Source organism: Malania oleifera, chromosome 11 (assembly GCF_029873635.1).
Source record: "Malania oleifera isolate guangnan ecotype guangnan chromosome 11, ASM2987363v1, whole genome shotgun sequence".
NCBI lineage: Eukaryota > Viridiplantae > Streptophyta > Magnoliopsida > Santalales > Ximeniaceae > Malania > Malania oleifera.
In genome coordinates, this window is record NC_080427.1 from 68,574,304 (window position 1) to 68,718,482 (window position 144,179).

Here is a 144,179-nt window from a genome sequence, read left to right on the forward strand (position 1 = left end):
CAACTCTCCGTTAACTTTAACAGAATATTCCTAATGGCGTTAACAGCCATTGATGCCGTTACTGACGCTGTCTGCTGATGTGGCGCCGCGGTCCCCCACTTGCTCACGTGTCTTGGGGCCCACCTCGTGTGGGGCCCGCTTGCTGATGTGGTACCGCACCCACCTTCTATGGGGCCCACTTGCTGACATGGCACCGGGCCCACCTACTGACATGGCTGTGGGTCCTGGCTACTAACGTGGCACTATATGGGCTATAGGCGTGTCACTAGTCCCCTGCTTAAGTGGCTGCTGACTGTGCAGATGACTCAGCACTGACGTGGCACGCTGATGTGGCTTGACACTTGGTGACACGGTGCTGACTCAGGGCTTACGTGGCCACTAACGTCAGCATCTTCAACCTTCAATTGTGCACTGGACTTTCGCTGGCGCGTGGGCACGCGTGACACCCTTTCCTAATCAGCTGCCAGCGCATGATAGCGCATAAAGGCCCATGACAATGCGATCTTTCCTCCGATGGCGCATGTGAGCATGTGTGGCTTCTTTTGAGCTCCGGTTACTACCGTTAGCTTCGTCTTGACGAGAGGAATGTTTTGGTGGTCTCAAAACAGAGTTTCGAGCTACTGAGCAGAGGCTCAAACGTGGGAATTTTGCGTTGATCCGACAATTTTGCTCCAACCTTGCTCTGATACCATTTGTTGGGAAGTGATCTACGAGCAACAATCGCACAAGCAAAATTACACAACACAAATACAAGACCAGATTTACGTGGTTCGGTCCACTGTGACCTATGTCCACGGGAGAGCACAAAATCCACTGTAACCGTCGGGAAAATTATACAAAGAGAAGGAGGAGGCTACTGCCCTCAACTCCTCTCTCACTCTCTCTACAAGGATTCACTCGGCCTCACACACCACACAACACACCACACCTCTCTCAATCTCACAATACAGCTCTCAGCTCTCTCACAATGCAACTCTCTACATGCACACACACACAACTCTTTACTGCACACAATACAGCACCACTCAACTACTGCAACTCACCACAACACAGCACCACACAACTCACACATAGCCACACTCAATTACACACATATATATACACATATGGGAGGGGGAGGAAGTCAAAAAAGGCAGCTGCAAATCAAAGATGGTAGGCAGATTGTTGGTGGCCGTCCATCTCCAGCTTCAACAATTGCGACTACCGACACCCATACGAGCCACACATCCTAACATGGGATACAGAAGGTATCCCATATCCATTTTAACTCTTTCCCACTATTAGAACCTTCTCCAATAAATGGAATACTAGACTTTAGGACATGACTACCTATAATGGAACTGAGTATAAAAAGGCATCAGCAATTTGAGTTTGATTAAATTGAAGGGGGGATTATTGTAGCATTGCGAACCATACTATTTAAATTTAAATATATATTTTGAAACATGTACAATTTTACTTGTCTTACAAGTTTACAATTATTAAAAAATGTTTAAAATATAAACAAAAGATGGATCACATTTGGAATTTGTTCTTCCTCATACTCATGGGACTTTTGAGAATTGTTAGAGGATGGGTTACAAGGCCTTCGGTTCTCTATAAAACACCAATTTAGAGAAGGTAATCAAGTGGCAGAATACTTGACTCCTCAAGGCGAGGGTGGCAATACAAGAAGATATTTTGTAGGTGATGAGCTGTCGAGTAAAATAAAAGGTCTAATTCGTATAGATAAGATGAGTATTCCAAGTCTTCGTCTTTAATTGTAATCATTTGGTTCTCCTAGTTTTGCAGGTAATTTGTTATTGTTTGTCATGTTTTGTGTTGATTTCATATGTGCTTGTTTAGTTTGTTTTAGTTAGATAATGGTACGAGTTTTGTTAAGCTTGTATTGGTTCTGTTGCCTGGGCTAGTTTATTTATAAATCTCTTGTCGCATGTTTGTAACTACGGTTTTTCTCTGCCATAAGTGAGGGCTATTAATAAATTTGAGATTTTCATAAAAAAAAAAATAAAAGTTTAATTACATGGTATAATTTTGTAATTTAACACCAAAATTGTAATTTTATTTTTTTATATATTGCAGGGAGTTGAGAATATGAACACTGGGTGGAGGGTCTCACGCCATTACGTTTGGGGAATAATGAATTTAGCATTTAATTCCATCTTGGTGTTTTTAATTAGCAGTTTGGAGGACAGGATGATAATGGGTCAGTATCAGAACAACAATACAAATGAATATTGCTGAATGTAGCCAGCTGCCACTAGCTATGGTCTGCACAATACTTGCCCCACGCTCCCTCTTAACTTATTCCAATTCTCCTTCCTCACCTTTAACAGTTAGCTTGTTTCTATCTTCAAATCAATAATGCCCCCATTCTCTTTAGTACCCCACACAAATGAAACATCCTTTTCTTTCATCTTTTCTTTTCTTTTCTTTTCTTTTTTCATTTTAATTTTCTCAACAATTAACCATTGATGGAGCCTAGCTAGCTTCTGAAAAAAGCTTGAACTTGGGATTTCTCTCTGTCAGCCAACTTTCACCAACAAAAGGGGAGAAATGATACAATGGAAATTGAAATTTTTAGTAAATTAGGTCTTCCATTTTCATTTTTTCATTACACTTCTTTTCGTTTTTGTTTCCGTTTTTTTCTAAGCTTGTCCTTCCATTTTCTTTAAATACAACAAACAATCGATGGTTTAATTGAAGCTCCATCGAGCCTTAATTATACAACAATTTACTAAAGCTTTCTGAATTTGTAGCTGGCAAATAGGTGCTTCTCATCACCTAACTTGTCCGAACTCTAATTATTTCGGGAATCAATTCATTTGACAGAAACCATGGTATAGAAACTTTAAAGTTCGTCCCCCTATGCCTCCTAAAACCAATTTATTCACAAGATTTGCAGAAAGAATACTTGAAAACAAATAGAAAGTCAGATTTTAGGTATCATTTTTCATTCATTTAAGTCTATTTGTACTAGAGTGAGTTAGTGTAAGTTATGTGATATCTTTCAATCAAGTGACATTTCATTAATCACAGATTACGACATATATGTTGGAAGTTTTAGGTTCGAACTTTTAGGGAGACGAGAAGGCCAGAAGGAGATGGAATGAGAAATGAACTATTTTCAGTTGTAGTAGTCCAAGCCCCAGATCTCCGATCGACTAAAAAGAAGGATTATGTGATTTGAGCAATAACTCATACTACCCCAAGTTCACGTTATTTATTTAGAAAAAAAAAATCTCAAATTAATCAGACTATTTTCCTTGGAGCATAAGTTTTGGAATAATAGAGATTAGTAAGTGCATATCATTGTCATAAATTGGTCTTTGAATAAATTTTTGATATCAATTGCCAAACCTCCAAAATAAAGAAGAAGATCAATAATAATATAACAGAGAAAAAAATGGTTCGGTGAGAGATACATCAGGCCTCTGCCAAGCTCAACGCTGACCAACTTGCAGAACTTCAAAGGCTTTTAAATTTTTAACCCAAGTACAAACCCACCATAAAAAGCTTACACCAGATGAACTAAATTTTCACACAGAATGTTATTTCCGATTTTTAGGACATTGACAGAACACTATTTACCTTTTCTTACCTTCAAAAGCTTTTTGTTAATCGCAGGTAATGATGTAATTATCACCGGTGGAATATATATATAACCAACTTGCAGAACTTCAAAGGCTTTTAAATTCAACCCAAGTACAAACCCACCAGAAAAAGCTTACACCAGATGAACTAAATTTTCACACAGAATGTTATTTCCGGTTTTCAGGACATTGACAGAACACTATTTACCTTTCCTTTACCTTCAAAAGCTTGTTGTTAATCGCACGTAATGATGTAATTATCACGGGTGGAATATATATATATTATCTCCATTGGAAGTCCACCAGCAAGGCAGACCCAAAAAATTTTTCATCATAAAATTATATATAGACAATAAAATAAATATATTTTTTTTATATTTCTACAAATGATTAATTAAAATGCAGATATATTCACGTTCAACAAGGCAAATAATTGTTTTGAATAGTACCCATTTACTCAAAAAAAAAAAACACTTCTACACATCTCATTTCAATTAAATTGTCCTATTTGATCTATTTTACTTGAGAAGTTCGGACTTCATGTTCATTACCTCTAAGAGTGAGGGACCAATTTGTAGTTTATCAAAAATTTCTTTTTATGTTTAGAATTTTACAAGGAGCACCTTGTTGAGGTGTGGATCTAGGAGCAACAACCACACATGGGCAAAAATAAAAAACAAAAATGGAACACTAGATTTACGTGGTTCGGCCGAATCGACTTACGTCTATGGAGCACACACCAATTCATTATAACACAAGGAGGAGGAATCTGTTGCCTTTAACTCAACTCTCTCTCTCTCTCTCTCTCTCTCTCTCTCTCTCTCTCTCTCTCTCTCTCTCTCCACACTCTCTGCTCTGTACACACAGCTTTACACTCTCTGCACACACTTCCACCCACAAATACAACATAACACCCAACACATTTATATAGCCTGAGATGGGGGGTAAAATTCAAAGGTTGTTGGCTTAATATCAGCCATGGAAGGCAAGGTTGGTGGAGAGCTGCTGGTCTCCATTTACTGCAAGTCTCCATTTAATTGTAAGCTATGGGGGGTGGTGCTGTCGTCTCCGCATATTGTGCGCAGCTCAACAATCTCCTACTTGGAAACAGAGACATCATCTCAACCAGTGTATAGACAAATGATGTACCCATATCTGCCTTCAAGCATGAAGACCAACTGAAGCTGAGCACAACTTCAGCTTCTATGTAGTCACCACCTTTGTCTGCTCGAAGCCTTTGAGTACCAACCGGGTCTTATACCTCCTGGATCCGTCATGCTCTTCTTTGATCCTATACACCCATTTGTTGTAAAAAACCTTCTTACCTTCGGGCAACTCAGTTAGTTCCCACATTCTGTTGGAAGTGAGGGACTTCATCTCGTCCTTCATCGCAAGCTCCCACTTGCTCGTATATGCTACCTCACATGATTCATTATAGCATCCGGGCTCTCCTCCATCTGTAAGAAGTAAGTAATCTATATACCTTCTATTTGGTACATGGGGCCTAGTAGATCTCCTAAGCTCCGTAGCTAGAGTAGGAGGCGGTGGTGCAACGATTTGCTCCACTGGTTCCTCCGCCTGAGGATTCTCGGCATTCTTCTGTTGCGTCCCGAAACCTTCTAGGACATCATCCATATCTATAGGTTGACTCTCTCTAAACTGGTTCGGTGGATTTTGCTGTGTGCCTATCTTTATATATCACCTTTTCATTGAAAATTACATCTTTGCTTCTGATCAACTTCTTGTTTTCATCATCCTAAATGCGATACCCATATTCATCTTCATTATAACCGACAAAGGTGCATTTCCGAGACTTAGGATCAAGTTTGTTTCTAACATAATCACTGATATGTACATATGCAACACAATCAAAAACTTTCAAATGTGAAAGTCTCACCTCTTTTCCGCTCCATACCTATTCTAGTATACAGTGGTCCAATGGTACTGATGGACCCCTGTTAATCAAGTATGTTGCTGTGCTGACTGCTTTTGCCCATAACTGCAATGGTAAGTCTGACTGTATACGCATGCTTCTGACTCTTTTAGTCAGCGTTCGGTTCATCCGCTCAGCTACACCGTTGTGCTAAGGAGTACCTGGCACAGCTCATTCCATCCTAATACCGTGCTCATAGTAGAATTTCTTGAACCCGGTGTCTTCATACTCACCACCATTGTTTGTTCTCTGCTTCTTGATTCTCAAACCATTTTCGTTTTCAACCATTGATTTCCATACCCTGAAAGCATAAAAAACTTTCAACTTATACTTTAGAAAGTAATCCCATACCTTCTGAGAATGATCGTCTATTGACTTTTTGAGTCCGATCTCTGTTTTTTATACTGACAAAGCATATGTATCTTAATTCTTTGCACACATGGATGGTAAAGATACAGTTGATGCCATAAGGAACTTAATGCTTACACCGTATCATGGTGTTTGGAGAAGCAAAAGGAATGAAGACCTATTTTCAATTGTATTTGCATTCATTTTTATATTGGTCTGTAATAATTTATATCGGTCTGTAATAATCTCTACATGTCATGCATGTAGGTAATCGTAAGCTCAACATGACCGTAGATTGGCCATAGGGATCGAATGACCTTAGGGCACCCTTCGATCGACCGATGCCAAATTTTTTTGGTGTTCTCATAAACCCTAAAATGACTATAGGTCCCAACACTCATGCACATATATCATAAAGAATTCAGGAGTGTTAAAAAATGAAAATTGAATATTATAGGAAAGTTTGAGATAGCTTGGGCGACCGAACCCCAGGAGTTCAAAACTCCTCGGGCACCCAAACTATTGAAAAGTCAATAGTTGACCTAGCTCTCGGGCAACAGAACAATTTTTAACATATCTTCCCCGGGCGCCCGAACCCTCTGAAAGGGACCCCTCACCAACTCTGGCTACCGAGAAAATCAGATCAAAAACGGCCAAGGGGACCAAACCTCTATGTTTGGGCTACCGACCCACCAACCACGCACCCGAACCTACGAACAAATGCTACTGACTTTTGTTCGGGCTACCGAACCGAGACTCAGGCAACCGAACCATTTAAAATGTTCTTCAAAAGTTAAGTCCATTCGAGCGACCAAACCTTAGTTCAGCCACCTAAACCTTCTCGGGTTATTTAAATTATTACCGCAATTAAAAGGGTTAAAATGGTTTAAAAGCTCTAATATGTTTTAAATCTTTTCTAATAATCCCTTATGGGTCCTAAACGGTTATAATTTTACCCTAGCCCATAAATATGAGTTTATTTGTGTGGATTAGTAATAATTAGCAAAAATCATTAGTGCAAAATCCTCTCTTTTTCAAAAACTCATATTGCTCAAAATACTCTCAAAAACTTATTCCCTTAATACATCTTAGCATTGTGAGTAGACCTGGCAAAGTGGATCGGGTCGGTTTATCCATGGCGGATAAGGCGGATTATCGGGTAAAAAAATCATAATCCATATTCGACTCGTTTAAGTGACGGATTAGGCGGTTTCGGGTCGGATAATTCATGGCGGATGGGCGGATAATCCGCCATTCTCAAATATAATTTTATTAATAATTTATTTTTTGTCATAATAATTTAAGTTGTATACAATAACTTGCGATTAGTTTGTGTATTAATTTGGAGAGTTGTTTTATGCTTAGCCTACTATTAATCAAACAAACCTATAACAATTTTCAATCATCATTTTTCATGAATCATATATATTACCAAGAAACTGCTCCAATACCCCTCAAATTTTACATATTTTCAAATAATAACTCTTCACAACAAGAATAAATGTGTAATAATATATTTTACGAATTAACCTTCACTCTTTCAAACAGCCCATCTCCTTTTTTTCCCTGATACAACAGTCACTTTTTTTCCCAGCACAGCAGTTTCCAATCTTCTCACGGTTCTGGGTGTTTCAAATGATCAACTAATTTCAAAGTTGAATGTCTAAAATATTCCCACCATTCCTCAACTCCTCTAAAAAAATATAAAAGTCATAAACTAATTTTAATATTGAATTCCTGAAATATTTTCACAATTTCTCATCTTTTCTAAATAATAAGACATTTGGAGGCCGTAGAGTGCACACGTAATGCTTGACCATGGCTAGTGTGTGTGTGTACACTCTTATGAATTCCTAAATAAGCATATCTCAGTTCATACTGAATGTATATAAGCATTGACCTGTTTATCTCTTTTATTTTTTATAGTAAATGAAATTTCATTAACAAGGAAGGAATTTACAAGGGAGAATAAGATATTTCCCAATAAAAATCTGGGAGAAAACAGGAAAAAAAAAAAAAAAGAACTAAGAACAACAAAAAAAGGAAAAAAAATCAAACTAGCAAGTTAAGATATTTTCCAATAAAAATTTAGGAGAAAATGGAAAAAAGAAATAAAAACAACAAAAAGAGAAAAAAATCAAACCAGCAAGTTTCTCTAGTCTCTTTGTAAATCCAAAATACTAGCACCCCTAAAAATTTCAAACCCAATGCTGTGCCAAAACCTAATGACAGATTTATTAGATCTGTAAAACAACTAAAGAAGAAGAAGAATACTTACGAGTTACGAAGGGACCGAAGGGTATTCTGTAGCTGTGTTTGTGTAGCAAAAGCTCCTGCAGCCTATCTGGTTTGAAGCCCGAAGGGTTCACGATGAACTCACGAAGGCCAGAACTGAAGCTTGAAGGGTCTCCATCTCTCACTCTCTCCTCTTGTGCTGGCTCTCTGAAGTCTGAACAGAGATGCTCGCGGCTCGTCAGTCGCTCACGGTGGAGAATCGAATAGGGTAGCGGCACTCTCTGGCAATAAAATCCAAGCTCCAGCTACTGGTTGATCAGATTCAGGGGCTTGTGATTTTAGAGCTCGAATGGAATAGGGGTTGTGAGTCTTGTGAGTTGTGAGTTGTGAGGTTGTCGCCTGTCGGGCTGGGCTGGGACTTGGGAGTGGGATTGTGGGAGAGGGCTAGAGGCTGAGGCAGTGAGGCGCTGAGCTGAGCAGGGCATGTGGGCCGTGTCTGTGTGAGCACTTGGGCAGTTGGCTCACTAGCCTGGGTAGGTTAAAGCCTTAAAGGGTTTGGGATGGATTGTAGCTTGTTAGGCTTTCCTGGGTTAATACTGCAAGCGGGTTGGCGGATATCCGCCGGATAAACCCGACCCGACCCACTAAGGGGGTAGATATGAAAATGAAAAACCATATTCGACTCATTTGGCAAACGGATAATTATAAGTCGGTTAAAATGGGTCGGATGCGGTTCAAATTAACGGATTTTTATCCATTTTTCCAGGTCTAATTGTGAGAGCTTATTGAGTGGGTTAGTGCTTATTAGAGGTTGCTTATATTGCCATTGTTTTTCTTGATTGATTGTTATTATTTTTGGGGAGTCAAGTAAGAGTTTTCCCACAAATTTTTATTTAATAAATCTAGTGTTGGGAAAAACTCAATAGCTTAAGGATCTTTGCATTGTCATTGCAAAGATTCTCATAGCTTGATTTTGTTGTGCAAAATATTTTTAACAAGCTATTATTTTGTTTTTCAAACAACTCATGAGCCTACTTGAAGAAAATATTTTGAGTTGTTTTGAATATTTGCCCATCTTTGAAACCCTGATTTATTATTAAGATTTGATATATACTGTTTCAAATAAATAATTTGATTAGAACACTCTTGATCATATTAGTGATAATACTTTGTTGAGCGTTGCTTGCACAAAATCACATCACTGAGCTTACATTTCCTATATTGTTGATGTGTGGTTGATTGAGTATACTGTGCATATTATAGTACAAACCTGCTTAGTTGAGAAGCACATTTCAATGTACGTAAATTCATATTTATTGTATTCCAGGCGTGAGCCTGAAGAGGGAGACTAGCCCTGTAGAATAGTCTCCGACTGGCTTAGACCCAGTTAGGAAAGTTTGGTACACCATCCTAGTAAGACGTGTTGATTGAGGTTAGCCCCTTGAATTGACCAGGCTGTAACCGGTGCCGCTCCACTCATTAAGTGAGCATTAGTGGAATTCTCAGGCTTGCAAGCTAGAGGCGAGGATGTAGGTAGTATTAGCCGAACCTCGATAACATATTGTGTGTCTATTTATATTTTCGCACTTTATATTTACCGCACGTGTATGTTATAATGTGAATGATGCACATAATTTAAATTCCACATATTATATTTATCTGCGCATTTGGGTATACAGTCCCTAGGTTGTATAATATTGCAAATTTCTGGTTAAACTTAGGAAGAAGTTTAAAATTCCAATTCATCCCCCCTCTTAGGAATACACCAAAGCTAACATCGTCAATGAACGTGACGAAGTAACTCCTTTCGCCTATGGATGAGACAAGCGTCGGTCCCCATACACCTGAGTGGACTAATTCTAGTCTCTCCTTCTTTGGGGCACGGGTGTTTGTCTAGAAACTTACCGTCTTTTGTTTCCCGAATATGCAATCCTCACACATGTCAATCTCGATCGACCATAGACCACTCAATTTTTCATTTAAGTGCATCACCCTAAGTCTTTTCTCACTCATATGACCAAGTCGTTGGTGCTAGATGTTGTTGTCGTCATTTCTTGCAGTAATTGAAATAGACATAGCGACATTGGAGGTTAGATAAAGTGTTCCCCTTTTCTTACCTTGCGCAATCATTAGTACACCCTTTGAAACCTTCCATTCATTGCCAATGAATGTCGTCATGTATCCCTTATCTTCCAGTTGACCAATTGAGATCAAACTCTTTCTCAGGTCTGGAATATATCTGACATCCTTCAGCTTCCATACTAACCCATTTATCTTGATCTTCACAACTCCCTTGCTAGCTATGTCGCAAGGTTGATCATTACCACGGTACACCTTATCAAAATTACCTGGTGTATACTCCTTTAGGCAATCTCTACTACAAGTGGAAAGAAATAAGGCTCCGGAGTTTAAGACCCAAGACTCCTTCTTGCTCTCCAAAGAGCATATCAATGCATATTTCTCTCCTGAGGAAGAGGCGAGATTTGCTTCTATCTTCACCTCAAACTCCTTTCTCGGACCTTTGCACTGGTTTCTAAAATGTCCGGCCTTTCCACAGTTCCAACACTCAACATTCTTTATTCCCTAAGAATCTCTGGGATTTGTGGATCTAGACTGCCTGGTCCTAGATCTTCCGCAATTGTTTGATCGTCCATATCCGCTTCTTTTTCCTCGTTTTTCCACGTTCAAGGCTAAACTTGAAGTGGGGGCATTGTTCGACTTCATTCTGATCTCTTCCGTCAAAATCATGTTAATGACCTCATCATACTTCAGCTTCAATTTTCCAATGGAGCTACTAATCACAGTAATAATACCTTTCCAACTCTCAGGTAGCTGACTAAGAATTAGTAAGGCACGGATCTCACTGTCAAATGTAATTCCAACCGAGGCAAGTTGATTCGACAGCTCGTTGAAATTATTTAGGTGTCTGCTAAAACTTCCACCTATAGACATATTAATGGTAAATAACCTTTTCATTAGATGTACCTTATTCGTGGCTGATGGCTACTCGTACATATTGGATAGTGCATCCATAAGGGATTTGGTGGTTGTCAAGTGCATGATGTTGAAAGCAACAGACTTTGCCAACGTCATTCTAATAGCTCCGAGAGTTTTTCGGTCAAGCAGCTCCCACTTGCTCTCCTTCATGGATTCTGGCTTCTCCTTCAATGGTAAGTGCAACTCCTTACCAAATAAGTAGTCCTCAATCTGCATTTTCGGGAAACTGAAGTTCGTGCCGTCAAACATCTCGATTTATGAGTTCTTTTCATTTGACATCTTGATTCACCAATCTAGGGACATGATTATCTCAAAGAAACAACAAGGTTGAATCTAGAACAGCTGAAAACCTTAGAAATGGTTCAAGTCGTTCGAAAAACGGACCCAAAATGGCTCTGAAAAGCTCGGTCAAAGTTCTAGTCAAACTTGGTCAAATATCGGTCAACTTTTACGGAATATTCCCTTCTGACGAAATATTCTGATGCATTTGTGACGCCGTTAACTGACGCCGTCTACTGATGTGGCATGGTCCGGACCACTTGCTAACGTGCGCTGACGTGTCACTGTAGGGCCCACCTACTGATGTGTCATTGTGGGTCTCAGCTGCTGACGTGTCTTGGTATTCGAATGACGTGGCGGCTGACGTGGACAACTAACTCAGCCACTGACGTGGCTATGATGTGGCTGGTGACTGGGTGACACATGACACTAGGAGCTGATGTGGACGCTGACTCTGTGCTAACGTCACACTGACGTCAGTTGTCTTCCACCTTTAGCCTCGTCGGGAGAATGCCAGAGCGTGGGTGCGCATAAGGGTAGTCGTTGAGCTCCAAGAGGCGCATAAGGGTGCATGTAGGCACTTAGCAACATGGCCTTTCCAATGGAAGCGTGTATGAAGTCGTCTAAAGTCCGTTCGAGCACCAGTTACAACCGTTGGCTTCGTCTCGACGAGAAGAACACGATGCTACCTCAAAACTAAGTTTTGAGCTACTGGACAGAGGCTCCAATCTGGGAATTTTTCTCCAATCTAGAAATTTCGCTCCAACCTCGCTTTGATACCAATTCTTGGGGTGTGGATCTAGGAACAACAATCATACACATGCAAAAATAAATTACAAAAATAGAACACCACATTTATGTGGTTTGGCCGAATTGACTTACGTCCACGAAGCACACACCAATGCACTATAACTGAGAAAATAATACAAGGAGGAGGAGGCTATTGGCTTTAACTCAACTCTCTCTGTCTCTCTCTCTCTCTCTCTTTATATCACACCACACTCTATGCTCTGCACACACAGCTCTACACTCTCTACACACACTTCCACCCACAAATACAACACAACACAACACCCATCACATTTATATAGCCTACGATGAGGGGTAAAATTCAAAGGTCGGTGGCTTAATGTCAGCCATGGTAGGCAAGGTTGGTGGAGGGCTGCTAATCTCCATTTACTGCAGGTCTCCATTTCAACGTAAGCTACAAGAGGTGGTGTTGTCGTCTGCACATACTGCGCGCAACTCAACACACCTCTATGTGTGTGTGTCTATATATATATATAGTAATAGAAGCATTTGTCGATAAAGGATTCACCCTCAAATGACCATCTCTTCACTGTTGAGAACAAATCAAATCTATTTCTCAATTTTTATTTTTTTTTACTTGCTCCTACGAAACCAAGGTCAAAAAGATTTTAAAAATCAATTTTCAGCGATCAAGGATTCCTCAAAAAGTTAAGGAATAGTAATCTTTTTTAGAAATCGAATGGATCTGATCTTATATATAGGGAAGAAAAGTAATCAAAAAAAGAAAGATAAGTATACTTATGTTTAGTAGTGAGGATGTCTTCTACCAATTAAAAATAATAATAATAATAATAATAATAATAATAATAATAATAATAATAATAAAGAAGGCAAATTGACCTGTTGTGTCCATCAGGTTTTTTGAGATGATTCATGCACGGGGAAGGGAAATCAGCATTTTTCCAATTGAGATGTGGATTTGTAATATAAAATTTGCATATAATTCAAAACTTTAGTTTGGATTTGTGTGGATTTTGACAAAATCTATTGTTAGTATGAAAATGTATCTATAAATGAGTAAGATGTATTTATCATACTTCTTATTGTTAGAATGAAGGATGTTTGTCTACCAAGAAAATTGTAATAATACAGAAAGAAAGCCGACATTCACAAATAGCCAAAATATTCAGGAAAAGTTGTTTGCGCGTTGCTTTTTTATTAGGTTCGTTGAGAAGATTCATGCATGGGGAAGGAAATCAGCAGTTTTCCAAGTGAGATGTGGACCTGTTCTAATATCCCATCTCATGACAACACCACCTTTATCAGCTATACATTTCTTTTTAAGAAAAAAAAAATATATAGACATATCATAAGAAACTGATTTTGAGGCCTCACCATAACTATAATTCAGAAAAAGATTATGGTGTCTCCCTCTTCTTTTCGGTGTTGCTTTGTCCTCCTCTCCATTGGCCACTATGCATTTAACAAAAAATTAACACGCTCTGTTCATGAACCATTTAGAGTTTGAGGAATTGCTGTTCTGTTCAAGATTTTCTTCTGCTTTTTTGTGTGGAGGGTTAGGTAATTTACCTAATGAAGAAAGCATTATGTATTTGAGTGACTTAGTTTTCTAGAATTGGGTGAGACAGAACAGTAGCAGAGTGCCCATTTCATGATGTCAAGCAATATCACCATTTTTCTCTTGTTCTTCAACACCTTTCTGTTTCCAGCAGCCACCTCTGCTCTGAACCAAGAAGGTCTCTCTCTACTTTCATGGATTTCAACCTTCAATTCTTCTTCTTCTCCCACTTTCTTTTCTTCATGGAATCCAACCCACAGAACTCCATGCAGATGGGCTTATGTCAAATGTTCCAGAACTGGTTTTGTTACAGAAATCAAAATCACCTCCATTAATTTGCCTACCACCTTCCCCATTCAGCTTCTCTCCTTCAAGTTCCTTACTACTCTTGTTCTCTCTGATGGGAACCTCACAGGACAAATCCCACCTTCAATTGGAAACTTGTCATCACTGACCACCCTGGATCTCAGCTACAATGCTCTAGCGGGAAACATTCCACCTGAAATTGGGAAACTGTCCAAATTGCAGTCTTTGTCGCTGAACTCAAATTTCTTGCAGCGTGAAGTTCCTAGAGAAATTGGAAACTGCTCGAAGCTTCGACAGCTCGAGCTTTTTGATAACCACCTCTCTGGAAAAATTCCAGTAGAGGTTGGAGAATTGAGGAGTCTTGAAATCTTTCGTGCCGGTGGGAACCCATTGATTCATGGGGAAATACCAATGCAGATATCAAACTGCAAAGAGCTAGTCCTTTTAGGCTTGGCAGATACTGGAATTTCAGGACAGATTCCTCACAGTTTGGGGGAATTAAAGAACCTTAGGACACTTTCAGTCTACACAACAAATCTCACTGGTAAGATTCCTCCTGAACTTGGTAATTGTTCGGCCATGGAAAATTTGTTTATCTACGAAAACCAACTCTCGGGCGGAATTCCTGCTGAACTGGGTCTGCTTAAAAACCTCAAACAGATATTACTATGGCAGAACAATCTAAGTGGAAGTATTCCAGGAGCTCTTGGGAACTGCACAGATTTGACAGTCATTGATTTTTCACTGAATTCTCTCACTGGAGAGTTTCATCCCTCTCTTGTAAATCTTGGTGCATTGGAAATGCTTCTCTTGTCTGAAAACAACATTTCTGGTAACATACCACCATTTATTGGAAATTTTTCCAATCTGAAACAACTTGAGCTTGATAACAACAGATTCTCTGGGGAGATTCCACATGAAATTGGGCAACTGAAAGATCTTTCTCTGTTTTTTGCCTGGCAGAATCAGCTTCATGGAAGCATACCCAATGAGCTGGCCAATTGTGAGAAGCTTCAGGCGTTAGATCTTTCTCACAATCTCCTCACAGGTTCCATTTCGAATGCTCTCCTCAATCTCAAGAACTTAACGGAGTTGCTGCTGATATCAAATGGATTTTCCGGCGAAATACCACCTGAGATTGGCAGTTGCACTGGCCTGGTCCGTTTGCGGCTAAGATCGAATAAGTTCACAGGTTCAATTCCATCAGAAATCGGGCTATTGAGAAGCTTAAGCTTTCTCGAGTTGTCAGAAAATCAATTTACTGGAGTCATCCCTCCAGAGATTGGCAACTGCACTCAGCTGGAGATGGTTGACTTGCACAAAAACAAACTCCAAGGCATGATTCCTACCTCCATCGAATTCCTCATCAGAGTGAATGTTTTAGACCTCTCCATGAACAGAATATCCGGAACTATTCCTGGGAATTTGGGGAAACTTAAATCTTTAAATAAACTTGTGCTGAGTGGAAACTACATCACGGGCTTGCTTCCTCCATCACTAGGCTTCTGTGAGGATTTGCAGTTGTTGGATATTGGCAGCAATCGAATCATCGGCCCTATCCCAGATGAGATTGGTTACCTGCAAGGATTAGATATCTTATTGAATTTGAGTTGGAATTCTCTGTCAGGACCAATTCCTGTAAGCTTCTCAAATATTTCAAAGCTTGCCAACTTAGATCTCTCACATAACATCTTAATGGGAAGCTTAATGGTACTGGGTAATCTTGACAATCTTGTTTCTCTGGATGTCTCATACAATAATTTCTCCGGTTTTATTCCCAGTACCAAGTTCTTCCACGATCTACCAGCCACTGCCTTTTCTGGTAACAAAGACCTTTGCGTAAACAAAAATGAATGCCACATAACTGGAAGCCTCCATGGAAGAAAATTTACCAGAAATATTATTACCTATACTCTCATTATGACAGTAATTGTAATAATTGCAACTGTTGGGATTATTTCATTTATCCAAGCTCGTGGAACTGGGAAGAATTACGATGAAGAAAGTGGGTTGGAGTGGGATGTTATCCCATTTCAAAAGCTGAGCTTCTCCATAAACGATATTGTGATGAAGCTGTCAGATGCAAATATTGTGGGTATGGGCTGTTCAGGCATGGTTTATCGCATTGAAACACCAACAAAACAAGTTATTGCAGTGAAGAAGCTATGGCCAACAAAGAATGGTGACTTTCCAGAGAGAGACTTGTTTTCTGCTGAGGTTCAGACACTAGGATCAATAAGGCATAAAAATATAGTAAGGTTTCTGGCTGGATGTAGCAATGGAAAAACCAGATTACTTCTGTTTGATTACATCAGTAATGGGAGTTTGACTGGATTGCTTCATAAGAAGAAGCTGTTCTTAGACTGGGATGCAAGGTATAAAATCATACTGGGCACGGCTCAAGGTCTAGCCTATCTTCATCATGATTGTACTCCACCCATAATTCATCGTGACATTAAGGCCAACAACATCTTGGTTGGACCACAATTTGAAGCTTATCTCGCAGATTTTGGACTGGCCAAATTTGTTGAAGCTCCAGATTCTTCAAGAGATACCAACACAGTTGCAGGTTCTTATGGGTATATTGCTCCTGGTAAGTGTAATTCCTTTGTGTTCTTCTAAAATAAATGTAGCAAATTTCTCTAGGGTTTTTCAACGAACTTGGATATGATAGACAATTTTTAGAATCATTCGAAATCCACCTTGGAAAAAATTGGCAGTTTTTCAAATGATTTTAGTTGTCAATAATATACCACTTAACTCAATATATAGTTCAATGTCTTCTTTTTCTTTTTGAATTGCTCCTTGAAAACCCTCAAATAAATCATTCTGTATAACTATACACCACAAATCTAAACCAAATTGCCCAGAAAAGTGCCGATCTTCTCAATTTCATTAACCTGAATTGACCCCCAACAGCTTACAAGCGTCATCATCATAATTTATAATGTCCCAATTTCTTTTTGACATGCTCCTACTCAGTTAACGTTGTTTCTTACTTAGGAACCTTGGCAATGAGGTAGTTATGTTTATCAATGAATTTCAAGCAGTGAACTTGACCATGTCTTGTTACAAAGTGCAGAATATGGATACAGTTTAAGGATCACTGAGAAGAGCGATGTGTACAGCTATGGTGTTGTGCTGCTCGAGGTCTTAACTGGGATGGAACCAACTGACCGCCGGATCCCAGAAGGTGCCCACATTGTCAGCTGGGTTAACCAGGCAGTACAGAAAACACGAGGAGACTTCACATCTATTCTTGATCAGCAGCTACTGTTTCAATCGGGTACTCAAATTCGAGAGATGCTTCAAGTGGTGCTTGGGGTGGCTCTGCTATGTGTGAACCCTTGCCCAGCCGAACGGCCTACTATGAAAGATGTCACAGCAATGCTCCAAGCGATCAGGCGTGAAAATGAAGACTTTGAGAAGCCAAACATTCTTTGCAAGGGAGTTGTGGCCAACCAAAATGCTGCAGTTCACTCTTCTAGCTTTTCTAAATCATCTGAACCTCTAACTAGATCTCCTTCCTTGCTGCCATAGTTCTTCCAAAATCTGTGTATGACTTAACTTATTATTTTTCAAGTAACCAAATAATTTGTATAGATTGAATTTAAGTAGCATGAACAGCATATCATGCTTGATACTAATACTATGTTAGTAAGTATTTTCCATTTGGGATGTTTTTTTTAGTTCTCTTTAGCACTTCTTTGGAAAGCAAATAAACAGAGGTGCAAATGCCATAGATGTGCTTCCCAAGCACATAATCTTTTGGATACAGACCTCAATATATGCCTGAACTGTCCAATCTTCCAGAGTGTACCATGTGGTAGTAGAACAAAACTTGAAAGAATGGACCTCCCATACTAGGTGATGAAGGGAGTTGCAGAATAACTCTAAGATCTGGTTGTAGTGCATACGGATAACAAAAAAAATAATCAGATCATGCAATTCCTAATTACGTTATTAGGATCATACCTGCGAGATTTGTCTGGTTTGATCCTGAATCTGCGAGTACGAAAACGAGTTCTTGAAAACGACCAGAAATCTTTTACTGTATTCCTTGAACATGCCTTGCTTCTGAGAGAGCAGGCTCATAAGTAGCTGCTAGGGTTTTCTTCTCTTACGAAAACGTCTGCCTTTGTAAGAGTTTGTTCGTGTCCCCTAGCTGCTAAATGGAGCGCGTGTATATATAGGCTACAGTAGGGACCTCGAGGCAAATATGACTAGGACTTCCCATGTAATTAAGAATTTCTAATCCGACCCGAATTCATCCTTAATTATGTTAATTAATTCATACCACTAAATAATTATAATTACACTTAATGTCATATTCGAAATTAAATTTCGAGCTTCTATTATTAAATGCTTATTTATCTCCCCACATAAAGATTATAGATACTCATCTATTAAATTAAATTATTGACAATTTAATTAATTAACATATTAATTCCCTGAGACCTTCCTTTTAACTTATTTGATGTGCTGGATTCAAAATCTACCAGTAGGGTTTGATACAATCAAAACTTATAAGCTTCCTCAATGGGGTATCATCAATCCCGATATCAGGACGTGGATTCCATAAATAATTAATGTTCACCATACACATAAAGTCATCACCCAACTCATTGAGTATTTTGACTCATAAAATATCTCACTCTTCTATGAATCAAAGTTATTGACTTTTTGAGTCCGATCTCGTTTTGATAATAACAAAATATAATTATTTCATCTCTACAATGAGCCTTTTTAGCAAGATTATTATTTAGCACGCACGGATGATACGAATTGTAACGACCCAAAAAATTTCACCATTATATATATATATCCTGTAATACCTACCATAACATCTCAGGACCCAGATGACACTGAGGTATCCCTGCACATAAATCAACACACCTATGCATCGGAAAACATAAAGTCATACATCCATATTTACAATACCAGAATTCAGTGTTTTCAAAGCATACATACATGTTTATACGTCACCCCAATTTCACCTACTCCAAAAATACATTCCCCTAAACACACTTACCCTATAAAATAGGGCAGTACAAAAGATCTCTCGATCTGCGAGCCAGATCTGCTCACCTAATTGGATCACTTGAAAAATGTTAAACCACTAGAATGAGACAACACTCGGTAAGAGGAAATATGCTATTACTTGTGTGGCGACTGAGTTTCATAAATTATATTGACAATATCTGTCAAAATCCTGAAATAATACATATGTACATATTTCCAATAAATAAACTATATTTCCCCGAACCTATATACTCATAAATTTTCTAAATTATAATTTACATGGGCTCCTGAAAATATTCATTGGATTCTCAACCCATGCCTGTAGGGTCCCAAAAACACCCTAGTCCTGAAATCATAACATCCTAATTTTATTCCACAAAACCCAAGTATATTCCCATATAACTTCAAATCTAAACTCAAATAAGTCTGATACAACTTAAAATAACCAAATATTCAACTTACCCAAATTTTGGGATGGTGCCCAAGTTAGCCAAACCAACAAATTACTCTAGAAGACTTGTAAAGAATCTCCTCAAGATCAACGTGGTGACTTCAGAACTTCGAAACAGGGAAAGACAAAGCAAGAAATGTATAGAGAAGTGAGAGGAACCGAGCAGGAGAGAGAGAGAGAGAGAGAGAGAGAGAGAGAGAGAGAGAGAGAGAGAAATGAGGAAAAGTAATTTTCTCTCGCTGAATCCTGATTTTCTGTGATTTATAGACCTTTTGCCACGTGGCCTCGTCGACGAGCCACGTCACCTCGTCGACGAGTTCAAGAAGAACCCTCATCGATGAGTTTTAGGCCCCGAAAACAGTCCCTCGATAAATTCTCATCGACGAGACATGCGTCCACGTCTACGAGGCCCTGCTGCATCCCCCCCTTTAAAATTCTTTTTCCCTCTCTTTTATTTATTATTTAATTCCCATAATTATCTGGGTTACTACATTCTCCCTTCCTTATAAAATTTCATTCTTGAAATTTACTATCTATATTGAACACCATCTATTAAGGAAAATAAGAATCATCTTTTTCTTTCTTCTGCTCTTCGGATTCTCCATGGAGTATGCCAAGAGTATGATCTTTAAGTCTTTTAGGCTTTCAACAATCCTTTCTCATGTGTCTGTACTAAATTAATGACTTGTACAAGTACTAGGCACACACATTAGTAATATGCAGTTTGTCATAATCAAAACTAGAGATCGAACTCAAAAAGTCAATATGCATGCAATGCATTAATTATGATAGACCATTAATATTTAAATATTACAGACTCGAATAAAACTTAACTAAATTACAATAAATAAATATTTTGGGTCTTTATCTTCTTCAAGTCCATGTGCACCATATGAAACAGTCAATTGATCCTGCACACAAACTCATCAAACATTAAATACCAAAGTATTTGTCATAATCAAAACGAGATATGACCTATAAGGTCAACAGAGAGTAAATGCTATGGATGTAAAAAATAAATGCCCTAAATAAAATAAATCCTCTCTTTCAAAAGTGTTTTTCTAATAAATGGAAAGAAAGAGAGCGGGAGAGAATAAAAATTTACCCTAAAACGATTTTGCAATAAAAATAAAAGTGGGGGAACTTTGATTTAAAAAATGTTTGAGAGAGTTTTGAAATTAATCAAAGTTACCATTTTAAGCTTATGAAGGGGTATATATAGAATTTCTAAAAATATGGCCATTTGTGGACACAATTGGTATTTTAAAATTTGTTTAATTGAAATTTAACCTTATTTAAGCGCTAGAAATTATGGAGACCCGAGGAAAGGGGCTGACCACACACAAGAATTTCAAATTATAGACAGGTTTGATTGGCCGAGGAAAGGGTCGGTCGGCTAGCTGGCCTAGGCAACATTCTGAACCTTCATAAGTTTGATCGGCTGAGGTCTAGGGCTAGTCTACCGGTCTTGGTGACCGATCGGCTGAGAGCTTTATGTATAAAATAGGTCGGACGACCGAGGTCACTAAAATTTCAATTTTGCCCTCAGGGCATGGTCCTTCGGCTAAGGCTTTTAAAACTAGAGAAGGTCGGTCGACCGAGGATAGATAAAAACTTAAGGTTTTGCCCTATTTTGACCTTAAAACATTTAAAAACCTTTTGTGTGATTTTAGTTGTTAAGAAAAAGGTTTTTCCTTTTAGCTTGTTAGGTGCCCCAAGGTCAATTTATGGTTTGTCCAGTCTGAGCACTTAATCATATCATGCAGATGCATGCATTATTACAAACCAAAGATAAAAAAACTAAATGCAATACAAATAAAACAAATAAGTCTTCTTCTTCTTCTCCTATGCTCTTTTGTCTTCATGGAATACGCCAAATCATGTAGGCTTGAAGTACCTCCTGTCTTCCACTTCCCCTTATGTGTGTTTTTGAATTAAAGACCCATTCATATGCTAAATACACACATAAGATACAAGTTGTAGAGAGCCCGAAAAATAGAAATAATAAGAAAAACAAAGAAATAAAGGAAAATGATTTGGTAAGGACCAAACTAGCGACCGTTTTCTAGAGTGTCTAGAAAACCATCGATGGTTTTGTATTTACCGCAGGCAGGTTACAGGTGAAATAGTAAAAAAGGACGGGTTAAAACCCAAACAGTCGACAGTTTTGTGAAGGGTACAGAAAATCATCGATGATTTTCTCGGTAGAGCTGATTTTAAAAGGAAGTCCCACAAGCTTCATTTGTAAAATCAAAATAAAATCTCTCTCTCTCTCTCTCTCTCTCTAAACCCTATGGCCCTAACCGTCCTCTCTCTTCATTTTTGCTCCGATTATAGCCCGTTTTGACAATCCGAAGCTACCATGAGGATCGTAGGGTGATTCTCTGCAAATTAACCAAAGCGAATCGTTGAGTTGGAGCTATGGGGCACTACTCCAAAACTAGGGTAAGTAAGGTATTTTTAGGTTTAATTGTTAATTTGGAGTACATGGGGCCTGGGAAATGCTAAATGAGAAATATTGTGGGGGTTGAGTTAATTAATGTGGGGAAAATGTAATTTCAGGGTTTTGAGCTTCGAGTGCCACGGGGCATGGATTTAGCGTTGTCAGAAGGCTTCTCAGTAAGCCAGGTAAGGGAATAGATTAAGTCTGGTATTTTCAAAAAATTAATTATTGAATATACAGTATTTGATTTAGAAATGTATATATGATTTAGCATAGTTTTTGGAAATACTGATGTTGAACTAAGGAAACTTTGACAACAGAATTAATATTATTTTGTCAGCAAAATATGTTTTCCTAGGCTAGATAATTTATTACAAAGTAGTACTCACTTGTGTGTGGCATGAGTATAAATTTTACTGTAAATAATGATATGTCAGAATATTTTCTGAATTCACAATACAAGCCTGAATTGACGACAGTTTTTAAAAAAACTATAAGCAGTACAGAAATTATATTTTTAGTATATTATGATATTCAGCCAGCCTAGATGCGGTGATTATTCAGCTAGCCCAGATGTTGTGATTATTCAATCAGCTCAAATGCTATGATTATTTAGCCAGTCCGAATGTCGTGAACAAATTTATATATATAACAGTTTATTCATAAATTATGATATGACAAATTTTATGCAGAAATATGAAATGAGATATGTTTCAGTTATATATTATATGAAATGTACTATATGATATCAGAATCCCTGATGGACTAAGTATGTTATGAGCACGGTACCGTAGCTAGCTAGCCAAATGAGACAGTGTAACCCCTTTGTGCCGAGCCAAGAAGTGTTGCGGAGAGTATGATGGGCGGACCAGGTTGGTGTCAGCTGATAGTGTAACCCATGTGTGCTGACCTGAGAAGTGTTGCAGAGAGTAGGATGGGTGGGCCAAGTTGGTGATAGCCGACAGTGCAACCACACTATTCAGAAAGTGTTGGGTTGGAGGTCGATTAGCCCCGAAGTGTTGTGGAGAGTAGGATACCCATTGTGTGCCGACCCGAGAAGTGTTGCGGAGAGTAGGATGGGCGGGCCAGGTTGGGTGGGCAATCGTGCATAGTTATATTATGTTTAACTTAAGCTGGTAGGCCAACCAAAGTTAAGTCCAGCCCATGGGTTGTACAACCCGAATCATGCGAGGTTTATTCATGATATACAATTATCCATCCAGGGCATAATTTCAGTAATATACAGATATAGCAAATGTTTTATATGTATATAGAGATTTAGTACAATACAGTAAGTTATGTTGATTTACGATTTATTCATATCAATACATATTAGTTTTACCTGACTTGTCAAATGCAGTTAAATTATGTACAAATTTTCCTTATTTATCAGATACAGTTTATCATGAACAATAGATGTTTATAACACCATAATACTCATGTCGCCACACACTGATATTAGTCTATTTCCCTTATTGAGAGGTTGTAACAACCTCAAAATTTAATCATTTTTTTTTACACATATATACTACTCTAATACCCCTGCTATGAAATCTTGGGCCTCAAGGGGCACTGGGGTATTCCTATATGCAATAAACATACCTACGCAGTAGAAACATAAATCATGCAACCACAAATACCATACAATACCAGAAATTAGTATTTCCAGACCATGGTTATATATTACATCTCTCTCCAGTCCCATCTACCCCAAAATACAACTCTCTGTACACACTTACCCTATAAATAGGGCAACACTGTAATCACGCTATCTGCGAGCCTGGTCTGCTTTCCTAATTAGCTCACCTAAAAAATGTTAAAATAATGGGGTGAGTCGACGCTTAGTAAGTGGAAATAAGTTATTACTAGTGTGTGGCTACTAAGTTGCATACTATTTTAATAAAATCTGAATTGTATGAAACAATAAATCTGTCAAGCATATCGTACATTTTCACAGTTTAAAATATAATTGTATCATCTGTATTTTTTACTTTTCATACTGCTAATATCATACTGTATTCAAATACTGTAAAATTGTATACATATACATAACTGTGCTTTATCCTTGGAACTCTATATATCATGATATGACCCCTCATGACAGGGTTGTGCGGCCCGTAGGCAGGACTTAACGCTGGTCGGCCCTCCAAGTAAGTCACTATACTCTACACTACCTCGGTCTGGCCAAACTGCATCCACTCCTAGGTGCAAAACTGGACTACTTCCTTGTCAAATCGGCCCCCTCAACCCAGTGAACTAGGGAGCTGCATTCTCTCGGAGCACGATTTGACGGTACCGACATACTATCTGAGATATGCGGTTGCACTCTATCTATATTAGCAACGGTATTGTGTTCTGTATTTTGTATCTGTCTGAAATCTTTTCACAGGGATCTGATATCATATACATATAATACTATAATTTTTCTAATGTTTTCATCATATTTCCAAAATAACCATAACACTATAATTCTGTACTGTAAATACTGTAATCTGAATAATTCAACTGTAGCATGTTGATGCTATATCTGTATATCAGACTGTATAATCTGTCTGTGTAATGTATCGGTATACTCTGAGTGTTATGGTATTAAGAAACATGGCATACTGTAAATACTGTATAAATTGATCTATATAAAAACTGTAACATACTAATTCTGAATAAAACTATAATATACTAATCTGAATAAACATCTGTATATGTATACTAATATGGATAATTATCTGTATAAGTTGTATAATATGATATGCTGGTAAAAAAGCTGTATAAGTTCTGTATCAAATAAATATCTACTCAGGCCACACAAACATTAAAACTCTTATTCTATTAAAAAAAACTATATAATAAACTGGTATATATGTATCTATAAAATCTCTATTAACATTTATAAAACTCCTAAAATAACATATTTCCCTTACCTGAATTCTGAAAAACCCCTACTGTACTCTGACCCTATACTCGCAAGGTTCCCCGCTCAACATCCTGAAAACAACATCCCCTAGAACAAAATATCATTATTTCTTTGTATACTACGTTTCGTATAACTGTAGGGAAAGCAAATTTTGAATAAAATGTCTTACCCTAAGATTGGGATGAAATTCGAACCACTACCACCAACGATCCGCTCCGGCAGACTTGTAGAGAACTTTCCCAGAAGCATCGTGGTGGTCTCAGATCGTCGATTCGGTGAGAAACAGGGCCGGATCAAAGAGAGAATGAGAGGGAGACGTTTAGACACACACACACACACACACACACAGAGTCTTGCGCCAAAATATACTAAAAAATCTGGGTTTTAACTACTTATAGCCCCGGGTTCGTCGACGAGACACATCATCTCGTCGACGAGTCCCTAAAGAATTTCATCGACGAACCTTCATTTTTTGTCGATGAATTTCAGACTGCCTTAAAACCCCTCTCGGTATTTTCTCATCGATGAGGCGTGTCTTCGTCGACGAGACCCTCATGTACCCTCATCGATGAATCCCTTGTGTTCGTCGATGAGGCCCTGATTAATTTCTTGGGTTATTACATTCTCCCCTCCTTATAAAATTTCGTCCTCGAAATTTACTATTTGTGTTGAACATCATCCATATAATCTATCATCCCAAGAGGTAAATGGTCTACTTATTTTATTACTTGCCCTCACTTACAGTGGAGGAATATCGTGGTTGCAATCTAAACTCTGGGAGATTACACATGTAAAACTAAAAGACTACCTACTAACTAAATTGATGCATGTACCTGCAAAAGAAACATTACCTAACTACTTACATTTTACCTTATTATAGTTAATTCTCTTGGAATAAATATGGGTATTTCTGTCTTATTTCATCTTCAAGTTCCCATGAAGCTTCTTCTGTAGCATGGTCCTTCCATAGAACTTTCATTAGCTGTATTTCCTTGGTGCACAGCTCCTGTGTCCTTCTGTCCAAAATTTGCACTATTGGCCTAGCTAGGCTTACAACTCTTAATTTTGATGAAAACAAAGTAAGGTTATCTAATATTGTTTTCAAGTAATACTATATCAGAAAAAGATGATTTGCTCAAACTTCAAATACCCTATCTTAAAAGCTCACAAGGATCAAGGAACAAGGAATGATCAATAATGAAAGCTCAGAGAAGTCTAAAAGATCCAAGATCAGTGACAAAAAGAACTCAAAGCAAAGAAGTGTCTCAAAGCAAAGAAAGTGTCAAATTTGTTTATAGAACAAGCTTTGTAAGTACTTCAAATTGATTCAAGTACGAATTTTTATTTTGAAGCTCATTAGGCAAAGACACACTTAGAAACCTAAAATTTTAAAGTCTTGGAACATGTTTTTCAAAGCTAAACAAGTTAATATTCCAAGATTAATTAAGCAAAGATGAGAGAGATAAAGTTGTTCTTAAAATGAGAAACAATCACTTGACAGACGATTGTCTATCTATGGACAAATGATTGACATATTGAAGGACTTAAATTAAGAAAGTCAAAAGCATGACAGACGACTGCTAGTGACAAATGAGACGTCTGTGTGTGTTTTTTGAGCCGACTGCCACCATTCTAAATGATTTTTTAAAACTAAGTTGTTCAATGATAAATGACTGCCACCTTGAGGACAGCCAACTACCACTTTTCTGTTTGTGAAAATTGTGTATGAAATACTTGGACAGCCGACTTCCAGAGATCTCACAGTTGCCTAGGTCACGGCAAAATTCAAATTACTCAATGGGCATATTTTTAAATTTTCAATTACATGAAGCCCAAATTATTTTAAAACTTGGACCCTACTCCAAGTAAACTTGGGTAACAAGTAAGAAACCATTCTACATTTATAAATACCCTCAAGATACATTGATTGACACACCAAAATTTCAAATCAGCAATCAAACTCTCTCTCAAGCATTCTAAAATTCTGAAAGTTCTTTATTGCTCTCAACATCCACGAAGTTCTCTAAAATTCTACTGATTTTCTCACTGAAATTGTGCTTCAAATACTAATTCTTTCATCTATTGAAAGATTCCTATGGTGATAAAACTTTAGAGCTTCAATCTGAATTTCGTATTGTGAATTTACTGAAGTATATAGTTTTTATCTGTACTAATCAGCTCTTGAGGAGCAATTCTTGTACATCTAGTTTTAAATCTTTGTAGCAAATTAATAGACGGTTCGAGTATTGAATCGTTGAACCAAACAAGGGAATATTGTTTGGAGCAGACGAGCTCTAGCCTTAACAAAGGAGTGTTGTAATCGGTATCGTTCCGCCTGGTAAAGGAACAATGATAGTGAATCCTTTAGTGGTTTTGCCAAATGTGAGGACGTAGGCTGTGTTGAAGCCGAACCTCGTAAAATCTTGTGTTCTTCTTTCTTCCCTGCTCTTTACTTTTCAGCAAAATTTACAAACTGCGTGGGTGCTTTATAAATTTTTGAATTCTAAATGTTTGGTTATTAAATAGACCGGAAGTTAATTTGTTTTAGTTTAATTAGCATTGATTGCGAAAACCGAAAGAGACTACGTTGGTTGATCATCCTTAACTTATTAAACTGAAAGTTTATTTAAAAGTTGAACATTGGGGAGAAGGTTGTTTGTGGAATTTAACAACAAGGCTTATACAAATTCAGCAAGCTTTACACATTACTACAGGGCTATTATTAAGTGGTTGATTATTTTGTTATGGTTGTGATTACTCTAATTCAATTTTGTGATTGTGGTTGAGCATTGATTATTGTTATAACACAAAAGTATTAAAAAGGGAAATAAAGTTTTAAAAATCCTAATTCACCCCCGTCTTAGGAAAGTTATTCCAATTTTAATTGATATCAGAGCCTAATTATAGTAATTCCTAATAAGAAATTATAAAAAGATCAAATGGCAAATATAGGAGTAGCACCCTTCGGTGAGGGCCAATCCTCAACCCATCCATCAATCTTTTGTGGACACAACTATACCTTTTGGAAAAAGAGAATGCAAATATATCTCCAACACATAGATTGGAAAGCCTGGGAAGTAGTTATGGATGGAGACCTAATTCCTACTAAGATAGTAGATGGAAAACAAATTCCCAAAGAGAAAAAAGATATGACCGATATAGACTATAAGATGCTCCAAATAAATTCAAGTGCTATAAATGTCCTATACTGTGCTTTAGATGCTAATGAGCTCAATAGGGTCATGGCCTGCAAGACGGCTAAAGAAATATGGGACAAATTAGAAGTAACATATGAAGGAACAATAGATGTTAGGGACAATAGGATAGATACGTAAACGAGTGAGTATGAAGCATTCAAAATGAATTCAGATGAAACAATCTCTAGTATGTATACCAGATTTACCCACATAATCAATTCCTTAAGTGCCTTAGGAAAAACTTATACTACCTATGAAATGATTAGAAAAATCTAAGAGGCCTTCCCTCCATATAGGAACCAAAGGCTACTGCTATCACGGAAGGTAGAAACCTTAAGACCACCTCTCTAGATGAACTCATAGGTTCATTACTTACCTATGAAATGGCTTTAAAAGAAAGAAATCCTGAACCCAAGCATAAAATATCAATTGCATTAAAAGCTTCTAGTCATAGCTCAAGTGATGAGGAAAGTGAATCAAGCGACTTAGATCAGGATGAATTAGCATTCATCACTAAGAGACTAGGCAAGTTCTATAGGAGGAATAAAAGGTTTCCTAGAAAGTTTAATAAAAAGAAACCTGAAAAAGGAGAGACAAGTAGAAAAGAAAATAAAAGTAAAAATGAACCTCCTATATGCTATCATTGTAAGAAACCAGGACATATCAAGCCGAACTGCCCGTTACTCAAGAAAGACAAGAGGAAAAAGAAGGAAGTTATGAAGGCCACTTGGGATGATTCAAGCTCCAGTGAGATGGAAAACGAGTCAAGTGAATAAGAGATGGCAAATATATGCTTCATGGCTAATGAAGAAGAGGTAAATTCCTACTACCCCTCAAAAAAAATCTTACAATGAGCTTTGTGATGAGTCTAGCAATAGCATGCCCTCCTATAAAGAATTACAAGCTGAGTTGTTTTCTTTACATAAAAGATTCATAAAAATTTTCAAGAGAAACATAACTTTGAAAGATCAAAATAAAGAATTAATGAAGCAACTTGAAACATCTAAAATTAGTGAAAAAGAGAAAGATTATTGTATTGAAAAGTTAAAAGAAGAAATAAAAGAAACTACTCAAGAGATAAAAAAAATTAATGAAGATGATTTAAATAAAAAAGAGTTAGAGATAATTGAACTCAAAAATCAGTAGAGGATAAATAGAAAATTATATATAACTTTACCAAAGGAAAAGAAAATTTTAAAAACATGATTGGACAACAAAGACTAAGTGGAAACAAAGAAGGGATAGGTTATAATGGAAAAACAAACAAAAGGAGTAAAAAATTATACATGGGATATTATGTCAAAGAAACCAAGCACTATGCTAGTACTTCTTCAAACAACAAACATGAACACACTACTTGCTACATGTGCAAGACTAAGGGTCATGTAATGTTCAATTGCCCACTAAAAAGAAAATATGTTAAAGTTCAAGGAGAATGGAAAGTAAATAATGGAACTAAAACAATTCAAAGAAAGTTAAGAGAATTTGGGTTCTAAAGACTAACACAATGAATCACTCATTGTAGATGTGTTTTAGGACAACACCATCAACGGATAAATGGTACTTGGACAGCAGACATTCAAGGCATATGACCGGTGATAGGACCAAATTCACCACATTAAAGCAAAAGAATGGGGGATACGTCACTTTCGGCGACAATGTCAAAGGTAAAATTATTGGCATTGGAAAAATAGGTAAAGAGCATTCTCTTACTATTGATAATGTGCTATTGGTAGAAGGATTAAAACACAATCTTTTAAGCATAAGCCAATTAAGTGACAAAGGGTTCGAAATAACTTTTAGAAATAAAAATGTGTTATTCAAAACCCCAAGAACAATAAAACCTTGTTTATAGCTCATAGGATAAATAATGTTTATTGCATAAACCTTGAGAACTTAGTAAATCAAAATGTAACTTGTTTAGCTGCAATGAAGGAAATGAGTTGGCTTTGGCATAGGAAAGTAGGACATGCTAGTATGGATCTTTTATCCAAATTATCTAAGAAAAATCTTGTAAAAGGATTACCAAATACTAAATTCATAAAAGACAAGGTGTGTGATGCATGCCAAAAGGGAAAGCAAGTCAAAACAAGTTTCAAAAAGAAAAAATACATATCTACTAAAAGACCCCTAGAACTCTTGCACCTAGACTTATTTGGTCCAACTAGAACCTTAAGCTTAGGAGGCAAACAATATGCTTTTGTAATTGTAGATGACTATTCAAGATTTACTTTGGTATTATTCTTAGCAAACAAAGACAAAGCTTGTGACATACTAATCACCTTATGCAAAAAATTACAAAATGAAAAAGACTATAATATAACTAATTTTAGAAGTGATCATGGAAGGGAATTTAAAAACAAAGATGTTGATCAATTCTGTAATAAATATGGAATAAACCATAATTTTTCAACACCTAGGACTCCACAACAAAATGGAGTTGTAAAAATAAAAAATAGAACCCTCCAAGAAATGGCTAGAATCATGATAAACGAAAATAATCTACCTAAATATTTTTGGGCAAAATCTGTAAGTACAGTTTGTTATATTATAAATAGGGTATCCATAAAATCAAGTATAGAAAAAACACCATATGAACTATGGAAAGGTAGAAAACCTAACATTTTCTACTTTCATGTATTTGGGTGCAAATGCTTTATTCTTAATACTAAAGATGATTTAGGAAAGTTCGATGCAAAATCTGATAAAGGTATCTTCTTAGGTTATTCTACGAATAGTAAAGTTTATAGGGTTTATAATAAAATGACTCTTACTATAATTGAATCAATACACATAACGTTTGATGAATCAAATAATTATGACAATAAAGTTAAGAATGATGAAAAAAAAGATATCTCACAAAAAGTAGAAGATCTTGAAATAAAAGAAGAAAATAATAATGAAGCTTCAAATGAAAACATCATAGAAAATCTAGAACTACCTAAAGAATGGAGATATGCTAAAAGTCACACAAAAGATCAAATTCTTGGTGAACCATCAAAAGGAATAACCACTAGAGCCTCATTAAAAAATATTTATAACCATTATGCTTTTTTGTCTCAAGATGAACCCCAGAATATAGACGAAGCATTAAAAGATGATTCTTGGATTATAGCTATGTAGGAGGAACTAAATCAATTTGAAAGGAGTCAAGTGTGGGAACTTATACCTAAACCCAAAGATAAATCAATCATAGGAACCAAATGGGTGTTTAGAAATAAAAATGATGAAAATGGGGTAGTTGTAAGAAATAAAGCTAGGCTAGTAGCACAAGGTTATAATCAAGAAGAATGTATTGATTACGAAGAAACCTTTGCTCCCGTAGCAAGAATGGAAGCTATAAGGATGCTTCTTGCCTATGCGGCCAATAAAGACTTTAAATTATACCAAATGGATGTAAAGAATGCATTACCAAATGGTTATATAAATGAAGAAGTTTACGTTAAACAACTTCTAGGATTTGAAGACTCTAAAAACCCAAATCATGTATTCAAGTTAACTAAAGTCTTATATGGATTGAAACAAGCTCCTAGAGCTTGGTATGAAAGACTAAGTAAGTTCCTACTCGAAAACAATTTTTCAAGAGGAAAGATAGATAGCACTTTATTTATAAAAACCAAAAATAATGATACGCATATAGTACAAATTAATGTTGACGATATCATATTTGGAGCAACTCATGAAGATTTATGTAACAAATTTGCTACAACTATGCAAAGAGAGTTTGAAATGAGCATGATGGGAGAATTAAATTACTTCCTAGGATTACAAATTAAACAAGCTAAAAATGAAACATTCATAAATCAAACTAAATATATCAAAGATATGTTAAAAAAGTTTGAAATGGAAGAAAGCAAACCCATAGGAACTCCCATGAGCACCTCAACAAGTCTTGACAATGATGAAAAAGGAAAACAAGTAGATACCAAACATTACAGAGGAATGATAGGAAGCCTACTTTATTTAACAGCAAGTAGACCGAATATCATGTTTAGTATATGTATGTGTGCTATGTTTCAATCGGCTCCTAAGGAATCACATCAAGTCGCAGTTAAATGAGTCCTTAGATATTTACTAGGCACACTTGATTTAGGTTTATGGTATCCAAAGGGAACTGATTTCGAAATGATAAGTTATTCAGATGCGGATTATGCAGGATGCAAAATAGATAGAAAGAGCACTAGTGGGACTTGTCACTTTCTAGGACACTCACTAGTTTCTTGGTTTTCAAAGAAACAAAATTTCGTAACATTATCTATAGCTGAAGCGGAATACATAGCAGTTAGGAGTTGCTATGCTCAAACTTTATATATGAAGCAACAATTAAGGGACTTCAAAATTCAATATCAAACAATCCCTATAAAGTGTGACAATACAAGTGCTATAAATATTTCAAAGAATTTTGTATCACATTCAAGAACCAAACATATTGATATACGTCATCATTTCTTAAGAGATAATGTAGATAAGAAAGAAATAGTTCTTGAATTTGTTAACACTCACGATCAATTAGCTGATATATTCTCAAAACCACTAGCTGAAGATCAATTTGTTTTTATCCAACGGGAATTGGGAATGTTACATATACAAGAGGTTAACTAAGATAGAAAAGAATTTTTTTTTTCAAGGCAGACGATTGCCACACACCAAGCAGACGCCTGACAGGCTACTGTCTATATGGAAAGACAGTTCACAGACGACTGTCACCTTGATGACAGACGCTTGTCTTATGGCGGCTCAAGTTTACTTAACATGAAAAACACTCTTTTTAAAGCCCTAGACATCTGTCCATTCGCCTACCCTTCGCTAAAATAGCCTCTCTTCATCTCTTCTCTAAGTTTCTCCTCTCCAAACCTCTTCCCAACGTCACTCCATCAAAACCCTAAATCCTTCACATCTAGGGTTTCTCGAATTATTGCTTCATCATCATGCCAAGAACCAAATCAGTTGGGAAAAAGGACAAAGCTTCTTCTTCAAGGACTGATAGCAACAATGAAATTGAAAAATGGTTAGTTTCATCTCACAAAAAGCTTTGTACCAAAATCACAACTCTACAATCGATCCAAATGTTTTGTAAGGTGCTAGATGTCTCTTTCTTTAAAGAAACTTTCCCTGAGATTCTTGTGTTGTTCAAAAATATAGGATGGGATAAGTTTGTTTTTCACCAAGTTAAGGGATATTACCCTGATCAAATTAAGCTTTTCTACTCAAACTTGGTAAAGAAAGATGTTGGATTTGACACTGAAGTATTTGGCCAAAAGATCACACTTACTCCACACTCACTAAGGAAAATACTTCGTATTAAGCATGGTGATTTTGAGTGCAATCCAATAGAAAAACAATGGACAATGGAGCAGGGTTTTTCCCCCACAAGAATTTTTGCCTCTTGTGATGAACGATTAACCTGTCTATTTTGGAAACCCTCCACAATAAAAACAGATCAATCAGCAAGCACAAATTCTTCACAAGATCATTGCTTATAATATAATTCCTAGATCAGGCTCCTTTGATCATATTTCCTTCTTTGATTACTTCGTCATGTGGTGCATACTAAAAGGAAAGAAATTGGAACAGCTAGCCTTGTACTCAAATGGATGGTCATGAAGCTCGAATCTCCTAGAATTGGGCTTCCATATGGGGGCATTCTTTCCTTAGTTTTTTCTCACTTTCAAGTCCTCACACCATCTTCCAAACTAGTGAAGTGAACCCATTACAACATATTCTCCTCCACTACTTTAAAGAGGATGGGTTACAAGAAGTACACCGAGGGATGGATGTTTAGGGGTAATAGACCTGCACGACCAGCACCAGAAGAACGTAATCCAGTTCTTGAAGAAGCTGACATGCCTACATGGTTTCTTCCTTTTTATTAACATTATTCCAGCTTCAGTTCTGAAATGAGGGATGATTTTGCTTCTCTTTAAGACAAGATTGCAAATATTGATGATAAATATACTTTACTAGATAAATGTCTTGACAAAATCGAGCAACGTGTCACACAAAATGACACTGATTCAGATAAAGAGAGTAATGAAAATGATGATGAAGACTCTCAAGCAAAATCAAGAAGAAGAAGAAGAAGAAGGATCACAACAATCTAAAGGAAAAGGAATTGCTGAAGATAGTGACACAACTTCTGATACTTGACTAAAGACTTTTGATGATATTTGAACTTTTTTGCTATTTTGTATGCTACACATGCTCAGTTTCTGGATGTATTAGGCCTTTTGTTCATGTCCAAAGGGGGAGTATGTGTGTAAGCAAAGTCTATGAGTTTATGTATGTATTTGTCTATGCATGTATTTGTTTCTAGTTCTGAAACTTTGAATCTATGTATGTATTTGTTTCTAGTTCTGAAACTTTGAACCTATGTATGTATTTGTTTCCAATTTGATGTACTATGAGTCCTATGTAATATAAGTTCAATGTGTTTGTTTTAATGTTAAATCTGAAACTTTGAACCTTCTGAACTCAAGTCTTAATGAAATTATTTTCAAACTATGCTTATTGACAGGGGGAGTATTATTTTTTGTATCTTTGCTCTTTCTTTGTCATCATCAAAAATGGGGAGATTGTTGGCCTAGCTAGGCTTACAACTCTTGATTTTAATGATAACAAAGTAAGGTTATCTAATATTATTTTCAAGTGATACTATTTCATGCAAAGATGATTTGCTCAAACTTCAAATACCCTATCTTAAAAGCTCACAAGGATCAAGGAACAAGGAATGATGAATAATGAAAGCTCAGAGAAGTCTAAAAGATCCAAGATTGGTGACAATAGAACTCAAGGCAAAGAAAGTGTCAAATTTGTTTATAGAACAAGCTTTGTAAATACTTCAAATTGATTCGAGTACGATTTTTCGTTTTGAAGCTCATTAAGCAAAGACACACTTAGAAACTTGAAGTTTTAAAGTTTTGGAACATGTTTTTCAAAGTTAAATAGGTTAATATTCCAAGATTAATTAAGCAAAGATGAGAGAGATAAAGTTGTTCCTAAAATGAGAAACAATCACTTGATAGACGATTGTTTGTCTATGGACATACGGCTAACATATTAAAGGACTTAAATTAAGAAAATTAGAAGCGTGACAGATGACTGCCAGTGAGAAATGAGACATCAGTGTGTGTTTGTCAGCTAACTAACACCATTCTGAATGATTTTTTAAAACTAGGTTGTTCAGTGATAGACAACTGCCACCCTGAGGACAGCCGACTACCATCTTTCCGTTTATGAAAATTGTGAATGAAATACTCGGACAGCCGACTGCCAAAGATCTCACGATCGTCTGGATCGCGGAAAAATTCAAATTACTCAACGGGCATATTTTTAAATTTTCAATTAGTTGAAGCCCAAATTATTTTAAAACTTATACCCTACTTCAAGTAAATTTGGGGATCAAGTAATAAACCATTCTACATCTATAAATACCCTCAAGATACATTGATTTACACACCAAGATTTCAAATCAGTAATCAAACTCTCTCTCAAGCATTCTGAAATTCTAAAAGTTCTTTATTGCTCTCAACATCCACAAAGTTCTCTAAAGTTCTGCTGATTTTCTCACTGAGATTATGCTTCAAATACTAACTCTTTCATCTATTGAAAGATTCTTATGGTGATAAAACTCTAGAGCTTCAATGTGAATTTCCTATCATGAATTTACTGAAGTATATAGTTTTTATTAGTACTAATCAGCTCTTGAGGAGCGATTCTTGTACATCTTATTTTAAATCTTTGTCACAGATTGATAGACAGTTCGAGTATTGAATCGTTGGACCAAATAAGGGAATATTGTTTGAAGAAGGTGGGCTCTAGCCTTAACCAAGGAGTGTTGTAATCGGTATCGTTCCGCCTGGTAAAGGAATAGTGAGAGTGAATCCTTTGGTGGTTTTTCCAAGGGCGAGGACGAAGGCTATGTTAAAGCCGAACCTCGTAAAATCTTGTGTTCTTCTTTCTTCCCTACTCTTTACTTTTCAACAAAATTTACAAACTGCGTGGATGCTTTATAATTTCTGAATTCTGAGTGTTTGGTTATTAAATAGACCAGAAGTTAATTTGTTTTGGTTTGATCAGCATTGATTGCGAAAATCGAAAGGGAATACGTTGGTTGATCATCCTTAACTTATTAAACTGGAAGTTTATTTAAAAGCTAAACATTGGGAAGAAGGTTGTTTGTGGAATTTAACAACGGGGCTTATACAAATTCAACAAGCTTTACACATTACTACAGGGCTATTATTAAGTGGTTGATTATTTTGTTGTGGTTGTGATTACTCTGATTCAATTTTGTGATTGTGGTTGAGCATTGATTATTGTTATAACACAAAAGTATTAAAAAGAGAAATAAATTTTTAAAAATCCCAATTCACCCCCCTCTTGGGAAAGCTATTCCAATTTCAGTACTGGCGCTTTTTCATAAGCTAATGAATCTTTTAGCTCTATCTCTCTATAGTTGATTTTGTGGGATGGGTTTGGGACGTATTTCCTTAGCATAGCAACATGAAACACGTCGTGTATTCTAGACAGAGCTGGTGGCAAAGCTAGCCTATAGGCAACTGGCCCTTCTTTCTCTAGTATCTCAAAAGGAACAATATAACTAGGGCTCAACTTTTCCTTCTTTCCAAACCTTATAATCCCTTTCAGGGGAGCTATCTTTAGGAATACTAGATCCCCCACATGAAACTCTAACTTTCGGCAAGGGGTGTCTGCATAGCTTTTCTGCTAACTCTGTGCTGTATTGATTCTTTCTTTAATTAGTCGGACCTTGTCGTACACCTGTTGTACTATCTCTAGACCCAAAACTCACCTTTCGCCTACTTCGTCTCAAAACAAAGGAGAACAAAATCTCCTACCATACAGTGCCTCGTACGGTGCCATGGCAATACTAGTCTGATTGTTGTTATTATAAGCAAACTCAACTAACGGCATATATTGGGTCCAACTACCCCCAAAATCAAGCACGAAGCATATCTTCTAGGATCTAAATCGTCCTCTTGGTCTAACCATCTGTCTAGGGGTGAAAAGTAGTGCTAAATGCTAACTGCGTACCCATAGCCTCCTGAATACTTTTCCAAAGTCGTGAAGTGAACCAAGAATCTCAGTCTAAAACTATGGATACTGGTACACCATGGACACGAACTATCTCCTGAACATATATTTCTTCCAACCTGTCCATGGAGTAACCTACTTTAATCGGGATGAAAAGAGCGGTCTTCGTCAAATGATCAATAACCACCCAAATTGCATTTAATCCCTGTTGCACTGATGGTAACCCCGTAACGAAATCCATCGAAACGTGATTCAATTTCCATTCTAGAATGAACAATGGCTGCAACTGTCCTGCTGGTCTCTGGTGCTCAGCTTTAACCTGCTGGCATGTCAAGCACTACTGTACAAACTCAGTTATCTCCCTCTTCATTCCACTCCACCAGAAATACTCTTGCAAATCCCTGTACATTTTATTACTGCCAGGATGAACTGTGTACAATGATATGTGAGCCTCCTCTAAAATCGTTTTTTTAATTTCATCATCTACAAGCACACACAGTCTGGTGCGGAACCTCAGAGCTCCATCATTAGAGATACTGAATTCCTCTCCCTGACCATCCCGCACTTTTGCCATTACCTCTGCCAATTCTGCATCATCACCCTAAGTTGTATTAATCTTCTCATATAGTGTAGGTTGTACCACCAGGCTGGTAATAAATGCCTGAGGACTATCCTCAACTAACTCTATGCTAAGTCTCTCCAAATCCATCAAAACTGAATGCGGAATCTCCGTAGCTGCCAGTGTTGGTCCCACTGATTTTATGCTTAAAACATCAGCTACCACATTTGCCTTCCCTGGATGGTAATTAATGGTGCAGTCATAATCCTTAATAAGTTCTAACCACCTTCTTTACCTCATATTCAGTTCTTTCTGGGTAAAAAAATATTTCAGGCTCTTGTGATCAGTGAAAATCTCGCACTCTCCACCATATAAATAATGCCTCCAGATAATTAAAGCATAAACTACTACAGCTAATTCTAAGTCGTGCACAGGATAGTTCTTTTCATATTCTTTAAGCTGTCTTGACGCATAAGCAATGACTCTCTCATGTTGCATCAACACACATCCAAGACCCTTTAAAGAGGCATCATTGTATATCACAAATTCATCTACCCCTAATGGAATAGCAAGAACTGTTTCGAAACCAACCGCCACTTTAATTCTTGGAAACTCTACTCATATTCACTGGTCCAATCAAACTTCACATTTTTCCTCGTAAGTAGTGTTAACAGACTTGACAACCTAGAGAAGCCATCCACGAAGCGTCGGTAATAGCCTACCAACCCCAGAAAACTCCTGACCTCTTGAATACTACCCGGCCTTTCCCCACTCACTACTGCCTCTATTTTACTCAGATCAACAGATATACCTATCGCAGAGATGACGTGGCCGAGAAAGGTAACTTGCTTTAACCTGAACTCACATTTCTTAAATTTTGCATATAATTTATTTTCTCTCAATATCCTTAACACCAGCCTCAAGTGATGCTTGTGCTCCTCAACACTCCTTGAGTATACACGTATATCATCTATGAATACAACCACAAACTGGTCCAAATACTGATGGAACACATAGTTCATCAAAACCATAAATACTGCTAGTGCATTAGTCAATCCAAATGGCATCACTAAGAACTCACAATGCTCATATATGGTTTGGAACATGGTCTTCAAAATATCTTCTGCTTTAACTTTCACCTGATGATAACCCAACAACAGGTCAATTTTAGAGTAAACCTGGGTCCCCTGAAGCTGATCGAACAAATCATCAATCCTAGGGAGAGGATATTTATTCTTTACAGTCAGTTTGTTTATCTCCCTATAATCGATACACAATCTCATGGTCCCGTTTTTCTTTTTCACAAACAGAACTGGCGCTCCCTAGGGTGACACATTGGGCCTGATAAATCTTTTGTCCAACAATTCTTATAACTGATCTTTCAATTCTTTCAAAATGACTAGAGCCATACAGTATGGTGCTTTAGATACTGGTGCTGACCCTAGCAACAGATCTATAGTAAATTCAATTTCTCGATCTAGTGGCAAGCCAGGCAATTCCTCAGGAAAAATGTCTGGGAATTCTCTCACTATTGGTATGTCAGCTTGTTTTAATTCTTCTTTTGGCAATTCTTTTATGTATGCGACATACCCTTGGAAATCATCCCTTAGCAGTCTCCTCACTTGAATAGCCGACACCAGCTGTGGTGAGGCACACACTCATGAACCCACAAATCTAAATTCTTGCTCACCCGGGGGTCTGAAAATCACTTCTTTTTTATGGCAATCTATGTTGGTGTGATGAGTTGCTAGCCAATCCATACCCAGTATCACATAAAACCCCTGTATATCTAGGACCACAAGATCGGCTGATAGTACTCTCTTCTAAATACGTATTGGAAAATTCCAAAGCACCTTCCTGCATTTTACTACATATCCCATCGGCGTACCCATAGACAGTTCTACATCTAATGGTTGTGTCTCTACTCTAGTTATTCTCACATATCTCACTGATATAAAGGAGGAGGTGGCACCTGTATCAAATAAAACAATAACTTTATATGGTAAAGCAATAAGGGTACCTATAACCACGTCTCCAGTCATCTCAGCATCACCCGGCGTCAACGCATAGACCCTCGCCGGCTCAGTATCCCTCTGCTGACCTCCATGGGGCGTCTGGTATCCACCCTGAAATGCTCTAGGAGCTAGTGCATAATTCGATGGCATTTGACATGATCGAGCCATATGGTCGGGCCTCCCGCAGTGATAACAAACATTCTCCCTTAGTCAGCGCTCCCCTGGATGCCTCTATCCACATCTAGGGCAAGTGGTAAGAGGTTGTCCACCCCAAAATCCACCATGCTCTATCATCTGCCTCTGACCCCCACCAAATCTACCTCCCCTCCAAAGGCCCCAGCTGGGACCCGCCTAAAAACTCGAGGGTGCGGTCCTCTTCTTCTAACTCTGTATCTCAGTCTCCCTCGGCAAACTCTCCTCTGCTATAATAGCCCTATCAACTAACTCTGAGAAATCCTGTATCCTCAATACTGCCACCTTCCTGAAAATATCTCACCTTAGATTTCTCTTGAACATCCTAACCTTCTTAACTTCATCCGAGACAATATAAGGGCAGAAACTCGAAAGCTTAACGAATCTTGTCGTGTACTACTGGACGGTCAATGATCCCTGGGACAAGCTCAAAAACTCCTATACCCGAGCCTCTCTGACTGAAGCAGAATAATATCTATCAAAGAACTCATCCCTGAATCGGGCCCAAGTCATCGGCACTGGAATAACCCTATGCTCCTCCAATAATCTGGTGGTTGACCACCATCTCTCGGCTTCCCCTGTAAGCCTATACGTAGCATACAGAACCCTCTGCTCATCCGTGCAGTGAAGTACTATCAAAATCTTTTCTACCTCTTGCATCCAATTCTTTGCAACAGCAAGATCAGTTGTTCTTGAAAACGTCGGTGGGTTCATCTTCATAAATTTCTCTATAGTACATACCTGAGCTGGAGATGGACCTCCCTACTCTCTAGAGCTTCAAGCTATCTCAACCATAACTTGCTAAGCCACATTGCGTAGCACAACATTTGAATCCCCGCCTCCTGTGCCAGAAGGATCAACTCCATCATCGCCACTAGCGTGAGCGCTACTACCCCCTATGTCCATCCTGCAATTACATCAAATACCTTTTCAGAATCCTATTTCCCATACAGATCTAATTTATCTCATTCAACTAAAACCTCAGATTCTCTATTAATTATCACCCCTGTTATGAAATATCAAGCCTCAGGGGGCACTGGGGTATTCCTATATGCAATAAACATACCTACGCAGTAGAAACATAAATCATGCAACCAAAAATACCATACAATACCAAAAATTAGTATTTCCAGAGCATGGTTAGATAATACATCTCTCTCCAGTCCCATCTACCCCAAAATACAACTCTATGTACGCACTTACCCTATAAATAGGGCAACACTGTAATCATGCTATCTGCGAGCTTGGTCTGCTCGCCTAGTTGGCTTACTTGAAAAATCTTAAAATAATGGGGTGAGTCGACGCTTAGTAAGTGAAAATATGTTATTACTAGTGTGTGGCTACTAAGTTGCATACTATTTTAATAACATCTGAACTGTATGAAACAATAAATCTATCAAACATATTGTACATTTTCACAGTTTAAAATATCGTTGTATCATCTGTATTTTCTACTTTTAATACTGCTAATATCATACTATATTCATCAAATACTGTAAAACTGTATACATATACATAACTATGCTTTATCCCTGGAACTTTATACGTCATGATTTGACCCCTCATGATAGGGTTGTGCGGCCCATAGGCGGGACTTAACGTTGGTCGACCCTCCAGGTAAGTCACTATACTCTACACTACCTCAGCCCGGCCAAACTACACCCACTCCTAGGCATAGAACTGGACTGCTGTCTCGTCAAATTGGCCCCCTCAACCCAATGAATTGGGGAGCTGCATCTTCTCTGAGCACGGTTTGATGGTACCCACACACTATCTGAGATATGTGGTTGCACTCTATCTGCATTAACAACGGTACCATGCTCTGTATTTTGTATCTGTCTAAAATTTTTTCATAGGGATCTGATATCATATATATATATATATATATATATATATATATATATATAATACTATAATTTTTCTACTGTTTTCATCATGTTTCCAAAATAACCATAACACTAAAATTTTGTACTATAATTATTGTAATATATGAATAATTCAACTGTAGCATCTTGATGCTATATCTGTATATCTGACTGTATAATCTATCTGTATACTCTTAGTATTATGGTATTAGGAAACATGACATACTTTAAATACTATATATACTGATCTATATAAAAACTATAACATACTGATTCTGAAGAAAACTATAATATACTGATATGAATAAACTACTATATATGTATACTGATCTAGATAATTATCTATATAAGTTGTATAACATGATATGCTAGTAAAAAAGCTATATAAGTTATGTATCAAATAAATATCTACCCAGGCCACACAAACATTAAAACTCTTATTCTGTAAAAAAAAAAACTATATAACAAACTAGTATATATGTATCTATGAAATCTCTATTAATATTTTTAAAACTCCTAGCATAGCATATTTCTCTTACTTGAATTCTGAAGAGCCCCTACTATACTCTGACCTTATACCCACAGGGTTCCCCGCTCAACATCCTGAAAACAACATACCCTAGAACAAAATATCATTATTTCTTTGTATACTACGTTTCATATAACTATAGGGAAGGCAAATTTAGAATAAAATGTCTTACCCTAAGATTGGGATGAAATTCGAACCACTCCCACCAACGATCCGCTCTGGCAGACTTGTGGAGAACTTTTGCAGGAGCGTCATGGTGGTCTCAGATTGTCGATCTGGCGAGAAATGGGGTCGGGATTGAAGAGAGAAGAAGAGGGAGACATTTAGGGAGAGAGAGAGTCTTGCGCCAAAATACATTGAAAAATCCAGGTTTTAACTACTTATAGCCCCGAGTTCGTCAACGAGACACGTAATCTTGTCAACGAGTCCCTAATGAATTTCGTCGACGAACCTTCATTTCTCATCGATGAATTTCAAACTACCTTAAAAGCCCTCTCAGTATTTTCTTATCGACGAGACCCTCATGTATCCTCATCGACGAATCCCCTGTGTTCGTCAACGAGGCCCTGATTAATTTCTTGGGTTATTACAAAGGTGTCTCACCCTAACAATATAAACATTTCAGGAAACCATGATAGACAAGCAAACCGAGGTCCGAGATACAGGAGGCTGATAGTGTTACCCTGGCTAAAGGGTAAGTAGTTGGGTTGAACTCAGGATGGATTTTTGGGGGTATGACCCCAGGGTATTTATAGTTCTTTTGTGACGTACATGTGTATTTTGGTTATAGTAAAACTCTGGTATTGTATATAAGGTTGAATAAATCATGGTTTCCGCTGCGTAGTTGTCATGTATGTATGGGCAGGTATATTCCCGGTTTCCTTTGGGGTCCGGGTTAATTTAGTGTATGTTTTATGGTATCAAAGTTATTATTATTATTATCATTATTATTATTATTATTATTATTATTATTATTATTATTATGTTAAAATATATATATATATATATGTATAGCTGAATTTTTGGGGCGTTACAATTGTGGTATCAGAGCCAAGTTTGCTAGGTTCTGTAGACTTCAGTGCGTAGCGGAAACAATATTAGAGTATAGGAATAAACTTTGGAAAGAATAGTAAATGGGGTAGATCAGGATTATAGTAAGTCAATGCTAGGAAGTTAAGAGGAGATTTTAGGGTTTTGTTTTGCAGTCTAGAAGCAGGATTTCCATTGTGGTTTCTATGTCTTTCCTAGGGTGACAATTTCAGGAAGGTCATGGTAAATTATTATCGAGTTGTGTTTCTAAATTACTGGACTGAATCTTAAATTGAGAATAAGGATGTCAGATTAATTGATGATATGATATTTTAGTTAGATAAATATATTAATTTTGTTATGAAGATAGGGTCTTCATATTATGTTTATTTTTGTTTCAGGATGGACCCTAGGGGTAGCAGTGCTCACGCTAGTGGTGATGATGGTACAAGGCCCTCTAATATGGGCATTGGTGATTCAGATGCAGTTATGCGCATGCAGTGTAGCTCAATAGATTATGGCTGAGATTGCACGGAGCTCTAGAGAGCAGGGAGGCCCATCAGCAGACCAAGGTTAGCGATTCACCAAAATGAAGCCTTTGGATTTTTCAGGGAGTACAGACCCGATTGCGGTAGAGAACTGGGTGCAGGAATTGGAAAGGATATAGACTGTACTGCACTGCACGATGAGTAGAGAGTATTATATGTCACCTATAGACTGACAGGGGAGGCTGAACGTTGGTAGTTTCCTGTGAGACCTATGGAGGAGCAGAGACCGGTACCTATAGCCATTACCTAGAGCCAGTTTAAAAAGGTGCTCTTTAATCAATATTTTCCTGCCACCACTAGAGAAGCAAAAGTGAAGGAATTTTTGAACCTGACTCAGGGGCATCGAACATTCTAGCAGTACGCAACAAAGTTTATTGAACTGTCCTGTTTTGCCTCGTAAATCATTCCTGATGAGGTAAAGAAGGCAAGAAAATTTGAGAGTGGTCTGAGGCAAGAAATCTATGAACAAGTGGCCGTTTTGAAGGTGCAGGATTTAGTCGAGCTGGTGGATAAAGCCGCTATGGCAGAGGCGAGCAAGCAGAGGGGTACTGCAGTGCAGGGCCAGAGGAAGAGACCCACACCTCCTGGATCTCAGGCGGTTTCTAGCCGAGTCCCATGGAGGAGAGGTGGATACCGCGGGGGATACAGGTAGAAGATAGGGAGCCGTGAGATGCGGGGCAAGCAAACTTATCCTAATTATCCTAGTTGTGGTAAGAGACACACGGGAGAGTGTCGAGCAGGGAGAAATGTCTGCTATTAGTGTGGTAGATTGGGACACTTGGCATGAGACTGTCGTGCATGGCAGAGTAATGCTTCCATCCCAGACCATTCCAAGGAAATATCCAGGCGCCCCGAGGAAGCTAGCAAAGGAACACAGCCCCAACGAGGGTTTATGCGCTGACACCAGGAGATGCTGAGGCAGTTGGCGATGTGGTGACAGGTACATTTAATATGTTTTCAATTAAAGATATTGTTCTATTTGATTCAGAGGCCACACACTCATTCATGTCTATAGGGTACGTTAAATTATGTGGGGTAGAAACTCAGCTGTTAGACACCGAGTTATTAGTAGCTACACCGACAAGATCAGTAGTGGGGTGTCGAAGGGTGCTCAGAGGCTAACTAGTTGATATTCAGGGGAGAGTATTACCAGCTGATTTAGTAGTGTTGGAAATGCATGGGTTTGATATGATTTTTGGAATGGACTAGTTAGCTGCTAATTATGCCAGCATTGACTGTCATTTGAAAGAGGTAATATTCAGACCTCCTAGAGAGCTGAAGTTTAAATTTGTAGGGTCGCACGTGTGCTCCTCACTACAGTTAGTGTCAGCCATTCAAGCGAGGAGGCTACTCCTAGATGGATGTCAGGGATATATATAGCTTGTGTAAAGGAAGTGCCAGAAAAAGAATTAAAGCTTACTGATATTCCAGTGGTGAAGGAATTTTCATATGTCTTTCCAGAGGAGCTACCTGGATTACCTCCTAACCATGAGATTGACTTTGCCATTGATTTACTTCCAGGGAAGGCATCGATTTCTAAAGCTCCCTATAGAATGGCTCTAGCAGAGTTGATAGAGTTAAAATATCAGTTGCAAGACTTGTTAGATAAAGGAATTATCAGACCCAGTGTATCACCCTAGGGAGCACCAGTTCTGTTCATAAAGAAAAAAGACAGGACGATGAGGATGTGTATAGACAACAGAAAAATAAATAAAGTAATAGTTAAAAATAAGTATCATTTTCCCCCCATTGATGTTCGATTAGATCTTGGGTACACGAGTCTACTCAAAGATTGATCTACGCTCTGGGTACCATCAAGTGAAGGTCAAGACAGCGTTCCTGACCCGCTATGGCCACTATAAGTTTTTTGTCATGCCATTCAAACTGACGAATGCTCCTACTGTATTCATGGATCTGATGAATAGAGTCTCCCATCAGTACTTCGACCCATTCATAGTGGTTTTCATTGATGATATACTGTTCTATTCAAGGAGTTTCGAGGAGCATGAGGTGCATTTAAGGCTAGTACTTCAAGTACTTAGAGAAAGGAGGTTTGTATGCCAAATTCAAGAATTGTGAATTTTGGTTAGAGAAAGTTGCATTCCTTGGGCATGTAATATCCAGGAATGGAATCTTTGTAGATCCTAGCAAGATAGAGGCAGAGGTGAATTGAAAGAGATCGAAGAATGTTCATGAGATCAGAAGTTTCTTGGGACTAGCGGGATATTATCGTCGGTTCATAGAGGGATTTTCTAGACTATCAGGGCCTCTAACACGCCTAACCAGGAAGAATACTAAGTTTGAATGGAATAATGATTGTGAGCAGAGCTTTTAAGAGTTGAAACAGCGATTAGTCACCACACCAATTTTGACCATTCCATTAGGGGATGGAGATTCTGTGATCTACAATGACACGTCCCTGAAAGTACTTGGGTGTGTTTTGATGCAATAAGGAAAAGTGGTGGCATACGCTTCTCCGCAACTCAAGGAATATGAAAAGAATTATCCGACGCATGATTTAGAGTTGGCTGCAGTGGTGTATGCCTTAAAGATCTAGAGGCATAATCTATATAGTGGGAAATGTGAAATATTTACAGATAATAAGAGTTTGAAGTATTTCTTCACATAGAAGGAATTTAATATGAGACAGAGAAGGTGGCTCAAACTGATTAAAGACTATGATTGCACCATTAGTTACCACCTAGGAAAAGCAAATGTGGTAGTTGATGCGTTGAGTTGTAAATCAAGGAGCATATTGGTATCAGCAATAATAACTACACATCATATCGGATGGAGCTTGTAAAAGGTAATCATTAGGCGTTTATCGCTAATTTGGTTGTATAGCCCACATTACAGGAAAGAATTAAAGCTGCTCAGGTGAAAGATGTGGAGTTGACAAAGATTATGGATAAGGTGCAGAGTGATCAGGAAGCGGAATTCAGTATTTCAGATGACGGAGCTTTGAGGTTCCGTACCAAACTTTCTGTGCAAACTGATGCTAAAATTAAGAAAGGAAGAAGCGCACCGAATCCTGTATACTTTACACCCTAGTAGCACTAAAATGTACAGTGATATTCGGAAATCTTTTTGGTGGAGCAATATGAAAAGAGAGATCGCTAAATTAGTGAATTAGTGTTTGACGTGCCAGCGGGTGAAAGTTGAGCATCAGAGACTGGCAGGATCATTGCAGCCACTTCATATTCCCGAATGGAAGTTGGAGCACATTACGATGGATTTTATCACGGGGTTACTGCCGGCACTACATGGATAGGACGCCATTTGGGTAGTTCTAGATCGACTGACGAAGATTGCCCACTTCCTGCCTATCAAGGTTATCTACTCCATGAGCAGACTTGTTCTTATGTTGTAGTTCTTTGACAATTCAAGTATTTTTTGGATCGTTGGACCAAGCGCGGGGTATCGCTTCGAGAGGCATTGCTCTAGCCTATTGAAGGAGTAACTGAACGTGGGGTACCACTTGGAGAGGGGGCTCTACCCTTGAGGAAGGATTTGTAAAGGTTTGCTCCACCCAAAAAGGAATGTTGTAGTGGAATCCTTAGGTGGTATTGGCCTAAGGCGAGGACGTAGGCTGGGGATAAGCAGAACCTCGTAAAAATCTCAATCTCACTCTTACCCTTCTCTTTACTTTCAGTATTTATATATATTATGTGGTGTGTATGCAAAGCGCAGTTTGCTGAAATTAAAAATTGAGATTAAGAAGACTCTTAACTTAAGAAAGTATGTTTGATTAAACTTTTGCAGAAACCCAAAAGGGAATATGTTGTTTAATCGTTTGTGGAAATATTAGTTGAGAGAGAGCAAGCAAATTTCATTCATATATATAGGGCTGCAAACAAATACCTTGGCTTCTTTCAAAAGCTGAAAATTACCAAAGAGCTACATATCATATCTTGATTTGGTATTTTGTGGTTAATTGGTTTAGTTGTTGATTGGTTATTTGATTGATTGAATATTGGTTTGTGGATTGATTATTAAGTTAAGTTTTTGTTATGTGACTATTAAATTAATAAAAGGTTAAGAATTCATAAAAAAATTAAAAGAAAATTTTAATAACCCAATTCACCCCCCCCCCCCCCCTCTTGGGATAACTCCTTGACTTTCAATTGGTATCAGAGTCGTGTTATAACAAATCTTAAAAAGTAGTTATATAAAGATCTGCATGGCATATGTAGGAGTAGCTCCCTTTGGAGAGGGTCAATCCTCAACTAGACCACCTATCTTTTGTGGACTTAATTATACCTTTTGGAAACAACGAATGAGAATTTATCTTCAAACTATGGATTGGAAAGTTTGGAAGGTTGTCACAAATGGTGACTTAATTCCTACCAAACTAGTAGATGGAAAAGAGGTTCCTAAGGAAGAAAAATAGATGACCGAAATAGATCATTAAATGCTACAAGTCAACTCTAGTGCTATAAACGCCTTTTATTGTGCACTTGACATTAATGAATTCAATAGAGTTATGGCTTGTAAAACAGCAAAGGAAATTTGGGATAAACTTGAGGTAACCTATGAAGGTACCGTAGATGTTAGAGACAATAGAATCAATATGTTGACTAGTGAATACAAAGCCTTTAGGATGAATCCTGATGAATACATCACAAACATGTACACTAGGTTTACATATATTATAAACTCATTAAATGCTCTAGGGAAAACTTATTCCTCTTATGAGATGATACGTAAAATCCTTAATGGACTTCCACCCGTTTGGGAACCAAAATCCACAGCCACAACAGAAGGTAGAAATCTCAAGGCCACCTCACTAGATGAATTAATCGAATCCCTTCTCACATATGAGATGGTGATAAACGAAAGAAGTGGAAAAACCAAAGCCCAAGAATCTATTGCATTTAAAGCCTCAAACGAAAGCTCTGGTGATAATGATGAAGAAGAGATGGATACAAATGAAATAGCCTTCATATCCAAGAAAATTGCAAAAATACTTAGAAGGAAGAACAAATTTAAAAGAAAAATCCGGAACTCAAAACCAGATGAAGAAGAAACTAATAAGAAAGAAACAAAGAAAGAACCACCTATATGCTATAATTGCAAAAAAGTTGGACACATAAAATCGGATTGTCCATAACTTAAGAAAGATAGAAAAGGGCAATAAAAGCCACTACATGGGATAGTATTAGTACAAGTAGTTCAGATAGTGAATCAAGTGGCCAAGAGTTTGCTTGCTATATGGCATGGGACGATGATGAAGGACAAAGCTCCGCATCCAAATCATTTAATGATTATAATAGTGATTCATTTAATGAATCCAATGATGAGAGTATGCCATCTTATGAAGAAATTCAAAGTGAACTATTCAAAGTTCATAAGATTCTAGTTAATATGATTAAAAGATACACATCATTGAAAAATAAGAATGAAGTTGTAATGAAAGAATCGGAATCTCAAAAACTTGCTAAAAAAGAAAAAGATTTGAAAATTAGGAGATTAGAAAGTAAGAATGAAAATATGATGAAGGAATTAGAAGAAATAAGATCCCAAACTTCCATCGATAATTATAAAGATCAATATATTTATGAACTAGAAAATAAAATCAGCAAGATGTCTCAAGACCAAGTAAAACTACAAGAAAAGGGTAAAAATATACTAGACTTAGAAATTGGTGATCTTAAAAGAAAAATTGAGGACCAAACTAAAATAATCTACAATTTTACTAGAGTAAATGAGAACTTTGATAAAATAATTGGCACACAAAGAATGTATTTGAATAAAGAAGGCATAGGGTTCAATGGAGTTGAAAATACAAGGAAAGAGAACCTTTATATGAGGTACTTTACAAAAGCCTCCAAAGACTATGTGAGCACCTCCTCTAATGCTTATACTCACACTACATGTTTTCTATGTAAAAAGAAAGGACGCATTAAGTTCGAATGTCCATTAAAGAGGAAAGATGTGAAAATTAGACAAGTTTGGAGAATAAAAGAATCAACTTATTTTAAACCATTTGGACCCAAGAAAGTATGGGTACCTAGATAAAAAGGCTAGTTCAAAAACTAAGGAATCCAAAGATATTAGGATTAGTCATTCTCTTTTAGAAATTAAGAAACTTACTTAATCCAATTCAATACAAGGATATTGAACTAGTTGAAATAGAAAATCTCAAAGAAGAGTTTAAGAGCTTATTGACGACTATGACATTGAAACAAATAAAAACAAAAATAACATTGTTGGCCAAAATCATAGGATGATTCATACAAGACTTAACTTAAAAAGTATTAAGATTTGGAAAGCAATATGAATTTTTGGAATTCATATGAAATCAAAAGAAAGAAAATATGAAGCAAATTAAGCTTACTGCATGAGTATTTTGATTAAGAAAAGATATTTGAGCAAAATGAGAGGTATTTAAGCAAAATGAGAGATATTTGAGAATGAGAGATACTTGGGCAACATGAGAACAATTTGAGCAAAATTGTAGCATAATGCACAAATGATAATAATATGCTCCATGCTTATATGATATTCTGATATGCTACATACTTACATACTAAATGCTGATATTCTGATATGCATATGTGGTGAAATACTAATGATATGATAATATGAACTAAATACTGAGCTATGACTATGCTAAAATGTTTACATGAATGATATCTTGATATTGCCAAAGACATGATAATGACTTGGCTTATATTGATGATTTATGGTCACTATACATTGCAAATTTGAGCATGATTATGAAGCATGAATCTTGATATGATATTGATATATGAGTATGAAATTAATTCTTAACCATATTAGTTTACATGCTAATGATGGATCACATTATATATCTCTTGCATGATTGACTAATGGATAAACATGTTATGATCAATGCTGGCTTATGGACCTTGTTATTGCAATCTAAATGCGAAATTTGTATGTCCTTAGTACCTTAGCATAAGCTTTCTTTCAGTTTAATCACTTTTGTTAATATAAAAAGAGGGAGAAAGTTTAGCAAAATTTGAATGTGAACAAACTAAACATAAGCATGTTATGATATTGATATTATTCTTGATATCGGTATCCATGAGCACTTACATAAAATTAATTGATATTTGAGCATGGCATGATAAATTTAAAAGCATGATTGGTAATCTTAACACCTTTATAAATACATAGTTTATACTTAAAGAATGAAATTATAAACCTATTGAATATGAAATACATTTCATTCGGGAGGGAGTTAGACTTGATAAATAATGATATCATGATTTATGTTCATTACTGAAAATCATTGAAAATTATGATATACAATTTTTTGTATTTTTTCATACTACTTTGGGAACTTATTGTTTATCTTTTTATGCATGTTGAATGCAAAGTTTCTGTTTTGAGCCTTCACTAGATCTATATTTTTACTTATGGTTACTCATTGCCTTAGTATTTATACATTTTTCATGAAATCTTACTCTTTTTGATTGATGTCAAAAGGGGGAGAAGTTTTGGGCAAAAATTGAGCATGATACTGCATACCTAAGTATGTATATTGGCTAAACTATGAAATTATTTGATCTTGAATGATGTGATCTTGATCTTGAATGATGTGATCATGATATATGAGCATGATATTGAAATTAATATTGAAATTGATCTTGATATTGCAAATATTGTTAAGTTGATGCTTATTGTAAGGGGGAGTTTTTTAAAGCTTACTCATTTTTTGCTCCTTGTTTGTCATCATCAAAAAATGAGAGACTGTTCGCCGTATAAGGCTTAAAATCTTGTTTTGTTGATAAAAAATCAGAGAAACTTAACATATTTGGTAAAGTGATCAGGAAACAAGCATATAAGTTCAAGATCAAATGCTCAAAATGCTCACAAGCCTTATCAAAGGAGAAAGCTTACACTTAAAGTCAATCAAATGAAAGTATTCTGGATATTAAAGCATTGGAGAGCAATGGACATAGTAGATTGGTTTCAAAGAAAGACATGAAGTCAAAATGGACCTCAAGATATGGAAAAAGCATGAAGACTTAGTGCTTAAATTATCTATGTTTAAGAAGTCATATGTAAGTACTTCATTCAATATTAATATAGATATATGAAGCTCTTTAGGATACATTGTAGACTTAGAGACCAATTTTTGAAAACCCCAGAAAATTATTTTTAAAGTCACATTTGAATTTTTCAAAAATTAAGGGTTCAAAGTATTGAAAATATGAAAGTTGTGAAAAATTGACTGTCCAACCGACTGACCAAAAAGCCCAGTCGACTGACAATTATTTCATTTAATTTATGGATAGGCAGAATGGATCAAGTCAATTGACCCAATCGACTGAGCCCATACAGAACAGGCCCAGTTGACTGATCCAGTCGACTGACCTACGGAGAATTTAAATTTTAAACAACAACAGGAAAATTCTAAAAAAAAGTTTTTCAAATCTAAACATTGTAAAAACTTGTGGGACACTCCAAGCAATGTGGGAAACAAGGAATCACTATCTAACTCTATAAATACTACCTAAACCCAAGGAATTCAACACACCAAGCATTATAATCAGCATTCAAGCATTGATATTACAAACGCTTCTAAAGCTCTTTCTTGTGCAAACTCTTGCTGAAGAATACTACTGATATTGTTCTGATCAAAAGCCTACAGTTCTTAATTTGCTACTGAGTTTCTCAAATTCTTGAAAGAACCTCTAATGATATTCATTCTTGAGCTTCATATTGTCTATTTGATATTTGATTTGAAGTATATTAGTGCTCTAACTTGTACTAATCAGCTCTGTTGTGAGAGTGTCTTTGTACACCAATACTTATTCTTATTTTGTAGTTCTTTGACGATTCAAGGATTGTTTGGATCGTTGGACCAAGCGTGGGGTATCGTTTCGAGAGGCGTTGCTCTAGCCTATTGAAGAAGTGACCGCGCGTAGGGTATCGCTTGGAGAGGGGGCTCTAACCTTAATGAGGGATTTGTAAAGGTTTGCTCTACCCGAAAAGGAGTGCTATAGTGGAATCCTTAGGTGGTATTGGCCTAAGGCGAGGATGTTGGTTGGGGATAAGCCGAACCTCGTAAAAATCTCGGTCTCACTCTTACCTTTCTCTTTACTTTCAGCATTTATATATATTGTGTGGTGTGTATGCAAAGCGTAGGTTGCTAAAATTAAAAACCAAGATTAAGAAGACTTTTAACTTAAGAAAGTATGTTTGATTAAAGTTTTGCAGAAACCCAAAAAGGAGTACATTGTTTAATCATTTGTGGAAATCTTAGTTGAGAGAGAGCAAGCAAATTTCATTCATAGGGCTACAAACAAATACCTTGGGTTCTAGCAAAAGCTGAAAAATACCAAAGAGTTGCATATCATATCTTGATTTGGTATTTTGTGGTTAATTGGTTTAGTTTTTGATTGGTTATTTGATTGATTGAATATTGATTTGTGGATTGATTATTCAGTTAAGTTTTTTTTTTGTGACTGTTAAATTAACAAGAGGTTAAGAATTCATAAAAAGAATTAAAATAAAATTTTAATAACCCAGCTTACCCTCCCCCTGTTGGGATAACTCCTTGACTTTCAGGATCCAGTTCATACCACTAGTCGAGTTTGCTTATAATAACAAGTATCAGGCCAGCAATGGGATGGCACCATGTGAGGCGTTATATGACAAGAGGTGCCAATCCCCGTTGTACTGGGAAGAGATTGGGGAGAGACAGATTTTGGGGCCAGTGATGATACAACAAACTCATGATAAAGTCGAACTCATTAGAAACAGGATCAGAACAAGGCAGAGTCGGCAGAAAAACTATGTAGACTGTAACGACATGCTTAACTTCTACATAATAAATTACATATAATATAGTCAACCCGAACCCATGGGTAATGGGGACACACCCGGCATACACAGTGAAAACCTAAGCAGCAGTAAAATAAATTACATTCACCAAACCATATAGTGCATAATACCAGAGTTAACTACAATCCACAATAATACTGTGTTTATATACAATCCCAAAAACACCCAAAAGTATATCTAGGATCCCACACCAAAAATCTCCTAATCCTAGTTCAAAACTTACCCTCCTAGCAGGGTAGCACATCTAACTCAACGATGGCCTCGATCCGCTGGTCTTTTTGGGTTTCCTAAAAATTATTTAGGCTAGGGTGAGACACCTCTTAGTAAGGGAGAATAAATTAAATACAGTTGTGTGGCAACATGAATATTTAATGTTATAGTAGATATACAGTACATCTCATATACTAGAAAAACATTGATCATAACATAGCTGAGAAAACATATAATTTCATAATTCTCGTAAATCATACTGTTCATGAATTGTCTCATATAACTAATAATACTGAAATTTACCTAAAATGTATAGCTAGTTGATGTCATGTATTATCCCCCCATAACGGGTTGTGCAGCCCAAAGGCGAAACCCGACAATGGCTGGCCAACCACTGCCGAGTCAAAAATGTTTGTAAGTACGATGGACCCACCACACCCTGGTCCGAACTGCCAGGTGGACATCTACAATTCTACACAAAAAACCACATCGACTATCCATCTCCCACCCCCCTACTTGTTGGGGCGGTTAGCACAAGTCTAAACTGTAATAATCTGAACTGTATAGCTACGGTACTGTGCTCCTAAAACTGAACTGAACTATTATCCGGGTTCTGATAACATATAATACATGATAATATACTATTTAACGTAAATAGATTGATAGAATTTTCTGTAATAACATAAATAAATGCGGTCTTATGCCAATTACTTTCATATCTGCGGCCTTGTGCCAAAATCATTCATAAATACAACCTTGCGCCGAAGTAATACACAATACACGGTCTTGCGATAGCTATCAATCATGGCCTTGCGCCGAACATTTCATACATATTAATCTGAATAAATATATTATTTATCATGTATTCTAAAATCACAATGTACTATATTATACTAAAATAACAACAAATATGTTTTTCCTGTAAACTTGATTAACATAATACAATTTGAGTAAAATAATATTCTGCCACACAATAGTGAATAAAACCATAACTTCCATTCTAAAATCATATTTCCTGTATAACAGCAATATTTTCCCAAATATGCATTTCCTACCAATATACTCATACAAATAATACATGCTATCTGAAAATTAATTTTCTAATAAACAATAATAATTTTCATGGAAAATAGTTGCTTTAGTTTATTCCCTTACCTGACTACTGAAAAGTCCCTACAATGTCTAGCCCTACACCCGCAGGGCTCCCCGTTCAACACCCTGAAAATAATATTTTCCAGAACAAAACTTCAATATTCCTTCGAGTATTACATTTTCTATAACTGTAGGAAAGGCAAATATTGAGTAAAAGGTCTTACCTCAAATTTGGGATGAATTCCAAGGTAGCCCCACCGACGATCCACTCCAGCATATTTGTAGAGAACTTCCCCAAGAGTGCCGTGGTGGCTTTAGATCGTCGAACCGGTGGGAATCTGGCCTGAAATCTTTGAGAGAAAGGAGGAGGGATGAATTAAGGAGAGAGAGAGGGATTTGCGCATGAAATTCAGCCGAAAAATCAAGTTTAGGCTATTTATACACTGGCCTTCGTCGACGAGCCACGTCACTTCGTCGACGAGGTCAAGAAGGAAATTCGTCGATGAATGCTCACCCTCGTCGATGAAATTTAGAACTGTGTAACATCCTCTCGGCATCTTCTCATCGACGAGACATGTCCCTGTTGACGAGCCCCTTATGTGTTCGCATCGACAAATCCCCTATGTTCGTCAATGAGACCCTACATAATTTCCTTCTTTAATTCCTTTCCCTCTCCTCCTCCTATTATTAAATTACGATAATTATTTTGGTCTTTACATTCTCTCCTCCTTATAAAATTTGGTCCTCGAAATTTACTATTCATATGATTCATCATCCCTTTAGAAATAAACAGTCTACTTATTTTATTACTTACCCTCGCTTATGGTGGAAGAACACCGTGGTTACATTCCAAGTTCTGGGAGATTACATATATAAAATAAAATTCCCCCAAAACTAAAATATTACTTACTAACTAAGTTACTACAAGTACCTACAAAAGTAACATTGCATAACTATCTATAATTTACCCGGTTATAATTAAACTTCTTGGAATAATTGCGGGTATTTCCATCTTATCTATTCCTCGAGCTCCCAAGAAGCCTCTTCTACTGCATGATTTCTTCACAAAACCTTTACGAGAGGAATCTTCTTATTATGCAATTCCTATTCTCTTCTATCCAGAATCTGTACTAGTACCTCCTCATAAACTAGTGAATCACTAAGCTTTAGGTTACCATAACTAATTACATGAGGAGGGTTGGAAACATGAAATACGTCGTGCATCCTAGACAATACAGGTGGTAAAGCTAACGTGTAGGCAACCGGCCCCACTTTCTTTAGAATCTCAAACGGACCGATGAACCTAGGGTTAAGTTTACCTTTCCTTCCAAATCTCATAACCCCTTTTAACAGAGCTATTTTTAAAAATACATGGTCCGCAATATCAAATTTCAATTTCCTACGGCGATTATCGACATAACTCTTCGGTCATCTCTGAGCTGCACTGATTATATCTCTGATGAGCCCAACCTTATCATATGCTTGTTGTAATAACTCTAGTCCCATAACTCACCGCTCACCCATCTCTTCCCAATATAAGGGAGAATGACATCTCCTACCATAAAGTGCCTCAAATGGTGTCATATCAATTCATACCAATTCTAGCCTGATAACTGTTATTGTACGCAAACTCTACCAGCGGCATGAACTGAGTCCAACTACCCCCAAAGTCTAGCACGCATGCTCGAAGCATATCTTCTAATATCTGTATCGTCCTCTCGGTCTGCTCGTCTGACTGGGGATGGAATGTCGTGCTAAAAGATAACTAAGACCCTAAAGCTTCCTGTAAACTTTTCCAAAAATGTAACGTGAAACGCAGGTCTCGATCTAACACTATAGATACTGCATTCCGTGAGAATGAACTATCTCCTGAATATAAATCTCCACCAAACAATTAAGGGAGTAATTGATCTTGATAGGAAGAAAATGGGCAGTCTTAGTCAACTGATCTACAATCACCTAAATTGCATTCTAGCCATGCAATACCGATGGCAGCCTTGAAATAAAATCTATGAATATATGATCCCACTTCCACTCTAGGATAAATAGCGGCTGCAACTGACCTACTGGCCTCTGGTGCTTAACTTTTACCTGCTAGCACGTCAAACACTGTGCTACATATTCAGCGATCTCTTTCTTTATACCACCTCACCAATAAAACTCTCACAGATCCCCATACAGTTTTGTACTACCGGGATGAACCGTGTATAAAGATCTGTGAGCCTCCTCTAAGATGGTCTTCCTGATATTAGCATCAGTAGGAACACACAATCTAAAATAGAACCGCGGGGCTCCATCACCAGCTCCAAGTCATGCGTAGGATAGTTCTTTTCATAGTCTTTCAAATGGCAAGACGCATAAGCAATGACTTTTCCCCTATTGCATTAGAACGCAACCAAGTCCCTTCTACGATGCGTCACTATAAATTACAAATCCACCTCACCTAATGGAAGGGTCAACACTGGGGCAGTGACTAGACGCTGCTTCAATTCCTGGAAGCTCTACTCACATTTGTCGGTCTAGTCAAACTTCACATTCTTCCTCATAAGTCGTGTCAAAACCCTGATAATTTGGAGAACCCCCCAACAAATCGGCGATAGTATCCGACAAGATCTAGAAAACTCCCGACTTCCTAAACGTTCTTCGGCCTTGCCCAATCAACCACAGCCTCTACTTTGCTCAGATCCACTGAAATCCCTTCCTTGGATACCACATGACCCATAAATGTAACCTGCTCTAGCCAGAATTCACATTTCTTAAGTTTAGTAAATAACTTCTTTTCCCTGAGCACCTGAAGTACTAGTCTTAGATGAGCTTCATGCTCCTCAGGGCTCCTCGAATAGACTAAAATATCATCTATGAACTCAATAACAAACTGGTCTAAGTACTCGTGGAATACCCTGTTCATCAGATCCATAAATACAACTGGAGCATTTGTCAACCCGAACGGCATAACCAAGAACTCGTAATGGTCGTACCGAGTCCAAAAAGTAGTCTTCAATACATCATCTAATCTAACCTTCACCTGATGATATCCAGATCGCAGATCGATTTTAGAGAAAAGTTGCGTACCCTGAAGCTGATCAAACAGGTTGTCAATTTGGGGTAATGGATACTTGTTCTTCACCGTTACCTTATTAATCTCTCGGCAGTCGATGCACATCCTCATCGACCTATCCTTCTTCTTTACAAATAAAACTGGTGCACCCCAGGGCGATACACTCGGTTTGAAAAACCCCCTATTTAAAAGCTCCTGTAGTTGCTCCTTTAACTCCTTTAAGTCAGCTAGAGCCATTCTGTATCGAGCTTTAGAGAATTGTGTTGTCCCTGGGATCAGATCAATTGCAAATTCCACCTCCTGATCGGGAGGTAACCTCGGTAAATCCTCTAGAAAAACATCGGAGAACTCCTTTATCACTGAGATATCTTTCAACTTGAGTTCCTCCTTCAGCGCTTCCTTTACCATTGCAAGGTAACCCTGGCATCCCCCCAAAAGTAACCTCTTAGCCTAGATAGCCGAAAGGATCCGTGATGCCGAACGTACACAAAACCCAAAAAAATACAAACTCCTGCTCCCTAGGAGGTCTGAATACCACCTCCTTCCTGCGATAGTCAATGTTCGCGTAACTGGATGCTAGCCAGTCCATGCCCAGAATAATGCAAAAACCATGCATATCAAGGACTATCAAACTAGCAGGCAGCACTCTCCCCTGATCACCTTTCTGCATACTAACACTAACCCTATCGGTGTCCCCACTACTAACTCTGTCTCTAACAATTGAGCCTTTAAATAGTTTAAAAAATCCCCGAGACACAAACGAATGGGTTGCACCTAAATCAAATAATATAAGGGCATTATCTTGTAGTATGTAAATAGGATATAACCCGACTTAGAAATTTCACCTTTAACATAATTAATGCAAATATGGAATAATGGAATTAATATAATATACGGGTTCTAATTTAATAATTCATACTCCAATTCTATCACAAAACCATTGAGGTAAAAATCTTCATCCTAACATTAACTTCACACACATACCCACTCATCCTAACATTCCAACCTAAATTTTTTGAGTTCCAGTCCCTCAACCCAGAAACAAAACCATCGATGGATTTACCATGGTTTTCTGAAACTTGCGAGTGATTCATAAAATCGTAGAAGTCTATTAATAGATTTCTACCTCCAAACCTCTAAACTAAAACTCATCTTAACATACCCACTCCTATCTCTATCTTATCTCAACCTATACTCTGGTAATTATCAATCCTCAAAGTCTACAGAACCTAACAAACCTAGTTTTGATACCACCTGTAACAACCCCGACCCACCACGTGGACCCAAAGTGCTACTTTAGTGACATCTGTGTACCTAATACCTTGTTCATCATATATAAAACACACATATGCAGCGGAAATAAAATACAAAATCCTCAAATTACATTACTAGAGTTCTAACTATCTTTATACATAAATATATCCATTTCCACATAACTACATCCCATAAAACTAAACAAAAATAAAATCTCTATTTACACACTACCTACATGAATTTAAACCTCTAGCCCAGCTCTTCTAGCTCGCTAAACCCAATCTCTAGTATTTCCTGAAAAGATAGTTTCTAAAGTAAAGGTGAGGCACAGCTCAATAAGGGAAAGACTAAGTTAATGTTAGTGTGTGGCCAACATGCATTTAGTGTACAAAAAATAACCAATTTACTAAGCAGACAAACACATTTATGAAAACATTCTTATTTTACACTCACACACACAGTTAGTCGAGGATAGGGAAGATTACTCGCCCATACAAGTAGCTTCCTTCTGCTCTAGTACCATTACTCCTACCAGGGCACTTACCTTTCTCAGTAAGCCCTCAAAGTTATCTTATTAATTAACTGTATTTACATAAATTATTAGATATGCATATAAGACACTCCCTGTGACAAACACATCATTTATTTCCCCATGGCACAGGTTGTGCGGCCCGAAGGATGAACTCTTGTCTTGGGGGATCTACCCAGACAATAGTCATATGTACTCTCCGCTAAAATACTCCGCGGGTCTATGCAGCTCCAACTGCTAGTCTAATTACCCTCACCCTCACCCAAGGGGTGCATACACCTCATGTAGGCAAATCGGACAAGGACACCCTACACCTCTCAGCATAGGTGTGGGCGCACACAACCGCATAACAAATCTCTAGCAATGGTACCGTGCTCATAATACACTGGTCCCCAGGATTCCTAAAGCATATTATGCAATTTAGATAATAGAAATTACCATTTAAAATATCAATTCACATATATTTCCTGTTATTTCAAAAACCTGGCCCCCGACTACAAATACAATCTGACATATAGCCATCAATTAAAACTCGATCCTCGACCGTCAAATAATAATCCTGGCCCTTGGCCAATCAAATAACACTCGGACATTGGCCATTAGTTCAAACTCCTGCATTTCATAAATAGTTCCATTATTTTCACAAGCATTTCCAGTATTTTTCAAACAATTCAGTATTTCACAGACAATTCAGTATTTTGAAATTCCAAATCCAGATAAACAATAATCCATACAAATTAAATCATCTGTCACACGATTTTCCACATTTTAACATATCCATATAAAAAAAACAAGCTTTCCACCGTTTATTTTATTCAAAAATACCACACCATATATCCTAGGTTTGTAAAATCCATTTCAAACTGCTGGTTTTCAAAATAACCTTTAAATTCCCAAATCAATAAATAAATAAATATATTTATATAAACATAACAATTAAATGGATTCAAATTTCATAAAATTACTGACTTAACTTAATCCCCTTACCTGATTCAAGAAAAAGCCCGCTAACACCCCGGCCTACGCCCCACGGCGTTCAAAATCTCTAAAACCCTGAAATTCAAACTTCACTACATTACTCATCACAATCCCTAGAGTAACTTCCCTAAAATTCCCCTAGGCTTTGAATACCCTAAAGAGCCTAATAAAGCTTACATTATTAAACTTACCCCCGATTTAGGATTGGTACCCCATAGCTCCAATTCAAAAACCCGCTCAAACTAGATTGTAGAGAATCTCCCCACGAATCTCCTAGAAATTTCTGTTCGTTAATTGAGCTTATAGTTTAAGAAAAACTTAGGTAAGTTTGGCAATTGACCTTACCCCCAAAGATATACCTACGTCACTCCCACGACAAATTCGCTCCAGTAGAAATGTCGGTGGTGGCGAACAGAGTCCAACGGTATTTCTAGATTTTCGATCGGCCGAATATCGGAGATGAGATTAAGGAGAGTGAGAGAGAGAAGATGGAGGAGAACGACGCTGCAGGGGCTCTGCACTTTTCTTCTTCCTAAAGGATCTCAGGATCCTTCACTGTGTATTATATATATATATATATATAAATATATATATATATATATTTATATCATTATAATATTATATTATTATTATATTATATTATTTAATTAATAATAATAATTTATTTATTTATTTATTTATTATTTTTTAAATTTTAAATTTAATTTAATTTAATTTAATTTTTTTTTCAGGATCACTACACATATTCCTCTGTAGGCCTCCACGTGGCGCTTGATAGCCTCCTTGATCAGGTCTAGGAGTGGGAGCAATACCAATCTGAGCCTGACAATCTCTCATGACATGCCCTAACTCCCCACATTGGCAGCAAATACCTTGCTCGACACGACACTCCCCCGGGTGCCTTTTCCCACAAGTCGGGCAAGCTGGAAGTGGTTGCATACCCTAAAAATCACAATTCCCTATCTCCTGCCTCTGCTATCTATATTAGTCACCTCTCTTCCACGAACCACGACCAGACCCTTATTGGGAACTTGACGACATGGATCTCTTCTTCTGTCTCTGCTCCTCAGCATCCAATCGCTCTCCAATTTCTGCTATAATGGCCCTATCTACCAACTCAGCAAAATTCTGCAACTTCAATATCGACACCTGCTTATATATTTCTCTCCTTAAACCTCTTTGAAACGGTTGTCCCTTTTTCGTCTCATCTAGAATGATGTATGGGATAAAGCGAGATAATTCAATAAACCTCGTCGCGTACTGCTGCACTATCTGTTGTCCCTACTTCAAATTCAGGAACTCCTCAATCTTGGCTTCCCTAGATGAGGCTGAAAAATACCTATCAAAAAATATCACCTTAAATTGCTCCCATGTCATCCCCATAGGTACTGTCTTCTGCTGCTTTAGGAGTTTCACTACCACCCACCACCTCTCGGCTTCTCCAGTCAGTTTATATGTAGCGAACAGCACCCTCTGATCCTTAGTACATTATAGCACTGCAAACACTTTCTCAATCTCCTGCATCCCAGTTTTCAATGACGGCAGGATTAGTTCCTCCTGAGAAAGCCAGAGGATTCATCTTAATGAACTTCTCAATCGAGTTGTCGTGGCCTGCAGACCAACCACCCTATTCTCTAGAGCTCCTAGCAATTTCAGCCATGATTTGTTGTGCCACGCTACGCAGTACTACATCTTAATCACCACCTGTAGCGCCTGAGGGCCCAGCACCCTCATTATCACTAGTATGGACGCTAATACCTCCAGGGTCCATCCTGAAAAACAATAAACTTAACTTAGGACCCCATCTCCATAACATATCATCTAATTAATATATTACATCTTAAACTAATCCTTCACCCCTAATCTGGATTCAAGGTTCAATCCTGCAACCTATATACCTAACCTAATGATAGTTTACCATGGCTTTCCTGAAATCGTCACCTCAGGAAAATCACACAAACCATCACAGAAGTCCTGCATCTAGACTACAAAACCAGACCTCAAATTCTCTTATCCTATACTCTGGTATTATTACTGCTACATTCTAGAGTCTACAGAACAAATCATCCCAGGCTCTGATACCAAACTATAACGACCTACTTAACTTCTACATAATAAATCACATATAATATAGTCAACCTGAACCCATGGGTAACAAGGACACACCTGACCTACACAACGGAAACCTAAGCAACAATAAAATAAATTACATTCACCAAACCATATAGTGCATAATATCAGAGTTAACTACAATCCACAATAATACTGTGTTTATATACAATCCCCAAAACATCCAAAAGTATATCTAGGATCCCACAACAAAAATCTCCTAATCCTAGTTCAAAACTTACCCTCCTAGCAGGGTAGCACATCTAACTCAATGACGGCCTCAATCCGCCAGTCTTTCTAGGTTTCCTAAAAATTATTTATGCTGGGGTGCGACACCTCTCAGTAAGGGAAAATAAACTAAATACAATTATGTGGCAACATGAATATTTAATATTATAGTAGATATACAGTACATTTCATATACTAGAAAAACATTGATCATAACATAGGTGAGTAAACATATAATTTCATAATTCTCATAAATCATACTATTCATGAATTGTCTCATTTAACTAATAATACTGAAATTTACCCAGAATGTATAGCTAACTGATGTCACGTATTACCCCCCATGACAGGTTGTGCAGCCCGAAGACGGAACCCGACAATGGCTGGCCAACCACTGCTGAGTCAAAAATATATATATAAGTACGATGGGCCCGCCACACCCTGATCTGGACTATCAGGTGGACGTCTACAACTCTACACTGAAAACCACATCAACTATCCATCTCCCACCCCCTCTACTTGCAAGGGCGGTTAGCACAAGTCCAAATTGTTATAATCTGAACTGTATAGTTACGGTATCGTGCTCCTAAAACTGAACTGAACTATCATCCGAGTTCGAATAACATATAATACATGATAATATATTGTTTAACGTAAATAGATTGATAGCATTTTCTATTATATCATAAATAAATGCGGCCTTGCGCCAATGACTTTCAAATTTGTGGCCTTGCGCCGAAATCATTCATAAATATGGCCTTGCGCCGAAATCATACATAATACATGGCCTTGCACTGGCTATCAATCACGGCCTTGCGCCAAACATTTCATACATATTAATCTAAATAAATATATTATTTATCATGTATTCTAAAATCATAATGTACTGTATTATACTGAAATAACTGCAAATATGATTTTCCTGTAAGCTTGATTAACATAATACAATTTGAGTTAAATAATATTCATGCCACACAATACTGAATAAAACCATAACTTCCATTCTAAAATCATATTTCCTGTATAACAGCAATATTTTCCTAAATATGCATTTCCTACCAATATACTCATACAAATAATACATGCTATCTGAAAATTAATTTGCTAATAAACAATAATAATTTTCATGGAAAATAGTTGCTTTAGTTTATTCCCTTACCTGACTACTGAAAAGTCCCTACAATGTCTAGCCCTAGACCCGCAGGGTTCCCCGTTCAACACCCTGAAAACAATGTTTCTCAGAACAAAACTTTAGTATTCCTTCGAGTACTACATTTTCTATAACTGTAAAAAAGGAAAATATTGAGTTAAAAGTCTTACCTTGAATTTGGGATGAATTCTAAGGTAGCCCTATCGACGATCCACTCTGGCAGATTTGTCCTAGGAGTGTCATGGTGACTTCAAATCGTCAAACCAGTGAGAATCCGGCCCGAAATTTTTGAGAGAAGGAAGGACAAATTAAAGAGAGAGAAAGAGAGAGGGATTTGAGCATGAAATTCAGCTGAAAAATCATGTTTAGGCTATTTATACACTGGCCTTCGTTAACGAGCCACGTCACTTCGTCGACGAGGTCAAAAAGGAAATTCGTCGGCGAATGTTCACCCCTCGTCAACAAAATTTAGAACTGCATAACATCCTCTCGGTATCTTCTCGTCAACAAGACACTTCCCCATCAACAAGCTCCTTATGTGTTCTCGTCTACAAATCCCCTGTGTTCGTTGACGAGACCCTGCATAATTTTCTTCTTTAATTCCTTTTCCCTCTCCTCCTCCTATTATTAAATTACGACAATTATTCGGGTCTCTACATAGACACTCACCGACGAGAATTAGAGTGTGACCTAGGGGATCATGTATTTTTGAAGATTGCACCGATGAAAAGGTTTATGAGATTTGGGAAGAAGGGTAAATTGAGCCCTAGGTTTGTTGGACCATTCGAGATTCTTGAGAGAGTGGGTCCAGTGGCCTGCATATTGGCATTACCACCGATGTTGTCCAAAATTCACGATGTATTTCACGTTTTCATGTTGAGGAAATACATTTCAGATCCCTCCCATGTGATCAGTTATGAGGCACTAGAGCTTAGGGATACTCTGACACATAAAGAAGTGTCAATGCAGATTTTGGATTGGAAAAAGCAGGAACTATGCACGAAAAAGATCCCACTAGTAAAAGTTCTATGGCACAATCATGCAGTTGAGAAATTTTCGTGGGAATTAGAGGAACAGATGTGCCAGAAATATCCACATCTATTCAGTGGAGCTCATAACTGAGCTAGTAAGTAAAAGTAGATAATAAGGTATGTATTTTGATTTGTATAGTGTAGTGTAGGATAGATAGTGTTTTGGTTTTAGGATATGAACAGTTTTGGGAGAATTTTCTTTGAATGGTTGTAATCTCCCAGAACTCTTTCTTGTAACCACAGTATTCCTCCATCATAAGTGAGGGTAATTAATAAAATTATGATGGTTTTCCTTTAGATTGGAAAATGTGATAGATAGCAAATTTCAAGAACAAAATTTTATAAAGAGGGGAGAATGTAGAAATCCTGAAAATAGAAATATTAAGAAAAACAAAGAAAAAAAGGAAAATGGTTTGCTAAGGACCAAACCAGTGACAGTTTTCTAGAGTACCCGAAAAATCATCGACGGTTTTGTACTTACCGCGGGCCGGTTACAAGTGAAACGGTAACAAGGGGCAGGTTAAAACCCAAATCATCGACCATTTTGTGAGGAGTGCAAAAAATCATCGACAGTTTTCTTGGCAGAGCTGATTTTAAAGGGAATTCCCGCGAGCTTCATTTGTAAAATCAAAATAAAATCTCTCTCTCTCTCTCTCTCTCTCTCTCTCTAAACCCTACAACCCTAACCCTATTCTCTCTTCATTTTCTCTTCGATTATAGTCTGTTTTGACGATTCGAAGCTACCACGAGGTTTGTGGGGTGATTCTCTGCAAATTAACCGGAGCAAATCGTTGAGTTGGAGTTCTAGGGCACCACTCCAAAACCAGGGTAAGTAAGGTATTTTAGGGTTTAATTGTTAATTTAGAGTATATGGGGCCTAGGAAATACTAAATGAAAAATATTCTAGGGCTTGAGTTGATTAATGTGGGGAAAATGTAATTTCATGGTTTTGAGCTTCGAACGCCGTAGAGCATGGATTTAAGGCTGTCGGCAGGCTTCACAGTAAGCCAAGTAAGGGAATAGATTAAGTCAGGTATTTTCAAAAAATTAATTATTGAATATATAGTATTTGATTCAGAAATTTATATATGATTTAGTATAGTTTTTAGGAATATTGATGTTGAACTAAGGAAACTTTGAAAATAGATTTAATATTATTATATCAGCAAAATATGTTTTCCTAGGCTAGATAATTTATTACAGGGTAGTACTCACTTGTGTGTGGCATGAGTATGAATTTTACTGTACATAATGAAATGTCAGAATATTTTATGAATTCACAATACAAGCCTGAATTGACGACAGTTTTTAGAAAAACTATAAATAGTACAGAAATTATATTTTCAGTATATTGTGATATTCAGTCGGCCTAGATGTCGTGATTATTCAGCCGGCCCAGATCCCATGATTATTTAGCCAGCCTAGATGTCATGATTATTCAGCTGGCCCAAATGTCATGAACTGATTTATATATATAACAGTTTATTCAGAAATTATGATATGACAGTTTTATGTAGAGATATGAAATAAGATATGTTTCAATTAAATATTATATGAAATATACTATATGATATCAGAATCCCTAATGGACTAAGTATGTTATAAGCACGGTATCATAGCTAGCTAACCAGATCAGAGAGTGTAACCCCTATGTACCGACCCGAGAAGTGTTGCGGAGAGCAGGATGGGCGGACCAGGTTGGTGTTAGCTGATAGTGTAACCCCTATGTGCCGACTCGAGAAGTGTTGCAGAGAGTAGGATAGGCGAACTAGGTTGGTGATAGCTGACAGTGCAACCACACTATTTAGAAAGTGTTGGGTCGGAGGCCAATTAGCCCGAAGTGTTGTGGAGAGTAGGATACCCACTGTGTGTCGACTGGAGAAGTGTTGCGGAGAGTAGGATAAGCGGACCAGGTTGGGTGGGCAATCGTGCATAGTTATGTCATGTTTGACTTAGTCTAGTAGGCCAGCTAGAGTTAAGTTCAGTCCACAAGCCACACAACCCGAATCATGCGGGGTTAATTCATGATATACAGTTTTCCATCCAGGGCATAATTTCAGTAGTATACAGTTATAGAAGATGTTTTGTATGTATACAGAGATTTAGTATGATACAATATGTTATGTTTATTTACGATTTATTCATATCAATATAGAACAGTTTTACCTAACTTGTCAAATGCAGTTAAATTATGTACAAATTTTCCTTACTTATCAGATACAGTTTATCATGAACAATAGATGTTTATAACACCATAATACTCATGTTGTCACACATTGATATTAGTTTATTTCCCTTACTGAGAGGTGTCTCACTCCCAACAATACAAACATTTTAGGAAACCCCGATAGACGAACGGACCGAGCTCCCAGATAGAGGAGGCTGATAGTGCTACCTTGGCTGAAGGGTAAGTAGTTGGGTTGAATTTAAGGATGGATTTTTTGGAGTATGACCCCAGGGTATTTATGGTTCTTTTTGGGATGTACAATGTATTTTGGTTATAGTAAAACTCTAGTATTGTATATAAGGTTGAATAAATCATGGTTTTCGTTGCATAGTTATCATATATGTATGGGCAGGTATATCCCCGGTTTCCTTTACGGTCCAAGTTAATTTAGTGTATGTTTTATGGTATCAGAGTTATTATTTTTATTATTATTATTATTATTATTATTATTATTATTATTATTATGTGGAAAAAAAATATAGCTAAATTTTCAGGGCGTTACACAAGTGATTTGTCAACATCAAAACAGGAATCTGACTCAAAAAGTCAACGAGAGCATATTTGTACAATTGAAATACAATATACTTCAGTAATAAACAATATAGAAAAGCGAAGCTCAGTAGAATATCACTAGGGTTCTAATTTGAATTGTAATTCTCAGTAGAAAAGATCAGAAAATCGTGGATTGTTTCAGTAAAAGCACAGCTTTACTTCAGAAAATATTTCAGCAGGGGAACTTTGAATTTGTACTTTGTATGTGCTTGAGTGTTGTGTATAATTTATGAAAATAACAAGTTTTTATAGAGTAATAAAGCATATTACCATTGTCCCCAAGTTACTTTCCGTATTTCCCAAGTTTTCTACAAGTTTGGGAGTCAAGAAATTAATTTTGGAAACTTTCCCTCGCTATTTAAAAGTTAAAACAAGAACTTCAGTCAACTGTGACCTGAGGGTCAGTCGTTTGTGCCTTTTAAGTTCAGCGTATTTTGGAAACACAATGTTGAGTCAGTCGACTGTGACCTAAAGGGTCAGTTGCCTGTCTCAGCTCTATTTGCTTAACATTGTCAACATAAAAATGTTAGTCGCCTGATTAAATTCCATCAGTCACCTGTTCTTGCAGCTTATATGTTTTTCAAAACTTTGACTTTAACTTTTAATCTTGGAAAACATAAATGAGATTTTTAAAAATATATATATATATATATATATATATATATATATATATATATATTCGAAATAGGTCTTTTAGTCAACTATTGTTCCTAAGAGTTTTAAACATCCATATTGAAATCGTGAAATACTTACATGAGACTTCTTATAAACTATAACTTTCTAAGTATTAAGTCTTCATGCATTTGCTTCCATTCTTTGTGTCTATCTTGAGCTCTTTTTTCAATTAACTTAGCTTCATCATAACTCATGTCTCTAAGCATAATCATCTTTCAATCTCTTCTAACACTTGATCTTGATCTATATGAATGCATTTGAGTCCTGAAACTTAACTTAACCAAACATTTTAAGTACCCTTGATTTGTTATCATCAAAACAAGATTTTAAACCTTATTAAGTCAATACAAATCCTATAAATCAATTCTTAATATGTTATTGGTAGAAGTTAATAATGAAATATAATTTCAAAATTCTTAAGTTTAATCCTAAGACCTTCAAGGTGGCCATCTACAAATTTTGCCCCATAAAAAAAAAAAAAAAAAAAGGCTATGCATAAATGATAGGATAGATTCAACAGAAAATAAGACTTGAATATTAGTAAATATTCCATCAGAGTCAAAAACTGATAGGTTAAAAATGAAAACGTAATTTCACAACTTCATATTGCCACACTAGCTGAATTCAATATCTAAGACCTTTAAAGAGGCTAACTCCAATTTTTTCCAAGATGGACTCTAGCAAGCATAAGACTTGAATATCAGTAACTCTTACATCGGAGTCTAAACTAATAGGATGTAAATGGGCATGTTACAAGAAGGAAAATTTTAATGATACTATTGGAAAATAAAAAACAGTTATACTCCTAGAAAAAAAAATGATATTTTTTATACTTGTGCTTTGATTGCTATAACAGCTTATATTAGAACCTTGCTAGCATTGGCTTCATTGTATAATCTTGAAATTCACAAAATACATGTCAAAACAACATTCATAAACAGTCAATTAAAGAGAAAATGACATGGAACTACTAAGGTGGCAAAATTGTTAGGTCATTAGAAAAGCTAAAATAAGCTCCTAAAATAAATACCTCAATATTTAATGATGTAGGTTCTTTTAATGATTTTACCATTAAATTAGATAAATGTGTGCATAGTTGATTCTCTAATCTTTAAGTGGTCATTTTTCGTTTATATGTTGATGATATGCTAATATTTCGTATTAATTTAGAGAAAATAAAGTCTACTAAGAATTTCTATTTAGAATCTTTAACATGAAATATCTAGGTGAAGCACATGTCTTTCCAAATATAAATCACAAGGAATGAGAATTATTTGATTAATGTTAACCCAATCTCACTATAGAGAAAAAGATCATACTTTTGATCTCTTTGATTACATTCTAGTCTCCATTCCTTTTGATCTAAACATAAAGTTATCACCTAATAATGGTTGAGCAATACTGCAATTCGAATATGCCAGAGTGATCAATTATCTATTGTATGCAATGACTAGTTCTAAGCTTGATATTGCATTTGTGATTAGCATGCTTAGTAGGTATAGTTGTAATCTAAGTAAAACGCAGTGACAAGCAATACATTCAGTTTTAATTACTTAAGAAAAGATTATAAATTGTGGCATATGTTATTATGAATCCATGATCTCAAAGGTTTTATTTTTATTGAGTCTGATCCCTGTTTTGATGTTGACAAAGCACAAATATCTTATGTGTATACTTAATGCTTGAACAGGTTTACAATTTGGCACGCACATAAAAGAAAGGAAAAATGGAAGTAGGAAGGAACTTAAAGCTCATATCAACCTGGCGTATTCCATAATGAACTGAAGAGCAAGAAAGGAAGACATGTGTTTCATTTGTAAATGCATTTAGTTTAGATTGGTCTGTAATAACTGTGCGTCTTGCATGATATTGATTGCAAAGCTCAAATGACCATAAACTAACCCTAGGGGAACAAGTTTTCACGAAAAACCTTTTTTTATATAAAATGATAAAATCTTACAAAAAGGTTTAAAATGTTTTCAAAGTCAAAAATGGGGTCAAAATCACGTTTTAACTAAGCCCAGTCGACCAGCCTCCTCATATATAAAATGCCTCGATCAACCGACCTTGATATTTAGGCAATTTAATAAGGCCTTGGCCGACCGAACATTATTATACTTGAGAAGCCTCAGCTAAACAGCCTTCATATCTGACATGTTTCTAAAGCCCCAGCCAACCAACCATGTTAAGGCTCGAGGAGCCCAGCCGACGAACCTTGGATTTTGACCTGATTTATATAGCTCGGTTAAACGACCTTTTTAGCGCATAAAAGCCTCAGCCAATCAGTCTGATGAACCAGCAGACCAACTCTTGAGGCCAGCCGACCGAACTAACGAAGGGTTGGAAAATCGCCAACAACCAACCGACCGATGCCTTCCATGGTCGACCGACCCTCTTTCAAAATTTGAATTTTAACTAAGGCCAGCCGACCAGTGCCTTTGCCAGTCGACCAAACCTCTTGGGTTTTTCAAATTTTCAGCACTAAAACGTCATTATTTTTGAGTTAAACAAATTAATTAATTCCTTTCATGTCCCTTAATAGTCATATTATGAGAGAGTTTATAAATAGCCCATTCTTAACTCATTTTATAACTTTTGGTCATATTGAAAATCCTCTCAAATATTTTTGGGTTTTATTACTTTCCACTTTTCAAAAGCAAGTAAAATCTCATATACTCATTCTTACTTGCTAAATCTTTTTGAAAAATATTTTCATAGCATTTCTCCTACACTTTCATTTTGAAAATATTCTTGGAGAAATCCTTTAGAGATTCTTGAAAAAGCTTGAGCCTATATCACTAATATATATTGCTTAAAAGCTTTCTTGCCCTTTGAAGAATAAAGTTCATTTTTCACCTACTCTTTCTTTGAAAATATTTTTGGAGAAAATATTTTTGAGTTTCATTAAAAGCCTTGAACATATATTGAACCATATATATTGATTCAAAGGCTTTTTATCTTGTGATTTAATCAAACTAGCTTTGAGCATATTTAAACTCATATTTATTGTTTAAAAAGCTTCTTTATTTGATTTGTGCAAAACTCTAGGTTTACCTACACTTTTTATTGAAAAATATTTTGGAGAAATATTTATTAGGGTTTGAATCTTTGAGTATCCATCATATATATTTTTATTCAAAAATTGTTAAATATTCTTGAGAAAATACTCATACTCTACTGAGCTTTAATTCATATCATTTAAAAGAGCTTTTAGAGCTTCATATATGTACATCTCTGCTTATTTAAGAAGCATTATATTGTACGAAAAAACATTATCTATTGTACCAATTTTGCTCAGCCCGATGATTGAGTTGAGGAGAGTCCGCCCTGTAAAGAGGAACCGGTTTGGCTCAACCCTGTGATTGAACTAGGGAGACTCCACCCTGTAAGGAGGAACCGGTTTGGCTCAGGCCGATGATTGAGCTGGGGAGACTCTGCCCTGTAAGGAGGAGCCAGTTTGGCTTAGCTTGGTAAATTGAGCTGGGGAGATTCTGCCCCATAAGGAGAAACGGTTTGGCTTCGCCCGTAAGTGAGCTAGGGAGACTCCGCCCCTTAAGGAGAAGTGTAAACGGCGTTGCTCCGCCCGGTTAAGTGAGCATATAGTGGAATCCTTGGGTTGTTGGCCCAAGGCAGGGATGTAGGCATTGGCCAAACCTCGATAACAAATATTATGTCTCTCTCTTTCTCTTTACTATTTATCTTTCCTGCACATATATGTTTATACCCTAAGTTGTGTAATATTGGGTGCGATTTGAAATTGAACACACCTAACGTAGGAAGAAAATTTTAATACCCAATTCACCCCCCCCCCCCCCCCTCCTATTAGGAATACATCATTCACATCACACTAGTCGCTAGAATTTCACTCTTTTTTTAAGGGAATCATATCTTAGGCTTTCAAGAAGTAGACATGCATAAGTGACCCTACTATGGTTGTTGATTTTATGGCATTAGTTGGTATAATTAAGGAAAGAATGGCTTAGAGGTTTGTTGTTGGAAATTTATAAAAGATTTGTTGATTTTGTAGGAGTAGACTGTGCTAAATAGAATTAGACTGGACTAGCTTTAATCGTTATCATGTCTCATGTTTGGCACACCATTTAGAAACAAGATAAGGAGATTGGTACTTTTTTATTTTCTTTTTGGTTTCTACACCTACAAAAATCCTCAGCTTATATTAGAAGCAAAAGGAAAGACTATCCAAGTCTATACCATGTGCATAAGCTAAAGACCCTTCACTTGGGTTGACCATTTTTTTTACTTTGGTTGCACTAAACATGAGTTATAAAGCATTTAGTTAAGCACAACTTCCTTTGGTATGAGGAACAAATGCACCTATCCAATCAAGCAAATGCTATAAATTCTTTTACTTTTTATTATGATATTAAGGTATCAGAAAATCAATTTGGTTTTATGTCTAAGAGATCTACCACATAAGCTATATATCTTTTAAGAAGATTAATGAAAAAGTTTAGGAAAAAGAAGACAGACTTTCATATGATATTTATTAACCTAGAGAAAAAATATGATAGGATACCTAGGGAAGTTTTATGGTAGGTTTTAGAAAAAAAAGGTGTATGTAGTAGGTATACTAATGTCATTAAGGATATCTACGATGGAGTAATGACTAGTGTAAGGACCATAGATAGAGAAACTAGAAAATTTCCAATCACCATAAGTGTATATCAAGGATCTACTTTGAGCCCTTATCTTTTTACTTCAGTAATGGACCAACTAACTAAGAGTATTCAAAATGAGGTTCCGTGGTATATGTCTTTGGCAGATGATATTGTATTAATTGATGAAACTAAGGGCAAAGTAGAGGCTGAGTTAGAATTATGCACAGAAACTTTGGAATCTAGAGGCTTTAGGATAAGTAGAAATAAGATAGATTATATGAAATGTATTTTTTGTAATGGTAGGAGGAATATTGGAGGTAAAGTTAAACTTGATGATGAAGAAATAAATAACACTTGTAGATTTCGATACCTTAGATCTATTATACATGATGAAGGAGAAATTGGAGATGATGCAATACATAAAGTTAAAGCAAGTTTGGTAAAATGAAGAAGTGCTTCAAGTGTACTTTGTAATTGTAGAATACCCTTAAAATTTAAAGGTAAGTTTTAAAGGACGATTATAAAATCAACTATTCTATATGGATTAGAATGTTGGTAAATAAAGAAACAGAATATCCAAAAAGTAAAAGTTACCAAAATGAGAATACTTAGATGGATGAGTGGTATAATACTAAAAGATAAATTAAGGAATGAATATATTCGCGGCAAGTTAAATGTAACTCCTATAGAAGATAAGAAAATTAAAGGACGACTCAGATGGTATGAACACTTGCAACGTAGGTCACATAGTACGCCATTGAGGAAGAATGAGTTTGTTACTGTAGGGAGCAGTAGAAGGGGTAGGGATAGACTTAAAATAACTTGAAAGGAAATAGTGAGTAAGGAATTAATAGTCTTGAATCCATCTGATTCATGATCACATAAATTGGTAGAAAATGATTCATATAACTGACCACACCTAGTGAGACTTAAGGCTTGGATTTGTTGTTGTAGTTAATGATATTAAGTAATTTTAGCAAGAGCCCAGAATGATCTTTACAATGATAAGCCTAGACAAATTGGAATTAGACATAATTAAGTAAGATAATTACTACAATATGGAGTCACAAGAGTTGATTTGTAGGTCGAGCAAAATTTTACTGATCCATTATTAATATATATATATATAGACTTGCATCAAAAAGGGTTTGCAAGACAGTTATAGGGATGGACCAAGTGTTTATCTAATATCTATTAATGACGGAATCTTAACTCAACGAAGACTCTATGTGATACATATCCGGTTAGTAAAATAAAATTATTAGTTCAAAGACATACCTATTATGTTGCTTAAACTAAATTTGAGTTCTTGGACAAGAAGCACTTCAACAAGACACCTTCAAAGTACTTTACAATTGCTCGTGTATTGTTTAAAAATAACAAATCAGGTAAATACACCGCAAGTCGTTGAAAGTTTGCTAAATTACACCTCACTTCCAAATGTTTTACTTACAACAATTTGGTCAATGAAATTCCAATTTAAGCGTTGATTAGATCCTTAGAGGTTTAAATTAATTAGAAATACGAAAATTCAATGAACAAACTTGAAGTACAAATTAATAAAACTTCAGGAACTCATAATGTAATTGACTAATTTATCCCATTGATCTCACCACTTTATTCTATAAAAATATTCACAAAGTTAAAAGCTTTTTTTCATATTTATAAATTTTTTTCTATGCACCCAAAAGTAAAATACTGCAAGATGATCAAGCAAATGTAAAAGTGTAATATGCATGCACGTAAAAGGGACATGGGTGTGGATGCCCATAACCGATCGTAGACAATTTTTATCCTTGTTAAAGACATATTTTATATATTTTTTTCAACTAGAAAATATCATTCATATCATTGTATTATTTTTATATTCAATCAAAAAAAGATGAGAATTTTATTTTGGTTTTAAAATTTATGGTTTTTTCTTGAATTGTGTATGTTAAAATAGTAACTAAAAAATATGAACAATTAAAATTAAGGAATAGAGATTAATAACATCAAATTTTTTCTAGCTTTTTTTTAGTTTATTTTATATTTATTTTTTTAATAAAAATTAAATAATGCCTTGACTAGACCTCACAGGACCATCTAGCGAGATAATCTTTGAAACTTGCAGAACCATTATGTGAGTATCTAGGCACTACATGCACGTACAAAACTCGCTGGACCAACCTACTAGATTTGGAGGCATATCATTTGAAAAAAAAAAATTCAAACTTGATGTTTTTATATATTTTGATTAAAAAATATTATTTCTTTACAAAAATAAAAAATAAAAATAAAAATAAAATAATAAAATAATAAAATAAAATAAAAACACAAACCACAAGGTTAAAGTCTAAACCATCATTATGCTTAAGATCTCCAAAGTATACACAATTGGTGCAAAATTGTGAATACAACATACATGTATTTAACATATCACCACCATTGATTTGGTGAATCTCACCATTAGAAGTGCATAGAACCCATCATATAAACAATGATTGTATGCCTGCTACGCAATTACCCAATTTCATAGAAGATCAAAATGCCCTAAAGCAGGTGTCGGCAAGCCAAGCCTGGTAGTTGCTTCAATAGAGGACTTCTCATAAAGCAGATCAAAACACACTACCAAGAAATAGGGTTTTCAAGGAATCAACCAGCTTGGCCCTCATGACAGTTTTAATTTTCAAGTTGGGGACCAAACGAAACAAACAAGTTGGTTATGAATTGAGAGGCCTTTTGAGTTGTTTGTGGGGGAGAGGAAAGGCCACTGATAGTGCTCTCTTTGCTGTGCCACATTTGCTTTGGTGGCTTGGTTAGGTTAGCTTACACCCTAATTTAATGTTTATAAGCTTGAAAATCAAATCTTAAATTTGGATGTGTGATCTGAATAAAATATAAATAAAATTGGACTAATCTTCGTATAAATCTATCCAAATTTAAATTTATGACCAAATATTCGTACTCCCGAGCACAGCTTAGCTATAGCTTATGTTTGGAGCAACAAGAATTGTATAAGATTGATCAAGAAAAAACATAATAGTTCATTTCCAGTATATTGTTAAGATCGGAGGAGCCCATGATGGGTGCTTATACACATGGTTGGACTCAAGACCTAATAAGTTTAAGATTTTGGATCAAATTGGTGTTCACCCATGTGTATCAAACCCATCCATGGGCTCCTCCGATCTTAACAAGTGGTATCAGAGCCGACGGTTCGTGACTCTGGGTGAGCGACATCATAAAAAGTCGAGACGTGAAGTTAATTCTCCTGACGTGCTAACAGTTGGAGGACCAAGTGTGTGGCTGAGACCAATAAGGATCATCTACGCTGCGGATGGATCCGAATAGGGTCAAGACGTGAGAGGTAGGATTAGTTCGGAAGCACGTGGAATGCAATCCGACGCACGTAAGGCGCCAGTGGTTAAGCCCACTTGAACAATTGTTGGAGAATTAGGCTTACTCCCAGAAGGGAGACGATTTCCGTTCAAGGGGGAGTAGTTAGAACTCACAAGTGAGAGGAAGATTGTTGAGAATTTCACTTGTGAGTTTGTCCTACATTGGAAAATTAGAGTGGATGATGGGTGTTTATATACATGGTTGGACTCAAGACCCAATAGGCTTAAGCTTTTGGGTCAAGTTAGTGTTTACTCATGTGTATCAAGTTCACCCATGGACTCCCCCGATCTTAACATATATGGCTAGTCAGTTCCTTCCCACTAAACTATAAAATAACTATACTAGTCTTTATTTGTTTTGTATAACTATTTCATTAAGAATGTTTTAATCTTTTAAACAATTAATCTACCCTTCATGAACGACAATGACACAAAATAATACCATAACCAATCTAAAAAATTGTTCAATACTATCAAATCCAATTTAATCCCATTAAACATTAATCAACAAATCAAACACAACCCTACCGCAACAAGAAAATGTGGGGAAGGAGTAAAAAGATGGACCAGTAGCACATCATGATCCAAAATCAATTTCAAAAAATATAAGAAAGACATTCCAAAGCCCCCCACCACGCCACCCCCACATGCTTGAAAATGAAATATTGCTTTCTGTCACAGTGTCATGTGGCGCCAAACCGGCCTCGGCCCCACACATGGGTCACTGTACCCTATCAGACGCCAAAGGCTACAAATGCAAGCAACATGTGTCAATGCAGATTCTCATCCTCTTTACAACTTCTAACACAAGCAAATTCTTTCCCAAACAAACAGGCATCCAGTTGGTTCCATCTTAGTTGAGTTTTGAACCTACTCCTATATCCCAACAACAAAGAATCAGAAGTTTTGAAACATCCCGTCTCAATATTTTGTTATATGTTTTAAAAATATTAAAATAACTAAAATGTACTTGCAGAAACTTGAAGCCTTGATCTCTATGAATAATATCAAAATCAATCATTAAGCTAAGTAAATTTGAGGTTTTACTTTTATATTTCACCAAATAGAAGCAGTGTTTAGGCACAACGGTAAGTTGTCGCAGTGTGACCTGAAGATTACGGGTTCGAGGTGTGAAAATAGTCTCTTATATAAGGCTGCATACTATAGACCCATTATGGCCCGCCCCTGCCCCGAACCCCACATATGCAGGAACTTTGTACACCAGACTGTCTGTTTTTTCATATATATATTTAACCAAATGTTTGATACTTATCAGTTAATATCATGCTTATCTCACAATTACAACACTTATCACAATAATCTGCATGAAGCTAATTTTCTTATCATTTGGTTCTCTAACAAACAGTTGATCTGAAATTCATTCCTAGCTCCAAGGAGTCAACTTCTACATCCATTTCACTGTTACTGAAATTCATAATTTACTTTACTATGGGATCCAAGCACTCGGTATAACAACACACCTGCATCCCTTACGGCAACCATAACTCTTTACTTCGGGAACAGTTCCAATTGAATTCTATTTCTCAAGAAAACAGCGAAATTTCTATATTTTTTAATATTAATACATCATGTTACAAGATTACAGAATTCAAACTCCACTTTAATTCTAGTTTCAATATTTTTGAATCTTAATACACTGCATAATATTTCTACAGAATTCAAATTCCAGTTCTTATACACTACATACAATGCTCACAAATCCCGTCCATGTTTTCAGAAGTCCAAAGCAGTGAAACGGGGATACCAAAGCCATGCAAAAACAGCACAAAAGGAACAATCAGTCCCATTCTGCAATCCAAATAATTATCAACATTTAGCAAAGCAAAAATGACAGGAAAAAGCACACACCCGAAAGCAAAATTCACACCCGTGGCTTATGATCACAGAAATGGGTACACTGAAGCAGTGCAACAACAGCGCACAAGAAATACATCAGTCCCATATATTCAGCATCCAAATAATTATCAATGATGAACAAACCTAAAACGAAATAAAAAATAACATACCTGAAAGCAACATTCACACTTGTGGATTATGATTGCAGAAAAGGAAAAAGAAACAGTCTTGCTTCATTTATGGATGCCACTTCACACTGCATCCAACACTTTAAGCAGAAGGGTAAAAATGAGTACAAGCATGTAACCATGGAAGATCAAACAGTGGAATGTATTTTATTGCGAAGATACAGAAGAATTAACAGTATAGGGAAGGAAACCTGGGCTTTTGAACCAGAGATACAGGTTGGCCATTAAGAACACAATCTATTGCAAGGCTCAAGTCCCTAGACAATGTATTGCTGAAGCTGGTTAAATAACAATTAAGTTGATAATAGGGTCAAAGCTAGACATATAAACACAAACCTTCCTGTCACGGGCACATTGTTACTCGGACGTGAATCATCGAACTGGCCATGATAGACCAATGAGCTCCCATCATCCTGTTAAACAAATAAACAATTTCTTTCTTTTGGTCATACTTATTACAAATGGAGTAAGCACAATTCAAGACTCAGATTTCAATGGTTGGTTACGAAGGGGAAGTTGTTAACGATTCACCTTTTTAAATAGGAAAAATTCTGGTGTGCAAACTGCTCCAAAATCTTTAGCAACATCTTGCGACTGCAGTTGAACAAATACCATAGTAAGACTATCAATTTTCAAAAGAGAATGAATTCATTACATTAACAAAAAAATAAGCACAAGTATATTTTTCAATAGGAAGTATAGGATCAAAACACGTCAAGCATAAAAGATTATTAAATCGTATAAGTTGCATTATCAAATTCCATGCCACAAAACTGAAATTCTTTCTTAAATCACAAATTTTATAAAATAACAAAGACAAACTGACAAGCCATGCCCCACTCTACACTCCCCTCCCTTCCTCCCGGAAGGCTGAAAGAAAACAGAAAAACAACCAAAAAAAAGAAACAAAATTCCCTTACCCTCCTCTCCCCCCCAATTAACATACACAATACTCAACCATGCAAACTCTATCAAAATTAACAATGAAGCCATCATATAAGCCTATCCCCTAAATCTAAATAAAGGAACAAAAAAAGAGAATAATATCAAATCCTATTGCGATTATCCACCTGCCAATTGCCTCATGTCGCGCACGAGCAGTGGGGGGAGTAGGGAAGAAGTGGAGAAAAAGTGATTTGTAGATGGATGGGCCCAAGAACAATAGCTTATAATTTTGGGTCAAGTTAGTGATCAACCATGTATATCAAGCGAACACGATGACTCCGTCAGTGCTAACAAGTAGTATCAAAGCTACAGTGGCATCTACACTGTCTAATCCCTAGTAAACTGTGGAGGTGAACACGAATAGAATGGTAATCCTAAATGGTACCAATCATAGAAGATGGAAGGGCAAGATGTTAGACTTGCTTTGTTGCAAGGGGATGCATGCTCCCATAGAGGGTGATAATGCCAAGCCTAAGGATGTGTTCGATGAAAAGTGGAATCGCATGAATATACAGTGTGCTGGCTTTATTCAACAATGGTTGGATGATAATGTTTATCACGTGGAGAAGGAGACATCAGATAGTGCACTTTGGAAGAAAGTAGAATATTTGTATGAGAGTAGAAGTGCTAACAATGAGCTTCGTCTGTCTAGAAAGCTTGTTAACTTGAAGGAGAGCCCCTCAACGGTGGACTAGTTGAATGACATAGAAAGGTTGACGAATCAACTTGCAACAAGGAAGATGGAGTTTGATAATGAGGTTCAAGCTCTACTATTTTTGAATGGCTTTGAGATGTTCCTTGTGACACTTTCTACATCGGCACCAATTGGAGTTGTGACAAAGCTAAATCTAGTTTGCTTGAATATGAGACTAGGAGGAAAAATATGGACTCTTCACAACAGCAAGTTATCATCCTGGAAAATTGAGGGAGAAGTACCACTAGACATTCTCAAAAACCAATGTTTTAAAAGGCTCAATTGAGGCTCAGCATGCATAAAATGCCATGAGGCTCCATCTAAAATACCAAATCCCAAATAGGCTAATGCATTAGACTCTAGGCTTACACATTTGTACAAAACACACGCCTTCTGCACCATTTTACTTGAGGCTAATGTATTTCAGGTGAATAATTCTCAAGTTATATTTGGCTTGAAAATTTTATTTACACATTTATATAAAAGGAATGTCGTGACCGAGTTGATTTCTACAACTCTTGAACCTAAACCTTTTCAAAATAGTAGAGTTATATCTTAGATCTTGAAAATAATTTGAACTTTGTAATGTTATAGCTATCTCTTGTCCATGATATACAAAACGAATTCAAGTTAGCAATTTTTGAAAGGCCAATAAGGAATTTACAAATTGTTTTTTTTTTTCACAATACAACAACTAAGAATTTCGATGGGGGAAAGAACCACAGAGGATGAACTCTAGATAGTCTTTAGACAAGCATATCTACCTATCTTGCAACCTCTTCTAACATAATGGAGATGATAGAATTTAATTAGATGCCTTCCACACACTAACACAAACATGGAAAACATGGTCAACAGTCACCACAAAATGATGAGGAAATCCTACTTAACATCCATTCTACATCATGTATCCAGACCAAGATCTTAGGCATCATCCATTCCTGGTCATGAAACCTGAAACCATTCTCAAATAGGAACTTGATACTTGATTTTCAACAAGCCAACACCACTGGAATCAACTGCATCATCAAGTAGCCAACAAAACTAGGCAAATTCATAATTCACTGCCATTAGTGGCCATTAGATACTATCACCCGACTAAAAAAATCGATGGTACAATTCACTTTTCATGGTACTGGTAGGAGACATAGCATGCAAGCCACAAATGAATTGAGCAAATAGACTCAAAAGCACCCAGTTATCCTAAATTATCAAAATTTCTCTTCAAAATTAAACCGTTCTCTTTTTGCATTTATGCCATTAAAACATGTGATTTTCTTCCATATCATTGCCAATCACATCCTTGAAGCTTAAACTACTATTCAAGACAATTCCTTTTCCACAAACATAATTTCATGAATATAACTGCCCAATGCAACTTTATTTAACAAAATAATTGTTAACTACCATGTTGAAAGAGATCAAAAAATTTAATCCAAATTTAAATGTCAAAAATAAGGGTCCATTTTGTTGTCAAAAATATTTTTTGTTGTCCAATTTTTAGTTTTCTAAAGAATTAGGAAAATTTTAGCTTATTATTAATTTTTTCAAGATTTGTATTAAAACTGTAGAAAATAAAGAATTTTTTTAAATGTGCACAACAATTTTTCACTTCTTATTTCTAGATTTCAAAATAATAACCAAAATAAGAAAAGATAATATTCATAATCATGGACTTTGGGGCTTGAATTTGGATTTGTGTGGATGTAGAAGAAACTCTATATATAATCTACACAATTTAAAGTCTAAGATCCGAATTCCATACTCCCAAACGCAAAGTAAGAGATAGAAATATAAAAAATTAATGAAAAAAATGTTTTCCTTTTTTCAATATAAATTTGGAAAATTGGAAAACAAGGTGGCATTTTTGTAATTACTTAAAACTAGAAATGAATAATAAAATTATTTCCACAAGAAAATAGTGTCAAAACAGTTTATTGTTGTTCATTTATTTCATACAAATGTTATAAAAATGAAAAATTAACTAGATTTTTTGCAATTTTTTTAGAAAACTAAAATGAAAAATGAAAATTGTTTTCCACAACTAAACAGGCCCTAAGCTAGTAACAGTGAGGTTGCATTGAGTTAAATGTGGATCTGTTGGTAAATAGGCATTCTAAACCCAACCCAACAAACCCGCCTATATATTACAATTAGGGGAGTACAACAATTACCAAAAAAACCAAAAACCAGACCAATGTCAAGCCGTTTTACATTTCAGTGCAGTTCTTAGGCTGCAGTTATTGGTTTTGGTTTTTCATGTCTTTAAAAATCAGTTTTTGGTTTTGGTTCCAAGAATACCTGTACACACTTAACTAACATATCACAGGCACATTGACAAATAAAATTCAGCCTTTGGTAGAACAATATTGACGTTCAAGTCTTAAACTTTGTTAATTTGCCACCGGAACAAAAACATGAACAAGAACAAGAGCAACAAGTACAAGAAAACCCCCTCTGAAATTACGCAAGTTTAACTCAACATAGCATGATTTACGAAATCCAGCTCTCAGTATTTAAAAGTTGCTAATTGCAACCATTGAAAAATTATAAATGAATTAACTTATTCAGCAATTTTTCTTTTTTCCCTTATTTTCTCAAGTTGAATCAACTTTCACAAATTCTCCTTCAGTTATTTCTTCGAAGTAATAAAAATCAGCCTGCCCCTACGGAAACTCATCAGAGTATTATGCCCCATTGGCTCCAAGAAGACAAATTCAAACTAAGATTTGATGCAGCCTCCTCAATGATGTATGATTTGAGAAAAATTAAAATTAACATTGTTGCTCATGGTAATACAAAACAATAAATAATTAAACAGATTGAACAACTGACTCACTTATCTCCCCACAATATAAATATAAAATTTTGAAAACTTAATCTCCTTTCACAAATTTATTTCTTCCTTCTGTTATTTGTCGCCACTCAGCAGTATCAGTAGTCAGCACAGATGAGAAAATTCATAAGAGCATTCCATAGAAAATTAACCCCCATCAACTCCAAGAAGACAAGAGTAAAAAATTAAGAGTTGATACACTTTCTCTAGAACGGTACACGATGTTGACTCTATGAGTCCAATCCTATTTTAATAATGACAAATCACTTGGTATTTAATCTGTGCATTGAGATTGTGAACAGGAACAATATATAGCATGCACGGAAGGATAACAAATCATGGAAGCCATAAAAAGTAAAGCATATATGTCTTGGCACAATCCATGGAACTAAAAGAGTATAAGAATGAAGATATAAGCAGCAAGTTCCAGATCGTCATAGGAATGGGTATTTAAAACTGAATGTATTTACATTTCATATGACTTAATTTGAGGCTCAACATATATCCTAAAATGACCTTAGGGCTCATGCATCTCATGAACATCATTAGAGGATATTTATGGACTTAGATATACTTTTAAAATTCTGAAAAATATTTTTATAAAAGAACAAAGAAAGAGAGCAAAACAGATTTTTGAAACTAAAAAGAAAAATTCAGGAAAGGTTCAGTTCAGAAGACCGAACTTCAGGTTTAGTCGTCTGAAGATTGAACTTCAAAAGACCGAACTTCGAGTTCAGTTGTCTAAAAAATTTCTTCAGAAGGCCGAAAATTAAGTTCAGTCGTCTGAATAATTAATGGTAAAACACAGAATCTGCGAAGCTTAAGTCATCTGGGCTCTAACCCTCAGTAGTGAACTTACGGAAAAATTAAAAATTTGATCTTTTAATGAGAGAACACGCGACTGATTTCTACATCAAGTTGATCCAGCGATTAGAAATCATCCTAAGGGCTATATTACCTATATAACCAATATCTAAACCCTAGTGCCCCAACTTTTGGAATAGAATTGAAAGACTTGAACATATTGCAATACGATCGCCTGCACTCCAACTCATACTCATCAAGTTTGGGCAAATCATCTCAGAAAACGAAGGGATTTCACTTACACATCTTGATAGCTACCTTTGGTGATTGAGGTTTGGTAAACAAGGCATTGTTTTGTGTTTTTCAATATATAAAAATCTTAAAGTTTGTTCATATCTCATACTCATATATCTATTGCTCCTATTGAAAAAGAAAAATCCTTGTGTTGTTACATAAAAATTTATTTGCAAAAAATTTTTCTAAACATTGAATCTTTGGTGATCTTCAAGTTCTTATTTTCATTCAAAGACTCAATATTTTTGTTATTCCAAAATCTACTTGATTGAAAAGTCTAAAGGTTATCTATATACACTTGAGAGAAATATTGTTGTGACAAGTTGTGTTTCAAATCTTTGCAATCTTCAAAACTTTTTATGTATTCAGAGATTTAACCTAAGTTTTCCAAAGCATTGACTTATATAAAATTTTTGGGAGATTTGATAAAAGGGAAATTTAGTAAATCATATTCTTACATATAACGATTATATCGTTACATACATACTGAGCTTCAAGTTTGATCATATGATTATGTGTTAGGAATTTCAATTGTATTCACTAACTTTGTTAGAAGCAACATTGAGTGTTTTTGCAGAGTTGATATTCTATATTGTAATCACGGTTCAGATTGTGAACCGGGTGAGGAGGAAGTTGTACCTCTTGTAAGCAGCAGATGTAAGGAAAGCTCTGTCCCGGTTAAAGGAGCAGGGATTTAGTGGAATCCTTGAGTGGGTTGCTCAAGGCGAGGATGCAGGCCGAGTTGGTTTAACCTCATAAAATTGTGTTTGCCTTCTCTCTTCCCTTACTCTTTTCATTTTCCACAATGCATTTCATTACGTACATTGCATGTGTGTATGTTGAATAACCACACACGAACTTGATAAGTAAATTGTGAAATATAGAAATAGGGATTAAGTGGTAAATAATCTTAAAAAAAATTTTAAATACCCAATTCACCCTCCCCCCCTCTTGGGATTACACCTAAATCAACACATGATTTGAGCAAGATTATGAAAAGCGTCATAATACAAATACTCTTAACAAAGAAATAGTAGCAAATTATTAGTAGCATACTTGGCTATATAAGGCACAAGAACTGTAAATTTAACCAAAATAAGGAAAAATTATTTTAGAGCCAAGAATAAATAGGATAAGGCAAAAGGAATTGTAAAGTTCTTAAATCCTCTTCTAAAAGAGAAAAAGGAAAGCATGAAAAATAGGGACAGGCTGAGATAGGCAACATAATACCTCATCATATAAATAAGGGAAGGGATAGTTAAATAGTTTAGCATCTTCTGCCATGAATTGGGGCCCATCCTGTGAAGAACAGTTGCAATTTGGATCATACAATGGCTACAACAGTGCTCTAATCCAAATTATAGGGTCATTGGAACCTGTGGATGAGTAGCAACAGAATTGGAAGATATTGCAACAATAGCAAGTCCCTTCTGCAGAACAATAAAAAATGTCATCAACAATTGAATATGCTATTTTTCCTGTGGTGATTAGCCTATTTAGTTACCTTCATATATAAATTGGAAAGCTTCACAATATCCTTTTTCAAGTGTTTAACAAATGGGCAATGGTTGCAAATAAACATCACCTGCAACACCACATCCGTCCTCACTTAGCGGTTAGCTCAACTAGTTAACTCATAGACATAGCTAAGCAATTACTGTTTGAAAATTCATGAATCAAAAACATGTATAAAAAGACTTGGGATTAACAATCAAAGAAAATGCAACAAAAATTTCAAAATAAAATGAGAGTTCACCAGTAAAGCAGGGTAGGATTCAAAATCTTCCAATTTCCAAACTTTCCCAGTGAGAGGCTCCGGGAGCTAAGCCACCAAGACCCCAAAATAAATAAACAAATGAATAAGACATCGATATATAAAATTTTCTTTGAACAAAAATGGGCATAGTTTGGACATGTATATAGATAATTCAACACAAAATTCCAAGAGAAAGAGAAGAAATAACTTGGAAACTGGGCGCTCTGACGCCCAAGGACACACCCTTGGGCTCTGTTCTTGCGGCTCGAACCACGAATTTTCTTGCGGGTACATGCGGCCTAAGTTGCAGAGGATAGAAATCCATTTTAGGACATAGGGATACAAAAGAAGTTGTAGTTGTGGCTAGGTTGCGACGGAGAAACGGTAGACGTGGGCCGGCCGAGTACAACGTTCCGGCAGCAGTGGCCATGGTAGAGTGATGAAGATTAGCCCGCAGACCGTAAAGCGATTGGCGATTACACAATTTACACGCCAAGAAAAATGTTAATTATGGAAAAGGCTTAGGGCCCGTGTAGTGAACTTTTCATCGGCGAGTCCAGGGTTCGACTTCTCCATTGCGAAGATTTCCCCCCGGGCTTTTCAGGGGTTTTGGGGTTTGGCGGTGAGGGTTTTAAGCTTGTATTGTATAGACTTCAAAAAAAAAAAAAAAAATCTGTCATGGACCGTTAGAAATATCGAAAAATCTTTTTTCTTTAAAAAAAAATTTAGTTTTTTAAAGAATTATAAAAGTTTTAATTAATTTTTAAAAGTTCTTAACATTTCATGTTGAAAGGATTGAAAATAAAGAATTGGCTCAAATGTGTAAAATTTTTTTATTTTTTATTTGTAAGTTTCAAAATAATCACAAGAAGACAATTTATTTTCCAATTTTCTAAAATTTATATGAGATAATATTTAGAACCATGGATTTAGGGTTTAAATTTAAATTTTTGTATATGAGAAGAAATTATGTACATAGTCCACACAAATTAGATAAAATCATATTTAAAACGCCTAAAACCTAGTGTTTGGACCTAAAAAAATTCATTTGGTTAGAAAATAAAATAATTTATTTATAAATAGTATATTCAACCAAAATTAGATAAAATCATTTTAAAATGCCTGAAAGCTAGTATTTGGACCTAAAAAATTCATTTGGTTAGAAAATAAAATAATTTAACACTATATAAATATATACATCTACATCTACATCTACATCTACACTTTAATAATAAATTAATAAAAGTAGAATAAAGTATATCATTTTATACGAAAATATCTCTATATTTCAAAACCAATTCAAAACATTCTTAAAAGAAAATAAATTAAATAAAAAATAGATTTCATAATTATAAAATATAATATAATATATTTTAGAGTTTGAACGTGTGTGTATTTATATAACATAGATTTATCTATGATTAAAAATTTTATTTTAAATACGTCAAGATTTGGACTTTAAAAATTCATTTTATTCAAAAATATATCAATGCAATGCTATTACAAATATTAAATAAAATTTACATCCTAAAATAAAATAGATAAATACGTCTTATGTGTGTTCCAAAGCTAATGCAAGTGTTTAGACAAATAATAATATGACTTTTTTTAAAAAAAATTAGAAATGAAATAGCACACCTAGAAGTATATACCCTCTAAATAATAAATTTTAAAATTATTTAAATTTATAAAAAAAAAAACTTATATAATTGATCGCTAAGTGTAACGCCCCAAAAATACATACATAAAATACATAAAATCTCTTATCATATCCACATTATTCACAAACTCATGCGCTTAAAACTCATTTGTAAAATTATGAAGGACCTAGTGGGGTCCAAAATATCACTATCCATAATTTAAATAATAAACAACAGAAGGAAAGTATTTTTCTACAACCATAACTACTAAAGAGCTAACCTAACCTTGGCATCAACAAGTCCCAAAATAAACATGTGTCCACTCCAAAATGTCCAAAAACAACACAAACAAAACAATATCCTGCTCACACTCACCCTTGGCGAGATCGTCTAAGTCCTACCCTGGAGCTCCTCAGCTTGACTCCCTGAAGGCTCTAAAAAGTTGATATTTCGATAGGGTGAAACACCTCTTAGTAAGACGGAATACATTATTACTAGTGTGTGGCAAATAAGTTTAATTATACAATCATTTATATACATTTCTTATATTGTCCCTAAATAAATGTCGCCGGTATAAATAATATGATGTAGTTTAGATAAATCTACTAACGTATGTTTTATGACATATCTCAGATAATATAAAGTAGTTCACAATAAATCTAATAACTTAGGTTTTACAACATATCGTAGATAATTTAATTCACCCTTCTATAGCATTCTATATACACACAAATTTTTTGTATTGAGCATACCTCCCCATCGGCATCAATACAGACGCCACACAGGCCTTTTACCTCGATTTATATGTCACACGGGCCTTCTACTCCGATTTTTATGCCACACAGGTCTTCTACTCTGATTTATACGCCCCACAAGCTTTCTACACATATTTATATTTAGTCACTTCATATTTCCTAATTTGATGTAAAGTCTAACTTACCATAAAACGGAATTAAACTGTCATATTCACATATCCATATCAAACCGGTCGTTTCATAATTTCACAATATATATACATATATATCCATAAATCAGCATAACAACACACATACTCGTAGTATGATGCCGTAATAGTTCAACTGGTCCATTTAAAAAAAAAAACCTATTATTAATTTATCTCATACCACACATTTTACATTAAATCATAATTAAATAATATGGCTAGGAAAATACTTTTTTCTAAAAATTCGGTCCAATCGTCTCTGAAATTTTATTTAATTTAAAACATGCAATTTTTGAAAAGTGAAGACGCCCAACCTACTTGCCTAGTTTTTCCCAAATACGTTTAATATTCAAAAATACCATTTCTTGCGCCCAAATCGTTCAGAAAAATCATATACAGCATATACGTATCACATACTCAAGTTTAATTGATTCAAAATCTAAAAAAAAAGTTGAAATAATCTATTCCCCTTACCTTATTCTAGAAGTGGTGCCTACGACGCCCAAACAACGAAATCTTCCCGATTAAAACGTTGGTGGCTGAAATTGGAACCCAAGGATATTTTCCATTCTTCAATCAGCATAGGTTTCGCCAATAAAATTAAGGAGAGAGAAAGAGTTTGAAGAGAGAGAGAGAGAGAGAGAGAGAGACAATGAGAAAGCATAAGCGTAGAGAGGGGGGTCTCTATAATTCAAAAAATATCCTTCACAATGCTACATATATATATATATAGTCTCTATAATTCAAAAAATATCCTTCACAATGCTACATATATATATATATATATTATAATATTATATTATATTATATTATTATACTATTATATTATATAATTTAAAATAATTATTTTTTTAATCATTTAATTATTTTTTATTTTTTTATTTTTTTTATTTTTTTAGAATCACTACATCTTTCCTTCCTTATAAAAATTTTATTTTCGAAAGTTGTTAACTTATACTTATCACAACCTCCTCTGGGAATCACTGTTAACCTTATAGGTCATATCCAATTTTGATAATGACAAATACTTGGGTATTTGATGGCTTTCAAGTATATGTGCAAGTTCATTTTAGTAGATCAAGTAATGGCACATGAAAACAAAGTATGAAGACCCTGAAGATTAGTTTCATGTTGCAATTCATTTTATGTAATATGGGTATGTAATAGTAATTAGGACATAAGGTTTGTAATAATTATCTACATATCATGCATATAGGATCTGTAAGTTTAAAATGACGGTAAATTGACCATTGGGACCAAATGACCTTAGGACACCCTTCAGTCAACCTTAGACTATCTCAAAACGGCCTCAGTAAGGCCCTAGTATGACTCTAGGTCTCAACACTCATGCACATATATCATACAAAATTGAGGAGTGTTAAAAATGAATAAAATTGAATAATATAGGGAAATTTGAGAGAGCTCGGGCGATCGAACCCCAGGGGTTCATTTCACGTCAAGCACCCGAACTATTGAGAAGTCAACAGTTTGACCATGCTTTGGGCGACCGAATAAATTTTGACCATATCTTCCCCACGCGACCAAACCCTAGATGTGACCTTTTCACCAACTCAAGCTGCCAAGGAATTTAGTTCAAAATAGGCTCTGGGCGACCAAACACATGTGTTTGGGCTACCGAACCTAGGATTGGGCACACGAACCTACGAACAAATGTTTCTGACTTTTGTTCGGCTACCGAGCCTACACTCGGGCTACCAAACTACTTTTAAGGGTTTTTAAAAATATGTTTGTTCGGGCGACCGAACCTCAATTCGGCCACCCGAACCTCAGTTCGGCCACCCGAACCTTACTGAGTTAAAATTATTTTAATCAAGGTAAAATTGAGTTAATGAGGGTTAATAATGCTTAAGAATTTTGGAACTTTTCTAATGATACTCAATAGGTCCCAAACGGTTATATTTTTTACCTAGTCTATAAATATGAGTTCATTTGTGTGGATTAACAATAATTAGCAAAAATCATTAGTTCAAAATCCTCTCTTTTTCAAAAACTCATATTGCCCAAAAAACTCTCAAATACTTATTACCTTGATACATCTTAGCATTGTGAGAGTTTATTGAGTGGGCTAGTGTTTATTAGAGGTTTCTTATACTCTCATTATTTTTCTTGATTGATTGTCATTGTTTTTTGGGAGTCAAGCAAGAGTTTTCTCACAAATTTTTATTTGATAAATCTAATGTTGGGAAAAACTCATTAGCTTAAGGATCTTTGCATTGTCATTGCAAGATTCCTATAGCTTTGGTTTTATTGTGCAAAATATTTTTCTACAAGCTAAAATATTTTCAAACTACTTTTGTGCTCATTACATTAAAGGAAAATATTTTGAGTTATGTTTGACTATTTGGTTAACATCTTTGAAACCCCTGATTTGCTATTGAGATTTCATTTAACTTGGTTCAAAGATATAGCTTGATCAGAACACTCTTGAACATTATTGTGATCATATCTTGTTAAGCGTTATTTGCACATATATTCACATCACTGAGCTTGCATTACCTATACTATTGATGTGCATGTAATAGATTATATTTGGTACATATCTTCTTTACTTAAGGAGCATAATCACTATACCAGTTATGTTGTGAACATACTGTTGTATTCTAGGAGTGGCCTGAGGGAGCAGTAATCCAACCCGTAAGGATTGTTAGGGCCTTCTTCGCCCCGCAAGTAGAATTTGTAAAGGTTGAGGTCAGCCCTGTGTTAATTGACCTAGTTATATTAGGTGTTGCTCCACCCGTTAAGTGAGCATCAGTAGAATCCTCGAGCTTGAGAGCTAAAGGCGAGGACGTGGGTAGTATTGGCCGAACCCCAATAACATATCGTGTGTGCACTATTTATCTTTTTGCAATTTACATTCCTGCACGTGTATGTTATAGTTGGTGAATGATGCACATGTTTTTAAATTCCGCACGTTATATTTATCTGCGCATTCGGAACTATATAGACAGACCCTAGGTTGTGAATGTACTGCTGCTAGTTAGGTCAAACCTAGGAAATTTTTTTTTTAAATTTCAATTCACCCCCTCTTAGAAATACACCAAAGCTAACAATTGGTATCAGAGCCTCATTGCACTAGGCTTAACAACTTTTGTAAAAGATCGAAATGGCTCAATTTGGTGTATCCCCATTCGGCAAGGGATAGTCACCTTCTAGGCCTCCTGTACTTGGAAAATTAGAATGAGCAAATTTATAAAATCACTGGATTAGATGGCTTGGCGGGTGATTGTTAATGGGATTCATATGCCCTTGAATAAAAATGATATTAAATTAATGCATGCAAATTCATATGTCATGGACATGTTATATCTTGCATTAGATTCTAATATTTTTGTTGAGTTTGTGGCATGTCAAAGTGCACAGGAGATCTGGGTTGAGTTAGAAAAGAAATATGGAGAGAGCCAGGAAAAGGAGATTGCCACTCCAAATGCTCTAAGTCTTAATGATCACGTAGTCGCAAATCATGAGTATACTGCAATAACCAACGAGGAGGTATATGTTTCTCCTTCTAGTTTAATTAATATTGCATGTGATGATTCATCTATTGATTCCTGCAACACATTACTTGATGAATCATCTGTTGAATATTGTGATATTACTATTGACATAGTATGCAATGATTCATGTGAAAATTATTGTGTTAATTCTTTTGTTGAATCATATGCTGAATTGAATATTAAAAGCATGTTGTCGTATGAAAAACTAGAAAAGACTTTATTGAAAATGCACAAGTTTCTAGTTAGAGCATCTAAGCATAAAATATTTTTGATGAATGAGAACAAAAGAATTGCAAAACAATTAAAGGGGTTACAAAATTTCATGTTATTCATGAAAAGAAAAAGATTGAAAAAATATTAAAAATTGCCTGCTTAGATGAAAAAATAGATGATTATTCTAAAGTTACTTTCAAAGATAAAAATGAAAAGAATAATCATAATAAACCCTTAGGAATTAAAAGGAAAATTCTGTTCAATAAGGGTTCAAGCTTAATTCATATATCCTATAGTAAAGAATTTGAATAAGCATAATTTTTCACGTATACAAAATATGCTTATTTCATGAAAGAAAAGGGCACGTGTGGTTTAACTTTCTATTTAGAAGTGTTAAAGGCTTGAGTAAAGAGATGATATAGGTTATCATGATAGCAAACCCAACAGGAGTTGAGGAAGGATGGTTTCAATAGAAATTGCATAATTATTTAATTCTTCCTTAATTCCTAGGTTTAGGGGGATATGATGACTGTAGGTTTAGGAAGCGGTTGTTGCTTAAAATGAAAATCTTAGTATACGCACTCACTAAACACTATCTTGTTATACTAAGAACCTTTATCCACTTCCAAATGGATATGACATCTATGTCTGGTATTTAATTCAAACTGCCTAACCCACACTTAAATATAAACATCTTAAGTTAAGCATATTTTGTCCATTGCACATAATTGAGTTTTAGGGAATTCGTCTTGCCTTATATCATTTTACCCTAAACTCATCAATCAAAATTAAGTAATCACTCTAGGTATAAGCGCCAATGATAATAAATCTCATATCTATCAAAGTGCTAATAAAAAGTCATCTTCCTTGTAATCAAAATTAGAGGCATCCACCAGGGGAGTGTTCCTTTTAAGTTTAGATTGTAAATCCTTTAATCTTGGTTCACTTCTTCCATATGAAATCTTTACCATTTCACGATCACATTAGGTAAAGATCCATCCTCTCATTGGTTCGTATCCTTGCTCCAAATATGTGATCATATCTGAAGGATACTTTCCAATCACCAAAGAGCAGTGTTCAAAAATTCATATACTCCTAGTTGCTCTTTATCTAAATGGTTTGGACATATTCACTATCATAAAACTATTTTAATTATGTCCAACCTCTCCTGAATACTCTTCTGAACTAAATGATAATTTAATTGTTAAGAGTATCTACTCATTTTAGCTCCATAAGCTCTCAAGTTAAAATTAAATCTACTAGAGCTTCATGTACTTTGAGATGAGTTGAATGGCTAAGTTGGTTGCACTAGGTCTACATCTAGATGAATGCATAAAATTCAAGTAGATCTATGCATGTGCATTTTTAAATTGAAAGTCACTCTAACTTGTGCCTCCCACACGTATTGAAATTCATATCAATAGAGGCAATATTGGCTTAGCTCACTTAAAGAAATATCTATTATGACTTTTTGGTCCTCTAAGCCTAAAGCATTCAGGCCAAGTCTTAATTCATTGAAAATTATAATAACATTGGCTAAAAAAAGTAGATAATTAAGAAAAGACATAAATTAAATAAGTGCATAACTTAGAGGGAGCATTTCTCTTCATGAATATATATATACACATTAAATGCTCTCATGATTTTTATCTTTTATGCTTATATGCCTTCATTCCTACTATTCATTATGCGTTAAATGAGTATATCTTCTAATGGATAGTTTATCTTTTGTATCATTTGTTGATTGCTACTTGATTGCATACTTAGTTTAGAATGCCTCCTACATGACAGATGCAGTTGGATATAAGTTCTTCTGTGCCTTGAACTTAATTATAAATTGCTTAATTGAACCTATCAGATACAAGTTTTATAGGAAAATGTCCGATTTACAGACGGTATGCTGTTAAAATTTCAACAGGAATTTTCCCAAAATAAAACCTTGTGCTAAAGATGATTATGATAAAATTAATATTAAAACATTTTTGAAATGATGAGTAAAACCAAATAGATAATTAAACTTCATCCTAACATAATCATCAACTGTTTAGAAAGGCTTAGATCCATCCCTATAGGAAGTGCATAAATGATCCATATGCATCACTTTCGTCTACTGAAATTTGAGGCTCTTGAGAATACCCTAAACATTATATCCAGTGCTTAAAGGCTTATGATTTGATATGGAATGTTCTTGGGTCATGAAAATTATTGCACGCCTCAATATATACTCTCTGATGCATCTATGATCTATAGGGACAACTATATTAATCAAATGATAATATGTAATTGACAAATACTCAGTATAGTTGATTTTAAATATTTAGATTGATTGCTTATACTGCTTGGCATGCTTAATGAATTAAATCTTTGAGTAGTATAAGTTTTTCATTTTATCTAAGCTAGTATTCAAATTCATAAGGGGAGACCTCAAGCTAAAATCACAATCTTGTTGTGCTCGCCCATTTTTAATCTTAGATGTGCTTTAAGTTGTATTTTGGCATGCGCTTAAATGTATTAATCTCATTGAAAATCCTAAAGCAGAAATATATTGTTTTGTCACAAACTATTTCAAAGTTTACCATATGATCTTGCCCTTAAAATTGTCTATCTTTAAGTTACATATGGTTGTAATTTTTCTGGTCATAAAGTTGTTTTGTGTTTAAATTATCACTAGAAAAATTTACTTGCTTGATCTTTGAATTAAAGTTTTTTTTCTTAAGCAAGCACTGCTCCTATGCATTTTTTTTAAATCATAAGGGAGATATATATTTGTAAGAACCCAAACTGTGATATATGGATTAATTATATAAAAGAAGGGTAAATTGGTAATTAAGCAGAGTTCGTCGACGAAGTCTAGGTGCTGCTCATTGACAAAATTTAGAGACTCGTCGATGAGGAGAAGCCGAGGGATTTGGGAAACCAGTAATATCAGGTTCGTTGACGAGGTCCTTGTCTCGTTGACGAGCTATCTACATGACCTCGTCGATGAGGATGCCAATTCGTCGACGAGGACGGCCGAGTCAAGGGCTATAAATATCAGTTTCCATTACTTCCAAACTAAGGAATCTAAAATATCCTCTCTCTCTCTCTCTCTCTCTCTCTAGAACTTGAAGATCACTCTCTCTCTCTAGATTCCTTCGTTATTCCTCGCCTGATTGGTAAATCCGACATTACCGCATAGATCAGGGCAGGATTATCTTCACGAATAGTGGATCGAAATCTCATTTCGAGCAATTTCGGGTTTTCGTTCAAAATCGAGGTAAGGCTCGGTTTCTATTTCTGTTTCGAAATATGTGTAGTAGTACGAATTGTAAGGAAGTACTGTTCTGCGTTGTTTAGGTTGTGGTGTCTCGATTTGTAGTTTTGGGAGCCGTAGAGTTCGTGATTCAATTTCGGGTTAAAGTAAGGGGATTCTGCTTATATCAATTTATTTTTGAAATCAGGATTGGTAAACCTATAGGTTACGATCGTATGTATATTTTGACTACTTATTTGGGGAAATCTATCGGGTAAAATGTGGGATTTCCGGGTTACAGTTTTCGAAAAAAAATGGGATTTTCGGGTATCATCTCTACTTTGTTTGGAAAACTGTATGTGATATTTAAATTGTATTATTGAGGTGATTGTATCCCTATTTGTATAAAAATGTATGTTTGATTTGGAAAACGATATGATTTACAATGTACCAAATAAGTGTGGAATGTATGGTTGTATGTAATTATTTGTAAAACAGCTAGTGACGGCTAATTACCATACACTGATGAGTATAGGAACATGAGTTCCAAAATGATTCCAGGTTTTGTGAAATAAGCTAGTGGCGGCTAATTACTGTACGCTGAAACAACTATGTGGTGACTAATTACCGTACACTGCGCCATGTACCGGTTCATTACCATGGGCGAGAGTGTCCGGCTCTATATCCGAGGGTGTGAAATATCACCAGTGTGTTCCAGCTGGTCACCGATGGGTGTGAGCTACACTGTATTGGCGACGTACCGCTGTGAGGCTTCGGTTATCACAGGGTATTGGTTGCTTGAGTGTGATGACACTGACCAATGTTTGGGTATCGTATGTACTAGAATGGATTTTTGAAAATACTGGCACTGTATAGAACTGTATGAAACTGTATGGAAATGTTTCGAAACTATATCGTATTATACGGTGTCATGTTTTACATAAAATAACACTGGTATGCCACACACTGATATAACTTGCTTTCTTCCTTACTAAGAGGTGTCTCACCTTGAATGTATATACAAATGTTTCCAGGTTCTTCTGGTAGCCGAAACTAACATCCTAGCATCCAGAAGCGAGGGTATCTTTTAACTACAGTTAGTGCCTAGATAGGTATGAGTTTTGTAACCGGGTTGTCGTGATGGTTTTTGTAGACACTCGGAGTATGCTTTGTAATTATGGGAACATATATTCTAGTGTTGTATAGACTTTGGTATGGTATGTTATATGGATAGATTGAACAGTTTCCGCTATGTATTTGATAAGTATGGATGTGTATGTGTATGTTTTGTAGGGCTTTCGTATACCCCACGGGGTCGGACCCTCTTCCAATATTGTATCGTGTGTATTTAATTGATACAGAGACAGGTTAGGTTACTATTTTTCACACCTAGGACCTATCTGCGAGTTCGGGGCTTGACAATATTTATCTATTTATATTACATATTTTTGTTTTTGGCAAGAAAATGGTTTTACATGCGACATAGCTTGTTATCTTGCTTGTGTGCTTAAATGTCATATTCTTTGGTTATAAAACTCTTCATACCCAAAATGCTATATTAAGAGGGGGGGGGGGGAGTTTTCTAATAATTTTAAAGTCTAACAATCAATATAACAATTGGTATCTTTCGTTGGCTTGAACTTTATGAATTTTTTTTTTTTTTTTGCAATACACAATTCTCATATCTATTCCATGATAATGATTCTATTTATATTTTATATCTTGATCATACTGGAACTATTTGAGTTGAGTAGTTGTGGATAAGTTGTTAGATCTTAAAACTCAAAACAGGTCATTTTTATATAGGAATTTTTGGGAAATATCTTATTTTCAAATGGCATGCTGCCGAAATTTTTAAAATTCCCAAACTTCTCTTGTGTACTAATGTTCTATACCCAATGCTTAAGGCTATTAGTTTCATGGCCCTTTTTACTGTTACCAAAAGGGGGAGATGCATAAAAGAGGGCAAAAATTGGGTTGAATTGAACTTAAATGAAAAATTATTTACATTAATAAATCTTTAACATTATGCATATTGTCAGGGGAAGTCTTTCAAGGCTATGCCCATTTTTTGCACTATATATTTGTCATCATCAAAAAGGGGGAGAATGTTGACCTTATAGGTCACACCCGATTTTGATAATGACAAATACTCAGGTTTTTTATGGCTTTCAAGTATATGTGTAGTTTCATTTTAGCATATCAAGTAATGGCACATGAAAGCAAAGTATGAAGACCCTGAAGATTAGTTTCATGATGTAATTCATTTTATGTAATATGGGTCTATAATAGTAATTAGGATATAAGGTTTGTAATAATTATCTATATATCATGCATATAGGATTTGTAAGTTCAAAATGATTGTAAATTGATCAAGGGACTGAATGACCTTAGGCCACCCTTCGGTCGATCGATGCTGAATTTTTGGGACTATCTCAAAACGGCATCAGTAAGACGCTAGTATGACTCTAGGTCCCAACACTCATGCACATATATCATACAAAATTAAGGAGTGTTAAAAATGAATAAAATTGAATAATATAGGAAAATTTGAGAGAGCTCGGGTGACCAAACCCCAGGGGTTCATTTCACCTCGGGCACTCGAGCTGTTGAGAAGTCAACAGTTTGACCATGCTTCGAGAGACCGAACAAATTTTGACCATATCTTCCCCAAACGACCGAACCCCTAGATGTGACTTTTTCACCAACTCGAGCTGCTGAGGAATTTAGTTCAAAATAAACCCCGAACGACCGAACACAAGCGTTCAAGCTACCAAACCTAGGATCGGGCTCCTAAACCTACAAACAAATGTTTCTGAATTTTGTTCAGGCTACTGAACCTACACTTGGGCCACCGAACTACTTTTAAGGGTTTTTAAAAATGAGTCAGTTCGGGGGACTGAACCTCGGTTTAGCCACCCAAACCTTGCCGGGTTAAAATTATTTTAACCGTGGTAAAATTGAGTTAATGAGGGTTAATAGTGCTTAAGCATTTTGGAACTTTTCTAATAATACCCAATAGGTCCCAAACGGTTATATTTTTTACCTAACTTGTAAATATGAGTTCATTTGTGTGGATTAACAATAATTAGCAAAAATCATTAGTACAAAATCCTCTCTTTTTCAAAAACTCATATTGCTCCAAAAACTCTCAAATACTTATTACCCCGATACATCTTAGCATTGTGAGAGCTTATTGAGTGGACTAGTGTTTATTAGAGGTTGCTAATACTCTCATTGTTTTTCTTGATTGATTGTCATTGTTTTTGGGGAGTCCAACAAGAGTTTTCCCACAGATTTTTATTTGATAAATCTAGTGTTAAGAAAAACTCATTAGCTTAAGGATCTTTGCATTGTCATTGCAAGATTCTTATAACTTTGATTTTGTTGTGCAAAATATTTTTCTACAAGCTAAAATATTTTCAAACTAATCTTGTGCTCATTACATTGAAGGAAAATATTTTAAGTTAAGTTTGAATATTTGGTTAACATCTTTGAAACCCTGATTTGCTATTGAGATTTCATTTAGCTTGTTTCAAAGATATATCTTGATGAGAACACTATTGAACATTATTGTGATCATATATTGTTGAGTGTTATTTGCACATATATTCACATTACTGAGCTTACATTGCCTATACTGTTGAAGTGCATGTAATAGATTATATTGGGTATAAATCTGCTTTACTTGAGAAACATAATCATTGTACCAGTTATGTTGTGAACATACTGTTGTATTCTAGGCGTGGCTTGAGGGGGCGGTAATCCAGCCCGTAAGGATTGTTAGGGCTTTTTCTGCCCCGCAAAGAGAATTTGTAAAGGCTAAGGTCAGCCTTGTGCTAATTGACCTAGTTGTATTAGATGTCACTCCACCCATTAAGTGAGCATTAGTGGAATTCTCGGGCTTGTAAGCTAGAGGTGGGGACGTAGGCAGTATTGGCCGAACCCCGATAACATATCGTGTGCACTGTTTATCTTTCTACAATTTACATTCCTACACGTGTATGTTATAGTTGGTGAATGTTGCGCATAATTTTAAATTCCACACGTTATATTTATCTACGCATTCGGAACTGCATAGATAGACCCTAGGTTGTGAATGTACTGCCGCTAGTTAGGTCAAACCTAGGAAAAAGTATTTTTAAATTCCAATTCACCCCCCTCTTAGGAATACACCAAAGCTAACAATCACTGAAATATTTACCCAACTCTAAGAAGAGCCGGTGGCTACCCACATAGTGGCCCCACCCCAAATTTTTTAATTACCCTCATTTATGGTAGAGGAATACTGTGGTTACATTAATAGCTCTGAGAGATTACAAATAGCCAAATCAAAACTCTCCCAAAATCACCCAAGATTCAAACAAAAAACGGAAAGGTTACTACTGAAAAAATTAATTATACAACCTACACTAACTAAATATTCACTAAAACCGTCACAATTATTTGATTAATACTAGGCCTCGCTAAAAAGGTGTGGGTACCTCTGGCGTATTTACTCCTTTAGTTCCCATGAAACTTCCCCAATTGCATGATTACGCTAGAGTACTTTCACTAATGGGATTTTCTTGGTACGTAGGTCCTGCTCTTTCTAGTCTAGGATCTGAACTGATACCTCTTCATATAATAAAGTATCTCCAAGTTCTAGCGACTCATACTTTATCATATGCGACGGATCTGGAATGTATTTCTTCAGCATGGATACATGAAACATGTCATGGATCCTAGACAATACTAGGGGCAATGCTAACCTGTAGGCAACTAGACCAATTCTTTCTAGTATTTTGAACGACCCAATATACCTAGGGCTTAGCTTATCCTTATTCTCAAGTCTCATAACTCCCTTCATTGGTATAATTCTCAAGAATACATTATCTCTTACACTAAACTCCAGCTTCCGTCGGTGGGTATCTGCATAAAATTTCTGTTGAATCTGGGCTGTTTTAATTATTTCCTAAATAAGTCTGATTTTCTCAAAAGTTTGCTGTACAATTTCTGGCCTCAAAATTTTCCTTTCACCAACTTCATCCCAATATAATAGAGTTCGGCACCTCTGACCATATAATGCTTCATATGGTGCCATCCCAATATTAGCATGATAACTATTATTATAAGCAAACTTCACTAGTGACAGATATTGAATCCAACTTCCCCTAAAATACAGCACACAAGCTCGCAACATATCCTCCAGTATCTAAATTGTCCTTCCTGACTGCCCATCGATCTGGGGGTGAAATATTGTACTAAATGTCATCTGGGATCCCAAGACCCTCTGTAAGCTCTTCCATAATTGGGATGTGAACTATGGGTCCAGATCTTATACGATGGACACTAGCACGCCATGAAGTCTAACTATCTCTTGAATATACAATTATGCCAACCTATTCATGGAGTAGTTAGCCTTAATTGGAAGAAAATAGGCAGTCTTTGTCAATCGGTCTACTACTACCCAATTGATGTTTTGCCTATGCAGTGCTGGTGGCAACCCCATGACGAAATTCATGGAAATGTGCTTCCACTTCTATTTGGGAATGTGAAGTGGTTGCAATAGTTCTATCGGTCTCTGATGCTCAATCTTTACCTACTGACATGTCAAGCACTGCTCTATACAATTTAGTGCTTCTTCGGTGTATTATGTAAAGGGAGCGATGTGCCTCTTCCAAAATAATTCTTTTAATCTTAGTATCATCAAGTACATATAATCTGGTACGTAATCTCAAAACTCCATCATCTGAGACATTAAAATCTGCCCTGAGTCTACTTTGTACCATACCCATAATTTTTACCAATCCTGCATCTTTCACTTGAGCGATCTTAATCCTCTCTAGTAAGGTTGGTTGGATTACTAGATTAGCAATGAATGCCTGGTGATTTCCCTATACTAACTCCACACCAAGCCTTTTTAGATCCATCTTGATCTGATGTTGGGTTACCATTGCTGACACTAATGCACTCCTTGACTTCCAGCTCAAGGCATCAGCTACCACATTAGCTTTCCCTGAGTGGTAATTGATGGTACAATCATAATCCTTTATCAATTCCAGCCATCTTCTCTACCTCATATTCAGTTCCTTTTGCATTAAAATGTACTTCAAACTTTTATGATCTGTTAAAATTTCACACCTTCCGCTACATACGTAATGCCTCCAGATTTTTAACTCGTATACCACTGCCGCAAACTCCAAATCATACGTGGGGTAGTTCTCCTCGTACTCCTTGAGTTTCCGAGAAGCATATGCAATAACCTTCCCCCGTTGCATCACTATGCTCCCAAGCCCTTTCCTAGATGCATCACTGTAAATCACAAAACCACCATCTCCTGATGAGATGGTTAGAACCGGAGCAGTGACGAGTCATTGTTTCAATTCCTGGAAACTTTGTTCACATTCATCTGTCCATTCATATCTTACACCCTTCCTGGTTAACTTTTTCAGAGGGCATGATAACTTAGAAAAGCCTTCTACAAATCGGCAGTAATATCTTGCCAAACCCAAAAAACTCTTAACCTCATGGGCATTCTTTATTCTTGCCCAGTCCACCACTGTCTCTATCTTACTCGGGTCCACCAAAATGCCACCTCTATCACGTGCTCAAGGAATGCAACTTGCTCTAACCAGAAGTCACACTTCTTGAATTTATCATACAACCTCCTTTATCTCAACACCTGGAGTACCATCCTCAAATGATCCTTGTACTCCTCATGACTCTTTGAATATACTAGAATATCGTCAATAAATACCACTACGAACTGATCCAAATATTCATGCAATACTCTGTTCATGAGGTCCATAAATGCAGAAGGGGCATTAGTCGATCCAAAGGGCATAACCAAAAATTCATAATGGTCATACCGAATTCGGCACGCAGTTTTAGGTATATCCTCTGCCTTAACTCTCACTTGATGGTACCCGGATTGAAGGTCAATCTTAGAGAACACCTGTGTTCCCTGAAGTTGGTCAAACAGATTGTCTATACGAGGAAATGGATACTTGTTCTTAATCGTTACTTTTTTATTTCTCGGTAGTGAATGCACATCCTCATCGACCCATCCTTCTTTTTAATGAACAACATTGGTGTGCCCCCCGATGATACACTCGGCCTAATAAACCCCTTGTCCAACGACTCCTGCAACTGTTCTTTTAATTTTTACAACTCTGCTTGAGCCATTTTGTACAGAGCCTTAGAAATCGGCGCTGTCCCCAGAGATAGGTCAATAGCAAATTCCACCTCACACTCGGGAGGTAACCTTGACAAATCCTCCGGAAACACATCAAGAAATTCCCTTACTATTGGGATATCCTAAAATTTTAATTCTCTCTCCGGCACTTCCTTTATACAAGCTAGGTGCCCCTGACATCTATCCAAGAGTAGCCTTTTAGCCTATATGGCTGATAGAATTGGTGGCGAAGCACGCACATACATCCCCATGAATTTGTACTCCAGCTCCCCGAGAGGTCTAAACACTACTTCCTTTTAATAACAATTGAAACAACCCAAAAAATTTCGTTCAATTTAACTGATATCACTTGTAATAACCTGAATATTTCATATTATAATAATCATTGATACAAACAGCAAAAGACCTCAAATTCAAATCACCAAAATACTAATTATCCCAATACAACAACAATATCATTTTCAACATCACAATTTACATATCCCTATAAGTATAGTCTAAATACATCAAAAACCTAATTTAATTAAATATCTATTCTAAATAAAACCTTCTATCCCATCCACGCTTCCACTGTGCTACTCTAACCACTGTTATACTCCACATGGCACCTGAAAAATCTTGGATAATCATGGGGTGAGACACCTCTCAGTAAGAAGGAATAGATTATTATCAGTGTGTGGCTTACTTGAGTTTTAGTGTAGACAAAATATAACCATTAATCTAACTTTAAATAAATTTTCTTTTATAATTGTAACTCACACCCATTATTAAAAATACAAACTTTCCTTTATATTTGCAAATATGAGTAAAAGAACCTCCTTGCATGGATAAACTGTAGCGCCCCAACCCTCTAGGTGGGCCCAGAGTGCTACTAAACATACATAACATACATTTCTATGATACCATATATATACAACCCGCCCAAATAAGGGGAACGGGTATTCCATATTGATCTGTGTAAACATACACAGCGGAAAAACATACATCCTCTAAAAAAAATTTACTAGAGTCCCTAACTATTTCCCCACATACATACATACATACATGCATACATACATCCATACTCTTCTACTACAACCCCCAAAAAGAACATAACTACTATCTATGACTCATTGGCTCTGAAAAACCAAACAACAATCAAAACCAGTACGATGGTACGCTAAACTCGATCCCTCGGAGGACCTAAAACATGATTTGTATAAAAGGGTGAGACACTTCTTAGTAAGACGGATTATATTATCATCAGTGTGTGGTTAACATGAGATTTCATGTGTACATATTACTACTAACTTTTAAATCATTTAACTGACATTTCAAAACTATGTTGAATTGTATATCTGAAAATACATACTGCTGGCTCCATATAGTCCTTTCTATAGTAAATATGCTCATATATGCCTAGAAGATACAACTTGTACTGCTGACTTAGCGTCGTCACGCTAAACATAACATACGAGATGCTTCCCCCCATGACGGGTTGTGTAGCCCAGAGGCTGGACCTAACATATAGCCGGTTGACTATAACTAAGTCAAATATAAAGTAGTATGATGGTGCCTACCCTATGCCCAAAGGCAGAGTCACCCGGAATTACTGCATTGGATGAAGCCCCAGAATTTTTACATCGAAGAGTACTTTACCTAGGCCACCAGTCACCTTTCCCATATCCACACTTTATCTCAGACGTGCGGTTGCACCCCTATAATATATATCTAGCTACCATACTGTACTCATAACATAATATCAAATCAACAGGGTTCTACAGTCATATATGGCAATTTACATCGTATTAAACTGAAATCATAATTCATTTTCATGAAACTACATAAAACAATAGTTGCTCATAGTTCTGTAAAATATCTGTTGTGTACTGTTCCAGTAAAAATTAGCATATCATAAACTCGGCATCTAGCCTTTATATTACATTTCAGCATATAGTCATCGTATCATATTAGTATTACACAAAACTTGCTCATTTATGTCAATTTAAACTATACTCATGCCACACAATTTTTCATTAGGTAAATCATAAATACACAACTGCTTGAGAAAATAAATATTGTACTGAAAATAGGGGTATAAGTATCTATGAGTTGTTAATTTACTAAAAATATAGATATATATACATATATAACTAAATACAGGAAAAACAGAGATAATCAACCCTACCACCTTTGGTTCGTTGTAAAATACCCCTATGGTTTCAAATCCCAAATTCCCAACCAGTGAAAACGTTCAGAAGGCCGAGTACTTTAAACTAAAAATATCATATTTGAATTTAATCAGTTGATTTTGAAAATAACATCGATTAATTGAACCCTAGGCTCGGAAATCCTAGAAAAGCCGTAATTTTACACATATAAACATTTCCAACATTTTAAACCGGTAAAATCCGTAAGATTAGCTGACATAATATAATCCCCTTACCTGATTCCCGAAAAATGACCCAGGACTCCCAAAAAATGAACCCTAACTTTTAAAGTGATATCCGAAGAGCTTAAATCAACAATCTGCTCTGCTAGACTTATAGAGAATTCCTCCTAAATCCTCGTAGCGGCTTTTGATCATCAAATCAGGCGACAAATGGCAAGAGAATCGAAGAGAGAGAGAGAGAGAGAGACGCAAGTTAGAGAGAGAAAGAAAAAAAAAATTGTTCTTAATCACTAAACAACCAAAATTCCTATTTATAAGTCATTGACCCAGTCACATTCGTCCCAAAATGGCACCTTCGTCGACAAATTATAGAAGAACATTCATCAACGAAAGAAGACCTTCATCGACGAACTCCAAACCTTAAATTTCAATCATTCGGGATTTCTTCGTGATGACACCTTGAACTTCGTCGACAAACAACAGAAGGGCCTTTGTTGATGAAAATAGGGGATTCGTAGATGAAAACAAGGGATTCGTCGACGAGGCCTACTAAAATTCCATTTTAAACCTTCTTTTTCTTCTTTTCTTATTTATTTCTTTATTTTTTGGGTTCAGGTTTCTACATAAACGACATGCATAACCCCTATGACGAGTTGTGCGGCACGAAGGTTGGACTTAGCATCTAGCCAGCCGACCAATACTAAGTCAAAGTAACTCATCTCTTAATCTGATTTGCCTACCGAACCTGTCCGTATACCAGAAACGTACTCAACCCCTTTTGCTGGCCAAATTGATTTTCTATACCAACACTTTCCAAATAGTGTGGCTGCACTGATATCTCTTTTTATAGCTATGGTACAGTGCTCTCAACATAACTAGTCCATCAGGTTTCTTAAACCATGTTGACCTTATAGGTCATATACTGTTTTGATTATGACAAATACTATGGTATTTAATGATTGATGAGTTTGTGTACACGACCAATCGGAAGTATCATATGGTACATGCACATGGGCCTAAAGAAGACAAAGACCCAGAATGTTTATTCATTGTAATTTAATTAAGTTGTTATTCGGGTATGTAATAATTAAAGCCCAATGGTTTGTAATAATTAATGCATTACATGCATGATAGGGTAAATAAGCTCAAATGACCGTAGGGAAACCAAATGACCGTAGGGCACCCTTCGATTAACTGACGATGAATTTTTTCAGTTGGCTCTCAATGACCTTAGACTGGCAATGGGACACTATTATGCATGAAAATGTTCCTGATTGCCTTAAAATTAATCATTATATGACCCGGTTGATCGAATAGCACGAAATTGAAAAATCGCCCTTGAACCATGCAATTCCGGTAGACCATCCTTTCAGTTCATATTTCTCCCAATCAACCGAACCTAACCACTTGGTCAACCAAACCTTAACTTCGGTCGACTGGTGCTCTCAGGTTGAAATTTTTTTTATCGAGGTTAAAAATATTTAAACACGATTAACTTTGCTAAATTGTTTTAAAACAATTCTAATAATTCCCTACATATCCTAAACGGTTATAATTTTGGGGAATTCTATATATACCCCCTCATTTTCAAAAATTAGTCAGGGATTAGCAATCTTAATTAGCAAAAATCTTCTAAAATTCAAAAAATCATACTTCCATTTTTAAACCTCCTACACTCATTCTTACTCAATTTTATTGCTTAAATCTCTTTGTAAGTGTGCCTAAGTGTTCATCTCAAAGGCTTAAGCTCTCTCTTGTTATTGATTAATTGAGGTTATTTTATTAGAGAGCAAAGCTTCGAGTTTCCTTAGGAGACTTTGTTAATAAGTCTTCCTTAGAAATACTTCATTGAGTCTTTGAGTTTTGCATTGTCATTACAATACTCAAGGAGTTCATATTGGATTTTGATTGCTAAAAATATTTTATACATCATTTTCAAAAATATCTCTTGTGCTTGTTTTTGAGAAATATATTTTGAGATATTTGCTAGAGTGCTGAAAAATCTTTGTTGCTATATCGTTTGTTTGATATCATCATCTTGACATAAAGATTAAATAATTTTTATAAATTATTTTTAAATATCTCTTGTGGTTGATATTGAGAAAAAACATTTGTTGAGATATTTGAAGCATACTTGTGATCTTTGTTGCTGTGCTGTGATTGAGAATATTATCTTGACACAAAGATTCCCTCACTTACACACTCACATACTGATTGCTATTTTTGCATAAAACTTTGAGAGTAGATACTAAGACCACATTGAGCTTATTTTATCATATCATTCGGTGGTGTATTGATTAGATTGGTACATAATCTGCTTGATTAAGAAGCATATAGTTTGTACGTCATGTTCATTGTAAATCTATTGTATTCCAACCGTGGCTTGAGGGGGCGGTAATCCAGCCCGGAAGGATTGTGTAGGTTGAGGTCAGCCCTGTTTTAATTTGACCTAGTTGTAAAGGTTGAGGTTAGCCCTGTGCTAATTGACCTGGTTGTTAGGCGTCACTCCACCCGTTAAGTGAGCTTCTAGTGGTAATCCTTATGCTTGTTAGTCAAGGCGAGGATGTAGGCAGTTTGCTGAACCTCGATAACATTTCTGGTGTCATCTCCTTTACTACTTTATTGTGCATGCTTGGTTAAATTTCTATTGTAGTTTAAATTCAGCTGTATATTTACATTGATTTATTTTACATGCACTAGATTGACCTTAGACTTGTATAATACTGCTATTAGTGGATTGACCTAGGGGATAAAATTTTTAAATACCAATTCATCCCCCCTCTTGGGATTGCACTAAAGCTAACAAACCATATAATGCAATTTATATAATATTATACAATAACAATATAACGACCTCCTCATATCCTGGCAATGTTATATTGCAATTTATAGAATATTATGTAATAACAACATAATTCTCAACGAGATATGTAAATCTCCGTGAAATTTCACAATTTTTGCTTTATTCTCAACATTTCATAATTTCAGTATAAATTTACAACTAAGTTAGAAACCACAACCTAGTATAAATTCACAACTCAGTATAAATTCATCATTTCACTATGTATATTCATAACTTAGTATAAAATCCATATTCCAGTATAAAATCACGATTTCCCTATATAATATTATAAAAAGGATTCCCAACTGATTTAATTATGTAATTAAAACAAATTATTCTCATGTCACACAATTTAAATGCTTATACCATAATATAATAAACTACCTAGAAAAATATATTTTTCAAAAAACAACGGTCTGATCATCTCCATAATTTTTATTTAATTCACAATATACACTTTTCAGGAAAATGGGAGATGATTGCCCTACTCACTTGGTTTTCCCCAAATACATACATAATAACCAAAAATCATCATTTCCATGTGCCTAAATAGTTCAGAAAAATCATATATAGTATTTCGGTATCGAAACTCTTAATTTAATCAATTCAATTTTGAAAATAACTGACATAATCTATTCCCCTTACCTTATCCTAGGAGTGGTGCCTATGACACCCAAACCATGAAATCTCCCCGATTAAAACGTCGGTGGCCAAAATTGAAACTCAGGTATATTTTCGTTCTTCAATCGACACCAGTTCCACTGAGAAAATTGAGGAGAGAGAGTGAGAGCAAATGGAGGTGAGAGAGAGAGAGAGAGAGAGAGAGTGGTGTGAGAGGAGTGGGGTTCTCAGGATATTTGAATCCTGAAGGATCAAGATCCTTCAGGTTAACTTTATATATATATATATATATATATATATATATATATATCTTATAATATTATAATATTATATTATATCATATTATTAAAATAATAATTCTTCTTAATTAATTATTTATTTTAATTTAATTTAATTTTTTTTAGGATCACATTTACGCACATATTATTTTTGGGGTCATTATATTCTCCCCTCCTTATAAAAATTTCGTCCTAATTTGCTAATTATAACTTTAAATAAAATTCATCATTAACTCAACACAAAGAACGATACCCATTCAGAACCACCAAAATTTCCACATTACCCCCCACTACTCACCAAATCCGAACAACCAGATATGACCTCCTTCCATCCTCGGAATGACTGTTTGCAAATTGAACCACAACTACACTCATCTTCTTCAAACCCACAATTGCCAACAACTCTTACAAGAACCCTTACTGTTCATTTGTAAACCCAACTCTATGAGCTTACTATTCTAATTTTCTTTTGTCCCTATCCAAGTCTTCATCTCGCTAACTTTTTGTAATGAGTACTTTTTTTTCAATTTTCAAAAGCGAAGGCAAACATTCCCAAATCCATCTAACTACCAAATAAGGGCATCTAACTCCATTAGCTGCAAATCTGGGTTTTCTCCTCCAATATGATGTACGGAATTTATTGAAAAATCAAAAACCAAATTTAAACTAAATCGTTTCACATTTCAATTTCAATTTTTGAAGTAAAGAGAACATAAAAAATTGAAAGTCAAAACATTTATGTATTATTTGAATTTTATATATTATATAACTTGAAGTATTTCTTTCCAGTTTTATATATATTTATTGTAATAATTAATTTTCAATTCAAGTTATACCTAGATTAAATTCAATTATTCAAAAATGGGGATAAGATCATTTTTATAGATGCGGATGAGGGTTGTTTTATTCTCTATAAACAATGTGGTGAAATTTGTCTTTTTCATTCTGAAACTTCTACTTCACTCTAGATTCAATTTCCCAGCAATCTTCTCGTCCTTGATGTTTTCTTCTCCTCCTCCACCTTCTTCTTCATCTCCTCACCCTTTGCCTTGAACTTCTCTACATCCTTCACCATCTTCTTAGTATCACCCTTGTTCAGTCTCCCCTTATCGTTGGCCTTGTAATCTTATTCTTCATTGTTAGGTATCGTAGTTTGTGATCTCACGGTGAGTTTATGAATGCGTAGAGAACAAGGATTGTTCTTGCGTTTTCTACCTATGACAATAAGTTTGTAGGATGCTTCGAGGGATCTTAGGCCTCCTTAGATTGCTTTAATTTGAGAAAAAACCACAACTCCAAGTCAACTCCAGGTTGAGAGTAATAATCATGTGATAATTTTATTCATGGCCTCAAGCTATTAAATAACCGAACGACTCTTGATGGAATAGGCAATAACCTATTCTTAGGGAAAGGAAAATTACCCTTGCATAATTTTAGCACAAATTTTTTGAAAGGAAATAACATTGATTGAAAGGAAACAACATAAGGAAATAATATTGATTTTAATTGATTGATGGTAAACATCAATCACTCCCATCCCATGATGCTTGGTTCATGACAACTCTTCACTCCTTAAAAATTTCCTTGTCCTCAAGGAAAAAGTGTGTCTTCAATTATGCCAGATTCTCCCACGTGGCCTCAATAGGAGAGAGATTTTGCCAATGAAAAAAAACCTTAATTTGTCCCCCTTTCTTGTGAGTTTCCAAAATGGCTTTAGGAAGTGGGTGGGGTTCAGATTCAGCTAGTAATTCGGATAGAGTGGGAGAGATTTCCTCTTGATTTCCAATCTTTTTCTTAGGAGAGAAACATGGAAAACTAGATGTAAATTAGATTTTGGGGGCAACTCCAATTTATATGCCACGGTGCCAATCTTGGATAGGATTTTAAATTAATCGAAAAATTTAGGAGTAAGCTTGAGTTTTTTCCATTGAGCCAAGGAAAGCTGGCGATATGGGCCTAATTTTAGGTAGACAAATTCACCTACTTGGAAATTCATCTTTGTGCTCTCATTATAATATTTCCTCATTCTCTCCTGTGCAATCTTAAAGTTGGTTGTGACATCCCTAATCGCCACATTCCTTTCAAGTAGAAATTTGTTAACGGACTCCACGTGTGGGGTGCCATGAACATAGGCAAGTAAAAGTGGGAGGCTCACGCCCATAGACAATTTCAAAGGGTGTCTTCTTGGTGGAAGAGCGAATGCCCATATTGTAAAAATATTCCTCCACGCAAGCCAAACCGCCCACTCTTTAGGCTTAGAACTCGTGAAACATTGCAAGCACATCTCCAACGTCATGTTGACCACCTCGGTTCAACCATCGGTTTGTGGGTGATAAGCTAAGCTGAAATTGAATTATATTCCATTTAATAGGAATAAATTCTTCCAAAAATAACTTCTGAACACCGGGTCACGATCACACACCATAGACTCAGGCATGCCATGAAGCTTGAATATGTAAGAAAAAAATGTTTTGGCAACAGTGGAAGCCATGTAAGGGTGTTTTATGGGAATAAAATGGTTACAATTGGATAATCGGTCAACTACCACACAAATGGTAGAATTACCTTAAGATGATGGCAAACCAGCCACAAAATACATGGTGTTGACCCTACGGATCATACCCTATTTTGACTATGACAAATACTCAGGTATTTAATGTCTACTGAGTTGATGTGCAGGTTTACATTGACTATATCATATGATGGCACTCAGAGACCCAAAGAAATATGAAGACCCTTATTGCTTTTAAATGTTGTATTTTTCATTCAATTGGGTTTGTAATAATCATTTATTCCAAGGTTTGTAATAATCTGCATATCATGGATGTAGGAATTGATAAGTTCAAGACCTTAGAAAGACCTTAGGGATCACCCTTCGATCAACCGACGCCAGGTTATTTAGGCTAAGTTAAAATGCCTAAAACCTTAGAATGACCCTAGGTCCTTGCACTTACATGTAAGATTGTCCCCAAAATCACATATATTATCAAGGGAATTAATTAAAGTAAAACTGGACTTATAGGGCAAATTTGTGAGGTTTCGGGCGACCGAACCTTTAACCAATCAGAGTGCTGACTTGGTTTCGGGCGACTGGACCATTTTGCCCGTAGCGTCCACGGGCGACCAAACTATTACTCTGACTTTTCCCACCAACTCAGCAGCCTAAACTTTACGTTCAAATTTTCCTCGAGCTACCAAACTCAAGATCGGGCGACCGAACCACGGTCTTTTGAAATCACCTTCGGTTCAGCAAGCCGAAGCCTTTCTCAAGCGACCAAACTTCAAAAATTAACCTTTTTCATTGTGTCTATTCGGGCGACCGAACCTTAGGTCGGGCACCCAAAACTCTTGGGTTGGCTCATTTTTTAACCGAGGTAAATAGGGTTAATCAGGGATTATTTCTTTAAACTCATTGGAAACAAATTTTAAAATTCCCTTTAAGTCCCCAATGGTTACCTCCTCTTTATATATGTGCTTTCATTTGTCAAAATTAGTAGGGATTAACACTGTGATTAAGAAAAATTCTCTCTCAAATTTCCCAAGCCTATTTTTCATATACTACTTTCGTACACTCTCGTACTCCAAATTTCTTGAATAACCAAGCTTTGTGAGAGTGCCTAGAGTGTTTATACTCAATCCAATATTATTCAAACACTCATATTGTATTTCTTGTTGATTGATTTTGTTGATTGAGTGTTTGGGCTAAAGTTCTCCACCGATTTAATTAAATAAATTTGGTGTGTGGAGAGCTTTGTAGCTTGTGGGTTTTTGCATCAATATTGCAAGATACCCTAGCCTAAAATTTTTGTGTGTGTAAAATTATTATTTTCACAGTGTACATTCGAACATCTCTTGTGCTAAGTATATTGAGAAAACATTTTTGGAATTGTTTGATTATTCTTGCTTGCATCTTTGAAACCCTAACTTGATATTGAGATTTTCTTTAAAGTTTCAAAGATAGGCTTGTTGAACACTCTTGTGCATATTTGATAATATACATTATATTGAGTGTTGATAGCACACATTCACATCACTCAGTTTACTATTCTTATGTTGTTGATGTGCATTGATTATACTAGGCTATATTGTAGTACACACCTACTTGTGTAAAAAGCAAATTTTCGTGTCCGTAAAGTTTTACATTTGTTATATTCGAGGTGTGGGCCTAAAGAGGGAGACTAGCCTTGTTGAATAGTATCGAATTGACTTAGACCCTGTTAGGAAAGCTATGTGTACCATTTTGGTAAGGTGTGGTTGTAGGTTGAGGTCAGCCCCATGAATTGACCTTGTTGTAATCAGTGTCACTCCACCCATTAAGTGAGCAATAGTGGTAATCCTTAGACTTGCGAGCTGAGACAGGAACGTAGGCACTTTGGCTGAACCCCGATAACATTTCTTGTGCGTGCTTTTAATTTTTCCGTTTTAAATTCCATCACATGAATGTTTGTAGTTTACTATTGTGAATGATTGGGTTTATAATTGCATAGATAGACCCTAGGTTGAGTAATATTGTTGCTAGATTAGTTGAACCTAGGAGAGAAATTTTAAATACCCAATTCACCCCCTCTCTTGGGAATACACCAAAGCTAACAATTGCTATTAGAGCCTCATTGCAATAGACTTAAATATTTTTGCAAAAGATCGCAATGGCTTGCATTGGTGTATCCCTATTCAGAGAGGGATGATCACCTTTGAGTCCTCCATTATTTTGTGGTGTTGATTACACAGCCTAGAAAATTAGAATGAGTATATTTATAAAATTAATGGATTGGAGGGCCTGACAAGTGATTGTCAAAGGGATTTGTATGTCAGCTAATGAAAATGATATTAATTTGATGCATGCAAATCCCATGTCATGGATCTACTATATTGCGCTTTGAATTCTAATATTTTGCTTGAGATTATGGCATGTACAAATGCGAGGGAAATCTAGGATGAGTTAGAAAAGAGATATGGAGAGACCCAGGAAAAAGAAACTGCCACTCTAGAAGCTCCAAGCTCAAACGATCAGGTAGTGGCATATCATGAGCATGTAGCATTTGCAGTCAGTGAGGTATATGATTCTCACTCTCTTTTGATGACTCTTGTTGTGAATGCTGCTATCTAACATGTACTCAATCTAATGATAAATCTATTGATAATGTTGCGATGATTCTTATGTTGGATGTTGTATTGTATCTTATGATGAATCATCTAATAATCCATGTGATAATCCTGCTGATGACACATGCAATGATCCATATAATGATTGTGTTACATTTTGTGATGAACATGACTTGTAATGAAAAACTAGAAATTACTTTAATGAAAATACACAAATTTCTAGATAGGTTATCTAAGAAAAAAATTCTTTTGAGAAATGAAACTAAAAGGATGGAAAAGGAATTAGACAAATTGACAGAGTATCATGCCATCCTTGAAAAGAAAAAGATTGAAAAGATATTGAGAGTTTTCTGCTTAGAGGAAGAAACAGATGATTATTCAAAAGTTATAATCAAAGCTCAAAATGAAAAGAATAATCATAATAAACCCTTAAGAGCCAAAGGAAATATATCATTCAAAAAGGGTTCATATCATAAGTCCCACCATCATACCTCATCAAATAAAAATAAAACAAGTAAGCATAATCTGTCACATGCATATTAATTTTTCTTGTCTTGTAAAATGAAAGGGTGTATCCAACTTAGAAATGCCAGAGGTATTGACAAAGAAATGATGTGGGTTATCCTGAAAGCGAACCTCGTAGGACCTAAGGAAAAATGGATTTAAATTAATATTACTAAATTATTTAATGCTTCCTTAGATCCTAGGTTTAGGTTTAGGGGTAGTGATGACCAAAAGGCTAGGAAGTGGTCTTTGCTTAAAATGTCAAATGTTGGTATGCACATTCATTATGCACTATCATTATACACTAAGATCATTTGAAAATCTAGCCAATACAAATTTCAAATAAAATATCCAATCTAAACTTAACAGGAACACATATCATAATGATTGGATAAAATATGAAAACATTGACTATAACATAATTGAATGAAATCCACTTCCAAATGGACAAAGCATTATTTGCTTGACAAATAAGTCAAATTGCTTTACTCACGATCATCAAAAGTTAAGCATACTCTATCCATTACATAAGTTTGAGTTTTAGGAAATGAATTCTTCTAGTTAAACATCTTGTCCTAAACTCATCTTAAAAGCCTAAAATGCCTAATAAAATGTTTAGCCATCACTCTAAGCTTAAGCACTAATAGTTATCAAGTTCCCATTCCATCAAGTGCTTATTCAAAAGACATCCCTTCTCAACCAAATTAGGGGCATCCACTAAGGGAATCAAGTCTTCATCTAGTTATCATAAAATTAAATATAAAAATCCTCTATTTTGGTTCACCATCCCCTCCATAGGTAATCTTTACCATACCACGATCACATTTGGTAAAGATTTTACCTATTCCTTGGTTCGTATCCTTGCTCAATATTGTAATCATATTCAAAGGATACTTTCCATTCTCTAAAGAGCATTGTTCAAGAAAATTCATACTCATAAATGTTCTTTGCCTAAGCAGTTGGACATATCCTTTTCCATGCATATATCTTGAATCATGTCCACTCATAATGAATACTCTTTGAACATAACATAAATTTTAACCTTTCAAGAGTATTAATCCAAAATTCCTTTCATAAGCTCTCAAACATTAAATCAAATCCATTAGAGCTTCAACTTTGTGAATTAAGTTAAATGGCTAATATGACTGCTATTGGTTTCAACATATATGAAAATTCAATAACTGAGAAACCTATGCACGAACTTTAAAGTTTATTGCCATTTGAACTTGTGCCTCTCGCATGTATTGAGATTCATATGAAAATAGGCAAGAAAGGCTTAGCACATAGAAAAGATATTCATTGTGACTTTTTCGTCCGTTAAGCCTATAATCAAAATGTCAAGTTTATATCATTGAATACCCTTAAGTCACTTGGCCAAGAAATTTAAAGCATATGATGGCATAAAATGAGTAGAGTACATAATTGAGGGGGAAGCATTTATCCTTCATGTCGATATAAATTTAAATGCTCTCATATCGTTATATTGTTTATGCCTTTATGCTTACCTGTGTATAGCATTGCAGCACTATCCATGATTCAATGAATGGTTATAATCTCTTTGATGGATAGTTTATGTATTTTTCTAGCACGAACTACTATTGAGCTATATTGAATATCTTGAGATGATTATACTACTGGATTGCATGCTTGTATTGAAAGCCTCTTGCATGGCAGATGCAGTTGATGTGCATTGCATACTAATAGTGGTTTTAGGTTCTCGTGTGCCTTAAACTAAATTATAAATTGCTTAATTGAACCTATTAGGTACAGGTTTTATGGAAAAATGTTCAATTTATAGATGGCATGCTGCCAAATTTTTGTTAGATTTTTTCTCAATACAAAGATGATTATGATAAAATAAATGTTGAAATATTTTTGAAAGGATGAGTGAAAACTAATTGAATATTAAAATTTCATCCTTGCATAATCATCAAAAATGTTTAGGGGAGCTTAGCTTTATCCCTATAGAAAAGACTCAAAGAACTCATATGCATTAATTCGCTTTTCGAATATTGAGGCTTTTCTTATATCCTTGAACATTATATCCTGCATTTGAAGTTTTATGATTTGATATGGAATGTTCTTGGGTCGTGAACTACATTGCACATCTTAATATATATCCTCTGATGCATCTATGGTCTATAGGGACAACTATACTAATCAAGTGACAAATGTAATTAACAAACACTCAATATAGTTGATTATAAAGATTTGGATTGATGGCTTATACTACTAGGCATAATGAAATAATTCTCAATCTAGTATAAGTAGCTTATTATATCTAAGCATGAATTCAAATCGATAGGGGGAGCATCCAAAAATTAAATCCCATTATGTTATGTTCTCTAATATGTTTAGTTTAGATCTTGAGTGAATTCATTGTGGCATGTGCTAAAATGTATTGACTTCATTGAAAATCTCAAGTTGAAATCTGTTATTTTTCCACTTTCATTTGTTGTGTCATATGATCTTGTATATGATTGATAAATTTTTAGGATCTATATGGTTTTCCTATTCTGGTTATCTTATGAAATTATGCCTAAATGCTAAATCAGAACATTGTTGCTTGCTTATGCCTTATTTAAAAAGATCTCTTTTCAGCAAGCAACCCCTAGTTTCTCTTGACAACATCCTAGTTAGACGGTGTTTGTGCACAAACCAACTATTTGCTATCATATGTCATGTGTTTTAAACTCATATCTTTCACGGGTCTTATGATATGTTTAAATTGCAATGGTTTGTGCATATTTATGGTTTAATTCTGTTTTCATGTCATTTAAATCTTTAAATGACCAGTTATACTGTTTGTATACTCAATTCCTATACTCCATGCTTTGTAGGATTGTTTGTGTTACTCATTTTGCCCTGCATGATTATTATATCACTCAGCTGTTGAAAGATTATACTTATGTTTATTGATTATACTGGACTGTTTGAGTTAGTTATTTTGTATATTTGTAAATTTGAACTCCATCAGGTCATTTCTATATAGACATGTTTTTGGGAAATGCTCCAGTTTCAAACGGCATGTTGCCAAATTTTCCTAAATCATATCTTGTATATGAATGATATTTTCCTCTTATTTTCCTATATATACTTAAATGTTTCTTTAAGTCCTTTTTGTAGTTGCCAAAAGGGAGAGAAGTAGGCAAGTATTTGTCATCATCAAAAAGGGGGAGATTGTTGACCTTATGGGTCATACCCTGTTTTGATTATGACAAATACTCAGGTATTTAATATCTGTCAAGTTGATGTACAGGTTTACATTGACTATATCATATGATGGCACTCGAAGACCCGAAGAAATATGAAGACCCTTATTGCTTTTAAGTATTGTATTTTTTCATTCAATTTGGTCTATAATAATCATTTATTCTAAGGTCTGTAATAATCTGCATATCATGCATGTAGGAACTAATAAGCTCAAGACCTTAAAAAGGCCTTAGGGATCACCCTTTGATCGACCGACGCCAGGTTTTTTAGGCTAAGATAAAATTCCTAAAACCTTATAATGACCCTAGGTCCTTGCACTTACATGTAAGATTTTCCCCAAAATCACATATTTTATCAGAGGAAATCATTAAAGTAAAATTGGACTTATAGGGCAAATTTGTGAGGTTTCGGGCAATCGAACCCCTAGTGTTCAAAACACTTCAGGCGACTGAACCTTTGACCAGTCAGAGGGTTGAGTTGGTTTCGAGCAACCGAACCATTTTGACCATAGCGTCCACGGGCAACTAAACCATTACTCTGACTTTTCCCACCAACTCGGCAGCCCTAACTTCATGTTCAAATTTGCCTTGGGCTTCCGAACACATGAGTTCGGCAGACCGAACTCAGGACCGAGCAACCAAATCGCGTTCTTTTGAAATCACCTTTGGTTTAGCCAACTGAACCCTTTCTCAAGCGATCGAACTTCAAAAAACAATTTTTTATTGTGTCTGTACGGGCGACGGAACCTCAAGTTGGGCACCCAAAACTCTTGGGTTTGCTCATTTTTTAACCGAGGTAAATAGGGTTAATCAGGGGTTATTTCTTTAAACTCGTTTAAATAAATTTTAAAATTCCCTTTAAGTCCCCAACGATTATAATTTGCCCCCTCTTTATATATGCTTTCATTTGTCAAAATTAGTGGGGATTAACATTGTGATTAAGAAAAAATCTCTCTTAAATTTTCCAAGCCTATTTTTCATATACTACTTCCATACTCTCTTACTCCAAATTTCTTGAATAACCAAGCTTTGTGAGAATGCCTAGAGTGTTTATACTCAATCCAATATTACTTAAACACTCATATTGTATTTCTTGTTGATTGAGTGTTTGGGCTAAAGTTCTCCACCGATTTAATTTAATAAATCCGGTGTGTGGAGAACTTTGTGGCTTATGGGTTTTTATCAATATTGCAAGATACCCTAGCCTATAATTTTTATATGTGCAAAATTATTATTTTTACTAGTGTACATTTAAACATCTCTTCTGCTAAGTATATTGAGAAACCATTTTTGAGATTGTTTGATTATTCTTGCTTGCATCTTTGAAACCCTAACTTGAAATTGAGATTTTCTTTAAAGTTTCAAAGATAGGCCTCTTGAATACTCTTGTGCATTTTTGAGAATATACATTATACTGAGTGTTGATAGAACACATTCATATCACTAAACTAACTATTCCTATGTTGTTGATATACATTGATTATACTGGGCTGTGTTGTAGTACATACCTGCTTGTGTAAGAAGCATATTTTCATGTACGTAAAGTTTTAGATTTGTTGTATTCTAGACATTGGGCCTAAAAAGGGAGACTAGCCCTATTGAATAGTCCTTGATTAGCTTAAATCCGGTTAGGAAAGTTAGGAGCACCATCCTAGTAAGGTGCGGTTGTAGGTTGAGGTCAGCCCCGTGAATTAACCTGGTTGTAATCGGTGTCACTCCACTCATTAAGTAAGCAATAGTGGTAATCCTCAGGTTTGCTTGCTGAGGCAGGAACGTAGGCACTTTGGCCGAACCCTAATAACATTTCTTGTGTGTGATTTTAATTTTCACATTTTAAATTCCAACACATGAATGTTTATAGTTTACTATTGTGAATGATTGGGTTTATAATTGCATAGACATACCCTAGGTTGAGTAATATTGTTGCTAGATTAGTTGAACCTAGGAAAGAAATTTTAAATACCCAATTCACCCCCCTCTTAGGAATACACCAGAGCTAACACTTGGAGATATCCGTCCACACATGACGCAAAATTGGAAGAGGGTTGAGTAGACCGGCATGTTTAACATGGTCCACTTTATTTTTTTGACAAACATCACACTCTCGGACAAATTTTCGTATGTGCCTCTTCATGCCCTTCCAATAAAAAAACTGATTTGATTATATGGAGAGATTTTTGGAGCCCTTCATGTGTGTTAGAATGGAATAATCAATTCGGATGTGGGCAAGAGGTAAATTTGATCCTTAAAGAAAATCAATCCTTCCTTGAATAGCCACGGTCCTAATGCTTGTCCTTCCTTGATGTTCTCCACCAAATCCTACAAGTGGGGGTTAGCCGAAATTTCAGATTTGATGGGATCCACCCAATTAGGAATAGGAGAAGATATTGCACGTGCTTGAATTTCAAATTTTAGGGAAGGGCATCTGTTGCTAAATTTTTCGTACCTTTTTTGTAGTGAATTTGAAAATCAAATCCCATGAGCTTAACCAACCAATTTTTGTTGGGTAGTTGTAGTAATTGTTTGTCCCAACAAAAATTTCAAGCTTTTTTTGTCCGTCCGAACAATAAATTTGGCTCCTAAAAAGATATGGATGCCATTTTTGGACCCTCTTTACCAAGGAAAACATTTCCTTTGTTGACCTTATAGGTCACACCCGATTTTGATAATGACAAATACTAGTAATTGATGGCAATCTAGTTCATGGGCGGGTTTATATTTGCAGATACACTAATGGCGCATGAAGACCATGAAGATCATTTTTATTGTATTTCATTATTATTCAATTCAGGTCTATAATAGCAATTAGGGAAAATGGTTTGTAATAATCAATGTTTTACCTACATGATAGGGTAGATAAGCTCTAATGACCATAGGGAAACCAAATGACCGTAGGGCACCCTTTAGTCGGCCGACGCCGGATTTTTTCAATCGGCCCAAAAAGACCTAGAATAACCCTAGGACCCACATGCATGCATAAACAAATGTGCTTATATGAGTAAGGCTATTATATAATGGGATTAGAACCAAAATGCATTAAAAATGCATGTTCAGTCGACCGAATCAGAATGTATAAGAATATTTGGTTGACCGAACCGGTTAGAGGTCAATGGTTTGACCATAGTACGGTCGACCGAACCTTGCCAAGTTCATACAACTTGGTTGACTGAACTCCCACCTAGGTCAACGTTTTGACTCCTCGGTCAACCGACCAGATTTATACGGGCAACACTTTGGTCAACCGAACCCCCACGTGGGAGAATCCAACTGCCTGGTCTATCGAATTACCTAGTTCAAAATCACCTGGTCGATCGAACCATGCAAAATTGGAAAAATTGCCCTTCAGACCCTTAATCCAGTCGACTGAACTCTCAATTCATTTTTTGCACGATCGACCAAAATTTGTTACTTGGTCAACCGAACCTTAAGTTCGGTCAACCGATGCTCTCGAGTTAGACGATATTTACCAAGGTTAGAAACTTCATTATTTTTACTAACCTCATTTTAACTTTTTTAAAAATGACATGTGTCCTGAACGTTTATAATTTTGGGGAATTCTATATATACCCCCTAATTTGCAAAAATTAGTCAAGGATTAGCAATCTTAATTGGGAAAAATCTTCTGAAATTCAAAAAATTCTACTTCCATTTTTAAGCCTCCTACACTCATTCTTACTAAATTTTATTACTTAAATCTCTTTGTAAGTGTACTTGAGTGTTCTTCCCATACGCTTAAGCTCTCTCTTGTTCTTGATTGATTGAGATTATTTTATTAGAGAGCAAAGCTTCAAGGTTCCGTAGGAGATTTTGTTAATAAGTCTTCCAAAGGAACACTTCATTGAGCCTTTGAGTTTTGCATTGTCATTGAAATACTCAAGAAGTTCACATTGGATTTTGATTGCTAAAATATTTTACAAATCATTTTCAAAATATCACTTGTGCTTATATTTGAGAAATATATATTTTGAGACATTTGCTTGAATGCTAAAAGATCTTTGTTGCTATACCTTTTGATTGAGATTATCATCTTGATACAAAGATCAAATAAATTTTTACAAACCATTTTTTGAATATCTCTTCTGATTTATTTTTTAGAAAAACATCTGTTGAGATATTTGAAGCATAGTTGTGATCTTTGTTGCTGCATTATGATTGAGAATATTATTTTGACACAAAGATCCTATCACTTACACTCTCACGTAGTGATTGCATTATTGGCATTAATTTTGAGAGTAGATACTAAGGCTACACTGAGCTTATCTTATTATATCATTCGGTAGCGTATTGATTACATTGGTACATAATATGCTTAGTTAAGAAGCATATTTGTTGTACGCAAATTTTATTAAGAAATTTGTTGTATTCCAGGCGTGGCTTGAGGGGGCGTTAATCCAGCCCGGAAGGATTGTGTAGATTGAGGTCAGCCCTGTGTTAATTTGACCTAGTTGTAAAGGTTGACGTCAGCCCTATGCTAATTGACCTGGTTGTTTAGGTGTCGCATGAGCTTATAGTGGTAATCCTTGTGCTTGTTAGTCAAGGCGGGGATGTAGGCAGTTTGGTGAACCTCAATAACATTTTGTTGTTGTCTCCTTTACTGTTTAATTGTGCATGCTTGGTTAGATTTCTATTGTAGTTTAAATTCTGTTGTATATTTACATTGATTATTTTTACATGCACTAGATTGACATTAGGCTTGTGTGATACTGTTGTTAGTGAATTGACCTAGGGGATAAAATTTTTAAATACCAATTCACCCCCCCCCCCTCTTGGATTTCACTGAAGCTAACATCCTTCCCATAGGTGGATAAGGCAATATTTTTTCCATGTAGAGCTTGGCTAAAAAAAGCAATTGGTCGGTCTCCTTGCATTAGCACTACACCCAAACCCACACCGGAGGCATCACATTCCAATGAACAGTTACGAAAAATATAGAAGAGGCAATACGGGTCTAGATGTCAAGACCCTTTTTAATTCTTCAAAAGCCTGTTCCACCACAAGGGTCCACCCAAAGGAATCCTCCTTGAGCATATGGGTCAATGGTTGCACAATGATGCCATAACGGTGGATGAATTTTTTATAATAACCGGTAAGGCCCAAAAAACCTCGTAAGCCCTTCAATGTAGTCGGCTTGGGCCATGTCATCATGGACGATTTTTTTTCCAAATCCATGACCACTCCACAATGAGAAATTAAATGGCCCAAGTATCCAACTTCCTCGTGTCCAATTTGCATTTCTCTCGCTTGACAAAAAATTGGTTAGCTTGCAAAATGTGTAGCACATGTTGCATATGTAATAAATGCTCCTTCCATGACTTGTGATGTAATTGGTATATTCCCTAAAGGAGGGGTGAATTGGGTATTTAAAAAATTATTCCTAGGTTCAAGTCAAATCACAATCAGTATTTCACAACCAAGGTCTTTCTAAGTAGTTACCAATTCCACAGAAAATAAGATATGCAAATATATTTAAATAAAGATATAGCAAATTAAATAAAGCATTCAAGTGTGGAAATTAAAAAGCATAGACAAGAGAATGACACAAAATATGTTATTGGGATTCGGTCAATCCTGCCTACATCCTCGCCTCAAGCTAACAAACAAGAGGATTCTACTAAGTGCTCACTTACGGGTGAAGCTTCACCGGTTACACCTCTCCTTACAAGACGAGGAATACCTTAGCTCACATTCACAGGGCTGAGCCCAACCTATATAACTACACCTTATAGGACGGTGCTCCTAGTTCTCCTAAGCGAGTCTAAACCAATTCGGTGCACACTTTACAAGATGGTGCAAATCCTAGCTTTCCTAACTGGTATGAGTCAATCAGAAACTCTTTACATGGTGAGTCTCCCTCTTCAGGCCACGCTTGGAATGCAAAGATATTCAAATATTTTTCGTACAAATAAACGCTTCTCAAAAAGCAGAGATGTACAAATTTAAGCACTAGATACACTCACACATGATATGAAAATGAAGCTTGAGTGAGTACGGGTGTTTTTCTCAATAATATTTTTGTAATATTTGAATAAAGATATATATGGTAAGCATTTCAAAGATTTAACATTAAAAACATTTCTCCAACTATATAACTCAATGAAAATGTAGGAGAATCTAGGGTTTTGCATTCAAGTAAGTATTGCCCAAAATAATATATATATATATATATATATATGATATTGATGAAAATGAGATATTAAATATATGCTTTTCAAAGATCTCAAGAACCCTAAAATGATATCTCCAAAATATGTTTTACAGATAAAGTGCAGGAGATCTAAGGTTCAAACTCAAAAAGAATTTTGCAATAAAGCACAAATGAACTTATGAATCTTGCAATGGAAGTGCAAAAGATTCATAAGCAAGAATATGTTTCTCCAAAGATATTTATCAAGGAAATATGTGGAGAAACTCAAACTTTACTCTCAAGGAATGACTTTGAAACATAAGAGTAAATGAGAGTAGATGATATTTGATATGAAAAATCAATGCCCAAAGTGAATGCTTTCTTTAAAAGATTTTTGAAATGATTACTATAAGTGAGTATAATACAATAAAGCACAAAAATAATTTTGGGAGAATTATAATCTAAGCATTAGTTTGAAAAATGAGTAATGAGGGGGTTTTTATAGTTTTTCAAAAAATATGACTGTTTGGGGACACGAAGGTCATTTTGAATTTGTTTAATTAAAAATAAACATGTTTTTAGTGCTGAAACATGGCCTGACTCGAGAGGTTTAGTCGACCCAAGGCTTCGTCGGTCGACTAAACCAAGCTCAAATTTGAATTTTCAAAGGAGTTCAGTCAGCTAAGGAGAACGCTAGTCGGCCGAGCATAAGAAACTGTGTTAAAGAACATTGGCTGGTTGGCTTGCCACTTCAATAGAAAGATAGTCGGTCGGCCGAGACTTTCCAGAACCACCCACGTGGCAAGGAAAGTCAACTAGGGTGTTTTGAACACGAAAGGGTCGGTCGACTGAGGCTACTTAAATCCTAATATTTAGCCCTATGTTTTACCTCAATTTTATTTTTTAAAACCCTTGTAAGTGTTTTGGCAAATCATGTGAAAGGTTTTTCATGAAAGTGTTGGTTCCCTAAGGTATATCTATGGTTAATCTGACCTCTCATACACATCGTGCATGATATGTATTATTAGAGACCAAAAATGGAAACTAAATGTAATTACAAAATAAATGAATGTCTTCAGTCTTCTTTACTCTTCTGACTCTTCATGGAATGCGCCGGACAATGTGTTCTTTAAGTCCTTGAGGCTTCCATTTTTAGTCCCCTTAAGTGTGTTAAATTATAAACATGTTTAAGTACTAAATACACACATAAGTAACTTGAACTTTATCAGCATCAAAATAGGGATTGAACTTAAAAAGTCAACAATCTCTCCCTTTTTGATGATGAAAAACGCACTAGAGCAAAATGGTTAAGCTTGAAAAGGCTTCCCCGAAGAATATGCATAACTTAAAATAAGCAGTGTAGCTCAGACATATTAAAGAAAAAAGACACAATAACTTTAGCGTGCATTTAGTCTAGGCATTAAAACATAGATGCTCACAGCTCATATATTTTTCCATTTAAAAAAAAAATTCTCCCCCTTACAAAACATTTCAAATATTTTTCATTTTGCTCAGAGAAATTCTCCTCCTTTTGGCATCAGCAAAAAAGGCTAAACTTTAAAACCATTTGAGCATTAAAAATTTTAGCTTAAAAAAAATTATTCTCCTTCATTTTTGAAAACTCTCCCCCTTTTTGATATAATCTTTTTTTTTTTTTTTGGCATAAGAACATAAAAGACATTTGGGCATATAAAAAACAGTTTTACTGTTGATTTGAAAAATTTTCAAGAATACATACACAATAGTATAACTGGTTCATAAGAAAATGAAAGACATGATAAACAAAGTTAGACCAAAAATATCCACAAACCTTTGGTAGTTCAAGACACATCTTAGGACCCGTAAAAGATTGGAGTTAAAAATGTACAGCATATGATGTTACATGTAGGTTTGAGCACAAATTTAGTCTAACTAGTTTGCATGCATTTTCATATATACTCAACGAACTAGTTATGCAATATAAACAAAAACAAAACAAAAAAAAAAACAAAAAAAGGCAAGAGATAAAGAGTTTTAGGTTTCAAAAAAAATCTTGCCAAAAAGAATATCCCTTTCTGATATTTTCAAAAATTATCAGGGACGATGCTTGCTGAAAAAGAAACTTTAATGTAAAGCTTAAACAAACAAAGTTTTTCTGGTTAAGCAATATAAGCTCACTTCATAAAATAACCAAAGAAGGACAACCATATAGATCCTAAAAATTTAACAATCAAATGCAAGATCATATGGCCATACAAGATGACTATGGCTAAACAACATATTTCAATTTAAGATTTTCAATAAGATTATCACAATTAAATGCATGCCACAGTGAATTCAAAGCAGATCTAGGCAAAAGAAATGTTGGTGAGTAAAACAAGATGGAAACTTAATTTTGGATGCTCCCCCTATCGATTTGAATATTTGTTTAGATGAAATGAAATGCTTATACTTATCAAGGATTAATTTCATTTAGAGTGCAAACTAGTATAAGCAATTGTTCTGAAATTTTCTACACAACTATACTGAATATTTATCAACTATATTGATCCCCGATCAGCATAGTTATCCCTATAGGCAACAAATGCACCAGAAATAGATATTAAGGCATACAATAATGTTCATAACCAAGAACAATTCATTTTTGTTTATAGACCTTTAAGAATTAGATATGATGTTCAAGGTTTTTCAAAAGAGTCTCAATATTCAAAAAGGCTATGTGATGCATGTGGGTCATTTATGCTCTTTCTATAGGGATGAAGCTTAGCTCCCCTAAATATTCAATGATTATCTAAGGATGAAATTTAATATTCATTTAGTATTCACTCATTCTTTCAAAAATATTTTAACATTAATTTTATCATAATCATCTTTAGAACATGGTTTTATTTTGGAAAAAATTCTAACAAAATTTCATCAGTATGTCGTCTATAAATTGGACATTTTTCCATAAAACATGCTTTGAAATATAGTTGTTTTCAACAAATAATTTTAAAAAAACATGCAACAACCTATAATCCACTACCAACATGCAATTCACATCACTACATCTGCTATGCAGGAGACATTCAATATAGGCATGCATTTTAGTAGAAAATCAGCTTAGGATATTCAGTATAGCTCAATTGACTATTCATGCTAAAAATAAAGATATATACTATCCATTAGAGAGATTTAATCATATAGTACACTATGGATAGAAATTGGCGGTGCTGAAGGCTTATAAGCATAAGAGAAATAAAATCATGAGAGCATTTAATTTAAAATGAAGATGATGCTCCCCCTGAGTTATGTACTAATCCAACTTATGCCTTTTCTTATTTATCAATTTCTTTAACCAAGTGTTGTAAGATTTTCAATGATTTAAACTTGGCTTTACATGCTTTGGCTTAGAGGCAAAAAGTCTCAATCAATTTTTCTTCAAGTCATAAGCATACCTCGCCTCTTTTCTTATAAATCTCAATGCATAAAAGGCACAATATTGAATGACTTCCAATTTAATTACATGTGCATAGGTCTCCTTGAAGCATATGCATTCATCTATTTTAAGACCTAGGCAACCAGGTTAGCCATTCAACACATTCAAAGGATATAAAACTCTAAAGGATTTGATTTAAAGTTTGAGATCTTGTGAAGGGAATTTGAATAAATACTCTTGAAACAACTAAATCACTATTTAGTTTAGAAGAGTATTTAGGAGACGCGAGACAATATTAAAGAATATTTTCGTGCTAATGAATATGTCCTAACAGGTTGGGCAAAGAGCATTTATAAGTGTGTGAATGTTGTGAACAATGCTCTTTGTAGAATGGAGAGTATCCTTTAGGTATGATCATAATTTTGAGCAAGGATACTCACCAAGGTATAGGAGAATCTTTACCAAATATGATTGTGATTTGGTAAAGATTTACTATGGAGGAAATGAATCAAAATTAGAGACTTTTACAAATTAAGCACAAAGGAAAATTTTGATTTAACTAGATGAAAAAAAACTTGATTCCCTTAGTGGGTGCCCCTAGTTTTTATTAAGAAAGAATGTCCTTAAATAAGCACTATGTAGAATGGGAATTTATGAACATCAGTGTTTATGGTTAGAGTGATGACTAAATTTTGATCAATGAGATTAGGATTAAAAGATATACAGAATAGACGGATCCCTAAAACTCAGTTTTTGTGCAATGGACAAAAGATGCTTAACTTTAGATTTTCATATTTAAGCACAAGTTAAACATTAAGAATTATTTACCCAGCACAGATGCCTAGTCCATTTGAAAGTGGATTTTATAGAGCATGCAATAACCAATATTTTCATATTTTACCCAATCATTGTGATATAATTGCACTAAATTTGGATTGGATAATTTACTTTGAATTTCTGAATTGGCTTGATTCTCTAAGATTCTTAGTATGGCAATAGTGTATAGCGAATTTATATATACCAAGATTTAAAATTTTAAGCTCGCACCACTTCCCGAGCCAACAGTCATCACAACCCTTTATTCTAACTAATCCTAAACTCTAAGGACGAATTATATGATCATGTAGTTTCTCTTGGAACCCATTCTTCCTTTTGTCCTACGGGGTTTGCTTCTCTGGCATCCCGAATCATTTTCCTATCTTTGCCTCTGGCACTTCTAAATGGGAAAGTGTATCGAAAGTGCCTTTTACTTTCACCAAATAAGCATGTTTTGTATATACGTGAAATATTATGTGTTAGCTTTGGTGTATTCCCAAGAGGGGGCATGAATTAGAATTTTAAAATTTATCTCCTAGGTTAAACGAGATAGCCGTATAACACACCCTAGGGTCTTTCTAAGCATACACCAATTACGCAGATAATGATATGCAAAAATTGAATCATGCGCAGCATTCACAATATAACATACATGTGCGGTAAATATAAAGTGCAAAAATATAAATGGACACACGATATATTGTCGGGGTTTGGCCAACTGTGCCTACGCCCCCGCCTCTAGCTCGCAAACCCGAGGATTCCACTAATGCTCACTTAACGGGTGGAGTGGCACTGATTACAACTAGGTCAATTAGCACAGGGCTAACCTCAACCTTTACAAACTCTCCTTGCGGGGCGGAGAATGCCTTAGATCAAATTCACAGGGTTGACCCCAACCTGATCCTTCCGGCCTAGATCAAGCCCCCTCAGGCCATGCTTGGAAATACAACAATATTTTTCACAAAGTGACTGGTACAGTGATTGTGCTTCTCAAGTAAAGCAAATATGTACCCAATACGCACAGTATAATCAATCAACTAAACATCAACAATATAGGTAAATGTAAGCTCAGTGATGTGTATTTTTGTGCAAGCTACACTCAACAAGATATGATCATTAATATGCTCAAGAGTGTTTTAATCAAGTTATTTCTTTGAAACAATAAATATCAAATCTCAATAATAAACCTGGGTTTCAAAGATGCTGCAAATATTCAAAACAACTCAAAATATTTTCTTCAATGTAATATGCTCAAGAGTTGCTTGAAAGAATAATATAGCTTGTTAAAAATATTTTGCACAACAAAATCAAGTTATAGGAATCTTTGCAATGACAATGCAAAGATCCTTAAGCTACTAGGTTTTTCCCAACACAAGATTTATTAAATTAAATCTGTGAGAAAACCTTTGTTAACTCCCAAAAAATAAATCAATCAATCAAACAAAAACACTGGGAGTATTAGCAATACCTAATATACACTATCACAGCCAATATACTCTCACAATACTAAAATGTATCAAGGGAATAAAAATTTGAGAGTATTTGAGATAGAGAGATTTTTGCTAATTAGTTTTGGCTAATCTCACACTAATCGTCACAAATGAACTCATATTTATAGGTTAGGTAAAAAATATAACCATTTGGGACCTATTGGGTATTATTAGAAAAGTTTAAAAATGTTTAAACATAATTAACCCAAGATAACCCGTATTTACCTCAGTTAAAAACTTTTTAACCCAACGAGGTTCGGGTGGTTGAACCTTGGTTCGGTCACCCGAACAGACACAGTCATAAAAGGTCTTTAAATAGGTTCGGTCACCTAAGTTATAATTCGGTGGCTCGAATTAAAGTCAGAAACATTTCTTCGTAAATTCGAGTGCCCGGTTATAGGTTTGGCAGTCTGAACTCATGTGTTCGGTCACCTGGGGTTTGATTTGAACATGAAGGTTCAGTCGACCGGGTTGGTGAAAAGTTCCCTTTAAAGGGTTCGGCCGCCCAGGGAAGGTATGCACAAATATGTTTAGTCGTCCGAGAGCCTAAGTCAACTATTGACTTCTCAATAGTTTGGGGGCCCGAGGAGTTTTGAACTCTTGGGGTTTGGTCGCCCGAGCTCTCTCAATTTCCTTGGAAATATTCAATTTAAGTTCATTTTTAACACTCCTCAATTTAGTATGATATGTGTGTGAGTGTTGGGACCTAGAGTCTCACTAGGGTCTTTTCAAAAGCCGTTTTGAGATAGTCCCAAAATTTCGGCGTCGGTCGACCAAAGGGTGCCCTAAGGTCATTCAGCTCCTATGGTCATTCTATGGTCATTTTGAGCTTACACATACCTACATGCATGACATGCAGAGATTATTACAGACCGATATACCTAGTTACTATTACAGACTCATATAATATAAATTACAACAAGACATCTTCAGGGTTTTAGGGGTCTTTGGACTTTGAGTCTTCATGTGCCATTAGTTGATCTGCTAATTATATACCTGTACACAAACTCGAAAGTAATCAAATACCAAGAGTATTTGTCATTATCAATCGGGTATGACCTATCATGTCAACATTATGTTTATTTATTCTATTTTTGCTAGATGAGGCATGACTAAGGGATCTAAAAGATGAACCCTTTTTGAAAGATTTAAGTCCTTTAAATCCTAAGGGTTTGTCATGATTGTTCTTTTCATTTTTAGCCTTTATTTTAGAATCTTCCTCCAAATAGATATTTTTTACAATCTTCTCAATCTTTTTCTTCTATAGGATAGCATGATATTCTTTTAATATTGTTTTGCCATCCTGTTAGTTTCATTTTTCAAAAAAGTTTTATGATTAGACATCCTAACTTGAAACTTATGTATTTTAAATGAATCTTTTTCTAGTTTTCGATTCAATGACATGCTTTTATCATAAAACTCATTGCATGATTCAATACAAGATTTGATACAAGAATTATTACATGAATCAATGCATGAACTATCAGCCAAAATATCACATGAGCTATAAAATGATTCATCACAAGATATATCGTTGTATTTATCACATGAATCATCAATTGAGGTAGGATGAGAATCATATACCTCTTCGTCGATTGATGTTACTAGCTCATGATTTACCTCCTCCTAATCATTTGAGCTTGGAGCATTCAAAGGTGTGGTGGTTTCATTCTCCTGGGTCTCTCCACATTTCTTTTCGAGCTATTCCTAGATTTCCTGTGCACTTTTACATGCCATGATCTCAAGAATATTAGAATCTAATGCAAGATATAACATATCCATGGAATATGAATTCACATGCATTAACCTAATATCATTTTCATACAAGGGCATATGAATTCCATTAACAATCACCCGCCAGGCCATCCAATCCATAGATTTTATGAAAACGCTCGTTCTAATTATCCAAGAAGTGTAATCAACTCCACAAAACATTGGAGACCTGAGCCATGATTGTCTCTCACTGAATGGGGATATACCAATCTGAGCCATTGCGATCTTTAACATAAGCAATTAAGGTTTTTGCAACGAGGCTCTGATACCAATTGATGTAATTGGTGTATTCCCAAAAGGGGGTGAATTGGGTATTTAAAAAATTATTCCTAGGTTCAATTCAAATCGCAATCAATATTTCACAACTTAGGGTCTTTCTAAGTAGTTACCATTTCACAGATAATAAGATATGCGAATATATTTAAATCAAGATATAGCAAATTAAATAAAGCATTCAAGTGCGGAAATTAAAAACCATAAGGAAGAGAATGACATAGAATTTGTTATCGGGGTTTGGCCAATCCTGTCTATGTCCCCACCTCAAGCTAACAAATAAGAGGATTCCATTAAGTGCTCACTTACGGGTGAAGCTTCATCGGTTACACCTCTCCTTACAAGACGAGGAATACCTTAACTCACATTCACAGAGCTGAGCCCAACCTATATAACTACACCTTATAGGACGGTGCTCCTAGTTCTCCTAAGCGAGTCTAAACCAATTCGGTGCACACTTTATAGGATGATGCAAATCCTAGCTTTCCTAACCAGGTCTGAGCCAATCCGAAACTCTTTACGTGGCGAGTCTCCCTCTTCAAGCCACGCTTGGAATGCAAAGATATTCAAATATTTTTTATACAATTAAATGCTTCTCGAAAAGTAGAGATGTACAAATTTAAGCACTAGATGCACTCACACATGATGTGAAATTGAAGCTTAAGTGAGTATGGGTGTTTTTCTCAAAAATATTTTTGTAATCTTTAAATAAAGATATATATGGTAAGCATTTCAAAGATTTAACCCTAAAAACATTTCTCCATCTATATAACTCAATGAAAATGTAGGAGAACCTAGGGTTTTGCTTTCAAGTAGGTATTGTCCAAAATAAAATATATATGATCTTTAATGAAAATGGGATATTAAATATATGCTTTTCAAAGATCTCAAGAACACTAAAATGATATCTCCAAAACATGTTTTATAGATAAAGTGCAGAAGATCTAGGGTTCAAACTCAAAAAGAATTTTGCAATAAAGCACAAATGAGCTTATGAATCTTGCAATGGAAGTGCAAAAGATTCACAAGCAAGAATATGTTTCTCCAAAGATATTTATCAAGGAAATATGTGGAGAAACTCAAACTTTACTCTCAAGGAATGATTTTGAAAGATAAGAGTAAATGAGAGTAGATGATATTTGATATGAAAAATCAATGCCCAAAGTGAATGCTCTTTTTAAAATATTTTTTAAATGATAAGTATAAAAGAGTATAATACAATAAAGCTGGAGAATTATAATCTAAGCATTAGTTTGAAAAATGAGTAATGAGGGGGTTTTTATAGTTTTTCAAAAAATATGACAATTTGGGGACCTGAAGGTCATTTAGAATTTGTTTAATTAAAAGTAAACATGTTTTTAGCGCTGAAAAATGATCTAACTCGAAAGGTTCTGTCGACCCAAGGTGTAAAAACCCAAAAATTTAAAAGGATTAAAATAATTTTAAAAAATATATAAATAAAATAACAGATAAATAAATAAAAAGAATGGCATGGGAAAAGAAAAAAAAATTTTAATTAAAGAAATTAAATTAAATTAAGATTAATTAAATAATTAAATAATTAGTTATTAAATTAAATATTTTTACATTGGATTTTAAAAATAATAATAATTAAAATGATATCTATAAGTAAGTTATTATAATATATATATATATATATGATAAGTATAAGTTAAAATAATATATATATATATATATATATATATATATATATATATATATATATATATATATGTAAAGTGAAAGAAGAAGAAGAAAGAAGAAGGAAGAAGAAAGAGAAGATGTCAGGCATGCCCCCCCCCCTGCAAACTTTCCTGCGTTCAGTACGCGCAGCCACTCCTCCGTCTCCGCTTTCTCCTTCTCTCAATTACTCAGCGAGTTTGCGATGGATCGGGAAACGGAAGGTGCCGTTGGAATCCTGATTTCGCTGCCGACATTTTTACTGGAGCAGATTTGTCGTGGGAACGACTTAGGCACTGCTTCGGGGGAAAGGTAATTTTTTCTCCAATTTCTCAATTTCTGGTTGAATTTGTTGTTAAATCGACGAACGGACACCACCATAGGGTCCTAGTCGTCGTCGTCGTCATTCTGACGTAGGTAATTATTCAATTGAGGTTTTTTAGGCCCTACTCCAAAGCGAGAGTGGGAGTTGGGAAATTTGGCAATTTGGTTAAATTTAAGGATATTATTATTTATTTAAGAATTATGGCCCTAGGAAGTATTAAATTAATATTTTATTCATGAATAATTTATTGAAACTAGGAATTTAATTTCAGGGTTCGGGTGAGCGCCGCAGGTATTTTTCGGAGTCCCTATTGGCGTAGTTCAAGAAATCAGGTAAGGGAAAAAATATATATTAAATAAGAATTTTTATGAATTTAATGGAAAAATCAATTGTGTTATATGTACGTGTATATGTTTCAGTATGGGTAAAATGCCAACTAATTAAATTATATTTTTTTCGAGCTTAGGGCTGTTTATTAGATATGTATATGCGAAAATGAATTGATGAAAGTGGGAAATATTTTTACGATAATTAAGTAAGAAATGAAAGGTATTTTCAGTATATAAACATTAAATATTGGTTGGCTTATTTTACAGGCAGTGTATGAATTTTACTGTTAAATTGTGTGGCATAAGAATCTATGCAAATATATGTTAAATGTATGAGATGCAGACTAAGTAAGTAAAGCAATGAAAATAAAATATGACATGGACAATGTTGCTTGTGTGTGTTAATGCAACCATGTAAACAGCTGAAAAATGTTGGGTAAACAGCTGAAATATGCTGGGTAAAATAGCTAAAAGTGGCTAGGTAAATGTGAAACAGTTAGAAGTGGCTGGGTAAATGTGTCACAGCTGAAAGTGGCTGGGTAAATGTGTCATAGCTGAAAGTGGCTGGGTAAATGTATGACAGCTGAAAAATGTTGGATAAAACAGCTGAAAGATGTTGGGTATGAAATGAAATGAAATGAAAAGGGAAATGAATGAAATGGAAATGAAATGTGAAATGTGAACAATGTAAAATGGGAAAGAGTCACTTAAAGTGAAATACAATACAATGTTAAGCCACGAATATGAACAGATGTGTATGATTAAATAATGATAGAAAGAATGATGTATTATGATATTAGAAGTATGTATGTACGTAGAACATGTTACGATTGGGCAAGGCGTACCTTTCACCTGAGGGCTTGCTGAGTAAGGCAAGTGCACTAGTAGCTTCAGATGTGGCAGTAGCTGCATAACGCGCTAGGGAAGAGGGAACCTACTTGTATAGGCGGGTAGAATTCAATATCCTTAGGGCCTTTGCCGGTAAACTATTGTTGAATGCGTGAGTACGAGATTAATTTATCACTTGAGGGTTTACTGAGTAAGGTGAGTGCCTTGGTACGCTTTAACTGCGACCTTTGGGTTGTCTAGGTATCAGAGCAGAGGGGTGCTACTTGTATGAGCGGGTAATCACCCCTATCCTCGGGTAATCTCGTGGGTTAAATATTTGCATGTGATTAATTAGGTTTAGGGAATGATTTCAAAAATTATGTTAACGATTTTCAAAGGTTAAATAATATGTCGTATATAAACTCATGTTGGCCACACACTGTTTTAATATATGGTTTGTTCCCTTACTGAGATGTGTCTCTTCCGAATATGAATTCATCTTTTTCAAGATTTCTTAGGATCGAGCTTTGAGAGCTTAAGATTTTATAACATTTTTTGGAAGATATGAGAAAAATGGTATATTTTTATGTTAATTTCGATATGTATATTTTATGTTTTATGATTTATGTTTTAAGTTTTATAAGATATGGATGGTTGTGAAACCTACTGGTATTAGTGAATAATGGTTTGGAGACATGCATATATTTGAATACTGGTGGATGATTAATTTATTATGGTTGGTAGTTAGAATTAGTAAACTCTGGTATTATGTTATATGGAGATTATGGTTTTTCCGCTGCATATATTATGGATTATTAGGGATTTTTTTGAGGTATAACGCGCCGGACCCGGGTTCAAGGGTCTGGGGCGCTACACAAGGCCTCGGCGTTCAACTATGTCGTGCCCCGAACCCGCTAGGTGGGGCCCGGGGTGTGATGAGACCCTTCACCATCTCTAATACCATTCACGCAGCGAAAATAATATATAGCTGCCTTAAATGAAATACCAGAGTACTATATACAAACCAAAAAAGGAGTCTCCATCCACGTATATTATGTAACCAGAAATTCTAAAACATAATTATACATATTTCAGTTCCACTATCACTCACAAATCTCCAAAATTCTAAACCCTGCCTCGGAGCTTTCTAAGCTCGATCACCTGAAGGACCTGAAAAGATAGTAATTCGTTGGGGTGAAACACCTCTCAGCAAGGAAGAAATAACTATAACAGTGTGTGGCAGAAGAGTTTTAATATATTTATATATATAACTCATCAATTATTCAACAACATCCGTCAAGGCACATAAAGACTGTAGTCACACAAACAATCTAATATTTATAGCAAAAGTTCTCGAGGATTGGGAAGATTACATGCCCACACATGTGCCTTTCCTCTACTCTAATACCATTACAACTACTAGAGCACTCACCTTACTTAGTAAGCCCTCGGGGTTATGTTTATAAGTGAAGTCTCCGAGAATAGGGAATATTACACGCCCTTACATGTAACTTCCCTCCGCTTTGGTACCAGACTATAATTACTAGGGCACTCGCCTTTCTCAGCAAGCCTTCGGGTAGAGAAATTTACTTCGCCCTAATTATTTATGTAATTAAGTTCACATATCAGTATTCACACACAATCCAATATCCATCATATTCCACATCAATCATCCACACAGGAGACACATATCCACACATGATACCACGCGCTTCATTCACACCCACACAGGGTCCATGTCCACACAGGATACACAACCACACAGGTTACGATTCCACACACAACCCTATTCATAGTAAATTGGTAAAACGAGCTCCTCATTACATTACCAACATTTTACCCCCTTTATATAAATGACCATGTAACGACCTCCTCATACCATTGTTAATGTTATATGGTGATTTATATCAGGTACATTATAATGACCTCCTCATACACTACCAATGCTATATCGCAATTTACATGAACCACATTATACATTCAAGACATTTACAACATTAATCACCACCTAACAGTATTCTCAATCAATTAGTATTCACAATCAAGCATTCTCAACTGAACGTTATTCACAAGCAACGGTATTCTCAACCAACAGTTATTAACAACCAATTAAATATAAAGGATTTTCTTATGCCACACTGTTTTTCCAAATATATATATTATAAACAAAAACCAATATTTTCAATTGCCTAAATTGTTCAGAAAATCATACTATAAATATACGACTTTTAAACTCAAAGGCAACTGATTCAAATTAAAATAAAGCCTGGTATAATTTATTTCTCCTTACTAGTTCCTCAAAATTCTGCCTAAACCGAATGGAAAACAAGACCGTGTATTCCAAAAATCCTAACTTAGTCAGTTAAACCCTAGAATGCCTAATATTCTAATATTTCCTTGCCCATACCATCAAATAATTAATAAATCTCAAAAATAATTCTCTTACCATAGTTTTGGAGTGGTGTCCAAGAACTCCAAATCAAGATTCTGCTCTAGCTAACTTGAAGAGAATCACCCCCAGGAACCTCATGGTAGCTTTCGATTGTCGTTTCGGGCTGAATTCGGGCCGAAATCAAAGAGAGAAGGGGAAGGGGGGCATAGCCCTAAAGAGAGAAAATGAGAGAAGAGAAATTTTTTGGAGAAAAAATGACCCAAGGTCAATTTATAAGCTGCAATGCCACGTGGATTCATTAACAAGAATTAAAAATTCGTCGATGAGCCACAAAAGGATATTCGTCGATGAGAAAAATGCGTTCATCGATGAATCCTTAAAAACCTGAAATTCCTGGCTCTCGGTAATTCCTCGTTGACGAGACATGTGTATTCGTCGATGAGACCAAGAAGGACGTTCGTCAACAAAGAAAATAAGTTTGTCGACAAGTCCCTACTTGATGTCCTTTTTTAATTTTCTTTTTCTTTCCCTTTGTTTATTTTCTTCTTCTCTTATTTTTTTTATTTTATTTTCTGGGTTCGGGTTATTACAGATTGAACCAAGCTCAAATTTGAATTTTCAAAAAAGCTCAGTTGGCTGAGCCAAAGGTGATTCCGAACCTTCGTAGGTTCGGTCGGCTGGCCTTAAGGCCGGTCTGCCGATCCATGAAAGTCGGTCGGTCGTGGTCGTTTTGAACTAAGTGGTCGGTCGATCGGGCTTAAGAAATCAGGCCAAAGAACATTGGCCAGTCGGCTAGCCATTTCAATAGAAATACAATCGGTCCGCTGACACTTTCTAGAACGGCCTACGTGTCAAGGACAGTCAACGGGGGTGTTTTGAATACGAGAGGGTTGGTCGACCGAGGCTACTTAAATCCTAAGATTTAGCCCTATTTTTTACCTCAATTTTATTTTTCAAAACCTTTGTAAGTGTTTTAGCAAATCATGTGAAAGGTTTTTCGTGAAAGCGTTGGTTCCCTAAGGTCTATCTATAGTCAATCTGAGCTCTCATCCACATCATGCATGATATGCATTATTAGAGACCAAAAATAGAAACTAAATGCAATTACAAAATAAATGACATGTCTTCAGTCTTCTTTGCTCTTTTGACTCTTCGTGGAATGTGCCAGACAATGTGTTCTTTAAGTCTTTTAGACTTCCATTTTTAGTCCCCTTATGTGTGCTGAATTATAAACTTGTTTAAGCACTAAATACAAACATAAGTAACTTTTGTTTTGTCAGCGTCAAAATAGGGATTAGACTTAAAAAGTCAACAACTTGCTAAAAATAAGGATATCATAAAAAAAAAATACCAAAATGAATTTACAAAGAAATGGCTTGAATACCTCATTCATTACGCTTTGAAAAGTGGCAAGTGCATTTGTAAGGCCAATTAGCGTGACCAAAATTTCATAATGACCTTGGTGCATACGAAAAACCGTTTTCTTGATATCTCTGGGGTGCATATGAATTTGATGGTATCCTGGCCGCAAATCAAACTGTTAGAATTGGTGTATTCCCAAGAAGGGGGGTGAATTAGAATTTTAAGCTTTTCTCCTAGGTTAAGTCAGAAGTCAATATGATTTAGTAACCTAAGGTCTTTTTACACAATTTCAAATGCGCCTGATAAATATAAGAACCGTAAATTTAAATCACACGCATTATTCACACCAAAACATATACGTGCAGTAAATATAAGGTGCGAAAATATAAACAGACACACGATATGTTATCGGGGTTCGGCCAACTGTGCCTACGTCCCTGCCTCTAGCTTGTAAGCCTAAGGATTCTACTAACGGATCACTTAAGGGTGGAGCGGCACCGATTACAATCAGGTCAATTAGCACAGAGCTGACCTCAACCTTTACAACCAAGTCAATTCAAGAGGCTGACCTCAACCAACACGCCTTAACAAGATGACGCACCTAGCTTTCCTAACTGGGTCTAAGCCAATCTAGGACTATTTCAAAGGGCTAGTCTCCCTCTTCAGGCCACACCTGGAAGTACAACAGTATTTACTCAATCAATAAGATTGGTACAGTGATTGTGCTTTTGTCTAAAATAGATATGTACCCAAATGCGCTCAGTCACATATACCACAACATGATTTAATATATAAGCTTAGTGTGGTCTAATAGTTCAACTCTCGAATGCATTTGCTATCAGTGTAATGAGTGCGTGAGAGCAACAAGTAATCTTTTTATCTCAAGATAATCAATCAAATGTGTTCACACAAAGATGTCAAGCAAGTCACAATTATATCAATCAGTAGGATATCTCAAAGTAGTGTATATGCTTGGTTTGCAAAAGATATTTAATCTTTGTATTCAGCAAATGATATGTAAGTGAATGAATATTGCAACAAAGATTAATATCACAAACACAAATATCTTCTCAAAAATATATCGAAATAAATCACGCAAAATATTTGCGAATGTTTCTAAAAATGTTTTTGCAACCCAAAAACCAAATACAAGCTTCCTAAGATATTGCAATACAAATGTAGCACTCAAAAGCTTAATGCAAGTCTTCTTAGGTTAGGCTTATAAGCAAAGCCCCCTAAGAGCACTTTGGTTTAACTCTTGTAAAAATTGATTCAATCACATACGAGTCGGAGAGCAAACCTATGAAAATGAACACTTAATCAACTTACAGAGGATTTAAGAACTTGAAGAGAGTAAGTATGAGTGATTAGGAGTATAAAAATAAATAGTGAGATTTTTGAGAATGAGAGAAAATTTGTTAATCAAGAATTTTCCCAAATGAAACCCCATGAAATATAATCGTTGGGGACATAGCCGGGATTATTAGAAAAGATTAATGATGTTTTAAATATTTTAACTCTGATAAAAATAAGTTAACGATGCTAAAAATGCAGGGCAACCCAAGAGCACAGGTCGACCAGAAGACTTTTTGGTCGACCGAAGTTCATATGACTCGGTCGACCGAGCCAATTTTGAACTTTAGGGTCGATCGACCAGGAAGGGTGATTTTTCCAAAATGGTGTGGTTTGATCAACCAGGGTGAAAATGACTACTTGGTCGGTCAACTAGACTATTGGGTTCCCACACGTGAGAACTCGGTCGACTAGGTTGGTGTAGTTCAAAAAGGTCTCAGTCAACCAGGAAGTCAAATATTGACTTTCAAGGGGTTTCGGTCGACCGGGGTCAAATGAACTGTTATGGCACGGTCAATCGAACTGTGGTCAACCAGTTGACCCAGACCAGATTCGGTTGACTAAGGGCAGAATGAACTGCATGTGCCGGTCGATCGAAAGTGCACAAAGTGTGCATTTCAGTTCTGTTCCAATTTACAAACACCCTATTCAAGTGCCTAACAAATATGAATGCACGGGTGAGTGTCCTAGAGTCTCTTTAGGTCCAATTTTAGTTACATTTGAGATCTGAGCTTACCTATTAGACCATGCACGTGGGGTGTGTGATTATTATAAGTAAAACACCCTAATTTACTATTACAGACCAATTTCGCAAGTGAAATATATATATATTACAACATAATGGACTTTGGTCTTCAAGCTTTACTTGCTATATGAGCATCTTGATCTTAACAATTTTCGGTTTCTGCACATAATCTCAAATACCCATTAGATATTATGAGTATTTGTCATAATCAAAACCAGACGTGACCTATAAGGTCAACACAAACTTTGTAAAAAATCGTGCCCTATGTAATTCATCCAATAACTCGTCGATGATGGGTATAGGGATATTATCCTTGACTGTAATGTTGTTGACTGCTTGATAATCGACACATAGTCACCCCGAGCCATTATGTTTATTGACCTATAATACAGGAGAGGAATAGGGGCTCTGCACCACACCAGATGCTAATAGCCCCTTCACAATTTTCTCAATTTCATTTTTTTGGTAATGTGGATACCGATAAGGTTTGACTAAAATTGGATTGGCTCCTTGTAGCAATGGAATCTTGTGATCTTGAGAGCGCAGAGGTGGCAAGCCTTGAAACACTTAGAAAATGGAACATTTGATTCAAATTGGTCACCAAATCTAGATTTAATTGACTAACTGCAACTCCTTGCTCCTCTCCCAAATTTAAGGAATTGAGTTGCAATAAAAAAAGCTTTTTTTCCTTTCCACAATTGCTCCTCCAAATCACAATCACCTATGATTTTATTGCTGGGCCCTTTTGTCCCACGCAACTCCACTATTTTTCCCTTCCACCGAAATCACATCCATAGCTCATTGAATTCCCAAATCATTGGACCCAATCTTTTTAGCCATTGAGTTCAAAAAACGGCATCACTCCACATGTAAAAGGAAAAATCCACATGAAATTAAACCTTTTGCACTAAAATAGGAAGATTTTCACATAGTCCTTCACTCTTCATTTTATTTCCATCAACCACTTGCACTGAAAATTATCCCCTTTTTTTGTGGGATAAATTCCCATCTTGGTAGCTAACTTCGAATTCAAAAATTTATGGGTGCTACATGAATCCACCAATATTGTAACCACGAAATCTCAATTTTTCCCAAAAAAGCACATGGTCTGAGGTGCCACATTTCCCGAAATAGAATGAAAACTAATTTTAGAAATCTCTTATTTCTCTTCCTCCTTTGCGGTAGTCTCATCCAATAACTTATCTATAGAGACTCTAAGAATTATGGTAATTAAATAATAAAAGAAAGGAGAGAAAAAAAGAAATCTTAAAAAGGGGTTTCAATCGGGTCTCGTCGACCAGTGTAGAAGTGCGCATTGACGAGCAGGGCTCTTAGGCTCGTTGATGGGGATGCATGTCTCGTCGATGAAAAATTACCGAGAGGACTGTTTCTAAAGCCTGAAACTCGTCGATGAGGAGAAGGTGCTCGTTGACGAACCTCCTTCATGGACTCATTGACGAGGTGACGTGGCTCGTCGACGAGGCCACGTGGTCAGCCATCTATATATAGCAAAAAAATTCACTTTTCAACACAGAATTTCGTCCAAATTCACTTTCTCTCTATAAAAGTTGGTGTTCCCTCCTTCTCTCTAGGTTTTTGGCTCCGATTCTCCTTGGTTCGACGATCAGAAGCTACCACGATAATCTTGGGGAGATTCTCTACAACCAACCTAGAGTAGAAATTCGATTTGAGCAGTTTATGAACCATCCCAAAACCAGGGTAAGAAGATTATTTGGGTATTTTCAATATTACCAGGTTTGTTAGAGTCTGGATTTTGTATTATATAAGAATATACTGGAGTTTGTGAAGTAAAACTAGGATATTATATTTTTAGGGATAGGGTGTTTTGGGACCCTGTAGCCATGGGTTGAGGACCCCAGTGGGTGATGTTTCAAGAACCCAGGTAAAATGATAAATGGTTTATAGTCAAGAAATTGTGCATATGTGTATTTGGGGAGAATATGTATATGATAATTATTTAGGTGAATTCAATTGTTTGATTGGGAAATTGTACGTGTGTTATCTTAAGATATTGAAATTATAAACGCTGCATGCGTGAGATTGCAAATAGCATTTAGTGCTCAGATAGTCAAGTAAGGGAAATATGTTATGCCAGTTAAATTAGCAATATTATTAGCAGGTTTATGTGTTTCAGGAAAGTATAGATTTCAATACAGAGGCTCTTTATTTAGTTGTGTGGCATGAGTTAGTATCAAATAAGTATAGTATTTTTATAGCTTTCAGATATCATGATTTACAGCATATTAGTGGAAAACATTATTGTACAAAATTAATATGAATTTCAGAATATCATGATGTACGGTATATATATGTATGTAAAAATATCTATAGATAGATAGATATTTTCAAATTTTGCAAAATCACATTTTTTTTTATGGAATATACTTAGACAAATAAATAATATTGTATTTTTAGTATACCATGATTTACAAATTTCAGAACCATAACATTTCATATGTTCAGTATTTAAATCTTCAAATATTCAGTATTCAGGTTATACGGCACGTTCAGATCAGTTATTTCATGTTATGGTTATTTCAATTATATCAGAATCATGGTAAAATAGTAATATAAAAATATCAGTTATATATATATATATATATATATATATATTGTTGACTCTATGAGTCTGATCCCATTTTGATTATGAAAAAACCAATGTTTCTCACCTGTGCACTGAGTTTCTTGAATAGGTCTATCCTTAGCATGCATTGTTGGTAGGAACTTAAGCAAGCCATACGGACTATGAAGATCAAGCTTCATTTATGGCGTCTGAAGAATCGAAAGAATGAAGACCTATTCTCTATTGTATTTGCATTCCTTTTTAATTGGTCCGTAATAATTTATATGGTCTATAATAATGCATTTGCATACATGATAGGATTTAATGCTCAACAATACCATAAGGACCGAATGACCTTAGGGCACTCTTCGATCGACCGAAGGTCAACCAATGCCAAGTTTTTGGGCTTTCTTGAAAAGACCTTAAGTCCCAACACGTATGCACTAATAAGTCCTCATTATCATTCATAATCAGGGGATCAAAATTGAGATAGAAAGGACTTAAATTGAAAAGTTTGAGAGGGTTTGGGTGATCAAACCCAAGCCGTGTAAAATGGCTCAGGCGACTGAACAAGTCAACATGTTGACTTGGATTCGGGCGGCCGAACAAATTTGACTGCATCTTCCACGGGCAACCAAATCCCTGACCTGACACCTTTTCACCAACCTGGGCGCTCGAATCCCACATTCAAATATGCCCCGAGCAACCGAATTGGCAAGTTCGGGCTACCGAACTTAACTTCAGGCACCCGAACAGCGGACAGAAACATTCTGTCTTTTGTTCAGCCAATCGACCCTTACTTCGGGAACCCGAACCTTTAAAAAGTGAATTTTTGTGTGTGTCTATTCGGGCACTCGAACCTCAGACCAGGCACCCAAATCTCGCGGGGTAAATTAATTTTTACTAAAAAATTAAAGGGGTTAAATAGGGTTAAAATGTT

At 35.8% G+C, this 144,179-nt stretch overlaps 2 protein-coding genes across 10 annotated transcripts; one reads left to right on the top strand and one right to left on the bottom strand.

Annotated features, from left to right (window-relative positions):
- Positions 1–13,326: 13,326 nt before the first annotated feature.
- LOC131168680 (LRR receptor-like serine/threonine-protein kinase RGI1) lies at positions 13,327–17,691 on the top strand. The gene is made up of 2 exons (XM_058128304.1): positions 13,327–16,613; positions 17,103–17,691. The coding sequence occupies exons 1-2, from the start codon at positions 13,808–13,810 to the stop codon at positions 17,558–17,560; spliced, it is 3,264 nt and encodes a 1,087-aa protein (XP_057984287.1). The 5' UTR covers positions 13,327–13,807; the 3' UTR covers positions 17,561–17,691.
- Positions 17,692–20,241: 2,550 nt separating this feature from the next.
- LOC131168007 (uncharacterized) lies at positions 20,242–86,789 on the bottom strand. Of its 9 annotated transcripts, none has more exons than XM_058127147.1 (11): positions 86,326–86,780; positions 86,118–86,183; positions 85,866–85,946; positions 85,738–85,791; positions 85,592–85,660; positions 79,320–79,382; positions 79,125–79,201; positions 78,980–79,045; positions 78,771–78,868; positions 78,613–78,661; positions 77,184–77,491 (listed from the first exon to the last, which is right to left on the bottom strand). In XM_058127147.1, the coding sequence occupies exons 1-9, from the start codon at positions 86,545–86,547 to the stop codon at positions 78,838–78,840; spliced, it is 729 nt and encodes a 242-aa protein (XP_057983130.1). In that variant the 5' UTR covers positions 86,548–86,780; the 3' UTR covers positions 77,184–77,491; positions 78,613–78,661; positions 78,771–78,837. The 9 variants fall into 9 exon arrangements, with proteins under 9 accessions (XP_057983131.1, XP_057983130.1, XP_057983124.1 ...); XM_058127139.1 differs by lacking the exon at positions 77,184–77,491 and adding an exon at positions 78,284–78,552 and having other exon boundaries at positions 78,632–78,661; XM_058127140.1 differs by lacking the exon at positions 77,184–77,491 and adding an exon at positions 78,284–78,443.
- Between the last annotated feature and the right edge of the window lie 57,390 nt (positions 86,790–144,179).

What these genes read in the sequence shown, in the direction of transcription:
- LOC131168007 (XM_058127148.1), bottom strand. Translation starts at nt 86,547, where the DNA reads ATGGCCACTGCTGCCGGAACGTTGTACTCGGCCGGCCCACGTCTACCG. An exon ending in TCCCTTATTTATATGATGAG is followed by an intron (nt 79,383 to 85,591) that starts GTATTATGTTGC and finishes GTTCAACTGCAG; the next exon opens with TCGCAAGATGTTGCTAAAGA. An exon ending in AATTTTTCCTATTTAAAAAG is followed by an intron (nt 79,202 to 79,319) that starts GTGAATCGTTAA and finishes TTTGTTTAACAG; the next exon opens with GATGATGGGAGCTCATTGGT.
- LOC131168680 (XM_058128304.1), top strand. Translation starts at nt 13,808, where the DNA reads ATGATGTCAAGCAATATCACCATTTTTCTCTTGTTCTTCAACACCTTT. An exon ending in TTATGGGTATATTGCTCCTG is followed by an intron (nt 16,614 to 17,102) that starts GTAAGTGTAATT and finishes TACAAAGTGCAG; the next exon opens with AATATGGATACAGTTTAAGG.